This window comes from Phallusia mammillata, chromosome 7 (assembly GCF_965637545.1).
Source record: "Phallusia mammillata chromosome 7, kaPhaMamm4.hap1.1, whole genome shotgun sequence".
Lineage (NCBI taxonomy): Eukaryota > Metazoa > Chordata > Ascidiacea > Phlebobranchia > Ascidiidae > Phallusia > Phallusia mammillata.
In genome coordinates this window covers 4,362,611-4,498,622 of record NC_137258.1, presented here as the reverse complement: position 1 = coordinate 4,498,622, position 136,012 = coordinate 4,362,611, and the positions used below count along the sequence as shown (strand labels likewise).

Sequence of the window (136,012 nt, the reverse complement as noted above, 5' to 3'; positions counted from 1 at the left end):
AAACCGTCTTGAACTGTTTTGTTTTATTTTCCACTTATCATTTTTCTTTGTGAACATTTAACACACTACACCTAAAAAACGGTTGAATAGTCTAAACATGATTTTATTAGTTATTTTATGAGCGGTATGTAGCTACTGTGCTTGCGTGCCCTTGAAAACACAATGCATTATGTTTACTTCCATGGCGTGTCAAATTTACATGTAGGCACTTTACACTTAAACATGTTTTAAAATTAGATTAGCTTACCACTTCCGTGGTTTTAAACTTCCCTGAGCAGGTTAAGAATACTTCACACTCCCTGTCGTGTAGAAAAAAAGTTTGTAGTCTTTTCGGTTTGCGAGTGTATACTGGAACATCGCGAGAAGCGGCTGGTTTTGTCCCAGTTTTCTTTCGTAATATGTCTTTTGTTTCCAAAACTATTTGGCCACAACTTCCACAAGAAACGGCATTATCTGCAAAAACATGCAGAAAAATGTTATTTTTTTATGTGAAAAAAAAAAAACTGTCCGCGACTACCCAGGGCGAAATATAAGCGCGTGCATGGAGTTATATAGATCAGTGGTCTTCAACTTGTGGGTCGCCTAAACTTTTTTTCTTGGTTTGCTACGAAATCAATTTATTATCGTTTAAATTTATTACCAAAAAAATAATACGTTTTGTTCTAGTTCTTGAAAGTTAAGCGCGCAAATTTACATGAAAATAGTTTTAGTTTCGGCATACTCCCTATCGGAAAAAATGGGATCGCATGTAAATGTTGATTTCAATTTCTTTTAAATTGAGGTCGCCTTTAAAAAAGCTTGAAGACCACTGATATAGATTGTAAACTAATTTACAGTTAGAAATATTCGTGGGGACCCAAGATTCTTACAAACGTAGAGCTAAAATATACTTCAGTAAACCTTATCAAAGAAATTAAATTTTACAACCCACCTTTTGACGGTTGTTCCGTTACTTTAGGCAAACCGCTGGGACTACCATTCATGTTTATTTCCCCTCAAAACCGTGTTGGTGATCACCTCAACTATATTGTTAAAGCGCCTATACCAAAAGATACAATGCACCTTTTTTATTCCATATAAGAAAGTGGAACAGATCGCTGCTGCAGTACGCAAACTGATGTTGTTTGGCAACATGATGGTGCAAATTTGTTGAATGATTAATCTTTTGTTTAGGCTTTTTGCAAAGGCTTACTGTTTCGCAAATCTTAATCGGTCAGAAAATTGTGCGTACAGCAGTCAACAAATACTTTAAGATAAGAACGTTTCAAACAGGCGTGCAGGTTTTCTCAAAACAATTAAGTAACCTTTTCCCCTGAAATTTAATGGCAAACTTGCCGAAACTCAGTTTGTCAAAAAATACCGTCAGGTGGGGCTAACGATTACCAAATACCAGCTAAAACTGTTTTTGCAGTTTATTGCTTCTCAAAAAACTAGTTCCCCGTGGGCTCGCCTATACTACTAGTTAGCAGAATATTTGCAGCGGAACCAAGGTTTTGGTTATTTGCTAGCAAACGTTTTGCTGCGTCACACTCTTTGTTTGTTGAACTGCAATTGCGCTTTGTTTATTCTGGTCCAATGATCTGCAAAGTGCCGTGGTCGGGTTATTTTGACACAACAAAAATGCTAAAAGGTCCTATAAACTAACAAATTTGTTTCAGATTTTCTCTAGTGTGCTTGTTAAAAATGTTGTGTGGGTCCTGTAGTAGGACTAAATATTATGGGCCGCCTTAGTAAAATTTGGCTAGCCCCTGACTTGATTTATAATTTACGTCCAAGAAACTATGTGTGCTAATTAAAAAAAAATGGCACAAGCACGTAACCGATATGCATGGACAGAACTTTTTAAACGTTTGGTTAGTGCAGTTTGCCAAGACGGGACACACCTCAAAATGGGGCTAAAAACGTTTATGGTAAACTAATCTTCCGCTATGTTGTTGTTTTTAAGAAAACATAACTAACTAACTCTAACTTAATTGTTGCATACAAGCAAATGACCTTTTGTTGGTCTGACATTGAAATTTTATTGTTCTGATGCAATAACTTGTCAATGAATAACTTGTTGTTCATTGCCTGACTTATGGACACTATCAACCTTTGCACTATCAACGTTTTTTGTGTGATAAAAAATTCTTGCCTATGCGATTACTGGGATAAAAACGTTGGTCATATATATACTGACAATTCTTGTGTCCTTGATTTTGTTGCATTCAAGTGTGAAAGAATTGCAAAAAATCTCAACGGAATAAAGACCCAAAACCGAAGGATATTAATGTTAGTTTATGTAAGGATTTAGGTTTTGTATCATAAACAAATATGTTCGTATTTCCTGAACGCAAAAGCCGCGATAAATGTTTTTATCATTTTTTTTTTCATTAGGCTTGAACCCTGGACGTAGGCTTGAACCCTGGAAGTACGATCTTGATCAGATTTTTTATGTTAGTGCTTCGGTCAGACGGCCCCGAGTCGTTGCAAAATAGCCCAACAGCTCACCAAGTGCCGGCTTTTTCTTTTACTGCAAAGGTTTGCTTGAACTCGAACCAAAAGGCACAACTGTATGTCACCGAAAAAAATATTTAACAAATAAAGCTAATGTGTGATAAGCTGGTATTTGTCCTTAAAAAAGGGCAAAAAAATGTCAGACTGGGTTTTGTGACACACTTAATACCCACCACGACCGTTCCAGCCTTTACATATTAAATCTCTTTACAACTAAGCCAACAGAAAATGTGACGGTCACGAAAGCAAAACATTGTGGTTAATAACATTGTTTAAAAACGTGACTTCGACGGCTTAGTATATATGATTAAAGAAATAGTGTACAGGAGGTGCCGACAAAATGTGACATTTGATTGTGTTTTTTTTTTATAAAACTTGCGACCCCTGATAAACGACAAAAAGCAGACGTCGGGCGAAAAATGCATCGTTTGGAATGTTATAGAAACAGTTTGTTTTTAAGCACTGACATGAAGTCAGGTCGAACCTACTAGAGGTAATCGCTGAAAGTCGCAAAAAATTTAAGACGGAACAAAACTCTCGCAGACTATATGCTTTAAAACTCCGGTCATAAATACATTATTTTTTTAGACCGGTTCAGAATATTGCGGTAATTTTTCATGTACACAAGGGTACTTTAAACATTTTACATTTTTAATTTAACGTGTTGCATACCTAACCGCTAAAACACGACGTTATTTTTCGAAACCTTTTAAGCGAGATTAAGCTAATTTGAAGCTATTTGTGTTCGGATTTGAAGGCCATAGGTTTTTTCCAACCCACCAGGACAACATCACGTAACCGCCCCAGACACAAACTCCATAAATGCCAGCAGGTAAAACAAAAACATTAGGCATGTAGCCTGGTAGTTGCTTTGTCGAATGAAGTATCGACATACATACATTTATACAGACATATTTTCCAGTTTAGAGTTGTTCAAATAATTAAATATGCGCTTTGTTATTACGTTTACGAATATAATTTTTTCAAATACTTTTTCTCCCTTTACCCTAATATCAAAAAAAAAATCTGGATCACACTAAACTTCTTATCTTGGATCTTTGAGAAAACACAAGAAAACAAAGTACTCCTTTCTTAACATAACAAGGAAATCAAAAATCTGCTGCTCCAAATAATAGACATACGAGCTTGCAATTAACATTAAAGGATAATGCGCTTTACATGTGTCCAAGCGTTTTTTACGTAACATGTCAAATATGCACATTTTCAAACATACAGTTTAGGTATTCTAACATTACAGAAATTTGTTCGTTTAATTGGCATAAATTGCATTTAACACGCAACACATGTTAAGCGAAGAACTTTCTGTTCCATCTCGGTGTTTAAAGTTTTATTCTCGCATATTTGGTTCAAAGTTTAAAACCCAAAAGTTCAAACAATAAAATGATATCTCCCTTTGGAATTTTTATTCGGACTCTAATAGGTTGGAAAGTATTGCAACCTTAAAATGAATGATAATAAAAAATGCAATTGTCCACTTTTTCCTTAGGCTGCTGCGCGATCGGCATGATATCAAAATGTAAGTCGCCCGCAATTGTAAGCGCATTGAATCTTCCACAGCATGCAGTAAAAATCACAATTACACTTTTTCACGAGGTTTGAAATTAGGACGTTTCTGTGGACAAATTCCGATCAAGATTTTTTTTGTCTGTATATGGGTAAGGCTCTCCCGACCGTTCGGCCAAGTTTGTGCACATCTGGTGAGGTCTAAAGCAGTTTGGTACACTAACGTCGGGTGGCCAATGAAAACATATCGGTTGGCAACCGACGCCTTGTAATAACTGTCTCATTAGGTTTCAAGTAAATGTCACCCTTCAGTTTATATTTTACTAGGAATAACTCATTATTTGCGATTTTGCTGGATATTGGCCCCCTTTAAATGTCTCCATATGATGAAAATAAACAGTTTTGACTATACTAGCTTTTTACTATGCCCGCTGTGTACTTTTGGTTACAAGGTGGCGGTTTTGAGCTTCAGCTGCGTAACATTGGGTTCAACAACCTTTGTTATCTGATGACTTCCCGAAACGATGACTTTGCGATTTTGGGTAGTCCCCAACAAACAACCGAGAATTTCGTATGGCGACAGTGCACAGTCAAAATCGATGTGATTGGATACTTACTGTTTACTGTTTTTTTTTAAGCGACAGCGTTTATTTTTTATTTTTGATCTTTAAATGCTAAAAGTTTATGATTACCCAATTCCGGCATTCGGCTTAATGAATTGTTCCACTATTCTTTGACCACATTGTCTATCAAACTATTGTTTGTTATTGCTATTGTTTACTACTATCTGTTGGCTGTGTGTGCTTTAAATTGAAAATTATTGTCATAAAAATTTATGCAAGTGTGCTACAAACATTAAGGTTAGCAAATACTAGACGAATTGTCGTGCACGAAAAAAACAAGAATTACAATTTACACATCCTTGATCTAATCCTAAACTTATACCTGAGCATGGATGTATTGCCTGACTCACGACCGTTGTTTTGCGTGACTGTCAGTATAGTTCCTTGTTGTTCTTAATTTAGTAAAGTAAACCTTTTTTATCAAAATCTTTATTTTGTGTAGAGTTTTCTGGGGTATTTTTAACAAGCTACACTTTGCGATTTTTAGCAAGCTAAGTTTATTGCGTCACTATGTAGCGATTGTACTTGCTTTAGAAAAGTCGAATAGGATAAGAACTCACATCAGACCAAGCTAAACACCGAGGCCCAAACGGACTTTTTTTTTCAAAAATACCCACGGTAAGGGCTATTGGGGTTAGAGTACGGTTTATGGAACATAACGATAAACCCAACTTATACACTTAGTTCCTAACCTTTTCTAGTGTCACTGCTAACGTTTTGCAATTGGTGTTTTATATTCTGATGCATGCTTCGGTGTCCTACGTTCCCGGTTAATTAGCAATCTACAGCATTAGGTGATCTAATTGTCTCAGTCCCATTGTTTTTTTAACAATCAGCAAAGAATGCTGTTAAAAAACTGATAAACTTTAGTCGAAATCTGTTGCTATCGTAAAGTTTAAAGGTTGCCTTCGTTGCGTGTACCAGTTTATACTGAAAAGCGAAGACTCTTGCCACGTGATAAAACTTTTTTCGTGCAATCTGCAATTTATCGCAATTCAGCATTAAGCAAAGTATAATAGTCATTCAAACAACCTTGAAAAAGTTAATTTAAGTCGTTTCGGTGGACATTTAGCAAGCCTGACAAAGCAGTACGGCACAATAACACAATGCTTACTCAAGGGTGCTGCCACAGTACATGTGACTGAACATGTGTACAGTTTTAGATTTATGGTTATGGTTTTTGCATCAATCTCGGTCGAGCAATATTATGTTATTCTACTAAAAAGTGTTCAGTTTGTGAGCTACAAGTGTTACGAAATTATTTTGGTAACCTCGTAATTTAGGGAAAGTTGTTTGAGCGCCAGTTCTTTAACGCGAAACCTTTCCAACTGCCCCGGTGATATTCTAATACCTAAGGCCACCTTCTTAATTCGTAAAACGGTTCAATACCCTGTACTACAGTCTAGTCGCAAAAACCAATTATTACAACGGTGACTTTACTACTGACGGAACAGTATGTATTATAGTTAATAAAACGTTTGAACGTACTGTTCGATACGCAATACTACAAGACACATTACAACACTACAACACAACAGCACCAAAACGCGTCTCCACACCCCGAAGCCAAGGAAGAACCGGCAAGGAAAATACCATGACACACGCCATGCGTTCAAATACACTGGTGTAAAAAATGCAATCAAATATTAAGTAGATAAAGGTGAAGCTATGTCTAATGAAACAAAAGAGGGAAACAAGAAGTGTTAAAGTGTAGAATGACTTAAAGGTAAACAAACGGGAAACCGTGAGAAAAATGTGTCGAAGCAAATTATACAAAAAAACCTACCGTAACAACCAAACATAATGAAAAATCAAAACTTATAACAGTGAATAAACATTTTACACCAGTTCACGTAACACTAGTCTAGCGTATTGTGTGCAATGATGTATGAACTTTACAAAAGCTGTAAGAGAAAAGTTTCAGAGGTGCTTGCAAAAAAAAAACTATTGAAAGTCAATAAAGCAACCAACGTATTTCAATAGACATTGTTTCAATAGATTTTATTGAAACGTTTTATTCGCCTATACTTTCGGTAAAATCAAACGCAATATTATCACAGACGTATACAGGTGTAGTTGTATTCTCGTTTGCGATGTCTATATAATGACATGACTTCTATGTTTTCCTAAAAGTCGATTCCTGCGGAAAAAGTAAATAGGGACGAACAAGGAGACGAAACGCGCTTTTATTTGCATCGAAAGGCTATTTGCGGAAAAGGATTCTGGTCTCAATCAATTTTTATATGTATATGTATATGGTCACAATTAACGGTTTATGAAGTTTGCGATCTGTTCTTTCTGTACATTATTTTATATAGTTGTGGATATTAGTTTATAGTGGACCTTAATGCTTGCAGCTACCTGACGTATCAACACGCTTTTCACATGACAAGCCAAACAAACACGGGTCACAACATTTAGTTCAAGTTTGCTAACGTTGTCAAATTACAACGCTTTTTTTAATATAGAGAAACATGGCACATGGTGGTAGTTTTCAGCGTTTAAAATAATATTCTTGAAATAAAATCATATTTTTATTCCTTGCCACAGTGGGGTCTTTAAAAGTGCAATTTTAAATATGTCACGCCACTAAACAACAGTGAGATACTGGACATTTTATTGCTCGCTTACCTATGTGTTTGTGGCAATAAAACTTGTGATATCCAATTTCTATTCATCACAATGACGTTGGCAAATGTTGCTTTGAGGATTCTGATGCCATGTAGGGTTGTGGAACGTGCCCTGATTGTAGACATTAAAAACACAAGCCCCACTTTGGAAGATTTTATGTTCAGCCTTAGCACTATCTTCTTCCGTACCTTTAACAAATAACGGACTGGGTTGTATCAGATGTATATCCTTTAAAAGCGAGTCAAAGAATGCAAATAAAGCTTACCATACTTGCTCAAACATAATGGTCATCGCATATTTTATGCAGCATGTGTGTAAGTTATGTAAATGCAATACATTTAGCGAGCAACTGGCGGATGTCATTTTAAGTCAGTCAACAGTGTAATACTTTTTGTTATCCGACTTCAATTTTGAAACTACTTTGCAAATTGCCTTTGTCACATTTACGATGTTAGTCAAGTTTGTATTAACACCATGTATTGCTGTATCTTTGAACACTCAATGATGAAAGTTCATGTTTCCTGGATTACATTCGGTTTTGTTCTTGCCCGTATTGTCTATCAAACGTTTTTTGTTATTGCATTTGTTAAACCACAACTATTGTCTGTTGGTTGTGTGCAGTATTTTTTAAGGTGTTTTTTGGGGGATTTCGCGGCCCTATAAAAATCAAAGAATGTTATAGAAAAAATGCAAAACCATTGTTTCTTATAGTACACTAGTGCAGTCACGATTCTTTTTAATGTAACAACTTTCTAACTTAGTGTTTTTCAAACTTTTTCATTGTTTTTTCAAATCGGTCACTTTGCCATTATATCGAGGACTCGCGGACCTTAAGCCTGAAGGTGTATTTTAGCAATACGAACGCTGATTTTAACCTATTAGGTATTCAAAATTACACATAACAACGATCCAAAGACGGTTTGTGACATCACAGACAAGACAGAAAACATTACGAATAGTGCGCAAACAATTGCATTCTTGACAGTTGTCATGCAACAAAGGTTATCTATTGTATAGAATGGAGGCAGTGAATCTCTAATTGTACTTTGATTTAAACCTACACAGTGACACAAATTGACGCCAAATAAGACTCCAGAGGAACGTCAACCTTTTCGCGGATCCTGCAAAATTGCTTCACGGACCCCAAAAGGTCCGCGGACCCCAGTTTGGGAACCGCTGATCTAAACCTAAGCTTACCCGAGGAGGCTATAGTCTGACTCACAAGTGCTGCTTTGCGTTGTGAGGAAAAAATCCTTTTATTCCAGACGGTTATTTCTAGAAAAACAAGTAAAGCTTAACTTTATTGTTTATTGCGTGGTAGTTAATGGAACGCAGACCGTATTAAAACAAAAACACTGTTTGAAGCTTGGTCTTACGTACCAGTTTGCTTCACCAATCCTTTCCAGCAAACACAAAAAGAGCAGCCGACAAAAAGAGTATCAATAGTTGTTGCTTCATCTAAGTAAAACGATTTTGCTGCAAAGACAAGTAAATTACCCGATTCGTTTTTTCAACAAACTTACCAATAGGCCCTCTGAACACGATCAGTGTGTAAAGCGTAGTGTCACCGGCGCCACCTTGTGGTACGTGTTTCCATCCGAGATGGGTTTTGCAGTGAAAACACGTTACTTCACTCTGCGCGTATCCTTTAATCAGAAGGTTATCCATTGTGCGCTGAGAAATAAAAAAGTTTGTTATCCCTATAAACAAGATTTTTAGTGAGTTCTTCGTTGGTTACTTTCAATTCTGAAACCAAATTGTTAAAGATCGCCACTATAGAGTCATTGGCATTTTTCAACTCAACTTCTTTACCTTATCATTGTCCAATACATGGGCATTCTTGACCAGCGTGACTGTCAATACTTGACTGTTGTGCTTAATTTCGTGCAGTGAAACATTTTCGTTACAATCTTCATTTTGTGTAGCGTTTTTTATTGTATTTTTAAAGAAGCTCCACTTCTCTGAGATAAAGTTTGACGCACTCGCAATGTAGTGATTGCACTTGCCACAAAATAATGGGCTTCCTGTGAACACCATTAACCTATTATAGTTAGTAAAGGTAATTCATTTTGTGCTGGATTGCACTTAAGGTGTCGTGACTTACTTAAACTGGTTTAATAATTTGATAGAAAGAATTTTCGCTGCTTATTTTATGGGTTGATATTTATCGTATTAATTTTGCTCACCAACAACTCGATCAATAATAATCGCATAAAAAGAGTCATTGGTCTGGTTGTCACTCGGGTGATAATTCCAACCGAGTTAATAAAAACAATTTGGACAGTGTGCATTATTCCAGGCGTAACCTTCAAACCAAGTTGCCCGTTCTGTAGGCTGTAGGAAAAAACAAATATTGGGGTAAAAACATCTTGAAAAAACAACAATCCAGAACGCTCCTGAAACAGGTTCAGGCTAAAACCGAAACATAAACAAAACAGTATACTAGGTCTAAATGCGAGTCAGTTTGGCGCAATCGGCCATGGCTGTGCGCGGAACAAAAACATATGTTTCGCAGTGGTGCTAGTAAGACGAGTCCAATATGTTGTTGTGTACAATTTCCTTAATATTTGGTGCCAAGTAGTACCCACAATACCTTTCTAAAGCAATAAACCTCTGTTTGTTTTAAATGCATTGAAGGAAACTAATTTTAAGCACCAAAAACTATTGGATTCAATCATTGAGATTTGTCAAATACCTTTTGCGTCAGAAGATTGGTTCCACTTAATGCCCGCTCTCTCAACCCTAAATATATATTTATTTTGAGGCAAGCTTACCTGTCCATGTACAAGTAACCTTGTAAAGATAGCAGTCAATATTTCAAACTCCTTGTTGTCAGAATTGCGAAAGGTCTGAAGTGTTTTACTTTCATGCGTGTAAACAGGGACATCACGACTTGAGATTGGATCTTTACCAGTTCTTTTAAGAATATCCTTTGTCTCCAAGACCGCTTCTCCACATTTCGCACAACGTATTGCTCGTTCTAACAAAATATATTTATATATTTGAAAGGCTTTTGGCACCGTTTGAATCGCCACATCACAAGCACTTACTGTCTTTTAGTCGTTTTTTCTTTTTGTAATGGTTTCGCTGCGTAGTTTTTCGCCGTTTCGCCGTGCTTTGCAATCGTCCCATCCCGAAATATTATAAAAAATGCAACCATGCACAACATCTAATCTTAAGCAACTAAAAGGGTGGCATTTGTCATTTTACTACTTTAAATACATTATATACTATATTCAAAATGCTTAAATATTTTTACAATTTCTACCGTATTGTTACCCTCATGGTATGATAATACTGATCACTGTATTAAATGAGCAAATTGCAGCACATTTACGTTTGTATTAGGTGTAATACGTTTTGTGGAAATAGCAAAATACGGTTTTGTTATTTTGAAAACCAGTTTTATTTGCACTATAAACTGTAACGTAGCCCACGCCATAGAATCAATGCGTTCAGAGACAAACGAATCTTGACTTTACCCGGATGGGGTTTTCCCCTGAAAAATGCCCTTATGTTTTGTATGTCTGCTGTATTATACATTAAATGTTACGATTGAATTGATCCCTTGCATTATTTTTAGTATTTTTTTTACATTTTAATACAGTAACTCGTAATTGGAACCACTTGGTAAGCAATTAGACCCAAAAAAATCACTAGAAACAAAAATAAAATAAAATACAGGTTAAACTGATTCGATGGCAGGTGCGCATTGATTTTTTAGGCAGTCAACCAAAATTGATGTCAATATTCATGACCAAATAAAACTAGTCGGATATAGTTAAATGGACCATCACACATACTTTGTCTATTCAGCATTATTGGTACAATCAATCGTGAATAAGGAACTAATGAGGCTAAGTAGGTTAATTATAAATTTCTTGAAACTACTGATTTTTTTGACTCGAAGATCTTTTATTTTTATGTTTTGTTGGTTTTTCGTTTGTTGGGTAATTAATTTAAAATAACAATTAATCGTGAGCCGTGCTTTCGATGTCATAAAACAACTATTATCCTATAACTTGTTGTGTTTACTTATTTCTGATCCTCTACAACAGCCGAATAAATACTAGTCTTATTTGAACATGCCTAAGCCTTCTGGTGCTTTTAGGTCACGGGTTAACAAACGTCGTAATGTACACTACAAAAGGTTTCCATAACTTGTCAGTCGAACTAAATCAATTATTGCTCTTATTCTGATTGCCTCTGATCAAAAATAATCTGTCTATGCTAAATATACTTGCTTTAATTATTCGATTTACATGCCGCCCTCGATCATAAGCCGCACGTTAAGGTGTCAAAAAACGCGATGGTGTTGCGTGCAATTGTTTCATAATGCTTCTTTCTGCTGCTATGCTATATAGTACAACTCTTTTTTAACAATAGTTAATCCGGCAAATATATCTACTATTTTAACGTAAAATACGTACAAGCAAACAAACTTTGAACGCGAAATACATAAAATAGCAGGTGTGTAAAAATTATATCCGTATGATATAAAAATATAAGCCGCCTAAACTGCGGGGTAAAAAAAAACTTGATAAGCCGTGGCTTACAGTCGAATAAATACGGTATGCAATACTCACTTAGAATAAAACAGTTAGATTACGGTTCTAGAGCGCCTACTGGTGTTCTTTCTTGTGTCTTTTCTGGGAGATGTATATGATCTCTTTTATTTTCAATATGTAGATAAGTACAGTAGTTGACATTAAAAACATACAGTACACTAATACATATGTAAGAATGATTGCTTAAGAAAGTTCAAATCAAGAAACACTGCCTCCCAAAGAATGTACACCTAAACAATACAAGTTTGATTGGCGTTGCTTCAGAAAATTGGAATCGCAAAATAGATTTTGTTAATCGAGGGAATCTTAGATTGTTGGGATTTGTAATTAATATGATTGAGTGTTTCTTAAGTTACAATGCTGTGTTTTTATATGTAAAACGATCAAGCCAACAAATAAAAATGAAAGCTGCAGACGGTGAACACTTTTCCACCTTATGACCAGTTGGGGCAAAGATCAGAATAGGTGAGGTATTTTTAGCCTGTTGCTTTCTATAAACTGCACTGCCGTAAGATCGCTACACTTGTCAATACGGCTTTTTTCTTCACACCTGCTGGACGTACTGACTTTCTTTACCAATCCGTACCATCACATTCCTTATTTTTATTCTATGGTTGTTGCTTCATCTAAGCAAAAATACATCATCGCGTACACATGTAAACACGCGACAATTGTTGTTTCGGTTCTTAAGCGATATTGTACTCAATCGACACAGATCTAACAGTGGTTTTTATGACCCACATTTAAACAGTTGGAGGTTAAGTATGGGTGATTGAGGTCTTGCTTTAACTGAATCATGTTTTAGCTCGTAGTTTGCAATGGTACCAAGTTTTTACGTTTGATTTGGCGTGGAAAAGTCGAAAAACTTATATAAACCATATAGTGTTTTTTTTTCAAACACGAAAATTGTCTTGCTTGGTTTCATTTACTTTTAATTGTTATTCCAACATCACAAGAAACACTTGACAAAACTGTTAATGCTTTTACCTTTTTACTGTCCAAAACATGGGCATCCGTAGCTCTTTGTTGTGCTTGAATTCGTAAAGTAAATCTTTCTTATCACGGTCTTCATTTTGTGTGGCATTCTCCATTTTTTGAGCTGAAATCTAAAGCACTTGCTATGTAACGATTGCACTTGGCCCAAAAGAATGAATTTCCTGTTTAATATTTGGTAATTACTTTGTTTTTGTGTTAAAATGTAATTAGTTTATTCATGTTTATTTTATATGCTTGATTTCAGTAAAACCTAATGCTTGCCTAAAACTAGATGCAACCCTGTTTATTGATCTTTCTTTCTTTCTTAAAAAATTGGAATGCACAGTTACTTGACTTAATGATATCAGCACGTTTGGTCAAACTAGTGGTGCACAGAACTTTTCTAACGTGTTAAATTTTACAAGGTTGTGTGTTATGAAGGTATTTTGTAATGTCATAACAAGCGTTATAACAATATTGAATGTTGGTTGAATATTAGAAAACAGGTTCAGTTAATTATTCGTCAAAAAGGTACTTCGTAAACTTACGGATTTCCTACTCACCAACAACTCGGTCAATAATGAAAATAATGATCCATAAAAAAAGTCATTGGTCTGGTTGTCACTAGGGTGATAATTCCAACTGAGCTGATAAAAACAATTTGGACAGTGTGCATAATTCATGGCGCAACCTTCAAACCAAGTTGCCCGTTCTGTAGGCGAAGGAATAACAAATATTGGCCGTAATACCTGCTTCAAATGTTGTTGCGCAAACAACTGCACACCATGTCGCACTTGCGCGCGTAAACAATAGGGCCCATGGCCTTAGAACGAAAGTCAAATATGGTATGTATACGATTTAGAAGCTCTGTTTGTTTAAAATTCGTTTTGGAAAATAATTTTCACACCAAAATTGTTTGATCGGTTCGCTTAAACGTAAAAACAAAAACTTTTTGCGTCAAAAATTTAGTTATGGTGAGGCTCAACCTTAAATAAAGTTGTTATAGCTTACATCTCCATGTACGTAAAACAATCCAAGACAAGCAGTAAATATTTAGAACTCCTCGTTGTCGGGATCGCGAAAGGTCTGACACACTGCACACTGCGACTTGAAAGTGGATCTTTGCCAGTTTGTTTAAGAATATCTTTTGTCTGAAGCACCGCTTCTCCACATTTTGCACAACGTATTGCTTTTTCTACGTTACTAACACTTGGTTTCTATGCTGTTAGATGAATTGGGCAGAAAGATTGTCGTTGTTACTAACACTTACCGTCTTTTATTCGTTTTTGCGCTGTGTGGATATTCTGCGACCTGGTCGGTGTGCTTTGGTTTCCTCCCATGCTGAAATGTTCTGGGAAACACAGTCAAGCAGCAAACATGTCTAACTATTGTGACATCTGGAAAGCCACATTTAACATTTGACTTACTTTGTGAGTGTGACCAAACCAAAAATGTCATATTTTTACTATATTGTCATATGAACTATTTCGTTATTATAGCACTGCAGCCTACTTTTAGGTGACTTGTTCAAACGTTTGGCTTTAACTATTTGATCAATTCTGATCGATATTTTTGAATTCTTTTAATGTCAATAAACCCTATACTGTTATTCGAACCTCCGGCACATTTAGAAAAGTTTAAACCCTAAATGATGTCAAAAATCGATCTTTGCTTGATAAAAATAGAACTATTTTCACTTTGTTAAGGTGTCATTTTAAATAAACCGACTTAACCTTGGGCATTTCTGCGTTTTAGATACAGTAATGTGACCAAATATATCCTAGAAAAATATATATTCTAAGCCACTAGTGGCTCCAGCTGATCCATATTCGTTTGCGTCGTGTCATTGAATGTACATAACTGCTTACTTACTATATGCGCGTGAACGAAATAAAAGAATGAATGTAAGAACAAAACGAATAATTGCAAGCCCACGGCACGAATGCATGTCAAATGACCCGAGGCAAGTACACGCGATAACCAGTTGGGTATTCCCCAACAAAAAAACCCGACTCTTGTGTATGTCGCCAGTGTTAAGTCGAAATTATTCGACTGACTTGCATTTTTTCATCTGAAAACAAAGTTCTTCTCCACCTTAAATACCTGTTTGTAAAGTTAAGCAAAAACCTTAAAGACCGATTTTTATGTAGTTGCAAAAGAAGTTCGGGCAACAACTGTGGTTATACCACGAACAGCTGAACTAAAATAAATCTTTTTGATTTTTATGTAAAGCTTTGCTCACCACTTTTAATGCACTGCGTTCCTTACCGTTGTGAACTATAATAATTTGTTAGTCAACTAAATTTTCTGTTTAACTTCTTTTGATGAGAAGCTTTATATCCCACTTCTCAATTCGCTTTCACAAAACCCACGTAAAAAGGCATTTACAACATTGATCTTCAACCTTCAATTCTTTTGTTTTCAAATACGAGGCGTCCACGTTCATTTCTGCATTGGCATTGTTACGACGGAACAATAGATTGCGCGGTCTGTGCTGAAGTAACAGCGTTCCATTCCCTTTTTTTGTGCATGCTCATTTTTTCTAAAAGTAGGGCCAAGCGCTGTCCATGAACAGAGGACGTTACTGAGTGCAAATCCTCAGTTACTACGAAGGCCAGTAGATCTTACTTAAGGACTTTTATTCGCTTCGGCTAGCGGCACATATAAATGAAGTGGTATTTTACACCTAGTTTTCGCTCCACTTGTAATATGTGTATGTTGAATACGGAGTCATAACTGCAATTTAGCGACTCGAATGCAATATGCAGTGTTGACAAATTATAAAGCGTTCTTCATAACGTTTGTTTTAGGTATATATATTAAATAGGCGAAGTATTTTGTTTTCTAACGACATGGGATACGTAAGTAAATTTTGTTTTCATACGAGCATCGTGGTCATACAGTTTCCTTTAATATGTTTTCCTTAGTAATACTTATTGTAAAAAAGATATGTTAGTTTTAAATCCTATCTTAAAAGCTAGTTTTAGCATTAAAACTATTCGATTCTTTCGCTAAGATTAAAAAACAAAACAAATGCTTGTTGTGCCAGTTTGTGTACAATCAACCTTCAATGAGTAGCAGTAAATATTAACTGGTCTTTGTCGGTACTGCGAAAGGTCTGGTGTAGTTTGTATTTCTGTGTATATATTTGGACACTGCGGCTGGAAGTTATATTTTGTCTCCAACACCGCGTCTCCACATTTCTCAGAATGTATTGCGCTGTCTGAAGAGTATGATTCATTTGTTTATGTGGGCTTTCGTTTGTTTAATAACTCAATGTAAACCGCCTTTTATTGCTTTCTGCTCAACTTTAATGTTACTCTGCGCAGTTGGTTGCCGTGTCGCAGTGTGGTTTGACTTCCATAGTGAAATTATTATATCAACTTAAACTATACCAATGTTCAAAATTCAAGTAAATAGACCCAAGCCGTAATAAGTGTTTGTTCAGTTTGTCAAAAAAAGTCTTGCTGTGGTATATATAGTTTCTACATGTGTAAATATCCCTCTCAGTTGCTTGTTGCTAAATCGGCGTGCTTTAGTTTAGCCCCAATGTTTACAAGTTTCCAGGAAAGCAATCGACCTACATAAACTCCTTACTACTTGGCATACCTTTACTCGTCGGTTAGAAGCAAACCTGAATGCTTTAAGCTTTAGTGTATTCCCTGAACGTCTCAGCAGAACGGTAAAAATTTCGACCTGCTGGAGCATAAATTTATATGCTCGTTGTGCTGTGTTTAGTAAACATAAAAAATTATGGGTCCCATTTAGTGATGAACTACACGTTTATATTCAAATCGTTCCAATGATTTTAAACACCTTCGTTTTTTTATAATTAATGTGGTGCGACACAATGTAAGTAAACAGAAAATTATTAAGAGAAAAATAAGTGTGTCCAGGTGATATAATATTGATTGCAGAAATCTTCTTTTGTTGCTTCTGTTGAGTCAAAAGCAGATTGGTAAAATTGTAGAAGCTGTTACTGGTAATATAGGTTAAAAAACGTCGGTTTTACACTTTTTTCTTTACTAACCTAAATAACTTTTCGCCATCACGTTTTAGGTCGCCTTTCAAAGACACTATTGTTACCGAAGTATTTCGACAGGCCAGATAAATCGATCTTATGCACCAAGCCTGCTTACTTAATTCGTAACCGGTCCAGAACCCTGCAATAACGGCTCACCACTAAAGCCAATTATACTCCCTCACATTGGTTTAGCTTATGGGCGCGACTTATATTTAAAACAATGTAAAAGCAAAGTTACACAGGGCACGTGGCAATCCACCACCAATGCCAACACCAACACTACCACGTTTCACGGCGCCCAGAGAAAAGCCATATATTATCGACTAGTGACGCCCTATTTAAGGCATACGGAACAGGAAGGCACATCCCAGCGCAATCAACGCTTTTAAAACTAATCACTCCTAAGGGGAAGAAGCTAGGGTGCCATAACACAAAAACGTAATAAAGGTGCCACAACGAAAAAGAACGAAAACAATAAGTGACGATGACAAAAACTAACAAGCAAATAAAATTTCGCTACACTATCAAATTTTTTATTATCGGAACACATATAAGACTCATATTATTTTACCGAGATATAGGAATTACCGAGATACAGTTTTGAAATTCGTCACTTTTATGTGCTGTGAGATCAGCTAAAAACAAGTTTTACTTCTTTTAAAAGGTGTTTGGGCAGTCTTTTGTGGATAGTCGATTTATTTATAACTATTAACATTCCCCGCGTTCAGGTTAAACACTCCTCCTTTGACCTCTCCTCCAATAAATGTATTAACTACAGTCTTCTTCCCGCCTCTGCTTCCAACTTTAGCATCCCCTGAAAGAAACGGCATTTATGGATATAGCTAAAAGTACGTTTGTGTCAAAAATAAACATTTGTTTGAAACTCACAGAAGGCATATTTGCAAGACTTTAAACCTATTAAATTCATTAGCAAACAGTGCCCTATTGTCTCAACTGTATTTTAGAAGAATTTTGTGCCATATTGTTGTGACCAATTGGATATAGTTTTAAGTCGTGTTAGAAGTTGAAAAAAACATACCAGTTTTGTATGTATTAACATCTCCTGCATTCCCATGAAATGTAACATTTTCCATGTTTGAATTTTCAAAACGATTTTCCATTTTTTTGTGCCCATCAAATGCAGCGTTTGATTGTGAACTGCTTTGGCCTAAAAAGATTTCAACAATCTTCATTATTAGAACGCTTGTTTGACTATTATTATTGTTCCCTTTTGAAAGGCCATAGGTCACTGTGAAAAAGCTTGCAAGTTGACCCAGTCAATCGCATAAAAATATACCACTACGGTATGTTAACTACAAAAGGTTACTCACATCAGTATGTGATTTTGACACTTTGGTTACGGACAAAAAGCTATGAATTGTATTTTGCGCATTGCTAGGACGATGTGGAAATTACAAAATATTTCTATTTTCGTGTTTTAGCTTATTAGCAACACAAAATTGAGAAAAAAATGGTTTGAGTGAAGGCTTTGGTCACTGTTGTTTTTAGTATTTTTTTTAAGCAACAAAGTTTGAATTGTATTTTTTTACGGGGACAATTCACACAAGATAATAAAAACTTTAAGGCAAAAATCAACAACTTACCTGTAGTGTAATCGTTTACGCTTCCTGCATTTGCGTTTAGGGTTGTATCGGTGAAGGGTCTCTCTTTAAATTCATTCTTTACTGTGAGCTCATCCATTTTATCTAAATAACGGAATAATGGTAGAACTACTAACACTGAGCTTCAGCTTTGGCCCGGTCTGAGAACTTCTGGTAGGTGGCGCAACAGAGCATAGGCGTTCATGGTGCTAACTCAGCAATTATTCTTACCATAAACCCAAACTGCTGTGAAGCTCAGTGTTAGTACCTCTACCCGGAATAATGGATGCATTAGTTAATTATCAAAACGGATCAATAGTTTTAGTTTGCCCTACTTAAGCAACGATTTTATTTTATTTGAATATTTGAAATCATATAACTTAAAGTGTATTAAAAAATGTAAAATTGGGAAAAATATGTTTGTTATTTCTCGGTTTGCCAGTGGCTAAAGTCTTGTTGTCTACTTTAACTATTTACATTAAATTGAATCTTAAGATCCCGCATTACCTTGATTTTTCTCATATGCTGTTTCTCTATCTGGCATTTTGAAACAGCTTTAAATAGTTTTTAATAAAAATTGTAATAACCTAAAAAACATAAAACAAAACATATTGAGGCATTTGATACAAAGGGTGTGTACTTTTTGCAACACAAATTTATGTTGACACAACTTTCGCAAAGTCTCAACGGCCTGAAAATGTCTTTGTGTTTTTTAATGTCGCCCTATAATTTAGCTTTTTGTAGCGATTTCGCCTTTGCGATAACTATCATAACCATTTCCAAAAAAGTAAAATATCTGAAGCAAAAAAAGAATAAGCGTAAGCTGTGTAATATGCCGAATTAAAGCTATCTTGCTAATCTTATCCTGAGGGAAAATACACGCAATTACCAGTTGGGAATTCCCCACTAAAAAAACCCAAGGTTTTTGTATGACGGCTGTGTTGAAGGTTAAATCGACGGTAAATTAAATCAAGTTATGCTTTATGCAAAATGTCTCGGAATCTTATGCGACTTGAAACCTACAAGAAATGAAGTAGATACAAACACAATATCCTTTAAAAATGAAAATAAAGAAAAACGTCACAATGACACGCATTTACTCAATCTAACCCAGGGGCGGGCAACTTCTCCAGTCGGCGGGCCTGATATGGGAAAATGAAGTACTTGGCGGGCCGGATTCTAGAATCGATACATTAATCGCGTATTTATCCAGTGATTTAAAACGGATTTGTGACCACCTAAACCAAATACATTCAAGAACGTCACAATTACAATACAGTCCAAACAATCTAACTGATATAACATAAAATTATTCACCACAGCAAATTTAATGCATACACCACAGACTTAGATACTGCTGAAACACTAATTAGGCTACACGTGTGGAAACAAAGGAAACCGTGAAAGCAGGCCACGCACAAGGTTGGCAGTTATGTCGTAACAATGGACGTAAGGTGCAATGGTAACAACGGTGGGAAAGTTTTTTGCTATTGGGGAGCGTTACTATCCGTTCTAACTATAATTTGACGTATTAAGCAAGTAGCGGGGGATTGCGGCAGACTGTGGCCGTGGGCCACATTATCATGTAAGACCGGATACTGTCTGCGGGCCGCTCAAAATCCCGTCGCGGGCCGGATCCGGCCCGCGGGCCGTATGTTGCCCGCCCCTGATCTAACCCTTTCCATAATGCAAAACAAACAGAAACCTTTTCAGTTTTCCGCATGGAAATGAACGCTTATTTTTCGGGTATTATTTCAGTTAACGTCGACTTTGCCTAAAAAATCTGTTCTATGGTGATATTAAACTGCAATCGATCCCCGCCTCCTGTAACATCAGCCCACCACAGCTGGTTTTGTTATTGAGGGTTTTGGTTCTGCAAAACGAATAAAACGCTCTCGGCACACCCCGTTTATTGCGAGACACTAGTTCGTAAAGTCGCGAGTCTCGTGTTGTTTAAAGATACGCTACAACACAAAGCAACTCGCTCTTTCCTCTTACTCGCAAGACAAAACGAACGAACAAAAACAGAAACCATAAAGTCACAGTCTGTATATTCACATGAACGCTTTAACAGAACAAACAAAACATTAAATTTGGTGATGAATATATTTAAACGCTCGTTAAGTTTGATAAGTAAACTTCGAAAATTCCAGTGACCTACACGTTTTTTATTATTTAATTTCTTCGAAAATGCATATGATGAAACGGTTGGTAAAAATTGCGTTACAATTACTTTCACTGTAAACATTTTAGTCTGTGTGGTATAATGGTACCTATATGTTGGCTCTGTGGGTATGAACTAAAAATTTATACTACACTGTTTTTGGTTGTGAGAAAATTGAAGTCTAAAGCGCTGCGATTCTGAAAACAATCTACCCTGAGCCTAGTAGACTTCTGTCGTGGGTTCGAATCCCACCGCAGGCTGGATTTATCCACCCTACGTTTTGCCATATCGGAATGCTTGGTGACCTTCAGTAAGCTTGGTGTATAGTAACATACGAGTGTGCCGTGATCGCCGGTCTGCGTGAAGTTATGAATGTATGTTTATCTTGAAGGTATCTTTGTGGATATAGTATGCATTTTGTATGTTCAAAGGTTATTATCCCCCGCGTTTAGGTTAAACTTTTCATGTTAAATACCAGTTACTGTTGTTTGTTAGTTTCTGCCGTGAGTAAACATTTTGCTGGCTTTGTCCCATCCTAAAATTTTTAGTAAACTTGTTTTACTCTCATGCAACTAGAAGGAAGGTTTTAACCATGTTACCGTTTCACATACATTGTAAACAACTTTGAAGTTGCCATACTGTATTAAAATATGGTTTTATGGTTAACACGACTTGTTTTTTTTTGTATTACAGCATACATTTGACATAACGTTAAGAAGGTTTTATTTATATTTAAAAAAACAATACGCTTGATGGAGTAACAGAGCACACGGTACGAATCACATTCCCTGAAGCAAAATACTCGCGATTACCAATTGGGTATTCCTCAACCAAAAAGCCCAGGATTTTTGTATGTAAGCAATACTGCTGGGTCAAATTCACTCAAATGGATCGAACACTTTCGTTTTTACGAGGACACGAAGTTATGCTTCATTCAAAATGTTTCTCATCTACAGCAATTTGAAGTCGATAAGAAAGGTACTACAGACAAACCTTAATTTCTGTAAAACTGTGTCGATTAAACGCATTTGCTCAATCCAACCCTGTTTTGAAAATGTCTCATTACCCTCTTGACATTTATGTGGCGTGGTTGGTGAAAGGCTGCCTTTTTTGCACATATATTTTTCACAATGCAAACTCAGCGGTACCTATACCCATGCTAAAAAAAGATGTACAAACCCTGCAACCCACCTGTTATTTCTTTGTTGTTTTTCCTTGGACTGACAAATTTTTTACTCTCCAATTGCGTTTTCCACAAGTTTGTTACAAAGTGCCTATTAGCACCGTTTATTTCTACCTCCTAAGAACACGCAATTACCCAACTGCAGTTGAAGGCTAAATGATTCGGTTTGTGGTTGAACTACTATGCTGTGGTTTAAATGTTTGTTAAATGATGAATCTTTTATCGAATGGCACCTAAACAAATAGACGTGTTTAACAAAAGTTTTACGTGGAGCTATTAAGTGCTGAAGTCAACTATAATCTTTTGCAACAGAACTTTATTACATCTGTAACGAAATCGAAGTCTAAAGCGGTATAGGTTGCTTCTTTGCTTTCGTAAGATCTATGGTGGAGACCTCGATTGCTGACTCAATGTGAAAGGTGCTATCTAAGATAAAACTGGAAAATAAATCGTTTCCATTCTATACGACAAATGCACTAAACCGTCTAGTACACAAACCCAAACCTAAACGTTTTCAAAGTTAAAAAAAAACTCTTGCTGGTGTAAAGCTACCCAGTAATGTATGGGGTAATATGCAAAACACGTGATTTAGCGGAGAAACGATAATTTATTTTCTGTCGTATATTTACTTTAGTTTATATTTATCTCCGTATATTTACTTAACAAACCGCCCCTTTAATTGTTTAAATGTAAATCATTAATCGGTGTTGCAATCGATGATGGAATTCTACAGCATTTTAAACCGGTTTGGTATGTGTGAACATTTTACTGCAGACTACAACTGGAATAAGTCAATACTCAGATTTCATTCTGGTGAGGGTATTTTTTAAAACGTTTTGTCAAAGGGTAGTGAGTGCTTTTGGCATTATACGTATACTATCCTTCGCCTGCTAAAAAAATAGCAGAATGCTACAGCAATAGTTTATTTCAAAACTTGTTGTTTGACTATCCTCTCACAAGACATTTGTCGTGTATGCCTAGTGTGATACATTGCAACAGACAGGTTATTCATTAACTTTTGGCGCTTTTCGAAAACGTGACCAGTGTATCTGAACTAACTTTTAGAATTTGACTGTTAAGACAATTACTCGTTTACTTAAATTTAATAACAAAATACCCATTTTATAAACCCTTTCTTTGTGTAAAAGATTTTCCAAGGCTAAATAGTAAAAGTTGGTCCAAGGAACAGAAATGTTATTTCAAACAACTAGCAAACTTAAATGTTAAACTTAAAATATAAGCAACCAACATACTAAAAATATTGTAGTGCATAAACAAACATAACCAAAAAGTATATTAAACAAAGGGTAAAGAAAGTCAAAAAGAACATTATGTACACAATGATGTAATATTTTAAAATTATGTGCAGGAAAGCGATTTACTTTAGAGGCATAACAAAGCCGGCCCAACTCGACCAAATCCAAAATCCCGAAGTCGGGCCAGGATTTTTCAAAAAACAAACAAATTACGTCTGAAAGTTATATTTACCCACATTCACTGGCGACACATTAATGGGGTTAAATGGGGTGGGCTCGCCCATCATACTCCAAGTAAACAGAGCAACCGCTTTTGCCCAAAAGCTAACAAATGTGACCTAACGAAGCTACATCCTTGTTAATCATTAATTCGTATGATGGCTTAATGGCGAAATGTGGGTGTACAATACCCAAAGCCCTTTTTGATCTTTTTCAATACAGAGCCGCGTCACCAACACGTTAAAGTTCCAAATTATTTTCCCTGTCGAATTATCCTGGAAATGTGCTGGATAAAAAAGTTTGTTATTTACTTTTGTGGTGCAGGCCTGTAGAGGTTGGGAACGTGTACTCTAATCCAGAGTTCGGCAACCTTTTATGCACTGCGGACCGTCTTTTAAAGTGAAAATTTATCGCGGACCGGTTCTCAAAAAACTACTAATACTTAACAATAAAAACATATAAATTAGTTTATCATCCCCGGGATACATGGGCAAAATGTTTTAAAGCATTTAACCTGAAAACTGTACGGCCCGGTAACGAACTCGTCGCGGACCGGTACCGGGCCGCGGACCGGCGGTTGCCGACCACTGCTCTAATCTACCAGAGATAAACTAACATTTTAATTTTATTTTAAATCCCTTACGTAAAAGAAACGGATTAAAAGTTCCAAGGCAAATTTTTAGAGCGCATTTTGTCTGTAAATTGGTGTTGTGCAACATGAAAAGAGAACTAACGTTAACTTTAGCTGTCTTTGCATACCAGCACTTGACATTTATTGTTAGAATGATATTGAACTTTTATTGTTCTGCTGCATTAACTGGTTAAAGGGGAGCCGGTTGCTCACTTAGTGGAAAAACTTTTCGATAAACTCTGCATTGGAAATAAACAGATCAAACAGTGATTTTAGTTTTATTTCAGAGACAGACTTGAAAAATCTTTTTGAACAACAACAAAACTTGTGCGATAGTTTTAGTTAAGTATTGCATTTGCACATATGTGGTCGTACAGTAAGTGAACAACTATCAATGCTTAGTCATGAGATGAAATATTTATCCCCGTTGTGTGATATCAACTTTGGCCATAAAAACACTGACTTTGTTTTGATGCATTCTTTTCATAGCCAAATTGCGGTAAAGCCTTTCTTATCGAAAACAAAACAAAATCTCGAAGGTGGTTGGAAGTAATTTATTTGTGATTTATGTGTTTGTATCTTATTAACAAACACCACCGTACGTTTTTCCTGAATGCAATTGCCGTGACAAATTATTTTTCAAATTTGGGGTTCTTTGACCATGTAAAAAATCGACCTTATTTATCCATTGTGTGCAACCATGCAGCTAATATACCACAGATTTAAACCAAACGTAATGGCAAGTCCATGAAGTATGGTCGTTGCAATTTTTTGTTGTATATAGTCAGTTTACCCCGTCAAACTGTTTCCAAGGGCTATCTCCGAATCATACGGGATATACCAGAAATTTAATGCGGTTATCACAGAAGTTCTTGTTTAACGAGTAGGCCTACGTATGATTTTCTAGTGTAATTCTAATATTCAACTACGAATTTCTGCGATATTTGAATGAATATTCACAATTGAAATGAATCGCTATCATTTTCCGTTTGTCCATCGCCGCAAAAAAACCCATGGTACTTTTCTGTGCTATTTATTTTCAGATACCTGTATTGTCATCGTTTTTTGCTTGTAAGTTTTGGTGTTTTTTTTTTGTTTTTACCCTTTGCTAAAGAACGATTACAAAGTAGGGTGGTTTCATATCGCATCTCGAGTATACTATTGGGAGTTCGGACAGTGTCTTTAAGAGTATTGGGTGACGTTTTAAAACTTCAATGGATGACATTGGTGTAACCGTTGATACTTGCCAGGGCTCAAATCTTTATTGTTGTCAAAAGAAAAATATTTGAGTAAATCTTTAATGCATGAGTGCGTTTGTTCTATTCGGGAATTGTAGTGTTTGGGACCTTTTATACGCCACCTTTGAAGTATAGTTTTCGTTTTTATAGACAACGCTGTAACTATCACAGAACATGTTGACAATATAAAACATGCAAAGTGCAGTAAAGTGCAACGTTTACTGAAAAACAGGAGGTTGTTAAAAAACAAAGATAAGTAGACTGTAGTCAAACGGGTAAATGGTATCTAAAACGCTGTTTCCATTCCAGCATTTATCACTGTTTTTATCATTTTGCACCCTTGGAAAATGGTAATAACCGAACTTAGACTATCGGCTGAATGGATAGTTGTATTGCAATTGTTCCTGTTCCGATTGCCTGTCATAGTATAATAAACAATTGCAATTTATCGGCGAAAAAAAAACGGATAATAACCAAGTGTTTTTTTATCATATACGTGTCAAAGTAAACAACTAAAAAGGATTAAATAGAAGTAATGCTTACATGTTGAAGAATGGGTTTCCGGGCTTACTACTGTTGCTTTGCGTTGCGACTTTAATATGTTACGGAGCCACGGGATTGTTTCTAAAATAAGACTGGAAATTGATCTAGGGTTTGGATATTGAATTCCCAGGATTTTTAGCAAAAGTAAGCCTAGCTTATAACACTTTGTGTGTTTGTATTTGGTAAATTGCAGAAGACCTTGCATAAACGAGCAACCCCAGGCATAATTTTAATGTTTTAAATAAAAAATGCTAAAATTATTATGTACTGTATTGCTGTGGCATACTGCTCACCTTTAATTAGTGCGTTAAAAGATAACAATGCTAGTACTATTAGTAAGATTGTGTTGTAACCTTGCACAAAACAAACAATAAAACAGACATTTCGCTTTCATGTCCAAAGTTATTCGTTCACCTGCACATAAAACCAGTCATCTAACAATGCCCTGGGATTATAGTTGGTACAAAAAGATTCACAGCAAAGTGACGAAGCCGCGCTTCAATAACTGGTTCGTATAGGCTCGCTTATACTCCAAGTAAACACAGTAACCGCATTTTTACAAAGAACTACAGAAAAAGGTGCCAGAAAGTCAACAAAATTTAACTAACGAAGCTACACCATTGTTAATCATTAATTCGTATGATGGCTTAATGACGAAATGTGGGCGTAAAATGCCGAAAGCCCATTTTACACTTATTTAATACAAAACAGCGTCACCAGCGCGTTAAAGTTCCAAATTATTTTCTCTGTCGAATTATCCTGGAAATGTGCTGGATAAAAAAAGTTTATTATACTTACTTTGTGTGGTGTAGGCCTGGAGAGGTTGGGAACCTATACTTTAATCTACCAGAGATAAACTAACGTTTTAATTTTATTTTAAATAACTTACGTAAAAAAAGCGGTTTAAAAGTCCTTAGGCAGATTTTAAGCGCGCACTTTGTTTAGAAGTTTGCACGTTATAGGCCCGTTTGGTAATATTAAAATTTGCTTTAAACTTATAAAATTAAAAATAAGGATTAAGAAAAGTTATACCCTTTTTTCAACAACAATTGGGACTTACGCGCAATCGGCATGCCAGATAGTTCGTGTTTTTTCTGACAACTTAAGATAATACAGCAATAGCAGGAAAAAAACGGCAAAAGTCGATACAGAAAAAAAATTACAGCAAAAAATATTACAACTTACAGCAAAAAAAACGCCTTTAAAACTACAAATGGATTACAATACGCCAAAAAATGAGTTCTTACATGATAAAAAAGCACAAAAATATCAACATCACTGTGTTACGTTTTCTCTCGAAATCTGTAAATGGGTGTTGTGCAAGATGAAAACAGAACTAACGCTAATTTTAGCTGTCGTTGCATACAAGCACCTGACATTTATTGTTGGAATGATATTGAACGTTCATTGTACTTGGTGGCAAAACTTTTTGGTAAACGCTGCATTGGAAATCAACGATACAAACTTTGATTTTACTTTCATTTCAGGGAGAGACTCGAAATGTATCAAGTTTAAAGAGCTCTTCTGGCAAATATGATTTTATTCCGGCGTTTCGACGTCCTATACAGGTCATCTTCATCAGGGTAAATAACACTGAATGCGACTAGCACAGTGCACGATAAACAAAGGTAAAAAGAATTAAACGCAAGCACGTCACAACGCAACGAAAACACCGCGCGATAACAAATGATTGGCCCTCTAATCTTGAAACACCTTACACAACAACAGACGCCGCATTGAAATCAATACGGTTACCTTGTGATACCGCGTGATTGGACAGGGCCGACTTCTTCGCGTCGCTGTTGGCAACATCCCGTTGATGTTCTTTTCGACGGGTGTTGAGTGACCATCCAGTCTCCCTGATAAATATTAACGGACACTCGGCGCAGGGAATAGAATATCCAACACCACGTTGTTCAAGGGTGTCGATTGGATCTTTCGGGTGACTCAGTAGCTTGCGGAAAGTATTGGCAGGTTGAACGCCAAAATCACGCAACATACGCCGTAGAATATCCGTCCGTTTCGGTTTGTACGGAAGTGTCACAAAATCCTCTGTTTTTGGATAGGTCACCTGTTTGGGACACGTTGCTCGTCGATCACGAGAATCCAGTTGGGGTAGCTGTTATATTTCAAGGCTTTGCGAACCTTAGCCAGTTCCGCCTCACAGTCGTCGCTATCAGTGCACAAGCGTCGTGCCTGATCTTTTAGGGAACGAACCACCCCTCTTTTCTGGTATGTGGGGTGATGAGATCGAAAATTGAGATACCTGCCGGTACTTGTTGGCTTTACCCCACACACCAGAAAAGAGGGGTGGTTCGTTCTCTAAAAGATCAGGCATGACGCTTGTGCACTCATAGCGATGACTGCGCGGCGAAACTGGCTGAGGTTCGCAAAGCCTTGAAATATAACGGCTACCCCAACTGATTCTCCGTGATCGAAGGGCAACGTGTCCCAAGCAGGTGACCTATCCAAAAACAGAGGGTTTTGTGACACTTCCGTACAAACCGAAACGGACGGATATTCTACGGCGTATGTTGCGCGACTTCGGCGTAGCGGTTGACGTTCAACCTGCTAATACTCTCCGCAAGCTACTGAGTCACCCGAAAGATCCAATCGACACCCTTGAACAACGTGGTGTTGTATATTCTATTTCCTGCGCCGAGTGTCCGTTAATATTTATCGGGGAGACTGGAAGGTCACTCAACACCCGTCGAAAAGAACATCAACGGGATGTTGCCAACAGCGACGCGAAGAATTCGGCCCTGTCCAATCACGCAGTATCACAAGGTAACCGTATTGATTTCAATGCGGCGTCTGTTGTGGCCCGGGACCCTGACTACAGGAAAAGACTATTTCTTGAGTCATGGAATATTCACCAACGGGGCAACACAAAGAACATCAAACCAGACGTGATGCTTCCAACATGCTACAGGGACCTACTTTAAGATTAGAGGGCCAATCATTTGTTTTCGTTGCGTTGTGACGTGCTTACGTTCCATTCTTTTTTCCTTTGTTTATCGTGCACTGTGCTGGTCGCATTCGGTGTTATTTACCCTGATGAAGACGATTTGTATAGGACGTCGAAACGTCGGAATAAAAGACATTAGCCAGAAGAGCTCTGTAAACTTGATACTATGCCTGGCAGCAATAATACGAAAGGTATTTTTGAACAACAACACAATTTGTGAGATAATTTTAGTGCAGTATTGCATTTGTACATATGTGGTCGTACAGTAAGTGAACTACTATTTAATGCTTAGTCATATGATAAAATATTTATCCATGTTGTGTGATATCAACTTTGGCCATAAAAACACTGACTTTGTTTTGATGCATTCTTTTCATAGCCAAATTGCGGTAAAGCCTTTCTTATCGAAAACAAAACAAAATCTCGAAGGTGGTTGGAAGTAATTTATTTGTGATTTATGTGTTTGTATCTTATTAACAAACACCACCGTACGTTTTTCCTGAATGCAATTGCCGTGACAAATTATTTTTCAAATTTGGGGTTCTTTGACCATGTAAAAAATCGACCTTATTTATCCATTGTGTGCAACCATGCAGCTAATATACCACAGATTTAAACCAAACGTAATGGCAAGTCCATGAAGTATGGTCGTTGCAATTTTTTGTTGTATATAGTCAGTTTACCCCGTCAAACTGTTTCCAAGGGCTATCTCCGAATCATACGGGATATACCAGAAATTTAATGCGGTTATCACAGAAGTTCTTGTTTAACGAGTAGGCCTACGTATGATTTTCTAGTGTAATTCTAATATTCAACTACGAATTTCTGCGATATTTGAATGAATATTCACAATTGAAATGAATCGCTATCATTTTCCGTTTGTCCATCGCCGCAAAAAAACCCATGGTACTTTTCTGTGCTATTTATTTTCAGATACCTGTATTGTCATCGTTTTTTGCTTGTAAGTTTTGGTGTTTTTTTTGTTTTTACCCTTTGCTAAAGAACGATTACAAAGTAGGGTGGTTTCATATCGCATCTCGAGTATACTATTGGGAGTTCGGACAGTGTCTTTAAGAGTATTGGGTGACGTTTTAAAACTTCAATGGATGACATTGGTGTAACCGTTGATACTTGCCAGGGCTCAAATCTTTATTGTTGTCAAAAGAAAAATATTTGAGTAAATCTTTAATGCATGAGTGCGTTTGTTCTATTCGGGAATTGTAGTGTTTGGGACCTTTTATACGCCACCTTTGAAGTATAGTTTTCGTTTTTATAGACAACGCTGTAACTATCACAGAACATGTTGACAATATAAAACATGCAAAGTGCAGTAAAGTGCAACGTTTACTGAAAAACAGGAGGTTGTTAAAAAACAAAGATAAGTAGACTGTAGTCAAACGGGTAAATGGTATCTAAAACGCTGTTTCCATTCCAGCATTTATCACTGTTTTTATCATTTTGCACCCTTGGAAAATGGTAATAACCGAACTTAGACTATCGGCTGAATGGATAGTTGTATTGCAATTGTTCCTGTTCCGATTGCCTGCCATAGTATAATAAACAATTGCAATTTATCGGCGAAAAAAAAACGGATAATAACCAAGTGTTTTTTTATCATATACGTGTCAAAGTAAACAACTAAAAAGGATTAAATAGAAGTAATGCTTACATGTTGAAGAATGGGTTTCCGGGCTTACTACTGTTGCTTTGCGTTGCGACTTTAATATGTTACGGAGCCACGGGATTGTTTCTAAAATAAGACTGGAAATTGATCTACTATAGGCAAAAAATTAAACACCATTTCGGTAATAAAGTTACACAATATTACTTACGCATTTTTTTTACCAATCCCTTCCAGTGAACACAAAATAAGCGACCATCTTGATTACTTTCATCGACTTTTCTTGCTTTGCCTGGGTTAAAACACATTATTACAAATACTTTACATGCATGGGATTTTAAGACAACATGCCTATTGGTCCTCTGTACACGATCAATGTGTAAAGCGTAGTGTCACCCACGCCACCTTGTGGCACGTGTTTCCATCCGAGATGGGTTTTGCAGTGGAAACACGTCACTTTACTCTGCGCGTATCCGTTAATCAGCAGTTTATCCATTGTGCGCTAAAGACAAAATTATGTTTTGTGAAATGAATGAGATTTAATGTCAACCAAGATTGTCATCCACGTTTTTCTATTTTCAAACAAACCGTTGTAGATTTCAAAAACGATATGGAATCATGTAAGTTTGACGTACAATCGTTTTGCATTAATTGCTGCCTTGGTTGGACTTACTAGCATCTTATATTACGAGGGTGCACTACTCAAATGGGGTCGAGAATTTTAAATTTCTCATTGTAACCCAATTGCTTGTACAATACACAAAAAATACTTATTGCGCACGTCCATCTACCAGTAATTCTGGATGAACGAACAAACTAAAACGGCATCTTATAAGCGACTCAAAGGTTTAAGGTTTATTTTTTTGGAAACAAAACACTCCACTTGACGTTTTTTATGCTTCCCTGTAATGATTAATTTCCTAGGATTTTTTTTCTCACCTCGTCACTGTCCATAACATGAGCATCCTTTACCACTGTGACTGTCAGCAGTTCTTTGTTGTGCTTGATTTCGTAAAGTGAAGCTTTTTCATCACAGTCTTCATTTTGTGTGGCGTTTTCAAGGGTATTTTTAGTGTAACTGCACCGTTTTGAGCTAAAGTCTGAAGCACTCGCTATGTAGCGATTGCACTTGCCACAAAAGAATGGATTACCTGTCAGATGTTTGTTAATTTCTTTTAGTTTCAAGATTCTTTTTATAGTAAATCGCTGTATCTCAGGGTACATGTTTTCCACTGCGGCGAAATCATTTTTTGTTACTTTTTCATCGATTTTATTTACTTACATCCAGGTGTGCGGCACAGGTATTATAAAAACACGTAATAATTATAATAATTCAAGAGGTGCGTGCTTTAAAAACTAGATTGTTTGTCGATCTTTAGAATAGTGCAAAAGCGACGTCCTATTGTTGTTGCTGAGATATGACCATTTTTATCAAAGTGCTAGGTTTGTTAATTCTGTTTAATTCTCCACATTATGACTTGCCTAACCGAAGTGGTAAGAAGAGTGGTCGCGTATAAGTTAGCACAATGCAGTTGTTTTTCCATGTCAGTTTTCTTTTGCGTGGTATGGATCAGCTGAGAGACCGAGTGATTTTATCGCCTGTTTTTTCGTCATCTTGCGTTAAAATCGCTATTTCAAAGTTTTAGAATTCGAATCAAGGTCGCATTACTTTCGTAACTGCGAGCACTTTTCTGCGGTTGATGCGTCACTATACCCAAGCTTCGTAGATTCCTGTATCGCACCTTGGCTAAATCGCTCGCAGTTGATGTTGCGAACATAGCAATGCATCGCATTGTTTCTAAAATAGCATTTGTGCTGTCACTGGCACAAATGTCCAAAATTTATCGTTGTTTTTATTTAGCGGATGACTGTTGTCGTATTAAACTAAGCGAGAACTTGGAAACACCAGCGCCAAAAGGACAAAAAAGCGGCGAAACCTTGAGCGATTGTCCTTACCACGTTTTTTGTTACGTCTTAGGGAAATTGTTTTCCCACAGTCAAAACAGTGCTATGTGCCTTAATTCTATGCTGCACGCCCTGTTCCGTATGTGTATACTATAGAAGTTGCAAATTGATAAAACCTATCTGCTAAGTTTTAACTAGAAGAATTATATTTTGCCAACTTTATGGCATATATGTAACCACCTGCTACATATGCCAGGAACAATCGGTTTGCCACTTGTTGAATCGGTCACTGGGAAACTTTGAAAATTCGACAAGACACTACGCAACAGGCAGAGCTACTAACACCTGACGTCTGGTCCCTATTTAGGAAAATTCCGATAGGTGGCGCGAAAAGTTAAATGATTAAATTAGCAACTGAAGAGAGTTAGAGTAAGGTTAGATCCACACACACGCTCGCGCGCCAGCGCATAGTTGGTTTGTTCTTTTATAGCCAGCGTAAAACGCCGGCGCGCGAGCGTACGCTTTCGACTCGGCTGCAAAGCGTGAGATTTCGCCCACAAGGTGGTGCGGAGCTTGAAACCACGCTCGCGTTTTGCCGAGCGCGCGAGCGCTGGCTAAATAAATTTGATTTAGCTCACGCCGGCAAGCCAGCGCAGTTTTGAATTGTAAACTTCTGATGTTCAGGAACTTTACTTGCTGGGCGAAATGTATATCATGTGTGTAATGTATAGTGATTTTAGGGCAGGAAATATATATGTAGTTCTATTTTTTAAGTAAGGTTTTAAGTTGGCTGTATACCCCGATCCAAATAACCTTACATTTTCCATGCATGTGATATGAAGTATAGGAGATAGAAATTGTGTTATGCGAACTTTTACTTACCAACAACTCGGTCAATAATGATTCCATAGAATGTGTCATTGGTTTGGCTGTCACTAGGGTGATATTTCCAGCCGAGTTGGTATTTGCACTTTGGACAGCTTGCATAATTCCAGGCGTAACCTTCAAACCAAGTTGCCGAATCTGTAGGCTAAAAAAACGAACATAAATGTCACTTGAAACCGTTTGTGTGTGTAGTGAGGTGTTTTGGTCGTTTAAAAGGTCTTGAAAAAAAAAACGAAAAAAACGCCCTTGTATCAGCCTTATCCTTGTTAAAGTAAACAAGGCTATAGTGCAGTGGTTCTCAAACTTTTTTGACCGCGACCCAAATCTGAGTTTTATGAACATCTTACGACCCAAGCCTCAAATATCAAAAAAGGTAACAATTTCGAGGCCACGTCGTCGCCGCATCAGAGTCTGCCCAGTTCGATTCGACAATACTACATAACTCGACCCACACATTGTGGCTTAGCAGCACCATGATCATTGATAGAAGTGAATCCCAAATCTAAAAACGTTTCCTTGTACGAATACTTACACATCCTCAAACGTTAACTGTTACATCTCCACGTTCAGTTTCGCATGATTAACTTTCATTCCTCGTGCTATGACGTAACAATCGCCATGACGTAACAAAATTGGAAGGCTATTGTCAGTATATTGCAATGATTAGTTCATTTTACTGTACAACGTGGTCAAGTGAGGTGATTTTAATATCACTACATTAAGTAAATTCGTTTGTGTTTACTTAATGCAGTAATAGTTCGTTTGGCAGAATTGAACCATCATAGCGCGACCCATTTTTTAAACCTGCGCGACCCATGTTTGGGTCGCGACCCATACTTTGAGAACCACTGCTATAGTGTATCGTAAAAAAACGTACAATCCGACAAATGTCTGCCTCAGGGCTAAAGGCGGACAAAGTTTGTCAGAACAAAAGTTATTTATGATAACATTGTATATCGTACCGCTTTTACCAAAGTTATTTATGATAACAAGGCATATCGTACCGCTCCATGTACATAAAACCTTCCATGGCAGGCAGTAAATATTTCAAACTCCCCGTTGTCGGGATTGCGAAAAGTCTGAAGTAATTTGCTTTCGTGTGTGTACACAGGGACATTGCGACTGGAGAGTGGATCTCTGCCATTTCTTTTGAGAATATCCTTTGTTTCCATAACCGATTCTCCACACTTAGCACAACTTATTACACGGTCTGTAGAATTGATAGGTTTTGTTACATTGTTTAATCATTACTTTATCTTGGTGCATCTGAAATATACAGGATCGCTTGCATCACTTATACCACTTGGTTTTTCTTTATAAAGGTAGGTGCACCTTTACATAGCGATATAAAGATGTACCAAGTGCTATAAATGTGCACCAAACGTGCACCAAATATTAACGTGCGCCAAGCAACATTAAGATTTATCAAGTGATATGAAGGTGCGCGGAGATAATAATGCACCAACGATCTAAATCAGGGGTGTCCAACCCGTGGCCCGAAGGTTCTGAGTGGCCCGCGTGGTTTTTTGAAATGACTCATATAATTTATGGCGAACTTTCATTCCGAAAAAATGGCATTTATCGTTTGCGTTATTTGTTTGTTAATAGAGTAGCAATACACAACTGTTCAAGTTACTTTTATTGCGCCACAATGCGCATTGTTACGCATTACAATTTCTACCTTGTTACGTCACAATCTGACTCGTGCTTTAGAAGTCAATCAGTAATGTTTCTTGGTTCATTGAGATACATCTGGTATCAGAGACTCGCGCAAAACGCATTTTGCAGTAAAAACATCATCCGCACTCTGCAGTGATATAGATTGTGCCGAACAGGAAACAAAAGCAAGTAACGCTAACAGAACTTTCCGAGAAAGGTTGGCATGTGACTTTAAATCCCCCGTAAGGTCAGTAATTTGTGACAGCCATATGGAAAATCGTTAAAAAAAACTATATATTGGTGTGTTTATTGTTTTTATAACTGTAAACGAGGATAATAGACATTTCTAAGATTAGAATTTCGCGGTGACGATTTTAATTAGAAATTGTAAGACAGCTATTTCTTAGATTCCAAATTAGCAGTAACACTCAAGTGGCCCGCGCAATCATTCGTAAACCGCATATGGCCCTTTGGCCAAAAAGGTTAGACACCCCTGATCTAAATGATCCAAGCGATCCTGTATATTTTAGATGCACCCGTTTTATCTAAATGTTATCATACAAACGCTTACTGTGATTTACACGTTGTTGCTGACTTGGCATGCTTTTGTTTTGTCCCATGTTTGAAAATCAGGAAATGCGGTCTAGCAAGGAAACGTGTCAAAGTTTTGTACCGCTCCCACTACAGTAAGAAAACAAATCCATAAAAATACATTTCGAAAAAAACGCATCATGGTGTAAACCAGGGTGCACAACCTTATTTTAACAATGCATCACAGTTCCTTATTTAAACTGCTATTTCTTTTGTTTATAAATACCACATGTAAAGAAATAGGATTTATCTCACAACATTCCGAAAAGTCGTACCCGAAAATTTGAAATGATTTAAAACTAAACATGTTTGAATAAACGATTCGACTATTCTTAACTGTTTACGACGTCACGATGTTTATTGCTACGCAGTACGCACTGTGTTGTCTGTACATATTTTGCATTGTTTGTACACAATCTGCGTACAGAAAATCTGATGCGTACAACTATTATACCCGTTATTCTTTTTTATTTGTTGTATTATTTTATATATTTTTATATTTTTCCAGGCTCTAAAATCAATTATTTTTTACATAAATATATAAATTGACTTTTGGCCGTCGGTAAATGTATTTTTACGACCGCACGTTGTACACCCCTGGTTTGAACCAGGGAGTCGAACCGCTTGTCACATGGGTTTAGGTTCGGGTTCACTTGGTTTTGTTTTTAAAGGTTCGGGTTCGGTTCAGGTTTTTGAAAATGTATATTTTCGGGTTCGGGTTTTGTTCCGGTTCGGAAAAATTACCCGGTCCGAACCGGTTTGCGGTTTTTAAACCAGTTTAAATTTTTATTTGTTTTAATTTAATCCTACCCATCATCTGCTTGGCCTTATCAAAATCCAAAGAAATTTGCCCGTGCACTGTTATTTTTGACACGCCCCGTAAGTGTTCTCCTGTATTCTTTAGTGCGCTGTTTTGAGAAAAATCACCAAATATAACAAAATGTAGGGTTCAACTCCGGTTCGGGTTTTTAGAAAATCGTAATTAGCGGTTTGGGTTCGGTTCGGGTTTAATGAAATTAACCGCTTAAACCGGTTCGCGGGTTCGGGTTCAGTTCCGGTTCGACTCCCTGGTTTAAACCACAAAGCGGTTTCCAAGAGTAGAGCTACTAGCACAAGAACTCACGGCACAGGTAGAGCTACTAACACAGCAATTCACAGACAGGCCTGCTAATTTCCAAAAGGTGGCGCAACGGAGCAGGCTTTTACTATGGCAATAATTGCTGACTCAGCAAATTGCTTTGCAATTGCCACAGTAAAAGTCTATGCTCCGTCGCGCCACGTTTTAAAAATTAGCAGGCCTGTTAATTTCCGGTACGTGGCGCAACAAAGTATGGGCGTTTGCTATGCCAACAATTGTCGAACCCCGTGAAAAAAAAAAAAAAAAAAAAAATTGCTGGCTCAGCATATTACTTATCTGTGCCGTGAGTTCTTGTGTTACGGGTTCTATTGTTCACAAAAGTGTTTTGTAAAGGTTTACACTTAAATAAGCTGTTGCTGCCAGGCATAGTATCAAGTTTATAGAGCTCTTCTGGCAAATGTATTTTTACTTTTTTACTTTGTTTGTCGTGCACTGTTCTAGTCGCATTCATGTACTATTTACCCTGATGAAGACGACCTGTATAGGACGTCGAAACGTCGGAATAAAATACATTTGCCAGAAGAGCTCTATAAACTTGTTTACACTTAAAGCCTGCCAGATGCGCTACATTTAGATCTACTGCATTAAATGTTTTTTCTTTACCTGAATACATGTAGGGGCCAATGTTTAACCAAACGGTTAGCGTTTGTTGATAAACTTGAGAATCAGCAAATTTATACACAGATTTTCGGCAAACTGTTACTAATAACTTGTAATCTTCAATCGGTTTATACCAGCTGGTTACCGGCTGCTGGTATGCTTGCTTAAAAAATCTACGCAACCCACCTGTTAATGGTTCTTTCGTTGTTATTGTTTACTTGGCAACGAGCTGACTGCTACTGTTTTGTTGTTTGTTACTTTCAATTCTTTTTGAGATGTTTTGATCGATTTCATGTGTTGTCGCTGTATTTCAAAAAAACACTTCAACAAACTCAATACATTTATACAACTTGAGAATACATACGGAAAGGCGCAATGATTACGTTTATTCGTTTGCTGTGTTGCAAACATTTATTAATGATTAATTTGGAGTGGTTCCTGTTGAACAACAGTCATGAGAAGAGCTACTAAATGCTAACAACCAAATAAAAACCTTTCGTCAAATCCTTTTATCTCGTTCGTAAGGAAATTGATGTCAAGCAGTGCAAGTGTTTAATAGATGTTTAGCATTGTTTCAATGGATAATACCAGCATTTCTAAAAAAAAATCAAATCGGAAAAACTATGCCTTTAAACTCATCAGCAACGAAGTCTGCGAAACCCGTTTCTCGTGATTTGGGACAAACACTGTGTATCCGTATACCTTTACACGGCTTGTTCGCCAAGTCCTCGAAAAACTAATGTTTCGTTGTTAATTTTGTATTTGAATAATCACAAACATTTCACCTTTGGAATGAATCGAACAAGCCAAAAGTTTAATTGCTCATAAAACATCTCTGTTTATTTGGTAACGATTGTTTTCTTTTTGTCAAGTAATGTGAGGTATCACAAGTATTTGATCAAAAACTACTGCATTAGATTTATGAGAAAGTCAGTTAGTAGAACTACACTCAGCTTTAGACAAACAGTTCTTGTGCTTTGGTGGAAACCTAAAAAGTCATAAAGTTAAAATATGTGGGTCATTGTTGTAACTAAAAAGCCGGTCATCATGTTTTATTTTGAACATTTTTGCGGTTTATTTAGCAGAAATTACTAACAAAATGCAAGATGAAACCATATAGCAAGGTTTATAAATGACAGAAAGCATTGGTGTTGCATGAACTAAAAGCATAATTACTAAATGTCAAACACGTAAACAACATAATTGTCGAACGTTGATTAGAGGAATGGTGACACGTTTATAGTTGTGTGAAGTCGATGTTAAATGTGAATGAAGAGGAAAAACATCCGCATTGTTCCTTAGTTCTGTTTTCTGCCTGAGAACGAAACACTTGGTTACGAGCAAAGCTTTGTAAGTCTGTTGTAACCCAGTGTTATTTAACCACACAAGGCGATGAAGTGAAAGAAGTGTGCTGTCCACTCAGCAGGGCTCAATGGGTAAATAACGCCGAAGACCCAGTTTGATGGTACTCATTACAAAAAAAGCGTTACTCATTACAAAATACTTTTTGATTTTTGACAATTTTTGATTACAAAAAACTAAATAAAAACTGTGGTAAAAAAGTTATTTCCTTTGATGATCAAAAGTCTGTACTTACTGTCATTTTGCCTGTCGGATGATTCGTTTCGTGTAGCGTGAGCGTAGCGTATCGCACCACAAACAAAACTGATGACAGCAAAAACCACAATAATCAACGGTTCCATAATGGCATTAAGCTAAAAAACAGTTACAAAAAACAAAAAGTTTCCTGTATATAGGTATATCGAAAAGAAGTGAAAGCATGGACTATGTACTCGACAGGCTTACGTAAAAACAACCTTCGACAGCAATATTTATTGATCTTAAAAAATTAGAGTAGGATTTGGGCCCCGAAAATTCCTATCCTGAATTTCTAGAATATGTTTTTTTTCTGAATTCCAACCCCGGGATTTCAGCGAAAATAATCTCAGTTTGTAATTTTTAGTGCGGGGCGGGTAATTCGTAAAAAAAACTTAATTTTATATGTTTTACATAAAACAACATGCTTAAGTTATTGTTTGTTGTATTGCGACAACGTAAATGTTCGCGTTACCAATCATGTTACCAATCTATCCATTGTGAGTGCTACGACATACCGCTTAATTTCATAAAGCGCGGTTAGAAAGATAATAAAATAACGATGATAGGTACATTACTGCAACAAAATAGCAATCTGGCTTCTAAGTCCTACTAAGCTATCTGTTCACCTACACATAATTAAATGATTCTTACGAACATTTTCAGAACAACCCGACAAGAAACAATTAAGCTGTTCATTAATTTGCACAAAAATAATTAGTGTCGTAGTGACGTTGTTGCCCTGAGTGACGAAAAAAACAAAACAAAAATGTTTACCTTCCAAAACTATTTATTATTGTGGGCTCACCATTACTCCAAGTATACAGAGGTAACAACTTTTTAACAAAGAACCCGCGATTTCGCCCTCCTACTGCGCCTACTAGGATTTCCAAACCCATACCAACAACAAATAAAATCACACAAGGCATAACCGTTAGTACCTTAAAAAAACAGCAATTTTGAATCGAAAATTTAACACCAAGTTTTTTTATACGTCCTTAGTGTTTATTGCGCTTCGACAGTAAGTGTGCAGCCTAAAAAACAAAACTAACGTTAATTCAGGCTAAAGCTAAACTGTTGTTGCATACGAGCGCCTGACATTTTATTGTTGGAATGACATTGAACTTTTATTATCCCGGTGCAATAACTGGTTAATGATTAGCTTGCACTTCTGATAAATTCTGCATTTGGAAATAAACAAAACAAACAGTGATTTTAGTTTCGCTTAAAATAGAGGCCGTCGACCCTTTTTGTACTGTGGATCGTTTTAAAACTGAAATTTTATCGCGGACCGGCCTTCAAAAAACAGCAAATGTTCAGCAATGAAAATGTTTTACAGCTCATTTAAGTTATTAAGTATAATTCATTAAGAACCTTGAGCTTGTTTTATTCGGCCCAGTAACAAACACGGACCGGTGGTTGCCGGTCACTGGCTTATAGGACTATTACGATGGTCTTTTTGGCCAACTACAAATAGGGCAATAATTTAAGTGCAATGCGTTCTTACAGAAAGTAATAGAAACATTAACGTTTAGTCCTATGATGAAAAATTTCAACCTATGCCATAACTGCGACAATAAAGTTAAACATATTAAATTGTTTTTCAGTTATACGCAATAGTTTTACGGGCCCTTGTTATCGCAGGTATTTTACGTCAGGGGTGTTAAACTCGTGGGGTTCGAGGGCCACATTGCAGTTTGAAATTATGCCGAGGGCCGCATGTGATTTTTAATCACGTTTTATACACTTAACCATTTCGCTACGACGGCCGCGCATTACAGATCCTTATTTCACCAACAGGCGCCAATAACCTGCTGGTTTTTGTTTTGAAATTAGCAATGAAGATCAGTTTTAACTGTTTATTACGTCATCATCTATATTGTGACGCTTTTGATACCTGTTTTTTCGCATTGTTTGCACACAATAGGCCTACAAAAAGTCAGACGCATATGGCTGCTAGGCTAGTGATACTCTTTTCAGTAACACAAAATCCGTTTAGAGCAGTTTGAAATTCAAAGTTTTTGCCAAAGAAATTTTAATTACATCACGGCCGCAAGTACATTATTTTAATAAACATGTTCACGGCCGCACAAACTCGTTTCTGCGGCCGTATGTGGCCGTACGGTTTAAGGAACGGTTTAATTACTATCGTTTCTATTCATAACATATAAATTAATATTTATAAATTACATTTCTAGAAATGTCTATTTAAATAATAGCGTTCACTTTGAAAAGTAAGAAAAAAGCATTGTAATTAGATAAAAATCCGAGTGTTCGTGGGCCGCATTGGAGAGCTTCGTGGGCCGCATGCGGGCCGCGAGTTTGACACCCCTGCCTTACGTGGTTTATTCGCATGGGCGCTTTATTGTACTCCTAAATTTAGGATCTTAAGATGCTTAAAATGTGGAAAAAAATAACAAAAACATCAACATCACCGTGCTAAGCTGTCTTTCGAAATCTGTAGATCGGTTTTGTGCAACCTGTATTCGGCAATTCTTGCAATGCCTGCAGAAAAACGGAACTAACGCTAACTTAACTGTCATGGGATACAAGCGTCATTTATTTATTTTCCAGACATTTATTTGTTAGTCCGACATTAAACTTTATTGTTCTGATGCAATAAATTGTCAATAGTTGCAATAGAAAAAAAAACAGAACAAACAGAGATTTTGGTTTCGCTTCAGGGACAGACTCGAAAAGTCTATTTGTAAAACAACAAAAACTGTGTTATAGTTCAAGTGCAATGTGACTGTAGTAAGTTTTATAACCAACAACATTTAGTTGCACGATGAAAAATCTTAACCTATCCGACGACTGCGATAAAAACGTTGGTCATAAATATACTGACCTAATTGTAATGTCCTTAATTTTGTTGCTTTTAACTATAAAGTTGAATTGCCCAAAAAACGAGGATGTTGATGTTTTTTTGTGAGACTTGAGAAAGTTTACGCTTCTCGTCGTATGTATGACCTTTGTTATTGGTGCATTTCATGCGTCTGGTAAACAAGTTATTTTAAGTCGAAGCTGCCATGATTTGCATCTTACAAACAAGTTTGATCGTTTTTATATGTACGTAAAGTCGCGACTAACAATTTTTTATCATTTATTTTTCGCGGGAGTTCGAACCAAGGACACTTCCAGGTACGAATCTCGATCAGTCCCGAAGTCCTTGCACACTGGTTGCAGCTCACCAAGTGCCAACCTTTCTTTAAACACAAAAGTATGCTTAAACTCTGACACGGAACAATAGAACAGTACATCACCAAAATCTTATCTTTGACAACTTAATTTATCTCCATTGGGACCGATTTTGTATGAAAAGCAGATCACAGAGTGCTGCGTTAGTGTGTTTGTAGAAGTTTAAAATTTTGTGATAATGTCGAGGGCGTGAACAATAGTTCAACAAAGACATCCTTGTCAAAAATAGTCGGAAAGATTTGGAAAACGCCATTCACTTTAGAGATGCGTGATAATCTGCCAATTGTTCCGGGAAACTCACAAAGCAATGCTGGACTCATTTTTGTGAAACTCTCAATACCCATTACGAGGCCGTTTTTCAAACTATATCAGTTTTTACCAAGCCAACAAAAAAGCGACGGCAACGAAAGCAATAAAATATGCTAGTCAGTAACATGGTTTTGAAATGTAACTTCGACGGCTTTGTATATGTTTATTTCGTAATGTCCCGAATCGCTGTTTTCAATACTGCCTGTAAATGGCGTTTACCAAGTAATTGGAAAATCATTTTCAATGCACAGTCATTTTTGCCAGTAAATTTATGTGCAAATAACGACATAAACCCAAGCATACGCCCCTGTATGTGGTTGAATGCTTTAATAAGTTTAACTACTGGTCAAACAAGGCTATGCATCCATTATGCAACCTCACTTAAATGTTTTATGGTTCATTTTACGAGTCTGGTGAAACACTGACCCCGAACAACTGGCGTCACATTGGACAACCAGTAACTTTTTGTCTTAAATCGTGTTTATGGATCTTGCCAATATAACTGCTGCTCATGTTTAACGGTAGACCCCGACAAAATTTAACCTACATGTCAAACAAAGTATGGTGTATTTATGAAGTATTTTTGTTTTATCCTTCGTTTTACTGCGCCTCAGTGAAAAGTCAAAAGTTCATAAAATCGAAATTTTGTGGTTCAACGTTGCAATAAAAAGGTCAGGCTTTGTGTTGATTTTGCAAACCACGCAGTTTGTATTAAAGTCCGCGGTAGTCGGTTGCGGCGGAGTTGTACTGTTTCAAATGGCGGAAAAGCGAAAATTGTACAGGTTTGGATATCTGTTGAGATTTCGACTTTCTGAGTTATGACTTATGCTGTCTTTTGTTGTCGTGCTCAGTTATCTGTGTCACAGTGGTAAAAGCAAACTGTTTAATCCTTTGCATTCCATAGAACGAAATCTCGCAAAGTTTGTTTAGGGCCGTTTTCCGCTTCGGTCAAACCCGACGTTCAATTTTTAGGACAGAATTTACTTTTTGAGGTCTATGGATTTTGAAGGGCTCTTGAGATTGGTATAAGAGCCTTGTTGGCTGCTACTGGAAGCCTGGTCTGAGTTATATGTTGCTAAACCAGTTGGTTGTGGCGAGTGTTGATATGATATGTTACAATTATTGCTGTGTAATTGGGTATAAAAGATTTAGCTCCGCGGTCAATATGGTAGCTTGAAAGTACATTCGTTTCTGAACAAGTATGAGATTTTTAAGCCATGTATTTGTCGGTGGTCGCAGTGTTTGTTTATGCTGACTGAATCAGTTGGTTGTAGAAAAGAAAAACTATTTTTTGCCTACTTGCTTCCCTTTTTTGCGAGGTGCAATCGCATTTTTGCATTAGTTCTTTGTTGTTTGCTGTAGTTATAATGCAATGCCTTTTTTGGTTTCCATCAACGTTGGTGGGTAATCACGTTGAGCATGGTTTCTATCACAGTTTTTGCTTGTCATTGTGGACAATTCTCCTCATTGGTAAACTTCCAACGTTCCGCTTAGGTGCGTGATTGCTAGCCAATGACGTGGCTTAGAAAAGTGACGTCTACGTTTGAGCCTTGTATTTTACATTTTTCGGAATTTTCCGAATCACAATTCCCATCGCTGCCTGAAAATGTAGTTTACCATTTGGAAAACCATCGTCGTTGCACAACTATTTTGCCATTAAATTTAATGTACAAATAACCACATAAGTCCAAACATTAGACCTTTGCCCGTGCGTCGAATGCCCCAAAAGGCTATACGTCCTTATGTAACCACAGCTATATGTTTTATGATTCGTTTTACGAGTCTGGTGTCCTCAAAAATTGAAAACTAGCATCACATTGGATAACCAGTAACTTTTTGTCATAAATCGTATTTATGGATTTTGCCAACATAACTCCTGTTCATGTTTGAAATGTAACTGGGATAAAAAGTTAGCCTTCATGTCAAACAAAGTATGGTGTATTTACGGCGTATTTTTTATCCTTTGTTTTACTGCGCTTCAGTGAAAAGTCAAAAGTCCATACATTCCAAATTTTATGGCTCAACGTTATAATAAAAAGCCACAACGTTTTATATTTATTTGCAAACTCAGCGGTTTGTGACAAAGTCTGCAAACAGTTAGATGTAGTTACATGGCTTGATATCATAACTTCTTCAATTGTGGGAAATCCAAATTATACAGATTTGATTTATTTTTTTAGTTTTTGCATTATTTATTTAGTTTTTGCATTATAGAACGAAATGTCGCCAAGTTTATTAAAAGGCTCTTTTTCTTTTTGGGGCAGAATTAAGTGGTGTTAGATTTGAAGTGCTCTTGAGATAGGTATGAGAGTGTCATTGGTGGCTGCTAAGAGCCTAGGCTAAAGTCTGCGTTGCTGTAGTGGCAGTGATAGCAGATGAATGTTTATTAGGCAGCAGACAAATGTTGGTATAATGTGTTACAATAGTTGCTGTGATATTAAAGCAGAAAGATGAGAGAACAAACGGTTTGATGTATGTAGTCAGTATGACAGCCAGAAAGGTGGTGACAGTTAATCAAATACGTCTGTATTTATCTAAGTGTGGTATGTTAAAGCCGTTTGTTTTTCGGCAGTTTTTGTTTACCATATGTACGTAATAGTTAATGAAAATCATCAACTTTTTTTGCGTAATGTCTCACATGATACCTTATTGGTTCCCATAAATTTATAACTGCGTTGAACATCGTTTCTATCAAAGATTCTGCTTGTCATTGTGGTTTTGCCCCTTCTGGGTTATTTATCCACGTTCCGCTTGGGCGCGCTGGCTTAGTTCTTCCATGCGTGACGATCTTGGTCTAGACACAAACAGACCAAGCTTACATCCAAGGCTCGTACGCGCTAACAAAATTTGGGCATTCGATGGTTGTATAACCTAAATGGTGAAAATACAACCCAAATAGACGTAAAATGCGACACTCTTGATTTTTAATTTGTTTCAATATGTTCCAAAGTTATACAACGGCGTAAAAAAAACAGATAATGTTCTTGAATTGTGGTCATACAAACGTCAAAATTGTGGTCATACAAACCTTAGCTTGTTTTCGGAACGTTGCGGTAGTTGCTGATGTATATAAAGGCACTTCAAACATTTTACTAGTCAAATTTACCTTGTTGCCTATTAAAACTCCGAGCAAGTAAGCGAAGAATGCTTCGACCTGACAAAGGGGTACGAGCAGCAAAAAGGTTGGGAACCCCTGGGTTAATGAACATAAGTTCTTACTGGTTTTTCTAACCTCACCATATTTTTATGGAGTTGTGGATCACCTTGATAAATATTTTTTCGTTGTAAATCTTTATGACTTTATTTGAGTGCGTTAATGCTTCCTTAATCTGCGTAATATTCGCTTCACGTGATATTTTGTCGCTGTGTCCCTCAGTGCGTGAAAAAAAAGGTTTCGTTAACGATGGGAAATTCTCTACACCAGTGGTTTTTAACCAGGGGTACGTGTACCCCTTTGGGGTACGAAGCATCAAAGCAGGGGGTACGACATGCAGGGTGAAATTTTATGCTATTTAGGCATATTTGTGAAGCATGCGTAACAAGTTACTTTGTTATATATCTAGAACGGGTTAGTTTTGTCCTACTTACAATACTGTTTTCATGCATGCATTCAACACCCAAGTTATAAATACACTAAGTTTAATTCCTATTATTACAATTCTATTTACATCCGTCGGCCATTGTAGACAGGGGGTACGAGAAAATTTTATGAAAGCTCAAAGGGTACGAGCGCAAAAATGTTAAGAAACACTGCTCTACACCAACTAAAAACGAATTGGCAGAAACGTTTTTGGCTAACAATGCAATATAGTTTTTGGGAATCTCGGAAACTTGCCAATAGCACAAGAATAGCACGAAATCTTTTTGCAACATCTTCTCCAAAACTTAAACAGTTCCAAGTTTTCGCTGGGTCCACCTATACTGCACGCAGCAACCACGTATTTTTTTCTATCATGCACTTTAATCCACATGCCATATAAACAAATCAGTGTTTACCTTAATAAAACGATGCAACTGTAGTATTTTGGTGTTTAACTTTAAAATCCGTTTAATTTGACTTTGTTATTCGCGTCAAGCAATTACGCGTAGTTAATTGCCTACGTGAGATTGCAACAATAAATACGCATGTAGGCTGAATAACGGAAAGAACAGTGGAATCACTATTTTCTAACCTGCTCTTATTAGCAGGATGTAATAAAATATGACTCATCGAATTTCCTACGCTATATAGTCGGTGGCAAGAGCAATGCTTCTTTAAAAGTGAATCTATACCTGGTTTACCTAAGTTTTAATACGGTTTTAGTTGCAACCGTCGCTTTACTCCAAAGATAGTACTGGGTACCAAAGCCACACTGTTAATTGGCAAATATAAAACACATGTGTATTTAAATTGCGACCATACATGTATTTTGCTCTTTGCATTTCAACTTTGCACAAAGTAGGAAATTGTGAACATAAACATGGCGGCACATAAATCGTACACTCCATTGGAATGTGGTTTCCAAGCACGTACAGTGGTGAGCACTTCACCGAAAACAATCTCTCAAAATGAAACAGATTGATGTTAGCGCATTCTTTTCAAACCACGAGACTTTTATGTCTGAAGTGTTTTGTAAAACTAACACAAAAAATCCTTGTTTTTTATCATTGGGAGGCTAAGCATGCAGGGTGTTGGTGGATGAACAACAGTTCCTTAAAAATCACGCTGCGTTTTACCAACCAACAATGCTTCCCTGTGCAAATTTGTAGGACTGAACTACATCATGCGCAGTGTCAGTGTGTATGACCCTTTGTATGTTGGTTCAGTTTGGGATGTACAAGGATTGACGTAGGGTGATGTCACGTTTTGTCCAAACATGACGTTTCTTTATGCGGCACAGCTTTTAGCACAACCGTATTTGATGACGAAAAGGCGGATATATTTTAAACTGTTAAACTTTGCGCAGCGTGAACGTGTCGCCCTTTTTCCTAATTTGTTGTCCATACGAATTATACCGACAAGGTAAAAATAACAAACAAACTTTAAAATGTCAACGATTCAGCCTTTGTGGGTTGAAGGAAATTCGACTGACAATTCTGGGCGTTGTACTTTCGTTTATACTACGTTAATCTCAATGATCAGTCATAACAACACGGTTATTGGGAAATACAGGGTAACTTATCCACACGACTTTTACAGAGCTTCACCAGTTCATTTTCCAGTATAACATCATTAAGCTTATTATATGGTGGGTGAATGACTTGTTCAAGGTAACACGGTTTTTGACGCAACAAATGGTGTTAACGACGATTGGTGGTTTTGGCCAAAGGCGTTTTTTGTCCACGCTGATTAGTCATTCGGTGTGAAGCACCGTTGCTTCGATTTTCTGGTTTGGAAATAGTGATGTAGGAGCTCAGTTTGTATTTAAGTTGGTGTGAGTTGGACAGTGAGTAAGTTGACCTTGTCTGCTTGCAATAATAAATCAATGATCGATTGAGTTAAGGCAGGCAAGTGGCAGAACGTTGTTTATAGTGATATTCATTTTGGCTGAGCTGAAGACAAATCGGTTTGTAGTGATTAGGTGTGTGGTAAAATCAGATATACCTTTGGTTTTTATAGGCTTGCTATATTTCAAAAATTAGTTCGCACGACGAATACACTTGTTTGAGAAATTAAGTTATACACCGTAGCATAGCATGGTAGACTTTGTACAAACAGTACAAAAAACGTTATGATTTGGATTATTACGCCTTGTGCAGTAATATATTCAACACTTTCAGGTACTTTCTGTGCTATTTTTGGTGGTTTTCCGCATTTAATTCATCATTCATATGAATAATTTAACACTGCTAAAAAAATACGTCTATTTGCAGCAATTGAAGTAAATGTCAAAATACTGCACCGGAAATGTAATTAAAGCTTATTTTAGTTACTTGCCAAAAACGCATTTAAAAGTTTGCGACACCAATCAGCAACAAAAAAATACGTATAACTTAATTGCATTAGCGCGCTCGCATCACTGTTGGTATGTTAATACATGTTTGAAGATTTTGGATGTATTGCAAGAAATTGGGGCATTTTATCCAATGCGTGACAGGCATAGGCGTTCCAATTAACGCGACGGAGAGGTTTAACAAAAACAATTTGGAAAGGATAAAGTCAATTAGGAAATTGAATTTTACTGTTTGCGTTATTGTTTGTGCGCTGCATTTTTTCCTGGAATCAAAACTCATTCGCCAAGCAGCAACCAATGTCGTGTAAGCATTTTTTGCCAGTACACAAACCTCATTATCGTTAGATGTAGCTCGTAGACAATTTTGCGTCTGCGTTTCCAGATTTTTTAGTGCATTCCTACATTTGCATTAGTCAGTTTGCAGCAGATCATAAGCATTGTAGTAACGGTTCTGCTTTTTGTACGTTGCAACGTTTTTGATGAAAGTGTATTTTGCCTCATTTTTGAAAAGGTATACCCGAGTTCACTTCGGGTACGGCACTCTTTTCTGAAAATAGCTTCCAGTTTTCCGAAACGGTCCTGATTTCCGGTTTTGGATCCGTTTAGTTTTTCTCGGACAGATGAGTCCTACTGACGTTTCGATTCCAACCTTTCATGTTTTGGCAAGCTTAGTGACTTTATATGAGGCCAAAGCTGGGTTCGGGATGAAAGTCTTCTGCTTTCTAAAGAAATTCTACCTAAACCTGAATATAGTTCCTAACGTGTTTTGTATGGTGTTAGTACCACGAAGGTCAAAAATGTCTTGTAACTTTCTTTTTCTAAAATGCAAGCAAACATACGAAAATATAGGTGTTTTGTAATTTTGTGAAAATAAGGTGTATGGCGGACTAAGGCAAAAATAACTTTACGGCCTGTTGTGTTTGCTTTAAACTCATGTGATTTGTAAAATTATTATTGTTTGAAATTTTAACGGAGGTGAAAAAGGCTTTTACTTTTGCTATTATTCGTTGGTTTACAATAGACACATTATAGCCAGTCATTCTGCTATAAAATCTATAGAAATCTTTTGTAAAAAACAAAATTACTGTTGGTAAACTTATTTTGTTAAGTTTCTAAGAAAAAACCGAAAATGTTTCCCTGTGCACCTCGATGACCCTCTCATACCGACGTTTTGTTGTTGCCGCGTCACGCTAGGATCATATGACGCATCTTTTAATGACTCAACGTTCCTCCTTTCACGTTGACGAGTGAGTCGTGACGTCGGTCCGCGTAGGACAAAACATTCTGTTGTCGTGACAATCGCAAACTGAGTGCCGTGTTTTTTCACTTTCGCCTTTCTTGGGATTAAAATGTTGACTATCTTGTTTGGGGCTCTCGCGGTTTGATCTATTTTTAGACATTATTTGTCATTTCTGGAACACTCTCCCATTAGGCGTAGTGTGTTGCAAGTCCAACGCAAAATATACCTGCCAAAGTCGAAATGCAGGACACAGACATTGCGACTCAAAAAGGGCACTGCAAATAAGGATGTACTTATGTATGTATTTTCCTTGTATCTTACAGTGGATAAACTTGGGTGAAACCCTAAATTACATTGTACTGATATATGTTCCCGCATAAAAAATCTTTTTAATTAAGAACAAGATAACTTTTCCTCATGCGGTACATATGGTGAAAAATCAACATTGTTTTATAAAAGTCTTTCATCGATAAGTGTCGTGTTTAGTGACAAATGTTTTATTGGTCAGTCATATTTAATTCTTTTCTGAGGATTTAATATGGGTTACCTGTTGTAGTATTTGAACTAGGTGCGCAACCTTTACCGCCAATCAGCCGATTACGGTAATATTCACGTTTGTTTTGAGTTTATCAGCTATCAGTATAATTTGCTTAGGCACAAAAAATATTGGAATCTACCTAGAAATAATTCATAATTCATTCCAAAATTCAAAAATCACCGCGGGTTGCACAAGCTGGGTTCAATGGGCCGCATTTGGTCAGAGGACCGCAGGTTGGATATCTTCGTTTAGACATCAAACAAGGGCTTCAAGCACTTTCTGCAGACTTTGCAGCAATGCCCTAAAACACGGTTTTTGAAACATGAGTAACACACTAATTTTGTGATGCACACTGGATACTTTTTTCATGCGTAAAGAGCAGTTTGCATCTTGGAATCTAGTTTGTTGTCGCCCGCTGAAATACACGTGTGAAACGGTTTTAACGTGACAAGCCGCAAGATCTTTCTTTTGAACTTTATTCGCTTTTTTATTTGGTGCTTTAAATTGTTCAAGTTGCTGCAGCCGATAATATGTATAAAAAGCAAATTGGAAAATATATTTTGAAGGCCGTCTTTTAGCAAAATGTGGCTTCTTGTCAGTGACAACTTCAAAAATCGTAAGCTTTGTGCGTTAAGGTATTTCCCAACAAGGCAGTCTTAAACAAGAATTGCCATATCGTGCAACGCTGTGTAAAAGGTTCTCGTTGACACACAAGCAATAAAACAAATCAAGTTACCGTGTAGCTGCCTTTGGCAGTTCAATACCGACGCTTTTAACACCTAATGAATGAGTGAGCTTCTATACATACTTAATGCAGCGTAAAGACTCTTGTGTTTTGCTGAAACCGAGCTATTCTGTGGTTTTTATGTTTGAACTTATGTGGTGGTACTCGTAATTAAATTTAGAGTACCAATTTCTCCGCCTTTTTTATTTTGACTACAAGCAAGATTTGGAAATGCCCCGCAGTGGTCTTGGTGTTAATGCTTTTTGTCACTGTAGCCGCAGTTCAGTACAGGTTTGATAAACCTATCTACGTTTTTTTTTTGCAAAAAATGGTTTACTCCTTTACTCAGCTTCGTTCTGTCTTCAGTAGTGATAAAAATTTGCAGTTTAAACAGAAAATGCAGTTTTTATCATCTATGTCTACACAGATTTTTTTCTTGATCATTTCGCCCCAACTTTTTTTTTTTTTTTTTTTCCTTTCATTTATTTTCCTCCACTTTTTTTCTTTATTGTTTGCGTGACAAAGCGCCGTACGACAGGTAGGCAGAGAAATTCGGTTCAATTTTCTGCTCAGTAATCTCTGCCCAATTAGCAAAACTGCGAACATGTAGCAAAAAAGTCGTTATGCGCAGACAACGTCCCGGGTGCAAAACGTCCGGTCCAAAAGTTTAAAAAGTTGACCACACCACAAAGCGCGCTGTGAAAACAACGTGTTTTACCAACGATACGCGCTTCGTGGCTCGTTATAACGCCGTAGGTAAGATATAACGTCATTTGAACGGATAAGCGAGCTGTAATCGCCCGTTTCAATTGGCGCAAGTGTTTAATTGTACCCGGTTGAATTGGCTGGGTGAGTCGTGATTTTGCAGGGTGCCGTCTGCAAAACACCGCGCTGTAGCTATTTCATTTTTTTCAATGTACACATAGGCCTCTTTGACTTTTCCGTAAGTGTCAAGCGTCTATTTAAAAAAGACGCAGACAAAAACCGCCGTGTATAATGGTTGAGCCCTTCCTTCGTTGTGGGTAGGAATCTGAAGTTTTTGGCCTTTAGTATATTTTCGTATTGCTCAAGGCGGTTTTTAACACAGTGCATAACATTAAACATGACAAGAGAACTTAATTTAACATCGTTGCGGCATTTGTGTGAAATTTAACTGCAAACCAAAACTTAATCCTTTCTTCAACAAAAAATTGTGACTTGTAAAATTGCATACGCTTGTCAGCAGTTTCTATTCACTATACACAACATAGGTTAACACTCATTTTGAAACACCAGTACCTAAGGACGTTTTTCTTGTATGTTTGTTATGGTTTTAAAAGGTTTCGTAGAGTAGGGTATTGTCGTTTTTGGGCAAACAATAGGTTAACATTTTATGTTTTGCATTGTATAAAATAACTCTAAAACGGCACTGAATTTTTTTAGATAATTAGGTTACTGCGGTAGAATTGGTTACTTTAAACAAAGCGAAAACTTAACGTTGGTTTACATTCAAAACAATTCGATTTTTCCGGCGAATTTAATCCGTTCATGACCTGATTGCTTAGTATACGATTTTTTGACTCGCGCACTTGTCTAAACGTTTTTAAATTTTATTGCTTGCGGCTAAAAGTCACTCGTGTGACAAATACGTTCATGCTTAGTTGCAGACCTATTCATTTGGGCCATGGTAGTTGACGTGCTTTAACGTCACATTGCGCACTTTTCATGACGTTTTTTGTTGTTTATGTAGTGCCAAAAATATTTCGTTGTTTCTCTTTTTTTATTTTTTTCCTTAAATAAGCAAAATTGTTGTTTCTCCCATTCACCTGTTAATCTATAATTGTCATGGGTACCATGAAAAAGGTGTAGCCTCGTATATATTACGGTGTGAATCATACAAGGCCATTTCCATTAAATGTACAAAAGTGTATTTGAAATTTCCAATGTACAAACTAGGCCTTTTGAAATGTGGTTTATAGGAGTTTACGCAGAAATTTTGCATCGCGAAACTATAGTTTTTTTAATATTAGAATAGTATTTTGTTTTTTCAAAGTAAATAACATATGAAATGCCAACAACTAACTTACCAATTAAGTAGAAAGCATGTATTTACGAATATATTACAAATTAAGCCAGAACTGCATTTGATGGCTTTAAAAAAATAATTCGAGACATAATATTTTAGCCTCTATTATTACAAGCATTAATATAAATCTCATAATAGATATGATATTTTATTTTAGTCATAATCAATCACGTTGTAAGTTATTTAAGATGATAATTGCCAAATCCAGCTTGAATGTCAAGATGGATGCACACTGGTATGATGTATACGAAATTCCTCCGTCGAATTTTTTTCTCAGTAACGACATTTGCAAATGGATGTTACATTTCGATGCACACGGAATAACTAATGGGGAGAATTCATCACAAAACCGAAATACTTGTTTGTCATAATTTAACGTAAAAAACGTGTCCCATTGCACACGAAGTCTTCACACTCAAAACCCCAACGAAATTATTACATTTCCGGCTGACATAACACATTTACTGTCCGCGGTTATCTCGAAGCAAAATGAACAAAAATTCCTGGACATTTGACCCGGGGCTAATTAGGCATGATCTAACTGCATTTGGTCATAATTGCGACAATTCAAATGTCGTATGGGATATTTCCCAACGACAGGAAGAACTGACCTCATAATGTCTTCCGTTTGAGTAGGGTAGGACAATGATCATGTGTTTTTGTAAACGGCAAAAAACTCGTTGTGTCTAACTCTACTGGCTGCTTGGCCTTTTTCTTGCGATGCCGTAACAACTCAAATAGCGCCGCTGGTTACAGAACTTATTTAAAGACTAGCCGAGCCAAGCCAGGAAATTGTTTGTGTCAGAATGTAGTATTTGACTGACTTAGTTGGGTTTGGTTTGTTTCAGTTATAAGGTATGCGAGTTGTTTTTAACGTGTGAGTAAACTAATATGCATGTGGTAATCAGGACATGTTTGCCATTTTTGACGTACCAAAGGTATTTAAAAAATCAGCGGGAATAGTCAACTTTAAAAAATCAGCGGGAATAGTCGACTGTAAAATACAACATTTAAAATCGTATGGCTTATTATTATTTATTGGTTTGTTAAAACGAACATTTTTCTGAATATACTGTTGCTGCCAGTCATATTGTATCAACAAAATTTCAGCTCTTCCGGCAGTTTTTTATTTTAATATGCCAACGTTTCGATGTATCATACGAAACACCTTCATCAAGGACATTTTTTCTACAAAGACATGTTTGTAGTAGAAAACCAATCCCTACAAATTTGGGATTACACCACAGCCAATATCCCGGTTTAAAAGTTCATTTTAAAAGCTGTTTTTACGAAAACGAAAATAGTTTGGTACGAAAATAGTTTAGCCTCAACCAATACGTAACGTTTTGTATGTGGTGTTTCCAATTTTGGTAATTTGGCATCTGCCAGCGTTCTGCGAAGATATGTTTTGAATCACGTGTGTTGAAATTGTTGCAACGTGCTGGATAATATACAACTTTTGGGCCCTACAGTCACTGCCAGCACGCATAGCATCAGTACTGCTCTACATGAAAGGGCGGGAAGACTTCAATATGACGTAGAAGCGACAGGTCGTTCGCCCGCGTGACATAGGTTGGTTTGACAGAAGTCGTGTTATGATGGTATGGCTCGCTTGTCGGCGTTTCCTCGTTTTGCTTGGCAACTATGGCAGTATGGAGTTTGTGGATATTTGTTTCTGTTCTTTAGTTGGTGTTAGTTTGTAATGAAAGTTTCGGTTTTGTGCCGTGGTGTTATTTTTAACTAGAGTATTGAGCCAGTAAAGGTCATGCAAGTACAGCAAAACAAAAGTACAGAAGAATGTCCGAAAAGCAAGCTGAAATGGAGAAAGTGAGCGTTGTTCAATCAAACCCAGCCAAGATCTTCTTTGTGCACCGTCTTTTTATATAGGTTATGTCTTGTTTATGAACAGCACAGTACAGTCGTTTTAACAGACTTGTTTTGGAAGTCTAGTAGTTGTAAACATACAAATCAAACGTATATGTACATATTATTACACCTATTACTTTACCTACAGATCTTAAGACAAAGGTGGTATACGGCTAATATAAGACCACAAAACATTCTGCAATTACGATGCTGTTCGTTTCGAAGCCCACAACATTGCTATGTATTCTATTGCTCGTTGGACGCAGCCTAGCCCAGCCAAGTAAGTAATTTCTCTTTGCATTGCCTCATTTCCTGGTGTAGGGCACGATTTCGGGGCATTCCCTTTCAATGTTTCTTGGAAGCTCATTGACTACACACACTTTGGCTGACATTTAATGACATCACATGCTGTTTCATGACGTAGTGTGTATCTTCATACGATGTTTGACTTGAGTTGACCTAACTGCTGTTTGTGGTAATGGTCTTGCCTTGTGGTGCAAATATGTTGCCCCTCAAGCTTCCTTGTTGTTGGTTGCTTTGAAACATGTGGAATCGACCATGGGAGTTTTAATAACATGTGACCGAATCACGAGGGTCAAATTCCACATTTCTTACGCAAGTTTTTAGTTTCTCGACAGGGTAAAGAGTCCAATGCTACAACGCACAATTATGTGAAATTTGGGTCTATTATAAGCCATTGAAAATTTAGGTTTTAAAGCACTTTTTGATTTATAGATATATCTTTGCATCATTTGTAAAATATATTTTTTATTGCAACTCTGATTCAAAAATATATTTACGTCAGTATTTTATTATTTTCACTTTGTACCTTTTAGCACTGGTCGACCAACATGATGACGACGACGATCATCACGAAGATGAAGATCACGACGATGATCATGATGATGATCACGATCATGATCACGACGAAGAAGATAGTTTCACGCATTTGCTTGAAATCGTCGGATCTGAATCAGAATATATCGACGATGAAGCTTTTGTGAATTTAACCAAGGGATTGTTGGTTAGGTTTGATACATGCACTGGAGTTTGTGCTGAGGTTTGTCCTGTTAAGGATTGCTAATTTTTCATTTAAAGCAGACCCCTTATTATGATTCTTTAACTCATTTTAGTGTTTCTCATTGACAAGTATGAAAACTTTGCTAAACGTGGATCCTGCGACATCTTTTAACTTCACCGAGGAAACATTTTCCGAACCAGCCCAGGTCATACTGGAAATCTTGTTGAGAGAAAATTGCTCATCTATAAGTAAGTTTAATTTTCAAGCAATGAGTCGATTTTGTTATTAAATTGGAACGCATTAAAACTAGGATTTTATAAAAATACAATATTTTTGTTTGCACAGCAAAATCTGCACACAGGGTTTTTGTTGTTAAAAATATGTCACATTTTAAGTCAAATGTACTAATATTACCTTCACTGAAAGAAAAAGTTCATTGTTGTAAACACAGCAAAACCAGAAAACTTTTCAGAAGAGCAAACAAAAAGTATAGGGCCCCTATTTTTAACCAGAAAGAAGAATTTGGTCTATTGTTTGGGAGAAACGTTTTATGGTGAACTCAACCGTGCAGACCCATTTCTTGTTGACTGATTTCGACCTCCTTCGACCCAAAAACCTTTCATAATAGTTCTTCTTCTATTGTTCGCCACGGCTCCTAATAGGACCACTATGTACGTCATTCGACCTTCGTGCTAGCAAACGGTTTAAGCTGGAAATTCCTGAACTTTAGGGACATTTGCAACTTTATTGGGAGTAAAATAGAGCGTAAATTTATTAGTGGGCACCACTTCTCGCCAATGTAAAACATGCCCAAAATCCTGGCAGTAACTGCATGTAAGACTTAGAACAATCGCAAATATTTTTACAAAACTAGCTTTGCCCCACACTGGAATTCAAGTTACGGTAACAATATCATGGCCCAAAAATGATTTTTGCTAAATTTTTGTGAACTTTTTGTTATAGTAAGGTTGAAATTTGATTGGTTTAAAGTTTGATCTTGAGTAATTTTTCTTTTAGAAAGAAGCCAGTAAACAAAATGGGAACGGGAATTTAGAGTTTATCAGTTTTTGACACTCAACGGCAATTACCAATTTTGACTTTAGTTGCATTGTTTGAGTTTATACTTGTTGTTTTTCGGCAGACTCGACCCATCTCGGTATTAGCTTCGGTGTTGACGCCGAGTCCAGCGTCACAGATTTGTTGCAAAGGCTTAAACCGATCTACGAAGCGGAACATGACGTCACTAAGGTGAGTTTTGTATTTCTTGTCGCTCTGCGTTTGAAGACCAACATGTAAATTGCCAGGCGAGAAAATATTGTTCTGACTCTTTTGTGTTCACTTTTTGTACTAAACATTTGTATAAATTGATATTAAAGCAATGTTATAATGGTGTTTAGCAATCACTAAACTAGTGTCACCATTAGTAAAATGTAACATTCGTTAAAACCATCGTGATAAATTTTACCAATGCTTAATTTAGGGGTACTGAAATGTCAGTCACAGTTTCAAGTTCTTTCTGGCACTTATGCCGAGACGTTTTGCCTTTAACGTACAATATAATTAAACTTAATTTTCCTTCAACCGGTAATTAGTAAAGATGAAAGCCCAATTAATACCAGACAGGCATGAAACGTCGTGATCGATCAAAACTGAAAGTTACAATCTAATTTGTCAGCCTTTTAGGTCTTATAAATTTGGATTTTTGCAGGACTTTTTTATGTAGCAGTTTTGTTTGCATTCTGTAACGCTCTACCCATAATAATCTATACACTTAGAAGTGAGCATCGTATATTTATCAAATCTTATTTTTACTACTATTTGAAAGTAGCATTATTTAATACAAATCTGGTAAAACAATCGTTACAACGGCAGTTTTTCTTTATTGTTGCATGTTAAATGCCTACTTTTCCAAAGCATTAAAAAAACATTTTTGGCATGTTTAATTTTATTGTCTCTTTTTGCACTTTGAAGCGCACAATACGATTACAAGTAACAAACCAAACTACCTATTCTTCAACAAAACGCGGTTGAAAAGGTTCGCGTGCGGTCAAAGCGTTTCGGTCTGCAATTCAATACCGTCTCGCGCAAGGTCGCATCGCCAAAATAGCTGACGCAGAACCAAGCCTTTAAAATAGTTCGCCTCTACACGCCGTATCAAAATCTCAAGCTACGACAGATTTAATAAACTTAATATTATGAGTTGATTAATTTAAAACTATTGTCAATCCGGCAGTTGGTACAAGTTAGCCGTTAGTTAAAAGAAAACACTAAGTATTATATTAGAAATATGACCCCACCTTTTTAGCACATACTTTAAACCTAGGGGTCGGAAAACTTTTAAACTCAGCCTTGCAATTTACTTAAAATGCTTATTAATTTGCGTGCCGACATTTTTGTTTGTTATGGTGGTTTCTGCCAGCTGATTTGTACAGTACTCAGAAAACATACTAATTCGTATTTGTACCGTAGGTTAAACTCCTGACTTAAACCAGCTACCTTATAGTTATAAAATGGAGGAACTGCAAAACTATTGCAACGTTTAGTCCCTACTTCGCGCACCATTGACTTAAGCCTTCATTTTTTGCAGTGCTTCAATGCTCATGTGTTATTCGAGGATGGTTTAAGTGGTGACAACCTGACTTATCAAGTTTTGGTCAACTTGTTTGAGGGCTATTGCTTGTACCCAACCGATCACGAACTAGAAGATTCACTCTTCGAACATTTCGGCGTAGAAGGCGATGACGTATCAGACGCAGGTTGGTTGAGACAGACATTTACGATTAGATTTGCTACTCGTTTCAAACGTTTATTTTTGTCTATGTACAGTGTGGGTATGGAATACAATTGTAAAAATGATTTTTTTTAATTCAAAAGAGTTAATTGATGGAAAACAATACTGACTTGCAAAACATCGGGCCTTTTTCCTAAAAGTTGTTTTACTCTGTGTAATCATATGATAGATCTTTTACATAAGAAAACAATTATTGAAATTGTACCAATATTGTTTAAAAAGTTTTGACGCATATTTTCTGTACGGTTTTCTAAAACTTGTTGGTTGCAATTTTATAGCGACACCGCACAACGAAGTTTTTTTATGATCTCCAAACAGGCAATTTTTTGTTTGTTTCAGTTTTTGATGATTTTCTTAACGATCTTGGAATTGGAAGTATCGCGGATGCTGCTGCTGGAGAAGACGATCACGATGATCACGGCCACGCGAGGAAAAGAAGGTCATTGGACGGTCATGTGATCGTGAAACGTCAGACAGATGACGATCACGAACACGAAGATGAGCACGAAGATGAACACGGACACGAGGAAGAAGAAAGCCAGGTACCAAGAATCGTATTATTTACATACAACTAGAGGACAGGTACCTGTGCATGAACGTAACTCACATTTCCGAAAAAATAACTGGTTTCGAACTTAAAGCACAAAAACACACAATTTCGGAACTGCTATGTCTGGAAGTTTTGCCCTACTGGTTTTGAAGTGTTTTGTTTTTCCAAACAGCACACCAGGAGTGTCAAAGTATTTTAGTGTCTTGGTGTATTTCCCAACCCAGATATTTTGCGGGACAGGCTAATTTGCAAATCCACATACAAATCAAACGAGAAATACATATTTTAACAATAAGTTGCTAATTTTATCATTTTAAACAACACCATAGTATAATCGTAATAAAGTGCAAACATTCGCTGACAAAAAGTTTGAATCATATATTCTTGGTAAAAATGACCTAATTAGTCTTTTGGACGTTTAACAGAACCAACTTAAGTTTGATTTTAGTAAAAATGCAAAACCCAAACATCTCCACTTTGCGCATTTGTTTGTTAGTAAACAATCTTATTTTTTCGCAGTGCTACAGCGGGTCTCAGTTGAAGGCGATTTACGGTTTAAGCGGCAATCTTACCCGCGACACTCTGTTGAGCATGTGTCCATCCTTCATCCAACAAATCATATCTGGATCTTGCAATGCCCGCGCACCGAATGCTACAACAGGACCTGCCACTGATTCAAACTACACAGATAGCCACCGTAAGTACTTAGGATATGACCTGGTTTGTCAAAAGGTACACGTACAATTTGTTTAACCTGCGTTATGACTAATAACAAATAGATCAATTTTAGGGTGAAATGAAGTGTGTGTGTGGGTCAGAGATTTTCGGTATTTCTTCTCACTTTTTCTCTTGAATTACAAAATGTAATCATAAGCTTGTTTGACACGCAATATACTTGAAATATTGTTTTTCTTTATATTTTAACCCTTATTTAAGAACCTCTGGTATTTCCTTGTGTCTACAATGCCACAATAAACGAGTTTTTTATTTGTTTTTGTGGCCTTTTATTACTCAGAAAAATAATGAATATTTAGGTTGCAATTTGCAAACAACAAAGTTGTAAGGCATGACTGTTTCTTGATGACATATACCCTTCTGAAACAGAAACTGTTCTTTCTGTGTATTCCAATCTAAAAATGTGAGGCGTCGATGTCATGTGACGAAATTCGTTAATGCCAAAAAACAAACAGCATTCTGGGCAGTTTCCTGGTCGTTCCAACAAAAGTTTCGACTTTCGTATTTTAACTGACGACATGTACGCAAATAGAAACACTAACGACCTAACAGCTCGTTCACGCTTTTGCATTCAATTTCCATGTATAATTACTTACAGGATACGGATATGGAACTGTGGCTGTTGCAGTAATTAGTCTCCTAGCTTTTGTGGGCATCCTGTTTTTCCCAGTACTTGCCACATCATGGTTCAAACTTGTCATGCAGTTCTTCATCGCTCTTGGAGTTGGAACCTTGTCTGGTGACGCAATTCTCCATATTATCCCAGAGGTAAGAAAAAAAGTGTTAAACCCAAACAAACCTTTTTTAACCAACAGGTTAGTTTCCAGCCACACAATCTTGTTATCGCTGTTATTTTATGCTTTGTTACTTTTGGTCGCTTAATAAAAAAGTTGTCTTTTAAAATAATGCCATTATCTTAATGAAGTCGTCTTGTATGGGACATCGTAACGTTAATTATTATAGTAAAAACTGCTGCAAGAGCAATGCTCGTTAAAACCTTTTTTGTAGGTTATATTTTTCTTTCAAATTAAATAGTTACGAAAACTCAGTCTTCCGATGTGATAAATTTTCGCAAAGTTACTTAACTGACGATGTCATGTGCTTTTGCAGAAACGTTTTAGAATGATATTAGATTTCGTTATTAGATGTATTAGCATTACTTTTTCCCATAAGTTTAATGGAATTCACATTTAAAAAAATGATTTGAAAAAAAAATCAAACGCTAATTAACAGTTTATATAAATAACACTGGTGTTTATTTGATAAAAAAGCAGAATGGAGCCATTATTTGATGAAAAATACCTAAGATAAATAATAGGTTTTATGTGCCTCTTAAATGCTTAAATTTACTGTAGTGTGAGCTCTTGACATACAACGCTTCATACTACCATGTCCATTAACCAAATAAGCACTCCACGTTTTCACGTTCTTTGTGTATGGTTCAGTGTGTATATAAAGCCATGTTGCTATTACCAAGCGAAATAAATTTAACTTAAAGATTTGTATTACATGAGATGTTTTATAAGCTATTTTCTTTTACAGATTGTAGGGTTGCACGGACACGAAGCTGGCGACGCCCACGACCATGAGAATGAGGATAGAAGTTATGTATGGAAACTTCTGGTGGTTATTGCTGGCATTTGGTTCCTCTTCATTTTTGAGAATCTTATCAAACTTATCCTCGGAAAACGACATGTAAGTTAATATTCTATCTCACACATTCTATTTAACAACAAAGTTTGCACATATAGTGACTGCTACCGATAAAAAAATCGTTTAAAACTGTTGTGTAAGTTTTTTTTACGGCAACCGCTGCAGATATTTGAAAATTGGTTGAAAAATTTCACTGAGATTTTGTATTAGTTTCAAGTTAGGGCAACCATTTTTTTCAGAGTACACATAAATTTCCTATTCCAAATATTTCAATTGAAGTATACTTTTCGATCTCTGAGCAGATTCCTGTACTATGTACCAAAGAACATAGGCAACCACGACATACTGTTGAAAGAGAAAATAAATCGAAAACTTTACACACACTAAAATTCAGCAGGCTTTTTAGAATTACGCTTTTTGTTTTAGACTCACCAACATAACCACAGCGCCGTCGACGCCCACTGTCACGTGGCAAAATTCAGCTCTTCAGAGGCACCTAACGGCGACATTCCTAGCGAGGTGGGTTATTTACTCTTCATCAGTAATTTGTTTGTAAAATTATGTTCACTTTGATGTGATAGCTCTTGTAATTTATTCACCCATGTACTAATTGTTTTTTTGATAATTTTAGATTGAAGAAACTAAATCCGGAAAAAAGAAGGACCCTCCTGTATGCTGGGGTAAGAACTTCTCCATATGTTTGTTGTAAAAACAAATGTTTGATAAATTAACGCGATATGAAACAAACAAACAACACTTAACATTGTCATTTGACTTCTCACAAACAAAAACCATCAAGTATATTATCCTGTTTTTAACTGTTTTTATCTTTGGTTCTGTTTGTGCGGAAATCAAAACATCTGCTTCTGTTTTACAGGGTTAAACACTGTTTGCATTATGGTCCTCATTGGTGACATGTTACATAACTTTGGTGATGGAATTGCGATTGGTGCTGCTTTCAGTGCTTCCTGGGTACAAGGTATTGGCGCATCACTTGCAATCTTCTGCCACGAACTGCCTCACGAATTCGGTAAATACTAAACTTTTTGTGGTTGTTTATAAAATTATTTAATGGGATTGAGAACCTACTGTCCTGTACAATAAGGATCTCATGTTACCTAGCTAGCACCTATATTTATGCCTATAAAGGTATACAGTTCCACTTTGTCTTAGCATTTACGTGCAGCAAGATCAAAGCAAAGGCGAAATAGTTATTAGTCTTTTTGTTTTTTAGATAATATGTAATGTATACATATCGCTTTTACAGCATTAGTATCTTATTCAAATATAACTTTTTTTGAGATCCTAAATTTATTGCCGCGAAGTTTTTCAGTGTTGATTATTACCAAACCATGGATCTTAAAGTTGTGAGCAGTGTTTCATACCGGAACGGAATGGAACGTAATACCGGAACGAAATAAGTTTTGGCTCAAATACCGGAACGAAATACCGAAATAAAAAATATTCAAAATACTGGAACGGAACGAAAACCGTTATTTTTTATTCCGGTATTTCGTTCTGGACATTTGACATGAAACAATTGCTGAAATTGACAAATGTTATGTGACGTAACAACTACCGACAATAATTCTTGTGTATTGCAACTTTCTTTCTTTTTTCGCTAAATAGTTGTAAAGACCACAAAGAAATGTTTTTTTGTTAAGACCGAAATACCGAAAAATACCGTTATAAATTTATTTCGGTCAGACCGGAACGAAATGAAAATATCGGTCCAGAACGAAATAACGAAATAAAAAATTTGCTCAGAACGAATAATGTTATTTGGTTTCGTTCCGTTCCGGTATGAAACACTAGTTCTGAGTATTGAATCGTTTGTTTATTTTTTTATTTTGTTTTCCAGGTGACTTTGCTATTTACATGCGCAATGATTTGACAAAGTGGAAGGCCTTGCTTCTCAATTTTATGGCCGCTTGCTGTGCATTTATTGGTCTGTATGTTGGTCTTGCTCTCTCTACAAACTCGGAAGTTCGCCAATGGCTTTTAGCTGTGGTTGCGGGAATGTTCTTGTACATAGCTTTCGTGAATGTGGTACGTACATGTTTTAGTGTAAATAGACATTGATAACTTCTGTTTTTAAATGGAAACCCTTTCCTTTTTTTAATGATGCAGTCTTTTGCAAGCTTTACAAATATGGTTTATACATTCATGTGTCCTTAAAGGGCGCAATGACTAAGACCATTTTGTTATATTTACTTATCCAGAATGTATCTTACACAACACCTTTAAAGCAACTAAAGTTTATATCTAATGCTTACTGTACTATTTAATTTGTAACGCAATCCTGTATTTGTTCAGCTTCATGAAATGGTGGAAGAAGAAACCGGTTTCCCTGTAGCTCAGTTTATTGTCCAGAACGTCGGTATGTTATTGGGGTGGGCCATTCTACTCATTCTCTCCCTCTACGAAGACCAATTGATCAACAGTATATCCGCCTGACAACAGCACAGCCTAAACTGTAGACATAGGGGCGCAGCAAATATACGTATGATGTTTTTGTGTCTGAAATAACAGTTAAGACCCGCAAGAAATAAGTAGGTCTGGTCCAACAAGAATTAAATCGTTTCTTTCTTCCTTGAATGATATCACGCCGTGATGGTGACGTGATTGGGTGGTAATTCTTTGTTGCGTTTTTTTTTAAGTAAGGAATTGGTACGACAATTTTGTATTTAAATGTTTGGAAATTTGGTTGATGCCTAAAATTGTTGCCTGGTGTACGTCCTTAGTCGGGTCGTTCATGATATTGATTTGCTATCACTCGATTTTTTTGGGTTGTTTTTTTTTGGTATCTTTTTATGCCTTTCACCAAGGATGGCAGTACGGTACGGTACGTATTGCGTTGACCGTACCTCGTTACGAATAACGTACCGTACCACTGTACCGTACCAAATGCCAAAAATCGAAACGTACCGTACCACCGTACCGTACTTTTTGATGATTTTTGCTACCTACCGTATCGTACTGCCATCCTTGCTTTTTACAAACGTGTCACCGTACAATAATGGCCACACTGGCCAAGATTGTAAAGTAGGTCAGATGCAGCACAGAACATTTGTTGTGTGTTGTATGTGACGACCGTTTTGATAGGGCTGCGTGGTATTTCATATGCGCCTATTTATCGACCTTTTTTACATCTCTTACATTTTTGTTTGTGTCAATTTTGTTTCCGTTCTTCTCTTTGAATCCCATCCTTTGCTATTAACTCCCGTTTTGCACTTACTAGTGGTTGGTGTTGACCAAAATAAACTTTTTTCACCTCCAATTTTTTCCAACAGGTTGAAATTTGATTGGATAGGATGAGAGAGAAAGTCACAGATTATCCAATTGAAAAAAACAAACATCATTTTTAAATAATCTTTCGATTTTTTTCAATCACCCATTTGTGCTTTCTTTATACGCCACATATATTTTTTAAACCGTATTGTCCCCTTGCTACAGTATACACTGGTTTTATTGTTCTGAAAACAATCTACTTTCGTTGTGCCTGTACAGCCCGTATGCATTTTCTACGCTGTAGCATGTTTTATGTCTGCCAAAAATTAAATCTTTGTCAAGAAACAATTCTTCAATGGTTACATGTGTGCAAAGTGAAAATGCTTGTTTGTAGGGATGTACGGAATATTCGATTTGCCGATGCGACTTTAATCAGCCGAAACCGAATCCTTGTAAAATGGCCGATTCGGTCGAATACATCACTACAACAATTTGTTGCGATTCGGTCGAAAAGGAATCTTTAACACCAATTTAAAGCGTGTATATTTTTCGCTTAATGAGGTGATACACAACCTTCACTAAGATCGCGAGAGCTTTGATATCTTTTAAAACAATGTAGTTTTTCAGTGCACTCTAGATACTGACAACCATGGTTTGAGGCAACTTTAAAACCCACAGAACTAAAATGAAAAGGAAAATACTGTTCTGTTGTGTAACACCACTTCGCGTGACGTCATACACTCGGTTTCGGTCCGAACCCGAATTGAGCCTTTGCCGCAAATTTATGTTTATGTGGGTTTAATTCAGAGTCATTTATCGAAAACGGTTGTAAAGTGCAGAACAAATTTTGGCCCTTTGGCCTCTCTGCAGGGGTTTTCAGCTTTGAATGACAATTTTGATGCAATGTGTCAAAATTCGGGCTTTAATTGTGGCCCATGTTTTTCATCAAAGCGACCAAAACCGACCTGAAAAGTCCAACCGTCATTCATTTGTATGTTAATTGAAAAAAAATATTATCACACATATTAATTTTAAATGTGTTGTTATCATGCATATATTTTAGCATTGATTCGTCTGCGCAAGCAGATAAAAGGCATTGAAACTTGGCTTGTTTTAGGCTTTTGTATTTACTCATTAGTTGCGAGTTGCCCTGTTCAAGAATTTTATCTAGTGACAACATTGCGTATAGTGACAGATTGCATGTGTAACTCTTTGATTGTACCAGAGGATCTCAAACTTGGGTCCGCGTTCCCTTAGGGGTCCGCCACGCGATTTCCGCGAAGAGACTAACATATTTTTACAATCATATGTAATGTCAGCTCTTGCGACTGTATAAGCAAAACTTGCACAGATAAACGAGTATTCTGTGATAAAAAGTGGTACATTTGCTTCATTTTTAAGTAACAAACAGAGGCGATGGTCTGCGCACTATATTTATATTGTTTTAGTCTTGTTTGTGACGTAATAAATTGCTGTTAAAACATTCCCACGGAAAGTGATCTTGCAACACTAAAATAAATTCATTCTGCATGTTTTGGAGGGAATACTTTCAAAAGGAATAAATTAACTTTTATTTAATGACTCAACGGTTATATTTTGCCAAGATATTTTAGTTCTACATGGCCTATGTGACAAAAAAATAAAAGTTTGAGAACTGCTTGATTATACCATGGCACTTTTAGTCTTACGTCAATACGAAATCACTTCAGCCTCTATTGGCATCGGCAACCTTTTTAAGCGCCACGTGTCATTTTTCCAGTTATCTTAAAAGCCAATCGCTTAGGCTATGGTGACAAGAGTTTGATGCTTTACAACGATTTGTCACCGTCAAATTGAAGAGCAATCAGAAAGTAGACAGTTTCGAGCAAATTTTAAGGAATATTAGAAGTTAGAAAATCTTATTTTGTTTTGTTTTCTAAAACTTTATAGGTAAACAGGCTTTTATTATTTTTTCACGGTGTTCGAACTCATGAAGCTCCCAACGATGAATCCGGATGAATGTTTTTTTGTGTCTGTATGTGGGTCAGGCGCGCCGGGCCATTCGATAGATCATCTGAAACCAGCATGTTATCGGATATGAATTCATAGGTGTGTTTTAGTTTAAAAGTTTCACAAAAACCTGCCATACACAACAAAGTTTGATTCAAAAACAACACCTGCTGAATTATGATCGCTTTGATTTTCACAAACGAAAATCTGGTTTGATGGTGGACATCCACGAAACCATTACCAGACGAAAATAACCGCTTGTAGGCGGGACGGTTTGCCTTGCAACGAAGGTCCTTTAGCCTGTGACTGGCCAAATTCATTTCGAGCAACAAAATTTCGTCTAAAGGTCTTGTGTTGAGCAAACTGCTGGTCGATTGCAGGTTTCAGCATGGGAGCTTCCCCACTCATCCTGTGTCGCATCTTTGATACTCATGTTACGCACAACTATTCAATCGTGTAAAACGATGCAAACCCACAAACGAAAGCACAAGGACGCTGTTACATATGGTAACAAGGCATTTATGCCGATGTGACGATTGAATGAGGTCATTACATTTGGTTAAAATTAAGTCACTTACGTCACTGAAATCGGAATGCTTTAAAGCCATGGGTTGGGTTAAAATGGTCTTACAGTGCTTTTATTCAAGCTCTTGTGTTGAAGGCAAACCGGCTTCTCGCGCGATATGTGCTTTCTTATGCGATTTGTAATGGAAAATTTTACATTCGGTTGCCGGAGATGGACACAGCCATCATGTTAGGTGTCCGGGCAACACTTTAGTGCAGGGGTGGCCAACCCGCGGCTCGCGAGCCGCATGCGGCTCTTCGCCTGGTTTTATGCGGCTCTTAAGTTGTTGTCGAAGTTTGGGGCCATTGTGTATATTTGGGTTAGCATGTGGCGATCTGGTATAAAAATCGTTAAATTTAAAGTAAAGCTTCAACAATTTTGCTTTTGAACACACTTATTATTGGTATGGCCACAAACCTTGCCTTAAAACTGCAACTGTATGTGGCAAATGGATTGATTATGATGGCATATATTCAATTGTGAACAATGAATGGTTGCTCATTGTTGCGTACAATGCGAATGAGACACAAAGCAACAGCAATATTTGCAACAAATGTGTTCCAAAGTAAATAATGCTTCAATCCGTTGTTTTTCGGGTTATGACGAACGTTATATTTTATCGGCAGTTTGTCTTGGGTTTGAATTGAACGATTGTTGGTGGTGAATGCATTAATGACGTCGCAATGAATTAGTTTCGCCACTTTGCACTTGGCGCACATGCGCGTTAGATGAAAATACCAAGAGTTTTTTCAGCAGGGAAAATCTTTTAAATAAACAATTTTTGTCAAGTTAGCCTTCAAATTGGCAGTGAAAAAAGATTTTAGCAATTCACCAGAAATGAATCTCACCGCACGTTATTTATAGAATGAGAAAAAAAGGGGGATTTAAATTTATATGTTTTTGTTTGATGGATTCGTTGAAATGAGGGTTTTGTGTGAGAGACGGTGTTTGCACTGACCATTTATAGTTGGAAATGACTGGCCCGTGGTCTGTACAAGTCAAATTGTGTCGTTATTATGTTATTATGTTGGCGACATTTAGAATAGATCTGGCTAAGCACATGTCTCTGTGTGTGAGGAAGGGACAAGGCATTGAACATATCTGCTTATGCGTATAATGTGGCTCTTTGTGGTAACACAATAAAAAATATGGCTCTTAGGCTTTGACCGGTTGGCCACCCCTGCTTTAGTGCATCGCTGCATTCTGCTGACTGTTCGAATTTCTAAGTTGCTTGTATCTCCCTAAAATGAGTGAATCGCCATTTCTTTTAGTAATTGCTTTGTCAAGATTGCACAGACCTGTCTGCGGTGTATATAGCGTGTGTCTTTTCTGCTGAAATTCAGTTCTTGTCGGTGTCGTGTCTTGCATATGTAACAATCGTACAATTTGTAAGATGAACCTAATTTCGAATTAATCCTTTGTAAATGCATCCAATAGTCCCCAGAGAGCAGTTGTGCTTTGTCGCAGGCATATTCCTAATTCAGACTTATTACAGCGATAACATAGGACTCACTATAGCGACCTACCCATTGATACTTGGAACTTCTCGATTGAACGGTGCTAATTAGCTCACAATCTAATCAAGTAAATAAACAGTACATAGGTCGCAACAGACGCTTAACGAAAAAGCGAGTTTCTCGATGTCCGGCCTTGATTTGAGCGCTGAACATCGGTGGCACAAACACTAAACAATGCGATTGGGCCTGGTAGCACGGTTTTAAACGCAACAAATGGTGTTACCGGCGCGTGCTGGTTTTTGCCAAAGGCGTTTTTTCTGCCCACGTTGATTGGTCATTCGGCGTGAAGCACTGTTGCTTCAATTTGCTGGTTTGGAAATAATGATGTAGGAGCTCAGTCTGTACTTGAGTTGGTGATAAATTGGGTACTGAGTAAGTTGAATTTGTCTACTTGCAATAATAAATCAATGATCGAATGAGTCAAGGCTGGCAGGTGACAGAACGGTGTTTCTATCGGGTTATTTGTTTTAGCTGCGCTGAAGATAACTCTGAATGCTAAGAGGTTTTTAGTGCTAGGGAGTGTGGTAAGATCAGATATACTTTTGTATTTCATAGGCGTGTTTAAATTTAATATCAGTTCGCACAATGATTAAGCTTGTTTAAAAAATTCAGTTAAACACCGAGGCTTGGCATGGTAGACTTTGTATAAACAGTATATAAAAACGATATGATTTGAAAGAATACGGCCTATGCAGAAATAGATACAATACTTTGTTCTTCCTGTACTGTTTTTGGTGGTTTTCCGCATATTATTTATCATTCATATAAATAATTTATCAATGCGATAGAAAATGTATGTCTATTTGCAAAGCATTCGAAGGAAATATCAAAATACTACACCGGAAATGTAATTGGGGCTAATTTCAGTTACTTGCCAAAAAATCATTTAAATTTAAGTTTGCCATGCCAATCAGCAAATCAGAAGTTAATTGCATTTGTTTGCTCTTATCACTGTCGATATTTGAATACAAGTTTGTATTGCAACAAGTTTAAAGATTTTGGATGCATTGCAAGGAATTTGGGAATTTTATTCAATGCGTAACCGCAATTAATGCTGGAATTAAACCAATTAACGCGTCGGAGAGGTTTAAAAAAAAACAAGGGTAAAATCGATGCGTTGTTTATGGGTCGCTGTTTTTCCTGAGATCTTGTTAGCATCTATTGCCAGTCTACTTGCTTCACTGCGTTTTTGCGAGGTGAAAACGCATTTTGCATTAATTTGCCAACCAATATAAACTTGCTGGATACGAATTCTTTCTTGTTTGGTGTAGCTATAATGCAATGCCTTTCTTGGTTCCCATTAACGTTGGTGGGTAACCACGCTGAGTATGGTTTCCATCACAGTTTCTGCTTGTCATTGTGGATAACACCTCATTGGTAAACTACCAACGTTTCGCCTAGGTTCGCAACTGGCTATGCTGCGTCAAGCGTCGAACTAGACACGAATAAAAAAGCTTGTAAAAAAAGAAATTTTGTTTAGTAGGTGCCGACAAAATTTGAAATTTAAATGTTTTTATGAAACTTGCGACCCCGCTGATAAACGACAAAAAGCAGACGTCAGGCAAAATGCATCGTTCGAAATGTTAGGGCAACAGTTTGTGTTCAATAACTGACATAAAATGTGGTCGAGCCTGGAGGTAATCGCCGAAGTCCGTAAAAATTTTTTTAACAAAACTCTGGTTATACATACGTTATTTTTCACACCAATTCAGAATATTGCGGAAGTTGTTCATCCACAAAAGGGTACTTTAAACTTTTTACATATGTAATTTAATGTCTTGCATATTAAACCACTAAATTTTTGAAACCTTTAAAGCGAGATTAAGCTAATTTGAAGCTATTTGTGTTCGGTTTTGAAGGCCATTGGTTTTTTTCGAACACACCGGGATAACATCACGTCACCAACACAGATACAGACCTCATGCTAGCAGCGTGATCAGCATATGGCACAAACACTGTGGGTGAAAAGTACCATAAATGCCAGTGGGTAAAACAAAAACATTAAGCATGTAGCCTCGCCGTAGCAACTGTCTTTGCTTTGTCGAATGCAGTATCAAAATACATACATATTTCCCAGTTTAGAGTTGTTCAAATAGTTAAATATACGTTTTGTTATTACGTTTACGAATATAAATTCTTCAAATACGTTTTCTACCTTTACCCAAAAATCAAAAAAGTACTGGGTCACTCGAACCATCTAACCTTAAATCTTTGTGTCAAATTTGTACATATTAATGCGCACTAAAATGCGTGAAATCGTGGATTTATGCTTATGCGGTCATGCAATAAGTAACGTAACATTCTAGTTGTATCACACGATAAACCATCAACGTTTAGTTATAATTAAAACTGTTAACCTATGTGATGATTGCGATAACAACGTTAGACATAAATATACTGACATATTATTGTTGTGTCCTTGATTTTGTCGCATTCAACTATTACAGAATTGCAAAAACATCTAAACGGAACAAAGACCCAAATCTAAACGGTGTTGGTCTTATATTATGTGAGGCTTGTGGTAGTTTACACCTTTAAGTTTGTTATTGGTGCAGCTCTTATCACGTGTCAAGTAACTTGTACAAAGCCGAAAGTTGTATGATTTGTATCTTAAAGTACGACCGTTTTTCCTACACGTAAAACCGCGACATATTCTTATTTTTATGATTTATTTGTCACGAAGTTCGAACTCAGAACGCTTCCAAGTACGAATCTCGATAAAGTTTTTATGTCTTTACGAGTTTAATGTCTCCAAGTACTTGCAAATTAGCCCAACAGCTCCCTACGTGCCGACTTTTCTTTGAAGTAAAAAGTATGTTTGAACTCAAACACGTAACAAAAGGCAGAACAATTTGTCACCAATATCTGATTTTTCACAAGTAAATATTTTTCCTTTTCAACCGATTTTGTATGAAATGCAGAGCACAGCGTCCTGTGTTAGCTTGTTTGCATAAGTTCGAGATTTGGTGATAGTTTTGAGAAATTTTAATAGTTTAACAATAAGACATCCGGGTTCTAAAATCGTTCCAAAGATTTGGAAAATGCCATTTAATCCTTCAGTCACAAAGGGTTTTAGAGACGCCTGATAACCTGCCAATTTTTCCGGGAAACTCACAAAGCAATGCTGAGTTCAGTTTTGTAAAAGTCTTAATACCCGTTCCGTTTACGGTAACGAACAATAAAATAAAATATGCTAGCCATAATGTGGTTTAGAAATGTAACTCCGACGGCTTAATGTATGTTATCACTGCCAATATTTCGGAAAGTCCCGAATCGCAGTTTTTAATACTGCCTGTAAATGTCGTTTACCAAGTATTTGGAAAATCATTGTCAATGAACAGACAATTTTGCCAGTAAGTAAAATGTGCAAACACCCACATAAATCGTAGCATAGATCCCTGCATGTGGGTTGAATACCACACATATAAGTTTAATTACAGGTCAAACTAGGCTATACGTCCATTATGCAACCTCAAATATATGTGTTATGGTTCGTTTTACGAGCCTGCATGGTGTCCGTAGAAACATTTATCCCGAAAAACTGACGTCACATTGGGTAACCAGTAACTTTTTGTCATAAATCGTATTTACTGATGTTGCCAATATAACTGCTGTTCGTGTTTAAAAGGTAACTGCGACAAAAAGCTAACCCGGATGTCAAACAAATCATAGTGTATTTACGACGTATTTTTATTTTATCCTTCGTTTTACTGCGCCTCCGTGAAAAGTTCATCAACTTCAAATTTTATGGCTCAACGTTGTAATAAAAGGCCGCTCGTTTTATATTTATTCGCAAACTCAGCAGTTTGTGACAAAGTCTGCAAACTGTTAGATGTAGTTACATAGTTTGAGATCAAAACCACTTCAATTGTTGAACATACATGATTATACAGATTTTAATCACCAATTGTGGTTGCGAGTTCATGAGCTATGACTGTTGCTGTTTTTGTTGTCGTACTTAATTATCTTTTTTTTACAGTCGTAAACACCAAAAAGATAGCCCTCTTACATTGCATTATCGAACAAAATCTCGCAAAGTTTGTTAACAGGCTGTTTATCTGTTCGGTTAAATCTTAAGTTAAACTTTTTGGGGCAGAATTTTGTTTTAAGTTGCGATAGATTTTAGGCCCTCTTGAGATAGGTGTAAGATTGTCGTTGTTGGCTGCTTCAGTATAGTATTTCGTGGCAGAAGTAACAGATCAATGCACATTGGGCAGCAGGCTAGTTAGGCTAGTGCTGGTATAATAGACTAGGCTAGTGGTGGTATACTGTGGTACGGTTGCAAACAGTTTATAAAAAAAAACAGTTATATAACTTAAATAGTTGTTTATGTACATAAAGACACTACAAACATTTTACTAATATAATTTAACTTTGTTGCCTATTAAATCCCTAAAAACCCAAAGCAAAATTAAGCTGATTTAAAGCTAGTGTTTGTATTCGAATTTAAAGACCTTTTTGAATCCATTTTTTCAAACCCACGGGATAATATTGCGTAAACCATGTATCCCGGGGAAGATAAACTAATTTGGCGTTTTTTGTTGCTAAATGTTTGTAGTTTTTTGACGGCCGGTCCGCGAAAAAAAATCAGTTTCAAAAACGGTCTGCAGTAAAAAAGGTTGCCGACCCCTGGCGTAGACGACCCAGACACAGACATTGTTCCAGCAGCGTGTTGACGTATACATGAGACAAAAATGCCAGTGGGTTAAGCAAAAATATTTGGTACATATCGTCTTCGTAGCTATCTGTCTGTGGTTTGTCGAATGAAATATCAACACACACAGCTATTCACACATTTTGCATTGTTTGAACGGTCAATATGCTGTAAGGTATTAATGAATTTAGGTTAATGAATATTTTTTACTTTTACAACAAATTTCTTGGGTTCTGGGTCACCTGGATAAAACATAAACATAGAGGTACATAAATCGTACACTCCATTGAAATTTAGTTTCTAAGAACGTTTAGTGGTTAGCACTTTACCGAAAACAATCGTTTAAAATGAAACAGATTAATGTTAGCGCATTCTTTACAAACCATGAGACTGTGATGCTTGGAGTGTTCTATGTAAAGCTTACACGAAGAATCCTTGTTTTTGATCATTGGGAGGCTAAGCATGCAGGGTGTTGGTGGACGAACAACAGTTCCTTATAAATCACGCTGCGTTTTACCAACCAACAATGCCTTCCTGTGCAAATTTTTGGGTCCGAACTACATCATGTGCAGTGTCAGTGTGTATGACCTGAGTTGAGTTTTCAGTATAACCCCATTAAGCTCAGTATAAGGTGGGTGAATGACATATGTTAGGTAGACTGGTAATGAACGCAACAAATGGTGTGACCGGCGCGTGCTAGTTTTTGCCAAAAGCGTTTTTTTTTGCCTACGCTAATTAATCAATAGGTGTGTGAAGCGACGTTGCAGCGATTTGTTGGTTTCGAAATAATGATGTTGAAGCTCACCTACATTGGCATTAGCCAGTTTGCTGCAAAACATGAAACGGATTGTAGTAACGATGCAGCTGCCGCGCTTTCAGTGTGTGATCACGATTTGTGCCTCCTTTTTGCGTAGACTGCAACGCTTTTGATGAAAGGGCATGAAATATTACTTTTCATTCCTCTATTTGTTATCAGAACGTTGATGCCTATTACAACATACAACAACCTTGGCCCATTTTGTATTTTACAGTTTACAATCGAGGAAAATCTGTTACTACTGCAATTTTACTGCTTAGAATGCGTTTGCTTTTGTCTTAACATTTGACATTGAACTGTCAATTTCATACACAATCCATTCCACCTGTTATTATTTCGACAGAAAATATAATATTTTTCAATAAAAAAATCTAGCAGTTGTAAACATACAAATCAAACGTATATAATATAGATATATACATATATTATGACACCATTTACTTTACGTACAGATCCTAAGATAAAGCTGATATACGGCTTAAATACGATCACAAAACCTTCTGCAAATACGATGCTGTTCGTTTCGAAGCCCACAACCTTGTTATGCATTCTATTGCTCGTTGGACACAGCCTAGCCCAGCCAAGTAAGTAATTTCTCTTTGCATTGCCTCATTTCTTGGTATGGCGCACGATTTCGGAGCATTCCCTTTCGATATTTCTCGAAAGCTCATTGACTATCACACAATTCTTCGCCTCGTCTTTTGGCTGGCATTTAATGACTTCACATGCTGTTTCATGACGTAGCGAGCATCCTCATTCGTTGTTTGACTTGAGTTGACCTGACTGTCGTTTGTGGTGGTGGTATTGCCCTGTGGTGCAACCACAATTCCATATCGTGGAATATTAATTTCCAGTTCCATAATATTTAATTTGGCCCCCAAACTTCCTTGTTGTTGGTTGCTTGCTTTGAAATATGAATCGACTTTGGGAGTTTTAATCCCATATGACCAAATCACGACCGTCAAATTGCACATCCGTTAAGCACGTTTTTAGTTTCTCAAATGGGTAAAGAGTCTAATGCTACAACGCACAATTGTGTGAAACTTGGGTCTAATACGCAAATAAAAGTTTAGGTTCAAAGCCATTTTTGATTTATAAGTATGTGTTTGTATCAAGTTTAAAGAGCTCTTCTGGCAAATGTGATTTTATTCCGACGTTTCGACGTCCTATACAGGTCGTCTTCATCAGGGTAAATAACACTGAATGCGACTGGTACATGCAGTGCACGATAAACAAGGAAAAAAAGAATGGAACGCAAGCACGTCACAACGCAACCAAAACACCGCGCGATAACAAATGATTGGCCCTCATATCTTTAAGCAGGTGCCTGTAGCACGCTGGAAGCATCACGTCTGTTTTAATGTTCATTGTGTTGCCCCGTTGGTGAATATTCCATGACTCAAGAAATAGTCTTTTCCTGTAGTCAGGCTCCCGGGCCACAACAGACGCCGCATTGAAATCAATACGGTGGCCTTGTGATACCGCGTGATTGGACAGGGCCGACTTCCTCGCGTCGCTGTTGGCAACATCCCGTTGATGTTCTTTTCGGCGGGTGTTGAGTGACCTTCCAGTCTCCCCGATATATATTAACGGACACTCGGCGCAGGGAATAGAATATACAACACCACGTTGTTCAAGGGTGTCGATTGGATTTTCGGGTGACTCAGTAGCTTGCGGAGAGTATTGGCAGGTTGAACGCCAACCGCTACGCCGAAGTCACGCAACATACGCCGTAGAATATCCGTCAATTTCGGTATGTACGGAAGTGTCACAAAACCCTCTGTTTTTGGATGGGTCACCTGTTTGGGACACGTTGCCCGTCCATCACGGAGAAACGTCGAAACGTCGGAAGAAAATCACATTTGCCAGAAGAGCTCTTTAAACTTGATACTATGCCTGGCAGCAATAGCTTATATATGTGTTTGTATCATTTGTAAAATAAAAAAAATGTTGCAACTTTAGCAAAAAAATATATCTACGTTAGTATTTTATCATTTTCACTTTGCACCTTTTAGCACTGGTCGACCAACATGATGACCACGACGATCATCACGAAGATGAAGATCACGACCATGATCATGATCACGATCACGATGAAGAAGATAGTTTCACGCATTTACTTGAAATTGTTGGATCTGAATCACAATATATCGACGATGAAGCTTTTGTGAATTTAACAAAGGGACTGTTGGTTAGGTTTGATACATGCACAGGAGTTTGTGCTGAGGTTTGTCCTGTTAAAGATTGCTATTTGAAATTTAAAGCAGAACCCTTATCATAATTTCTACTCATTTTAGTGCTTCTCATTGACAAGTATGAAAACTTTGCTGAACGTGGACCCTGTGTCATCCTTTAACTTCACCGAGGAGACATTTTCCGAACCAGCCCAGGTCATACTGGAAATCTTGTTGAGAGAAAATTGCTCATCTATAAGTAAGTTCAATTTTCAAGAGATGAGTCGATTTTGTTATCAAACTAGAACACATTAGAACTAGGATTTTATAAAAACACAATATTTCCGTCTGGACAACAAAATCTGCACACATGGTGTACTGGTCAAAAAAGCCAAATTTTAAGTCAAATGTACTTATATTACCTTCACTAAACGAAACAAATTCAATTTTTGTAAACACAGCAAAACCAGTAAACTTTTCAGACGGGCAACCAAAAAGTATACGCCCCCTATTCTTGTTGACTGACTTCGACCTCCTTCGACCCCAAAACATTTCATAATAGTTCTTCTTTTGTTCGCCATTGCTACTTGCACCACTATGTACGTCATTTGACCTTCGTGCTCGCAAACGCTTTAAGTTTGAAATTCCTGAACTTCACTGACATTTGCAACTTTGTTGGAGGGGGGGGGGGGGGACAGAGCGCAAATTTACCACTCCTAGCCCACGAAAAACAAGCCCAAATGCCTGACTGTAACTGCATCTAGAATATATGCAGTGAACAAAATGTGAAATTCTCAGCTTTTGACACACAACGGCAATTACTTCTCCGTAAAGTTGACTGTAGTTGCATTGTTTAAGTTTATGCTTGTTGTTTCTCGGCAGACTCGACCCACCTCGGTATCAGCTTCGGTGTTGACGCCGAGTCCAGCGTCACAGATTTGTTGCAAAGGCTTAAACCGATCTACGAAGCTGAACATGACGTCACTAAGGTGAATTTTGTATTTTTTGTTGCTCTGCGTTTGAATAGAAACGTAAACATTGCCATAAGGCGAAAGCTTGCTGATCAATTTAAGGGTACTGAAATGCCAATCACAGTCCCAAGTAAACCGAGAATGTTTTGCCTTTAACCTACAACATAATTAAACCAAATTTACCATTAACCAATAATTAGTAAAGATGAGAGATTAGTAAAGTTAATAACAGGCAGGTATTTAAAGTCAATAACAGGCAGGTATTTAAAGTCGTGATCGATCAAAGCTGAAATTTACAGCCCAACTTACGAGCACATCTTATGAATGTGGATTTTTGCAAGACAAGTGTTTTTTATGCAGCAGTTTTGTTTGTATGCTGTACCGCTTTACCCATATTTATCTGTACACTTGAAAATGAGCATCGTATGTATTTAAAAGTAGCACAAATTCATTATAAATCTGGTAAAACAATCATTACAGCGGCAGTTTAACTTTATTGTTACATGACAAATACCTACTTTTTCAAAGCATTTTTTGGCATGTTAAAATTTATTGTTTTTTTGTCATTTTGAAGCGCACAATACCATTACAAGTAACAAACCAAACTATCTGTTCCTGGACACAACACGGTTAAAAGGTTCGCGTGCGGTCAAAGCGTTTCGGCCTGCAATTCAATACCGGCTGGCGCACGGTTGCAGAGACAAAATAGCTGACACAGCACCAAGCCTTCAAAATAGTTCGTCTCTACAGGCCCGTAACAAAATTACAAACCACCCCAGAGTTATATTAACGTACTTGATATTATGAGTTGATGATTTGAAACTAATGTCAATCCGGCACTGTATACAAGTTTGCTCTTGTTTAAAAATGCACTATTTACGATTTGAAAAACATGATCTCAGATTTTTAGCACATACTTTAAACCAGTAATCCAAAAACATACTATTTCGTATGCGTAGATAGAATATGTGCCGTAGGTTGCCAACTCCTGACTTAAATCAGCTACCTTATATTCATAAAATGCAGGAACTGCAAAACGATCACCAGGTTTGGTCTCTTTGCGCACCATTGACTTAAGCCCTCATTTTTTGCAGTGCTTCAATGCTCATGTGTTATTCGAGGATGGTTTAAGTGGTGACAACCTGACTTACCAAGTTTTGGTCAACTTGTTCGAGGGCTATTGCTTGTACCCAACCGATCACGAACTAGAAGATTCAATTTTCGAACATTTTGGCGTTGAAGGCGATGACGTGTCCGAAGCAGGTTGGTTGAGACAATTTTAATGTTTAGAAAGCTTCGATATTCTTTCACGAGTAGATTTGCTACCCGTTTGAAATGTATATTTTAGTTTATGTACTGTGTAGTTAGATGGTGCCCAGTTTGGTGAAAATGATTTCAGTTATTTGGTAGAAACAATACTGATGCGCCAAACATCGTTTTTATGCCGTGACAAAAGTTGCTGTGTGAGATCATATAAGAATCATTCACATAAGAAAACAATTATTGTTCAAAAGTTATTTACAAGTTTCTGAAACATGCTGGTTGTAATTTCGAAGCGTTTTTTTGTTTTAGTTTTCGATGATTTTCTTAACGATCTTGGAATTGGAAGTGTTGCGGATGCTGCTGCTCCTGAAGAAGACGATCACGATGATCACGGTCACGCAAGGAAAAGAAGGTCATTGGACGGTCATGTGATCGTGAAACGTCAGACAGATGACGATCACGAACATGAAGATGAACACGGACACGAGGAAGATGAAAGCCAGGTAATATGAATCATATAATTTACATACAACTAGAGGACAGGTACCCGTGCATGAATTCTGGTTCCCGAAAAAATTTTGAACCCAAAAAACACATGTTTTTGGAATTGCTTTTGTGGAAGTTAAGCCTTACACACAATTGACATTTTGCCATCCTGGTTTTGATGTGTGTTGTTTTACAAACGAACAGACCAGTATACCAGTAGTGTCAAAGTTTTTTAGTGTCGTGATGTGTATTTACCAACCCCGTTTGCAAATCAACATGAAAATTACCTGATGAAATTCATATTTTACCAGTAGGTTGCTAATTTTACCATTTTAAACAAGGCTATGATTTGAAACGTACTACAGTGCAAACAATTACCTACAAAAAGTTTAAATCATGAATTTTTGGTAATGATATCCTAATTAGTCTAATTTTTTGGACGTTACCGTAGTCACATTAAATTTGATTTCAATTAAAATGCAAAACGAGACATCTTCTCTTTACACATTCATTTGTTTGTAAACTATTCTTATTTTTTCGCAGTGCTACAGTGGAACTCAATTGAAGGCAATCTACGGTTTGAGTGGCAACCTTACACGTGACTCTCTATTGAGTATGTGTACAGCATTCATCCAACAGATCATATCTGGATCCTGCAATGCCCGTGCACCGAATGCTACAACAGGACCTACCACTGATTCAAACTACACAGATAGCCACCGTAAGTACTTGAGATATGACCTGCCCTTTCAAAAAGTGCACTTGCAATTTGTTTAACCTGCATTATGACCAGTAATAAACAGACCGATTTTAAGGTGATTGAAATGATAATGTGTGGGTCAGAGAATTTCAGTATTTTTTCTCTCCTAAATTACAAAATGTAATCGTATTGTTTTTCTTTTTCCATTTTCCCTCTGGTATTTACTTGTGTCCACAACGCCGTAACACATTTTATGGCGTGTATTACTCCGAAAAACAGTGAATATGTTAGGTTACGAACAATAAAGTTGTAAGACATGACTATTTCATAATGACATACACCTTTCTGAAACGAAAGCTTTTTGCTGTGTTTTCTAAACTAAAAAAGAAGCCAAAATTGAGTCAATGTCTTGATACGAAAATCATTCATACCAAAAACACAAACAACATTTTTGGCATTTTCCTGGTCGTTCCAGCAAATGTTTCGACTTCCGTATTTTACCTGATAACATGTAATAGAAACACAAACGACAGCTCGTTCACGCTTTTGCATTCAATTTCCATGTATATTTATCTACAGGATATGGATATGGAACTTTGGCTGTTGCAGTGATTGGTCTACTTGCATTTGCGGGCATCCTGTTTTTCCCAGCACTCTCTACCCCATGGTTCAAACTGGGCATGCAGTTCTTCATTGCTCTTGGAGTTGGGACCTTGTCTGGCGACGCAATTCTTCACATTATTCCGGAGGTAAAGAAATGGTGTTTTACACACCAACCCTATTACGTTACAAATTACATCGTAAAGAACTTTCAATTTTCTTGTGTGATAAATCACCGCAAAGTTACTTAACTGACGATGGGCAATTTGCCGAAACGTTTTAGGATGAAGTGTTTTTCTTATTGCGTCTATTAAGATTTCTCCAGACCCAAAGTTTTAAATGAAACTTATATTTTGAAAATTTAACTAAAAAAACAAACGGCAATTAAAAGTTATGTAACTCTGGGGCAATTTGTAAAATCTTAATCAGGCCATTGTGTTGTCAAAAAGCCCCGCTAAAGAGTTTTAGGGGCAATCTAATTGTTCAAACTTGCAGTAGTGTCTCTTATCATATATGACTTCATACTGACATTAAGCTGCAGCATGTTTAGCCACTGTCCACCAAGCGTGTCGTTCCGGTTTTTATGCACCGTTGCAAATCTGTCTTTGACTTAGTAAATAGTTCCGTGAAATTGGGTGGCAGTTTTACTATCACCAAGCGAGTTAACTCCAGTGTTTGTCTTATAACAGATATTTTTTAAGCTTTTTTTCTTTAAAGATTGTAGGGTTGCACAACCATGGGGCTGGCGACGCCCACGACCATGAAAATGAGGATAGAAGTTATACATGGAAACTTCTGGTGGTTATTGCTGGCATTTGGGGCCTCTTCATTTTTGAGACCCTTATGAAACTTATTCTCGGCAAACGACATGTAAGTTAACATCCCGTTTTGTCAAGTCTATCTTTAAAACAAAAAAGCACATAAAGCAGATGCTATCGATAAAAAAAAACAATTGCGTAGGTTTTTTCTGCATAAACCTATTTTTGAATGTTTTATAAAAATTTACACTAGGATTTTGCATTGGTTTCAAATTTGGGCATCCATTTTGTTCACAGTACACATAAATTTACAACTATTCGAAATAAAAAATAAAACTTTACGCCTACTTTTCTACTGCTGAACAGAACCGTGTATATTGTTCCAATGTACATGTGTAACCACGATAATACTATAGTAAAAAAGGAATGTTTACCATCTTTCCACCAATTGTGCCATTACCTTTGTTGAGCTTTATATCATCCAAACGTTGCGCAGCTATTTCCGGATTAACTCAACTCAAACAGATCCTATACACACATTAAATTTCAGCAGGCATTTAGGATATATTTTTTCAGGCCAACCAACATAACCAAAGTACCGTCAACGCCCACATTCACGTGGCAAAATTCACCTCTTCAGAGGCACCTAACGGAGACATTCCTAGTGAGGTGGGTGATTTACTCCTTTAACAGTCGTATGCATTTATTTGTACTACTATATTCGCTTCGATGTGATAGCTCATGTAATTCATTCACCCATGTACTATTAGTTTTGTTGATTTTAGATTGAAGAAACCAAAGACGGAAAGAAGACAGATCCACCTGTGCTGTGGGGTAAGTTTTATTATATGTTGTCCTTAAACGAATTATGTTTGAGTTATGTTTGAGTACCAGAGTTGAAAGCCTGACCTGGTCCGATTCGGATCTGACTTTACACTTTGTGTCCGTATTTTTTAAATAACTTTAACTAGCTATAGTTAGGTAGTTGCTTGACCTGACTTAATGTCAAACATACCCTAAAACGCCTTATTGAAGACCAATTGCCTATTGTGTTTGTTGTCTTGGTCTTTCCTGAAGCTTCAATGTATATACCTGTCAATCAAACTTTCGGGACTTCTCTTGGGTTCGACCGGGTTTTGGGCTTGCACTTTCGGGCCAGGCTTCAATTTTAGGCCCATTTACAACTGTGCAACAAACAAGCAACACTAATTATTGTCATTTGACTTTTTACAAACATAAGCCAATAAATATCTTTTCCTTGTTTATGGATCTTTGGTTATGTTTTGTTGTGCGTTTTCAAGTGATATTAAACATCTGTTTGTTTTATCAGGGTTGAACACTGTTTGCATTATGATCCTGATTGGTGACACGTTATGTAACTTTGGTGATGGAATTGCGATTGGTGCTGCTTTCAGTGTTTCCTGGGTACAAGGTATTGGCGCATCAATTGCTATCTTCTGTCATGAACTGCCTCACGAATTCGGTAAGTAACAAGGCTTTTGTGGTTGTTTATGACAATATTTAATGGGATTAAAAACTTACTGCCCCGTATTCAGTAAGGATTGCATGTTACCTAGCTAGCACCCATATTTATGCATTTTACGTTCATCAAGATCAAACCAAAAGACGAAAATACTAGTTATTAGTCATTTTGTATGCAAGTATACGTATCGCTTCAACAACATTAGTATTTTATTTAAGTAGAATTTTTTTGAGATCTTAAATTAATTGCCGCGAAGTTTTTCAGTCTTTATTACTAAACCATCGATCTTTAAGTTGTAAGTATTGAATCGTTTGTTTATTTTTTTATTTTGTTTTTCAGGTGACTTTGCTATTTACATGCGCAATGGCTTGACAAAGTGGAAGGCTTTACTTCTCAATGTTTTGGCTGCTTGCTGTGGATTTATTGGTCTGTATATTGGTCTTGCTCTTTCTTCAAACTCTGAAGTTCGCCAATGGCTTTTAGCTGTGGTTGCGGGAATGTTTCTGTACATTGCTTTCGTGATTGTGGTACGTACTTGCATAGGCGCTGAGTTTTACAAAAATGCAAGGTGGCGGACATAAAAAATGACGTCACTTTATGTCACTAATGCGTGCAACCACAAGACTCAAATTCAAAGTAAAAAAAAGCTTTCCATATAATGCAATGTACGTCAAAATAAAAAAAGATATGTTTGAAAAACTGTTTAGTTCGCAATTTGCAACACGTTGCTGTAACGTTTTTGTTAGGCTCAGCAACGTTAATAAATGTTTCGTCAAGTTTAAACATAACACATTTGCACTGTACACAATAATGCACAACATTTACTGGCAGACAATATTGTGTTTGACGCCATAAACGAGGCACTATAACCAAAACAGGTTGCAGTTTTAAGCCACGTTATGGTTCGAACCATACCGCTACAAACTAACCAAAATATTCACGGTGGCCGCCACCGTGCTTTTAAAACCCAAGGTGGCGGCGCCACCCCGCCACCGCCTACTCGACGCCATGTTTTGTTGTAAATGGACATTGATAACTTTTACCCTTTTTTTAACTTTTACCCTTTTTTTTCAGTCTTTTGCAAATTTTACAAATATGGTTGCAAACTTTACAAATATGCTTTATACCTTCATGTGTCATCAAGACCGTTTGGTTATTCGTATTTGTCCAAAACGTAACATACACAACACATTTAAAGCGACTTAATTTTCCGTTTCTGTCAAGTCATGTTTCTGTTCATTTTTAATGTTCGTTGTACTTGACCAAGTTTTCATTAATTTGTAACGCAATCCTGTATTTGTTCAGCTTCATGAAATGATGGAAGAAGAAACCGATTACCCAGTGGCTCAGTTTATTCTCCAGAATGTCGGTATGCTGTTGGGTTGGACCATTCTTCTCATTCTCTCCCTCTACGAAGAGCAATTGATCAGCAGTATATCCGCCTAACAGTAGCACAACCTAAACTGTGGACAGAAGGACGCAGCAAATATGCGTATTGTGCTTTTGAGTCTTAAATAAAAGTTAAGACCCGCAAGAAATAAGTAGGTCTGGTCCAACAAGAATTAAATAGTTTCTTTCTTGCTTGAATGATCTCACGCCGTGATGACGTCATGACTGGGTCATAATTATTTGTTACGTTTTTTTTAAAGAAAGTAAATTGGTACGACAATTTTGTCTTCAAATGTTTAAAATTTGGTTAATACCTAAAATTGTTCCCTGGTATACATCCTTATTCGGGCCGTTAATGATATTGATTTGCTGTCGCTCGATCTTTTTATGCTTTTCACAAATATGCCAACGTACAATAATAACCCCACTGGCCTAAACATTTTTGAAAAAGTATTTGTCAAGTTTTTAAAAGTAGGTCAGATGCAGCACAGAAATTTTGTTATGTGTTGTATGTGACGACCGTTTGTATAGGGCTGCGAGGTATTTCATATGTGCCTATTTATCGACCTTTTTTACAATCTCATTTTTGTTTGTATAAATTTTGTTTCCGTTTTTCTCTTTGAATCCCGTTCTTTGCCGTTAACTCCCGTTTTGCACTGGTGGTTGGTGTTGACCAACAAAAACTTTTTTCACCTCCATTAGTTTCCAGCAGGTTAAAATTTGGTTGAATAGGATGAGAGAGAAGGTTGTAGATTATCCAATTTGAAAAAGCGTCTTTTTTTAAATAATCCTTCGAATTTTTTTATTATGTTTTGCTCAAACACCCATTTGTGCTTTCTTTATACGCGGCATTACGCCACCTATTTTTTAAACATCTCATTGTCCCCTTGCTACAGTATAAATTGATTTTATTGTTGTGATAACAATCATTTTTTCGTTGTGCCTGTACAGTCGGTTATGCATTTTCTACGCTTGTTTTATGTCTGCCAAAAATTTAATCTTTGAAAACAATTCTTCAATGTTTACATGTGTACATAGTGAAAATGCTTATTTGTAGGGATGTACCAAATATTCGATTTGCCGATCCGACTTTAATCAGCCGAAACGAATCCTTGTAAAATGGCCGATTCGGTCGAATACAACACTACAACAATTTGTTGCGATTCGGCCGAAACGGAATCTTTTAAGAACACAAAGTTAAAGCGTAAATATTTTCCGGATAATAAGGTGATACCCAACCTCTACCAAGATCGCGATAGCTTTTATGACTTTTAAAACAATATAGTTTTTCCAGAGCACTGTAGACACTGACAGGCGGGCAACCTTGAATTAAGGCAACTTTAAAACCCACAGAACTAAAATAAAAACGAAAAAAATATTTTCTGTTTTGTAAAACCACTGTTCGCGTGACGTCATAACTTCGGAATATTCGGTTTCGGTCCGAACCCGATTTGAGGTGATTTATGTTTATGTGGGTTTAATTCAAAGTTATTTATCAAAAACGGTTGTAATGTGCAAAACAAGTTTATTAGTAATCACGGTCGCAAAGGTGACTTACTTTTGGTTGACCAACTTTTATATTTTAAAGGTGTTCGGCCTCTCTGCGAAGGTTTTTGCGAAGGAAAATTTTGATGCAAGTGTGTCAAAATTCGGGCTCCACTGGTGGCCCATGTTTTCCACGTAACTCTTAAATCGACCAAAACCGACCTGAAAACCCCAACCGACCCTCACCTGTACGTTAATTTAACAAAAGTTATTGTCAAAGATTTTATTTTAAATTTGTTGTTATTTTGAACATATTTTAGCATTCAGTAGTCTACACAAGCAGATAAATGACAGAATTTGATCTGGTGATAACAGTGACAGATTGCATGTGTTTTCGCACAAGCAAAGCCAAAAATGGATCAAGTAAAGTAGTAAGCTGTTTGATTATACCAGCGGTTCTCAAACTGGGGTCCGCCACGCAATTTCAGAGAGACGGCGAAGACTAAAGTATTTCTGCAATTATACGTAGCATCAGCTCTTGTGGCTGTATCAGCAAAAACTATACAGATAAACGAGTAATCTGTGACAAAAAGTGGCACATTGCTTCATTTTCAAGTAACAAACCGAGGCGATTGTCCGCCCTTGAAACGTTCCCACGCAAAGTGATCTTTCCAGACTAAATTCATTCCATATGTTTTTGTGAGAATCCTTAAGGAATAAGGGAATAAACTAACTTGTAGTTGGTAACTCGCCAGTTATATTTTGTCAAGATATTTCTAGTTTTTAAAAATATTTAGCTTGTACCGCGGGTGCACGGCAAAATTGCAAAGAGACCGTAATGACAAAAAATGGAAAAGTTTGAGAACCGATGGATTACACCATGGCACGGTTAGTTTTACGTCAATACGAAATCTCAATTACTTCAGCCTATATAGATCTGCAAGCGTTCGAGCGCATGTCATTTATTCCGTTATCTTAAAATCCAATCGATTAGGGTGACATAAACATTGTGTTTTGCAGCGGTTTGTCACCTCTAAATCGAACCGCAATCAAAAAGTAGACATTTCCAAACGAATTTAAAGGAATCTTAGAACAACCTTTTGTTGTTGTTCTTGAAACTTTAAAGGTAAACAGGCTTTTATTTTATTTTTCACGAGGTTCGAACCCCGCGCCGGGCCATTCGATGGATCATCTGAAACCAGCATGTTATCGGATATGAATTCAAAGGTGGGTTTCAGTTTCAAAGTTTCCCAAAACCTGTCATACACAATCAGTGTTTGTGGTGCGCACAACAGCCAAAAACAACACCTGCTGAATTATGATCGCTTTGATTTCCACAAACGAAAAATGTGGTTTGATGATGAACATCCATGAAACCATCACCAGACGGGTATAACCGCTTGTAGGCGGGACGTATGGTCTGGCGCGCCTGACCCATATACATACATAAAAAAAACCTTGATCGGGATTCGTCCCCGGGATTGTCCTGGGTTCGAACCCCGTGAAAAAAAAAAGAAAAAAAAGCCGTTTAGGTTTCTTTTATCATGGCAGGGTTCGGAATGGGCAAGGCCTGCGGCAAACTGAAGCGAAACAAGCGATTAGGTTCAGTTTTGCGTGAACAGTGACTGGCAAAATGTGTTTCGAGAAACGAAGTTTCGTTCAAAGGTCCTGTGTTGAGTAATGGGTCCAATTGCAGATTTTAGCATAGGAGCTTCCAACATCGAAACAAGCACCCGACTCGTCCTGTGTTAAATCTTTGATACTCATGTCAGGCACAACTATTCAGCCTTGTAAAACGTTGCAAAAACCCACAAACGAAAGTATATTGACGCCCAACGAACAGGAGAGTACTTAGATGTCCGACTTTGGGTTTGGCGCTGAACATCGGTGACCGTTTGCCAGCGCGATCTTTCCCAGAAGAGGAATGGGAGGAGCAAGCCGAGCGACGTAACGAATGGAATCGAGCGAGTGTTTCGTCCAGCAGTCTTGTGATGCGCAAACTGCTTGTCGAATGCGGGTTTTATCTTGCCAGCTTCGCACATCAAGACAAGCACCAGACCCATCTTTTGCCAGACATCTATGTCGCTCAAGTGACTGCCAACTATTCGACCATGAAAAACGTGGCGACCATTTGATTGCATTGCAATGTACCCACACACACGAAGCCCACAAACGGAAGTTGGGTGCATTTATTGAAATATCCCACATTTTAGGGCTTGAGTGAAGCTCGTTCTGGCTGTTTCGGCAACTGGACGTTGGCTCGTCCCCCAGCTCCGTCACAGGTGACGTCCGACCTCGGGAATCGGCTTCATAGCCGGATTCCCGAGCAACGACGGCATTCTGTTTCGGCGGTAGCAACGGGGACGAGTCGAGTAGCTCGGCACCGCTCCTCTCTTGAGGCTCGGTGCGGGCCTTGTGCTCGGCACCGCTCCTCTCTTGTAGCAAGTCGTGGTGCTGACGTTGCCCGTGCCCAAGTGGGCGTTGGAATTACTACTCTAAGAAACCATGACGTATACTGCTTTTTGTGTCGTCAGGCTGTTGCGCTGCTGCTGTGAGGCGGCAGCGATCCCCCCAAAAAAATTCGGAAGCTTTTTTACAATCGATGAGACAGACGAAAAAAGAGCACAAGGCTCTATTTTAACCAAGCCCGCTCAAAGTAGCCAACCATCGCGGGGGTCAAAGCGTCCCGCTAGGCGGCTTCTTGCGCAAGAGAGGGGGAGCAATGCTGGAGCACGAAGCACCAGCACTACACCCACTTTCGCCCAAGAGGAGCGGAGCTGGTCCGTAGCTTTTTAGAGGGCGATGGTACTTGCGCATCGAAAGCTCTACGTCACCACAAAGCAAAGTGCAAAACCCTCGCTCAGCAGTGACGCGTCGGCTCCGAAGCAGCAAGACTTCACCTCCCAAAGCTTACAGAAAAGGAAAAATTGCCTCTTTTCGATTCTACAAACAAATTTCTGTTTGTGGTTTGCGGAAAGGTGCTGCAACTGTTCGTAGAGAAATCGTTTTGTTACGTGAGCAGATGCATGGAAACAAGAGCAATTCAGCGACGTGGCATTAGGTGGTAACGTAGCTCAGGCGAGCGCTCCCGCACGCCCAACGCAAAGCCCACACCAAAACTAGACATCGTCTCCACACGACCGTCTAGCGGGCATTGGGCTGTTCGTTTTCCGGTGGCATCGGTCAAGACGACTTATACAGCACAAGTCGCACCCAACAACGCCCAACAAACAGTAAGTTGCTCGGTGTCTCGGCTCAGGTTCAGCGGAAGAACACCGGTGGAAACATCGGCCAAAGGTCGATGACCGTCTGCTAGCACGAAACTTTTGTGGGTGCACCACATAACTCGGAAATGGAGTTTGGTGTGGCAACGACTTCGACTCCCTGGTGCCTGGCACGCGGCCTGCTGCAAAAACGGGTCGTGACAAGCAGGGCAATTAATGGAGCGGGTCGATTCGAGCGACTCAGTTCCGTCCAGTAGTCTTTTGGCGAGCGACCTGCTGACACAGTGCGCGCTTCGACTTGGGGGATTTCCGCGCCGAAGCAGTCACTCACGTGACTAAGAACTACTGAACCGTGTCAACGTTGCGACCACCTGATTGCATGAAAATGAGTCCACCCGAAAAGGAAACCACAAACAGAAAATATCGACATCTATTGAAATATCCCACATTTCAGGGCTTGAGTGAAGCTCGTTCTGGTTGTTTCGGCAACTGGACGTCGGCTCGTCCCCCAGCTCCGTCACAGGTGACGTCCGACCTCGGGAATCGGCTTCACAGCCGGATTTCCGAGCCACGACGGCATTCTGTTTCGGCGGTAGCAACGGGGACGAGTCGAGTGGGCTTCTGTTTGCAGCGCCGGCCTCTCGGCTTGTTCGGGGAGATAGGTGCTGGGCCTTGTGCTCGGCACCGCTCCTCTCTTGAGGCTCGGTGCGGGCCTTGTGCTCGGCACCGCTCCTCTCTTGTAGCAAGTCGTGGTGCTGACGTTGCCCGTGCCCACGTGGGCGTTGGGATTACTACTCTAAGAAACCATGACGTATGCGCCGCGGGACTGCTTTTTGTGTCGTCACGCTGCTGCGCTGCTGCTGTGAGGCGGCAGCGATCCCCCCCCCAAAAAAATTCGGAAGCTTTTTTACGATCGATGAGACAAACGAAAAAAGAGCACAAGGCTCTATTTTAACCAAGCCCGCTTAAAGTAGCCAACCATCGCGGGGGTCAAAGCGTCCCGCTAGGCGGCTTCTTGCGCAAGAGAGGGGGAGCAATGCTGGAGCACGAAGCCCCAGCACTACACCCTCTCTCGCCCAAGAGGAGCGGAGCTGGTCCGTAGCTTTTTAGAGGGCGATGGTACTTGCGCATCGAAAGCTCTACGTCACCACAAAACGCTCAGCAGTGACGCGTCGGCTCCGAAGCAGCAAGACTTTCACCTCCCAAAGCTTACAGAAAAGGAAAAATTGCCTCTTTTCGATTCTACAAACAAATTTCTGTTTGTGGTTTGCGGAAAGGTGCTGCAACTGTTCGTAGAGAAATCGTTTTGTTACGTGAGCAGATGCATGGAAACAAGAGCAATTCAGCGACGTGGCATTAGGTGGTAACGTAGCGACGACGAGATGTCGCAATTGCGCAGGCGAGCGCTCCCGCACGCCCAACGCAAAGCCCTCACCACAACTAGACATCGTCTCCACACGTCCGTCTAGCGGGCATTGGGCTGTTCGTTTTCCGGTGGCATCGGTCAAGACGACTTATACGGCACAAGTCGCACCCAACAAACAGTAAGTTGCTCGGTGTCTCGGCTCAGGTTCAGCGGAAGAACACCGGTGGAAACATCGGCCAAACGTCGATGACCGTCTGCTAGCACGAAACTTTGTGTTTGTGGGTGCACCACATAACTCGAAAATGGAGTTTGGTGTGGCAACGACTTCGACTCCCTGGTGCCTGGCACGCGGCCTGCTGCAAAAACGGGTCGTGACAAGCAGGGCAATTAACGGAGCGGGTCGATTCGAGCGACTCAGTTCCGTGCAGTAGTCTTTTGGCGAGCGACCTGCTGACACAGTGCGCGCTTCGACTTGGGGGATTTCCGCGCCGAAGCAGTCACTCACGTGACTAAGAACTACTGAACCGTGTCAACGTTGCGACCACCTGATTGCATGAAAATGAGTCCACCCGAAAAGGAAACCACAAACAGAAAATATCGACATCTATTGAAATATCCCACATTTTAGGGCTTGAGTGAAGCTCGTTCTGGTTGTTTCGGCAACTGGACGTCGGCTCGTCCCCCAGCTCCGTCACAGGTGACGTCCGACCTCGGGAATCGGCCTTCACAGCCGGATTCCCGAGCCACGACGGCATTCTGTTTCGGCGGTAGCAACGGGGACGAGTCGAGTGGGCTTCTGTTTGCAGCGCCGGCCTCTCGGCTTGTTCGGGGAGATAGGTGCTGGGCCTTGTGCTCGGCACCGCTCCTCTCTTGAGGCTCGGTGCGGGCCTTGTGCTCGGCACCGCTCCTCTCTTGTAGCAAGTCGTGGTGCTGACGTTGCCCGTGCCCACGTGGGCGTTGGGATTACTACTCTAAGAAACCATGACGTATGCGCCGCGGGACTGCTTTTTGTGTCGTCACGCTGCTGCGCTGCTGCGCTGCTGCTGTGAGGCGGCAGCGATCCCCCCAAAAAAAATTCGGAAGCTTTTTTACGATCGATGAGACAAACGAAAAAAGAGCACAAGGCTCTATTTTAACCAAGCCCGCTCAAAATAGCCAACCATCGCGGGGGTCAAAGCGTCCCGCTAGGCGGCTTCTTGCGCAAGAGAGGGGGAGCAATGCTGGAGCACGAAGCCCCAGCACTACACCCTCTCTCGCCCAAGAGGAGCGGAGCTGGTCCGTAGCTTTTTAGAGGGCGATGGTACTTGCGCATCGAAAGCTCTACGTCACCACAAAACGCTCAGCAGTGACGCGTCGGCTCCGAAGCAGCAAGACTTTCACCTCCCAAAGCTTACAGAAAAGGAAAAATTGCCTCTTTTCGATTCTACAAACAAATTTCTGTTTGTGGTTTGCGGAAAGGTGCTGCAACTGTTCGTAGAGAAATCGTTTTGTTACGTGAGCAGATGCATGGAAACAAGAGCAATTCAGCGACGTGGCATTAGGTGGTAACGTAGCGACGACGAGATGTCGCAATTGCGCAGGCGAGCGCTCCCGCACGCCCAACGCAAAGCCCTCACCACAACTAGACATCGTCTCCACACGTCCGTCTAGCGGGCATTGGGCTGTTCGTTTTCCGGTGGCATCGGTCAAGACGACTTATACGGCACAAGTCGCACCCAACAAACAGTAAGTTGCTCGGTGTCTCGGCTCAGGTTCAGCGGAAGAACACCGGTGGAAACATCGGCCAAACGTCGATGACCGTCTGCTAGCACGAAACTTTGTGTTTGTGGGTGCACCACATAACTCGAAAATGGAGTTTGGTGTGGCAACGACTTCGACTCCCTGGTGCCTGGCACGCGGCCTGCTGCAAAAACGGGTCGTGACAAGCAGGGCAATTAACGGAGCGGGTCGATTCGAGCGACTCAGTTCCGTGCAGTAGTCTTTTGGCGAGCGACCTGCTGACACAGTGCGCGCTTCGACTTGGGGGATTTCCGCGCCGAAGCAGTCACTCACGTGACTAAGAACTACTGAACCGTGTCAACGTTGCGACCACCTGATTCCATGAAAATGAGTCCACCCGAAAAGGAAACCACAAACAGAAAATATCGACATCTATTGAAATATCCCACATTTTAGGGCTTGAGTGAAGCTCGTTCTGGTTGTTTCGGCAACTGGACGTCGGCTCGTCCCCCAGCTCCGTCACAGGTGACGTCCGACCTCGGGAATCGGCCTTCACAGCCGGATTCCCGAGCCACGACGGCATTCTGTTTCGGCGGTAGCAACGGGGACGAGTCGAGTGGGCTTCTGTTTGCAGCGCCGGCCTCTCGGCTTGTTCGGGGAGATAGGTGCTGGGCCTTGTGCTCGGCACCGCTCCTCTCTTGAGGCTCGGTGCGGGCCTTGTGCTCGGCACCGCTCCTCTCTTGTAGCAAGTCGTGGTGCTGACGTTGCCCGTGCCCACGTGGGCGTTGGGATTACTACTCTAAGAAACCATGACGTATGCGCCGCGGGACTGCTTTTTGTGTCGTCACGCTGCTGCGCTGCTGCTGTGAGGCGGCAGCGATCCCCCCCAAAAAAATTCGGAAGCTTTTTTACGATCGATGAGACAAACGAAAAAAGAGCACAAGGCTCTATTTTAACCAAGCCCGCTCAAAATAGCCAACCATCGCGGGGGTCAAAGCGTCCCGCTAGGCGGCTTCTTGCGCAAGAGAGGGGGAGCAATGCTGGAGCACGAAGCCCCAGCACTACACCCTCTCTCGCCCAAGAGGAGCGGAGCTGGTCCGTAGCTTTTTAGAGGGCGATGGTACTTGCGCATCGAAAGCTCTACGTCACCACAAAACGCTCAGCAGTGACGCGTCGGCTCCGAAGCAGCAAGACTTTCACCTCCCAAAGCTTACAGAAAAGGAAAAATTGCCTCTTTTCGATTCTACAAACAAATTTCTGTTTGTGGTTTGCGGAAAGGTGCTGCAACTGTTCGTAGAGAAATCGTTTTGTTACGTGAGCAGATGCATGGAAACAAGAGCAATTCAGCGACGTGGCATTAGGTGGTAACGTAGCGACGACGAGATGTCGCAATTGCGCAGGCGAGCGCTCCCGCACGCCCAACGCAAAGCCCTCACCACAACTAGACATCGTCTCCACACGTCCGTCTAGCGGGCATTGGGCTGTTCGTTTTCCGGTGGCATCGGTCAAGACGACTTATACGGCACAAGTCGCACCCAACAAACAGTAAGTTGCTCGGTGTCTCGGCTCAGGTTCAGCGGAAGAACACCGGTGGAAACATCGGCCAAACGTCGATGACCGTCTGCTAGCACGAAACTTTGTGTTTGTGGGTGCACCACATAACTCGAAAATGGAGTTTGGTGTGGCAACGACTTCGACTCCCTGGTGCCTGGCACGCGGCCTGCTGCAAAAACGGGTCGTGACAAGCAGGGCAATTAACGGAGCGGGTCGATTCGAGCGACTCAGTTCCGTGCAGTAGTCTTTTGGCGAGCGACCTGCTGACACAGTGCGCGCTTCGACTTGGGGGATTTCCGCGCCGAAGCAGTCACTCACGTGACTAAGAACTACTGAACCGTGTCAACGTTGCGACCACCTGATTGCATGAAAATGAGTCTACCCGAAAAGGAAACCACAAACAGAAAATATCGACATCTATTGAAATATCCCACATTTTAGGGCTTGAGTGAAGCTCGTTCTGGTTGTTTCGGCAACTGGACGTCGGCTCGTCCCCCAGCTCCGTCACAGGTGACGTCCGACCTCGGGAATCGGCCTTCACAGCCGGATTCCCGAGCCACGACGGCATTCTGTTTCGGCGGTAGCAACGGGGACGAGTCGAGTGGGCTTCTGTTTGCAGCGCCGGCCTCTCGGCTTGTTCGGGGAGATAGGTGCTGGGCCTTGTGCTCGGCACCGCTCCTCTCTTGAGGCTCGGTGCGGGCCTTGTGCTCGGCACCGCTCCTCTCTTGTAGCAAGTCGTGGTGCTGACGTTGCCCGTGCCCACGTGGGCGTTGGGATTACTACTCTAAGAAACCATGACGTATGCGCCGCGGGACTGCTTTTTGTGTCGTCACGCTGCTGCGCTGCTGCTGTGAGGCGGCAGCGATCCCCCCAAAAAAAATTCGGAAGCTTTTTTACGATCGATGAGACAAACGAAAAAAGAGCACAAGGCTCTATTTTAACCAAGCCCGCTCAAAATAGCCAACCATCGCGGGGGTCAAAGCGTCCCGCTAGGCGGCTTCTTGCGCAAGAGAGGGGGAGCAATGCTGGAGCACGAAGCCCCAGCACTACACCCTCTCTCGCCCAAGAGGAGCGGAGCTGGTCCGTAGCTTTTTAGAGGGCGATGGTACTTGCGCATCGAAAGCTCTACGTCACCACAAAACGCTCAGCAGTGACGCGTCGGCTCCGAAGCAGCAAGACTTTCACCTCCCAAAGCTTACAGAAAAGGAAAAATTGCCTCTTTTCGATTCTACAAACAAATTTCTGTTTGTGGTTTGCGGAAAGGTGCTGCAACTGTTCGTAGAGAAATCGTTTTGTTACGTGAGCAGATGCATGGAAACAAGAGCAATTCAGCGACGTGGCATTAGGTGGTAACGTAGCGACGACGAGATGTCGCAATTGCGCAGGCGAGCGCTCCCGCACGCCCAACGCAAAGCCCTCACCACAACTAGACATCGTCTCCACACGACCGTCTAGCGGGCATTGGGCTGTTCGTTTTCCGGTGGCATCGGTCAAGACGATTTATACGGCACAAGTCGCACCCAACAAACAGTAAGTTGCTCGGTGTCTCGGCTCAGGTTCAGCGGAAGAACACCGGTGGAAACATCGGCCAAACGTCGATGACCGTCTGCTAGCACGAAACTTTGTGTTTGTGGGTGCACCACATAACTTGAAAATGGAGTTTAGTGTGGCAACGACTTCGACTCCCTGGTGCCTGGCACGCGGCCTGCTGCGAAAACGGGTCGTGACAAGCAGGGCAAGTAACGGAGCGGGTCGATTCGAGCGACTCAGTTCCGTCCAGTAGTCTTTTGGCGAGCGACCTGCTGACACAGTGCGCGCTTCGACTTGGGGGATTTCCGCGCCGAAGCAGTAACTCACGTGACTAAGAACTACTGAACCGTGTCAACGTTGCGACCACCTGATTGCATGAAAATGAGTTAACAGGAAAGGAAACCACAAACAGAAAATACGGACATCTATTGAAATATCCCACATTTAAGGGCTTGAGTGAAGCTCGTTCTGGTTGTTTCGGCAACTCGGACGTCGGCTCGTCCCCAGCTCCGTCACAGGTGACGTCAGGAGCGAAAAGCCCCAGCACTGCGCCCTCCCTAGTCCAAGAGGAACGGAGCTGGTCCTTAGCCTATCAGGAGGCGATGGTACTTGCGCATCGAAAGCTCTACGTCACCGCTAAGCAATGTGCAAAGCACCAGATCAGCAGTGACGCGTCGAGCCCGCCCTAAGCAGCAAGACTTTTGAATCCTTTTGCACAACTTCTGTTTGTGGTTTTTCAGAACCTACTGCAATTGGTCGTACATAAAACGTTTTATTCCGTCAGAAAATATATGCAAACAAGACATGCAGCGACGTGACATTAAGAGGAAATATAGCGACGAAACATTGTAGCAACTGCGCGGGCACGCGCCCTTGTACACCCAACGCAAAACCGTCGCCACTACTTGATATGGTCCCCACACGATAGTCTAACGGGCCCTGGTACGTTTGTTTTCAGTGTCATCGGCCCAGAGGACTTGGCACCGAATAACAGCCAACGAACAAGGGAGTTCTTAGATGTGTGGCCTTGGGTTAAGCGCTGAACATCGGCTGGACGTCGAAGACCGCCTGCCAGCGCGAAACTTTGTGTTTGTGGGCTCATGTTCATGAAGCTTGGTTTGGTAAAATATGTGGTTTTTATTATTTACGGGTCAAGACATTCGTTATGTGCTTCAAACAAATTCTGTCGTACAAGGATTTAACATAATTTTTTGTTTGTGGTTTCCCCAACTGTCGGTTGTTTAATAGTCGAGTGTGTTGTTGCTTTGCCACCTCCTCTGCTTCCTAACGGCGGTATTTCATGCACTTCGCCTTATTTCGTAGATAAAAAATTTTTCCTTGATTATCCCCTGATGGGCTGTAACTTTATTTTTGCACTTATCGGTAAAATGATACGAATTTTGCCTGTTGCGTTATAAGTGTTGTGTGCTTTTAACCACATGACTCAACCTTATTTCATTTACAGATAAACTAAAACTAACTGTAGATAAAATCCGCACCTCCCCTATGTGATGTACATTCCAATCAGGGAGTCGAACCGGAACTGAACCCGAACCCGCGACCCGGTTTGAGCGGTTTATTTCATTTAACCCGAACGGCTAATTACGATGTTCTAAAAACCCGAACCGGAGTTGAACCACATAGTTTGTTTGACGTTGGACCTAAACCATTAAAAATGCAGCCTGTATTATATTTTGCGATTTTTTTCAAAACAGCGCACTAAAGAAAACGCGAGATAAAAGTTATGTCGCGTATCAAAAATAACATTACACGGTCAAAATTTGGGTCGAATTAAAATTTAACTAATGGAAATTTGAACCCGTTTAAAAACCGCAAACCGGTTTGGACCGGATAATTTGCTTGAACCGGAACAAAACCCGAACCCGAAAACATACATTTTTAAAAACTTGAACCGAACCCGAACCCTTAAAAACAAAACAAAGTGAACCCGAACCGAACCTGAACCCATATGACAAGCGGTTCGACTTCCTGATTCTAATACTAATTATATAACAAGCTATAACTTATATTCAACAGTATTCACTTAAAAAATTTGTTTCTCCTTAAATGAAAGAAAAGAGTTATAGAAGCAGCTTAACAAAGTTGAAGTAATTTAAATAATATACAGAAAATCAAATCTAATAATTATTGAAAATGAATTCGGAACTTTTTTTACTAAACTAAACCTTCAGGGCTTTACTATTCAATATGCCCTCACTGATTTAAACTAAAAGTATGAGCTACGTCGATGGTTTGCACGATTTGGAGCCTCCATCGACGATCTGAAAAATAGATTTGATTCTTGACCAGCAGCGATGATGATAAATAAAACAAGTGAAAAAGTGATTAAAGTTCTTTTTTCAAACCGAGCGTTTTTCAACGACTTCGGATTCCATCAACGAAGGTCTTGATTTCGTTTCTTTATATTTTCGTTGGAGGTCAAATTATGATCCAATTTATAGGAAATAGTCGGGCGAAAAACGAATCAACGAATCCAAAGATAACTTTTGTCAGTCCTATCTATACAATAACGATGAATTCACTACCTATTTTCCGAAAATTAAAACTTTTAAAAGAGATCATAATATATTCCAATCGTATGCGTTGCAACCAATAGCTTACAGCATGAAACGTTACGACAAAATTGTCCTACCCAAGCATACAGGTAATGTTTACCTAACGCCCTGTTTACATGTCTAAAGACACATACATTGCTGAAGACGCTCGTAGTAGTAACACGTTCTACCTACATGTGTGTAAACTTGCTGCGCTGACCGTATGCTATCCCATTATATCACGCCTTATTGATTTTTTTTCCACCGAAAACATAAATCGGGCAAACGGTTCAACGTAGTGCTGTCTGTTAACCAATAGCTGTTGATGTGAGATTTTGTGGTTAGCCCAAAAAATGAATTATAGGCATGTTTGAGGCTACACAAGTTCAGCAGCTGTTCACTTTTTGTCCGAAAGAGCACTGGATTTCATACTTGAGTGACGAGATAAATTGAGATTACTTAGATAGTAGGCTTAAGCCTTTCAGTGGCTACTAAATGCCAAAAACTACAAGTCAATTAAAATTAGAAAGCAATTTGGTCTACCTAATAAAATTTTCGCAATTTACCAACATTTAGCTTGTCTGTGAGTGACCTCAGCGCAGTCAAATGTGTTTAAAACATGACTTAACTTCTTAACTAAAGACCAACTCGAAGAAGTGTTGTATTTTTCATGTGCTTTAACTTTACGTATGTCGAAAACAATTTGGTACACGGTTTTGCAGAGATCAGTTTAAAACGCTACAAAACGTTTTTTACTATTTGTTTTTAAACAGTTTACCAAAATAGCTGTTAACAAACTGCCAATAGCACACCAGCATTTGCTGACGAGTCGTAAAAGACAATTTGGATCAGAACAGCAACCAAAGATGCTGTTTTCCTATGCAGGGACGGTGTTGACATAATTGCGTTAGTCTGTAAGTCCACAAACCTCGCTTCAGGTTTGCACACGAAGATCAAATAGTGGTAGGGTATGGTGCAAAGTATATTAGCGCATTGGTTTATACCACAAAGCTGATGTGCAATGTTGGTAAGTTTTGCTGATAGTACAGGACATATTCAAGTGAAAGAACTTGTTAATGTGGACGAATATGAGAAAAATGCGGTAACCAACATTTTTGTTACATTCAAAGAGATCTAATTTTATTGCGTTAAACGACTGTTCAGTAAGGCACGTATTGGAAACGTTTCGTTGTCAGTTTAGTGACGAACTTTAATTTTATCATGAATATTAGTTAGGTGTAGAATTTCTGCCCATAAGTAAAATTAAATGATGAAGCTTGTTTTATACAGATAACCTAAATTCATAGGCGTCGGCAGACAATTCTGCAAGGGTAGGCAAATTTAGACTCATACATTTAAGGATAAATTACGATATCAAGTAATTGTGTAAATTTAGGCTGAAATTATGTACAGCAGAATTGCGTTGCCTAAAACTGATACACTCCACAACAACAGACCTCAGCAAACGTTAATTTTTTACTACGCAAACTTTGACCCCAGAGAATGCGTCACATATTGACGTCAGTAGCTGCCGGTGACCATAATCGTAAAGTTTAAAACGTGGAACATACGGCTGCGAGAAAGCGAATGCCAGACTTGGTGCTTATTTTTTTCTCACCAACGAGATTTTTATGATCGATACCGTGCGACGTTAATGGGACAAAACAAATTTGAAACCGTCGTTTAGACCAAAATTATAAATTAAGTGAAATACGCGTCTGCAAATAGACTTAAGTTAATAGAAGGTAAAACCAGTAGCGACGAGACTAAGCTCGCCTTGATTCTTTTAAACCAGTGATTGACCAAGCAAAGTCACCCGTGCGGTAATACAAACATACTTACATGTTCATAATCTATGTAAAACAGTAGTTTTAACTATATGTCTAAATTTTTGCCCCGTAATATGCATAGTTGTAGAGTTGCTATGCTCTCATTTCATGGTAATCGTGGATTAAAATTGGGTGTTTATGCCGAGCCTATCTTCCCAAAATCTGTCTCATGCAATTATTTTTTTGCTAATTTTTAATAGTGACCCGCAAATATTTGTTAATGTACCGCAATTAAAAAAATATCTTTCTTTACCATGATAACAAATTAAGGCTTGACTTCTATAATTGTCATAGTGTTTGAAATGAAAGGAACGTATAGAAACCGCAGTGAAAATTACTATAAAAATACTTTGTATTACAGTGGTTTGCAAAAGTTAAGTCTTAATTATTTCATTAAAATATTAAAAAATGGAAGAAATCACTCGTTCCTTCGGTGTTTGGGATTACGTAGTTTTCGGTGGTTTGTTTCTTGTCTCGGCTTGTATAGGAATTTTCTTCGCTCTGATTTCGAGAAAGAAAACAAACAACAGCGATGACTACTTGATGGGAGGACGACAAATGCATGCAGTTCCGGTGGGATTTTCTCTCACGGCGGGATTCCTGTCTGCAATAACAAGTAAATAGAAGATATACATAGGCAACTGGGGTGTCATACTATCCTTTTCCCAACAATTAAGAAAATGGTGAGGTGCTTATGGAAAAATTGGTGGTTGGGAGTGTTATTATATTTGCATATTTGCATGTGTTGTATGAGTTTTGATCGATGCTTAGACGTGGGACATACATTTTGCCCCTTTTCTGTCATTAACAGCGTTCCAATCTAAAACATTTTTGTTCACTTAAGTGGTAAGCTTATATTTTTACCCTTGATACACACGACATAAGTTACATATAAACTTAGATTCAAAACGCTGTACACGCTGATAAAAAGGAGTAAAGACTGCAGTTGTTAAATATTCAAGTCGATGAACTCCTTTTGCTGTTTGACAACGAAAATCTCATTTGTATGAATCATCTAACGCCGACAATTTGATTTTGTTTGCACTTAAGCAACATGCAAACATTTGTCATGACTTGTTATGCAAACGTTTTCGTGCTATTCACCACAAAGCAAACAATGCACTGATTGTTTTCCCATGGTGAACTTACCATAAGTCGGCGCAATTACAGTTTATAGGAAAGGAGTTTGAGTGAGTGATTCATTTAATCCGCGACCTCACAATTCGTTACTAATCATACAGTGCGTAACCCCTGATAAAACCGGAGTTTTTATATGTTTCGCAAATTCCTGTACATGTTGCGAAAATGAACTTCAAAAACAGTTATACATGGGACCGTAAAGTGCCACAAACCGTCACAAATTTCCACTAATTTGTATTGGGGAAGAGGGATACATTAAATATGTATAGACCAAACCAAGCTATAGTACCCGAATAATGGTTGTTTTGAAAGTGCTTCGGTCAATATTTAAAATATTATTTGTCCACATAGCAAAAATAAGTAAAAACTTAAATGGTTTTCATTACCACGCATGAGTCACCAAACACTTTTCCTTCCGCATTGAGCGGTTTTCGTCAACCCAATAAATTCTTGAACAGCCAAAAGCGAGAAAATTGGCCGCTCCCATATAGTTGTAGACTAGTCAGGGTCAGGTTTAAAAATGCAGGCCTGCAAATTTCAACTTTTGCACATTTGCGTCGTAAGTTAACTTTCTTTTACGAATTTGTATGCGAACTGGGTGTACAATAGTTTGTTGCGTACAGCCGAACATTTATTATACCTTTGCGTAGACATGTCGGCCAAGTTGATTCATTTGGTAAACAAGTCCTTGGCGCCTAATTGGGGGTTTAAAAAGGGAGCTTTGTACGTACTTTCAGGTTAGGGTCCAAGGTTAAGGCCCGCTAACAACTTGGCGCTCCCATTTTATTTTTACATCATATATGTAAGATTAAAAAACAATGGATCAAGCACCTGCGGCTCTTCCTTATTCTGTGTTCTTTCGTCGTCGAGTATCATTTAAACGGATTGTTTTTGTTTTTCCAGTTATAGGTACCCCGTCAGAGTTTTACATTTACGGGACGATGTTCACTTGGTATATGCTCAGTTACATTATCGTTGCCATTGTGTCAGCGGAAATCTACATTCCTCTGTATTACAGACAACACATCACCAGCACCTATGAGGTGATTAAAAGTGACTTCAAAACTTCTGTAATGGTTTGGATAGTAAACTTACCTAAAACTCGGACAAGCGATTTTTCCCTTTTTCGCACACAATTTTCTTGTTTTTGATTTTATATTCCTGCCTTTTGTGATTCCACTCAAATTCTTTGCATGTCGAACTTGATTCGATATACTCCTCTTTTTGTCTGGCGTGTACAATTCACAGCTGTCAAGTATTAAACAGGGTTTAGTGGACTATAACACAAAAAAACGTTGATTGCAAAGAATAATGTACCCCTACTATAATGCAAAAGAAACAAGAATTTTTTTCACGCCACTGGTTTTCAACTTGTGGGTAATTATCCCAGAAAAGGGTACTTTTTTCGGGGGGTAACTACATTACAGTTTTGCGATGTTATTCTTCTGTGACGTCGTAATTGGTAATATTGCTTTTTATTTAAATAGGAATTGAATAAAATTCATCTGCAAGGGGACAATAAAAATTGGGTTAATTATAAGGTTCTTTTGATTTAGGCGGAAATCTATACAACTGTAGGGTTCTAGTTTGCCGTTGATCTTATGAATTGGCGGTGTTTTGCCCCTGGTGTTTTGCCCCTATTTTGATTAACCACTTAAATATTTTTGTTTGATTTTTCAGTATCTTGAACTTCGATTCAGTAAATATATTCGTGTGATGGCCACGACCATTTTCATCATTAACCAAGTGATTTATATTGGAATTGTTATCTATGCACCAGCCCTGGCACTCAATGAAGGTAATAGAATTCGATTTTATGTCTTTAAACCTGTGTCCTACCATCGTATACCCTGTAAACTATACAGGATTCTTACATTACGTTAAACACGCATGTCGTCAAAACCATTGCTTTAATAATACCGACAATTGACATTACTTGGAAACAATAAAAAATTGCATAACATTTTTGCTGTTGTTTTTTAGTGACTGGTTTGGATTTATGGACGTCTATTGCCGTCACGGGTGTGGTGTGCACGTTTTACACAACACTGGGAGGGCTGAAGGCGGTAATATGGACTGACGTCTTTCAATGCATCGTCATGGCCGTGGGATTCATTGCTGTTATTATACAAGGATGCATTGTACTGGGAGGGATAGAAAATGTATGGAAAATTGCGAACTCACGAGGGCGTATTGATTTTGTTCAGTAAGTCGATTTTTCTTTTGGGTTCTGCTTGCATTGTGTTCTTTGAGTTTGTATTTGGTTTTCGGGCGAGGTATAAAAACTTTCAATGCAGACATGGTGAAGTAAAGGTGTGCAAGTTTACTTCCGGAAGCAATGTTTAAACATTTTTCGATAAATTACTAAATTGCAAGTCATGCTGAAGTTATATTTACGATACACTTGAAGTTAATTATCTTGCACAAATACCTGTAGTTTCAAATCATGCAAAGTTAAAAAAAAAACAGAAAACACCTTTAAAATATCAAAAATGTAATGGTTTTCTTTTAAAGTGGTTTCAAGATCGTAGGAGTGGGTCTGGTAACCTCATAAGGGTAAAAAGGTCGATGACAGCATCTATGGTTTTTTGTTTAATGAAATAAAACTGCTTTTGGGGTTGAAACAGAATTCGGTTCAAAATTTGCAAACAACTTTTTAACCGAAAAAAATCGAAAGTTCCAATGTGTACAATAATATTTATCATTGCAGCTTTGAAGGCGACCCTCGTATTCGACACACGTTTTGGTCAATTCTTGTGGGGGGAACCATGACATGGGTGGGGACGTATTGTACCACGCAGACCGTAGTGCAAAGATACCTGTGTTGCAAATCTGAGCGTCACGCAAAAGCGTAAGTAAACTTCGTTATTTCTATTGCATTATATAGTTAAGGCAAAATTGTACGACTAATTGACAGATATTATAGCTGCACTATTTATTACGTGCCTATTCCTTTATCTATGCTATAGTGGCTTCTTTTCCGCTAATTCCAAATATAATCACCACCAATCCCATTACCTACTACATGTACTAAAGAATCTACGAATAAAACTACGTTTACTGACCATGTCTTAACAACAAACGTGCAATGGTCCGTTCCCAAGGCCAAATTTGTAAACTCTTTACCTGCTCGTTTTCAAGTTGAGATAACACCTTCATATATCACTGGTGATACCATGAGCATTTGCAGAAACTTTTGAAAAATAAAACGTGTCGCTTTTCGCGTCTATCCTTACATAGTGTTGGGATAACACCTGTTTATGCAGCACGGATTTTGAGTATAAGATACTGGTTTAGTGCCACTTGTGATTCTGATGCAAGAAAGCTAGATCTTATAGCACAAGCACGCAATCTACAAGTACTAATTTCTGTGCTCTATTTTACTTAGATCAGTCTACATGAACGCATTTGGAATGTGTACCATTATGGTGTTGGCCGGTTTGTCAGGTCTAACAATGTTCGCTTATTACGTGAACTGCGACCCGTACGATGCTGGGTGGGTGTCAGCGACCGATCAACTGATGCCTTACTTTGTTATGGACGTTCTCTATGCTTTTCCTGGGCTTCCAGGCGTTTATTTGTGCAGCGCGTTTAGTGGCACATTAAGGTAAAACTGTGTTAGAAAAGACTTGTTTTCCTATTTTTGCGCTCTATTCCTAGTCTGTACGGAAAACTTATTTATATTAAGTCGAGACAATTTTTTTGGTAACATTGGGTCCGATATATATATATCAGTGGAAAGGGGTAACTAAACTTTTTTTTGATGGAAAAAATGTTTACGTTATAGTTTCCGTGGAGTAAACATGTTTTTTTAATTACGTTTGTTGCCAAATTACTTAATCATCAGTGTGCTTAAATGGTCGATATATCTATACAAAACATCCCTGTTGATCAGAAAATCTCAGTGATTTGATGCAAACTCATAGCTTATTTGTTGCAAAAAAATAGATAATTTTTTTGTCAGCACCGTATCGTCTGGGATCAACGCAATGGCCACAGTTACTTTGGAAGACTTTATAAAACCCCATAAGAAGTTAACACAGACACAAGCAGTATGGATTTCTAAGGTACAAAATTATTACTTTTAATAAGTTTATAAGTTTCGGCTATGAAGATTAAATTGCTCAGTTGTTGTTAGTTTGGGGTCCATTTCGATAGCATGCATATAGCACTGTCACAACTTATAGTCAGAAATTTTCAATTATAAACTTTATCTGAGACAGATTCTGGTTGTTTTCTTTGGCGGATGCTGCTTAGCTATGGCGGCCCTGGGGTCGAATCTAGGTGGAATTCTTAACGCTGCACTTAGCATCAACTCAATGATATCTGGACCTATCGTTGCGCTCTTTACGATGGCTTGGGCTTTTCCGTGGTGCAATTCATGGGTGAGTTATACGAGTGCGAAATAGTTTAAGAGCCGAAGAACAATATAGCAGAACTTTCATTTGGATGCTACTATGGAACGAATAAAAAAATAGAACAAAATCGCCTAAAGTTTTTTGTATTTCATTTTATCCAAAGAAAACTTAAATGTGCCATGCTTAAGTCCGCAATTAATTCATTTTTTATTTCCTTTTGTGACTAAGGGAGTTGATAACTTTAATATATTTTCAGTGGGCTGAAATTAATGTATGCCGCCCTCGATTGTAAGCCGTATTTAGCGATGTAAGGTATTGTTTAATCGCACTTTTTTATGTTATCGCCCTACAGCAGGGGTGGCCAACTTGTTAGTCGTTGAGATCGACAAAAATTTTCTTAATTGTACACGATCGACTGATTTGTGGTAATTTAGACTGCAACTAACACAAAACAATAACGTAAATTTCAGCATGAGATTTGATTGACAATTACCATATATTTATATTCGAGTTTTATTGTCAAGTCAAGCATCATTTGGTTCTTGTGACAATAAAAAGTCGCATGTGTAGGCTACATTTTTTATCAAAGTAGTCAGTGGGATGTTTAAGTCATCACATGGTTTACCAACTTTTCATAATCAGGCGTGTATCCTGTCAAAGACAGCCTTAACTGTAAAATGCTTTAACTTTTGCGTTTCCTTAATCAATTGCATCTGCTTCATTAACGCAAACACTCTGTTTGTTACGACAAACATTGTATTTGTTACGACATAATTTGATGCCAAAATCACAGCTGTTACATACCAAAGAAGTGATGTTTACATTATTATTGAGCCCTGCCGTAAGAAGTGCTGTGTGGTATTATTTAATTTTAAAATTGATTTCAAATGAATACGCTTTTGATTAGTTGTGGATAATTTAGTGCGATCCACCAGTCATAAGCAGACGATCGACCAGTCGATCGCGATCAACGTGTTGGCCACACCTGCCCTACAGCATAACAATTTGTCAACAATTGTAACTCACGCAAATATTTTTACCCAGCAGAGCGTATGTTGACGTGTGAAGTCAATAAGCAAAAAATTGGTTATTTTTTGAACCGCATTTACTTGATTGTAAGCCGCCCTCGACTGTAAGCCATACGTTAAGGTGCCTTAAAAAACAATCTAAGTCGCCCTCGATCGTAAACTGCACAAACTGTAGCGTAAAAAAAATATAAGCCGCGGCTTACAATCGTGTAAATACAGTACGACATAAAAATGTAAGCCGCAAAAGCGGTGAGGTAAAAATTTTATAAGCTGCGGCTTACGATCGAGTAAATACGGTATTGGATCAATTATTGACTATTTATTGCCTTGCATTTTTAGGGAGCTTTCACTGGCGTTGTAAGCGGACTATCAGTATCAGTTTGGTGTTATATAGGAAGCACAGTTTATCCGCCGACCAATAAATACCTTCGGGTGCTGGAACGCAGTACAGTGGAATGCGTATTTCCGAACACAACTGTTGGTCCTGATGTTTTCACTACAGGTAACATCGTTTTGCTGGAACTTATAAAAAGCGGGTCGACCACTGAGTTTTGTTTAGTTATTAAATAGCTTTTTTATGTCTTTTTTTCAAGGGCAACACAAGTCAATGAATAATGACGTCATCAAATATGACGATATAGAAAAAAAACACAATTTTGTTATTTAGCATGTTCTTAAATCAGGCATATTTTAAATAGGCACTTTCTCTAAAAAATACATTTTATGACTTCATTTCGATAACAATGACGTCATGAAACTGACATATTAACCAAACTCGCGCCTGATGTACAGATGCATTGCAAACCACGACGGAAGCATACAGACCACCGATTGCAGAAATGTATTCTCTTTCCTACGCGTATTACGGAGTTTTTGGATTTGTCGTCGCAATGATTGTTGGACACATCGTTTCGTTTCTAACAGGTGACCATTGCAATGCTATTTATCTTATTAACGCCGAGTTGCATCGTTTAAGTTGGACTTTATGTAAGGATTTTTGTTGTGGTTGGCCATGGGTTTTGAGGCACGTACTTAAGGAAGAACTTGGCAAAGTAGATAAAGTAACGGGATATGTACTGGTTATGCTGTAATTAAATGGAATCATAAGATTATAAAAATAAGTTTTACAATTGGTAGGAAAAAAATAGTGAAAATAAGCTACTAATAACTTACAATCCTAAACTTTTGCTTTTTAAATAACAGGCAAAAAATGACTTTCGAAGTGGTAATTTTCTTGGGGTAATATAAAATATGTATGTAGGTGTTTAGGTGCGGGGACTTGTATGCAAAATACTACCATCTCTACACTTATTACCATGTGTCAATTAACACATGACCCTTAATCAAAAACACAACTGCACTGTCGGGTTGAATAACATTAACATTTTAAACAAACCAAAAAACAAACTTACAAATTGCCCAAACAGGTTACCAACGTCCCAGTGAGTTACCGGCTGGTGTCACCATCCCATTTTTCGATCATCCAATCTTCAAGTGGCTTCCTGAGAAGGTTCGAAGATTTTTATGGTGCGGCGTGCCCTATGACAAATACAGAGACGAGAAAGAGTCGGGAAAAAACACAGGCAAGACCGAGAACGATTGGGTGGATGTCAAGGAGTTAGAAATCAAAGAAAACGGAAACACCAACGTTGCTTATGTAACAGACGATCGTGATTCGGGCATCAGCGAGCCCGAGGTTACGCCACTTTGATTTGACGATATCACAGAGCTATTTTAGGACTATAATTATTATATACACTGTAGAATAGATAAAAGTGTTACTTATTTCGTTTTTTTGGTAAGTTTTTTTGAGCAGATTTTCTCAACTATTTTTTCTTCGTTTATGAGAACATATGAGATTAATTGAATTTACACCCAAACCTTTCGCACGCATAGGCCTATACGTAGAACGAAATGTTTTCTGTTTGCAACGATAACAACTGCAATATACGTTTAACAAATTTGTCGTTCAACTGGTGTAATGCTAAACAAAATACTAGTTGTAGTTTCAAGAACTTGTAGTTTTGCTGACGTTTCGCCTACCAGAACGGTCGGGCTTCTTCAGAGCAATGAAAAATGTATTGCGAGCACACAAGCGAAAATGTACAAGGGCAGCGGGATATAACGAAAAATAATTACGCAAGAACAAAGGCTTTCCATGAGAAGTTCAATTTCGTTGATATATTTTATCAACGCCTGAAAAAAGTCCATTCGGTTCCATTAGTGCGGTTTATTCAATGGATTAGGGATCATACATACATATATATATATATATATATATATATATATATATATATATATATATATATATATATACATGTTATTGTGAACTTAACCAACTTACGAAAAGCAGCAGGTGTTTTTGGATCTCAACAAATAACACCCGTGTATACGTTATATACACGAAAAGACGAATGTTGAAGAGCGAATAGTTTTCACTTTGTAGTTTTGTCTTTTTGCAACCGAAACAAGACATTTTAAATATTCGCCAAAACAGTTTTAATGGACGTTTTGTTACGAACACAAACATAAATAAATCGAACAAACTATCTTCGTAGCATATTCACTGTATTTCTTTTTACGACGTCTTTACACTGAATTTTGACCGCAAATTTTTCAACTAATCTATTGGGCAAAATGTGTCTTACGCAAACAAAATTTGATTACTCTTTTGTAACTGTCAAATTTTCGTTCCAAACAAATCTGTTTTATTGCAACTAATCATATTGTGAAGCAGGTTAAACACTGAAGAAACTTCATGTTGGCATGAAAATAAAAAAATAAAAAAGTTTTAGTATTAATTATGCTTGGTCCATGTGTTTTAGACTGACTTTTTTGAAAGATCACAGGTTATAGAAGGAACCCTTGGCTTACCCAACCCGGCTTGTAAATTGATATTTAAACTTGTTCGTAACATTAACAACATAAATTTAGGTAGCATAAATAAAACACTGTTAGTAAGAAAAAAACACTGTCGGTTTAGCAATTGCTTAGCGGAAAATGCCCTTGGAACTAGGAGGCCTGCAATGTTTGTCATTTGGTATATCCATCACAGGACAAAATCTCGTTTTAAAACTTAGTTTTTGTTTTGACTCACTACTGGTATAAACGTGAAACTTTTCTGCCTTGGAAATTCTTTTATTGAGTCTATTGCACAAGTGAAAGAAAAAGGTACCAAAAAACAACATCGCTTAGCAAAATTTGCTAAACAATATTGCTTATCATGACAGAAAATGCAATAACAAACATCGCTTGGTACTATAAGATACATAATTTGCTTGAAACACCAGAAATACGAGGTGTTAACGTTTTAAAAGCAAATCAGTAAAAGTGTAACTCATGGAACACAAGGCTGCATCTATGATGCTTTTCAAAGACTTTGTCAACCACCTGCAACATACATGCTAAAGTGTGTGAAAACAGTTTTACGAAAAAGCAGAAACAAACCGATTAGCGTGGCCCAATGGTTCGCGGACTCACAACGGGGAAGGTTAGTACGGTTTCGTCAGTATTGCATGGATGCAGAGGCAATACAGTCAAAACAAAACAAGATTGAGAAAAACTGGCCTAGACGGAACAAAAGTTCGGGGCACTGTCATAGTTTTCAGAAAATTACATTGTGGTCGAATCTCCGCCAGAAGCGTAGTTTTTTTATGATTTGACCTGTTGCATACAAACCAAACCACACAGACAACATGCATTTTCGATGAAGCTTTCCAATAATAGGCCCCGAGTTTTACAAAAATGCAAGGTGGCGGACATAAAAACGACGTCACTTTATGTGACGTCACTGAGGCGTGCAACTATACGAACTCAAATTCAAAGCCAAACAAACTTTGCATAGAATGCAACGTTCGTCAAAATCAGAAAAAAATATGTTTGAAATGATGTTTAGTTGGCAATTTTAACACGTTGCTGTAACGTTTATCGTTGGCTTAGCAACGTTTAAAAAATGTTTCGTCCAGTTTAACTATTTATTACAACACATTTGCACACAACCATAGCCCAACATTCACTGGCAGACAATTGTGTGTTTGACGCCATAAACAAGGCAATAACCAAAACTGTTTGCAGTTTTCAGGGACGCTTTGTTGCTGTATCGCCAGCACGTTTGTTTGAAAGCAAAATATTTCTAAATTTTTATTCGATTTGACTATAGTTCGTACGTTACAGCAACAAACTACCCAAAATATCCACGGTGGCCGCCACCGTGCTTTCAAAAAACCCAAGGTGGCGGCGCCACCCCGCCACTGCCTACTCGGCGCCAATGTTTTCATTTTTATTTTCTTGAATATATCCACTGTCGCTTTCGTCGTCCAGTAGGGGCTTTCCCTCGTCACCTTGCTTGTTGTAAGTCACTTTATTCCATTTCTGTTCCACGCCACTGCCCAGAATCACGTATAGCACTGTACCGATTATATACACGCCGGCAACGATGTAGAAGACATACAGCCACTGCGTACGACTCGGCTTAATAAGACGCCGGTAAGGTTAAAGGAAAATCGGGGTTAATTTTTAAGCCGCCCGGAAACGTTTTCGGTCGCTTTTTCTTTGATAATGCTTTACGAACGAATCTTTTAAACCACGAAAACGAACTTTTGAGCGCGTGAAAAGACCCCGTAGATGTAGGGGTATAATTTACGCTTTTTAAAAAGCAAAAATTAAGAAGACTTATTTTAACAATGTAAGCAACAACTAAAATTCAACCCAAAAGGTAAAAAATATTTGAAAAAAAACATCACTGTTACCAGTATGTTGAATTATATTGTTATAGATAGAATAATATATGTTAAACTACGTTTCGCAAACGCAACACAGTATTTTTTAAATCACATAAGATATAAGCTTCTAACACTTACATTAGTTTCAGTAAGGGCACCCACAACAATTGGAGTCACAAATCCAGGAATCCAGCTGTTAGCGATTCCCATTAAAATGCCCGCGTATCTGCGTAAGTATAATAAGCCGTTAGCCGCGCAGCACTAAAGTAAAATCTTACTCTGCAAAACGTAACAATTTGTATCGGGTCTCATGAATTTCGTATGATGAGTTTGTTACGAAATTCTCCTAAATTGGTAAACTGTAATCGAAAATGTAAAAAATAATTGAAAACGTCGATGTAGTCATTTAAAAGAAAACAGAAAACCGTAAATGGGTAAAATAATATTTTAACACAACTACATCAAAGTTCATATTGCGACCAAAAGTTCAATGTTTTTTGGAAGGTTCATAAAATGCGAAAAGGGAATTTTTCGGTTTTAAAGACAGGTCTAATTACGAGAAAACAAACGCATTTAAAAACAGGGACAAAACAGTTCAAAAGCCTTTGGACACTTCTTTAATTGATGTAACGTTAATTCACACGGTTTCATGTCAGAAAAATACACAGAAATGCTACGGCCCACCTTGATGCAATGTCAATATGGTTGGTGTTAAAACCGGGAAACGAAAACCCGTTGAAAGCTGTGCCAAGACAGATACAACTGACAGCTACTATCTGATCGCATCCAACGTGGCCCGCTACCACGAAAAATATAGCTGGGCCTATAAAAGCTGTTGAAACAAGAAAAAGGTTAAATCGTTTGCCTTTTTGTATCTTGTATACCACAGAACTGTTTTAAAGCAACGCTGTTTTTTAACAAAATCAAATCTGCTGGCCCTTTTAAAAATTAAACATGAATGTTATTTTAATTTTATAAAAATTGTACTTACTTCAAAATTAGAATTTGCACCCAACAAAACAGCGGAGAAAGGGTATTTTAGCTTATATTTAACGAACATAACTATTAAACAAAGTCCTCAAGAACCATAAACGTATACGTATCGTCATGCTATATCGGTCGTTTTTCAAACGGCAAAATTGAGAATTCAGTTTTAAAAAACAAAGCACCCTTGCAGATTTATTGTTACTTTAAGTAGTACGGGATGATAGGCGTTCCACAAAATATAATTCCGCGGTTATTCCGCAAATTGTACTAAAGAATACTTCGCCCAGTATAGCCTTGGTGGGATTCGAACCACCAACAATTTACCTATAGAGTTACATATTTTTCGCGTTTGTGTGGTTGTGAAAACTCCTTTTTCACGCAAAGTGTCGGCAAGAAGTCCGCTCAGATTAATAGAACATAATCAAATAAGGAAGTGCAGATATAAAGCCATTCTGTGAAAAAAGATCAACTCAATAAGAATAATAAAATACTGGACAACACGAAAAGAGCTAAAAATAATGTTGCAATATGACAATATGATGCACAGTTACAAGTCGTTTCGCAGTCAAATGATATGTGTTTGGTAAAACACTCTTGTCATGGTTATTGTTTGTGGCACTGTGCATAGGTTATGCGCTTACAACAAATATATTAGGGCCTAAAAATCGCACTTTCTTGTAGTTAACAATAACCATATCTTCAGGACACTGGGTGCACAAAAATATTACATATGTCTGGAAAAATCTAAGTATGTGATTGATAATATCCATCAATCTGCTACATACGTGGCATTCAGGGTGGCTGTGATAAATTGATTTTTTGCAGGTCGCATTTAACACAACGAGCCAGACAAACGTGTGCCATGCGTGTATGGGGAAATCTACAGTTACAAAAGGCTTTCCAAGGGGTAAATACGGATGACACAAAGATGAGTTCATTAAAAAAAAACACCTAAAACTTTTTAAATTTGCATATTTCAGACACCAGCCAGTGCATTTGATGATGTGTATCTCAGGTCTGATGAAACAAATAAGGTATAACATTTTTTTACATTTTTTTGCTTCGGTGCAAATCTAGTCGTTTCTTAAACTGTACAGTGTACAGTAACGGCAAACCCCAATACGAAACCTAAATAAAGTTTTGACTAAAAGTTCAACAAAACCCCAAAGGTGTACTCGAATATTCACCTGTGTTATATCAAACTGTTGCACCTCCTTTAGGTACAGTGGCAGACAAGTTAGAATGGTGTAGAATCCCCAGTTATTGCAGAAATGCGCAATAGAAATGGCCCACACTTCCTTGCTGGTCGCTATCTCAAACCACGGAACCGGCAAATCGTTGCAGCGCTGCAGAGAAAACGTCAATGGTTAACCTTAGCGAGTCATATGATCCGCAACACAACACAATGCTTGCACCACAGTACGGGTAAATAAATATTTCACAACGATCAACAACTGCTGTTTTATGCCTTCGGGGTCAATCCAACCTAATTCTCAGATGTAGTGGTCGTTCTTGTTTGCAAGACAACGTTGAAAGTATAGTACAAGTTCTATGCAACGTTTTAATTGTCTGGATTTTATCTCAGACCTTCAATTGGCGTAAAAAGGCTCTTTTACAAAACTTTCGTTGAAATATAGAAAAAAAATAGTTCGATATCATACATAGTGTAACACGGTTTGATTAAGAAATAACCAAAACATGTTGACAATAAAATTTAGCTAGGCAATCAAAAAGTGTCCCATGGACTTCTAATAGTTGAGTTGAGTTGAGTTGAGTTTATTTCGCTTGGTGAAAGACGACATAGCGACACAATTGCACTAAAACAATCACCAAGCCGGAAATAGCTGCGCAACGTTAAAACGTTATGGAGCGCATAAAAGTGTCGGGCACAAGTGGTGGATGAGAGCCAAAACGCGCTGCAGCTACACGGTAGTTGATTTAAAAGTTCTCACGAAAATGAAAAATATACTGGAATGATAACCTCTGCTGGGTCAAGACCTTGAGCTTGTTTCTTATATATCTTGGAACGCTTTTAAACAAGCCTTATCATTGGGAACTAATGTGCAAATTATTTTTTTGAAATTACTCAATCGTCAATATCATGACAAGAACATCAATATCATGATCATGGTGATGATAACATTGCAAGTTTATTTTCCGTAATGCACACAGTTTTATATGTTAATGACTAATTGTGTTGTAACCACAACTGTTTCTCATATCCGTTTAATCAAAATGAAGAAGCCATAAATTTTAAGCTGATGTGTAAAGATACTAGTTTGTTGCAAGCTGACATGTGAAGATGAGTATCTATAGTACATAGTTTCTCATCCAGTAACTTTATAGAGATAAAAGGCTCAGAAGGATATTCTCCTGGCAATATTAAACAGTCAATCAGCAGACATATGCCAAAACTTGTACAAAGCAATCGGAAATAGAAAAATACATTAATGACTTCCAAACAATGCTGAGAAAAATTAACAACATCCTGCAGAGCTGCAATCAAAAACATTTCAGCCATAAAGTGCAATAATTCTTTAAAAGTAAGACATAGGCAATGAATTGTTCATCACAACAATTTATATGTTTATTTATATGATAGGGCTCTCACATCATTGTTTGACTAATCAACTCCCAAGCACCAAGTCCTCATATATCCAAACTTAATCTGTCTTTGTCTTGTTTTAACCATTCTAGTTACAGACTTTTTGGTAATGCTGCATATACCAAGGTTTTGTAAGATAATTTATTGACTCTTTCTTACATGGCATTGTTATGTTTGCATGTCTTTGGATGCATACTACTTACTATGATAAACCTACGAAAAAATCACTCTACTTTTAAAAAGCATACATAAGGTACAATGCCCTATGAACTATGCAATACCTCGTGTAAAACTGGCAAATTTAATTTGATGTTTAAGTATGTAATTACTAAACTTACCAAATATGTAAAAAACAGATGGCCAGCCACCCAAGAAAGATGAGACACACAATATACCAGATACAGGTTGGGCTATAACAGTTCCAAGGTGAATGCCAGCATATGTCAGTGATACAAGCATGCTTCTTTCAAGGGGAGGTGCCCATTGTCCCCACATGGAATGCATCGCAGGCAATGTAACACCCTGTTCATAAACAAACAAATAGTGCTTTACAAATTCTGAACACATGAACAATAATATTGTCAAAAATCAAACCATTAGATATATGACACCAGGCCTTCGGTTGAAGTAATTTCAATACTGTACATGTATAATAAGTATGCGGCGAATTTAAATGTATGTAGCGGACAGAAACTGTTGTCAGGATCAAAAGATGAAAAAGAATACAAAACACTAAAGATTTCCTACAAAAAAAAAACACATCAGCTAAGGTCAATCTAGCAGCATTCAGTCTCTAAACAAGGGGTGAGAAATCGATGTCAACATGGCAGATGGCAGATTTTGGGCCTTAAACAGAATTAAAACCACCAGCATATGTATTTATCACTAAAGTATTAATGACACCATTTCTTAGCTGCAAAGCCATACTTGTAATATATGTTTAATTAGATTTGCAATTCAGATTGGCAGTTTTTTCCACAGCTGCCACAAAGCACATTTGACAACCCTACACAGGGTTCCTGCGCAATTTTCGTTCATAAATTCAATGACTTTTCCAAAACTTTTCAAGGAAAAAAAAATTCCATAAGCTTATTAAAAAAAAATCAAGCTATTCCTATGGTGAAACTAGTAAAGAGGCTTTGGTAGATGCAGCCAATTTACCATACTTGCAAATTTGCAATGAATATTCATATGTTACATGATTTAAAGTCCTATCTCTATCTGGCATTTTCAGGGTAAAACAGTTGTCATTTCCATACTTTTTCAAGGACTTTTACAAAAGTTGGTCCTTTACAAAACTTTTCCAGGCCTTAAAAAAAACAAATTTAAATTCCATAACTTTTGCAGGTTTTCCATACCCGCGGTAACCCTGCCTATAGAGCAGGGGTTCTAAATTGGGGGGTCCGCAAAGCGTATTCAGGGGGCCCGTGCCAATTTCTCAATTTGCACAAAACGAGATTGACAAATCACGATTTGAAAAAATGCTTCGGCGTTTTAAAATAGAATGAAACTTGTTCAAAACATTTTTTTATAGGCGACAACCCAAAATGCATTGTGACATTTTAATCCCATTGTGATGCAAAACCCAAACAAAAGGATTTAAACTTTGGCCCTGGGCCCAACGTGGTTGGTATTCAATACACCATATATTGGTAGCTTGTCAATAAAAATGGACAAAATGTACCAAAAATACCTAAACCTTAGAAGGGGTCCACAACTAGCTTACAGCTTTAAAAAGAGTCAGCAAAGGCAAAAGGTTGAGAACCACTGCTATAGAGTCTTACCTCACCAATGCCATCGATAATACGGACAGCCATCAAGTTGTTCATACCCAAGCCTATCATTATTCACCAAAAAAATAGTCTCATGCAAATATGACAAAAAAAACTTGAATAATTCAATATGTGATCAGCCAGGATCAGTAAATTAATGTTATCTTTGCACATTGTGTTGACTTACTTTCTAGCTAGATAACCACCAGGAATTTGAGTGGTGATATATCCATAAAAGAATGCTCCAAGAACCAAACCTTTGTCATGCGCACCCCAGTTAAACTCATCGCCCTAAATACATTGAACCAGATATTACAAATGGATGACAACATATTGCCCAGCAGATCCAATACTGATAATAAAGGTGTACAATGTTGTTCATACTGTAGACAGTGCACACTGTTTTGACCTATAAGGTCTCATCAGTGCAGCTGGTGATGAGAGATAGGCTGTATTGGCTAGTGTAGCCATCCAACGGTACAGTGTGTTAGCCTATCTCTCGACCCCAACTGCACTGAACTGCTTGATGCCTTTGCAATGTCACTTATATTGTTTTATTTTGTTTAGACGCAAATATGGTATTAAGTAATATAACTTTGCAACAACAGTTGTGGTTCATCTCATAGTTAGTCTGCCAAACATTTTTAAGTTTTGAAAACCTGTTACTAAATTTAGTCCTCAACAAAAAAAGCTATTAACACCAAACACAATTCGAAAAGATCCACATTAGATGACTTTATTTTTGCCTAAAAAATTTCTCCTGATAACATCAAATTAAATGTATCACACACAGAATATGGTTTACAATTTACCTAATTTAAACTTGAAGGATATAATCTTAGGATTGTTTCATCACACTAAAAAATACAAAAATACAGAAATGTATGGAAAACTTAATACCGTCATTAACAGAATTTTTAGCTCTTCCGGCAGTTTTTTATTGTAATATGCCAACGTTTCGATGTCCCATTAATACCGTCATATTCATATGATGGGAACTGACTGGGCAGGCATCCTTGGCAGTATGATTTACCACTTGATAACTTGCATTCACCATAGACAATATGGCAACACTGAGGTTTACTCGAAGGGCATAGATATTCATGAAACCAAAAAATCCCAGGTATGCTAAACAGAACCTGGTTGAAAACCATTTCCCAACTGCAAAGAGAGTAAAGACGAAAAATAATGCATAATTTGTAAATACCTATTAAAACATAAAAGCCTCAGCAGTCAGCACTAATGTCAACAGGGTGTTTTGTAAAATGAATGCGTATTTGTACAATAAATCACACGGCTGAATTGGCCTTTTATCTCAAGAATCTAGAGGGTATTTTTTGCATGCTTTTGTAACATAATGACCTTATATTCGCACTGACGTCATGAGTAAGAGCGGACGTGACTTGTAAGTTTTCCCATTACGTGATTTATATACCTCAAGTGTTTGATTGCGTGAGACCGCAGAGGTACATCCCATATAATTGCTAATTGATGTTTTGACATAGGATGTAAATGTTCTGTACCTCCAGGCAAATCACAGATCCCATGTGCGTAGTTTAATGACGTTGTTTTGATATGTGTTTATATACCGTGTGTTCCAATGTCTCGTGGGGCACGAGGCACAAGGGCTTCGCCCTAGCCCTGGACTATATTCTATTCGATTCGACTTCGGTTGGGCGTATGAATCACATTACGTCAAGCCACGTTTAAATTGCATTACTGTTGGTGTTATAATAAAACAAACTAACCAACGGCTGGACTATTGCTGTTAGCACAATCGGAAGCGCAAGTCGCAGAACACGTAATAATACACATACATACCTATTTCCTACACTTTCACCTTGCAAAGTTTATTATTCATTCAACAAAAAATATAGCGTCATGATTTTGCCGACGCCGATGCCTTGCTTGATGCATGTTTTTTGCTTTGTTTGCGTTTACTAATCCGCTATCACCGGCTCGGATAGCGCCGTCTTCATGTGTGTTTGCATGTGCACTAAAATCGATTGCATGCTAATATCAACTATCCACACTCAAGTTTGCAGTGTTTTTGTTTTATTAAAACCTCAAAAGATTTTATCACATAAGTTTTAGACAAACACAGCAAATCTTTTGGTAACAAGTTAGTCTTGTGTGTGTGCTGATTAATATTGCATATGATTCAACCTGGAACTGGTAAATTGCTGCTGTGTGTTGTTATTGTTGAAGCAGGGGAATTACAAGATCAAAGCGTCCTATTGCCATAGGCCCCGAGTAAGGTGGTGTAGCGGTTACAACACTATTGTGCAATGTTTATGAAAACGATTGCATGTTATTTCGCAATAACGTTTCACACCACGAAATGGAAAAATTTCTGCATAGACTAATGTTTATATTTCCGTTTCTATGGTAGTCATAAGTTATTTTCAGCCATTTTTCGGGTTCCAGAAAGATCTAACAGTAAACATAGTGTTTGTTCCATTGTGACACATGTTTCCGTCGATATTTGCAATGTTTCAGCAGTTGTGTTTCGTATTAGAGCGCGTCGTTTCCACCCTGTGAAAAAGCATATGATGTTCACCAAAAGGCGCTATGGCATTATAAATTACATGGCTACCTTAAAATAAATAATATAAGGAATATGAGAAAAAGAATTCGTACACCGGCCAAGGTTTCACATTGTTATATAAGTGTAGACTTTGATGTTTTCGCCGTTCTATTTGTGCCTTCTATTTGTGGGTTCTATTTGTGCCTTCTATTTGTGGGTTCTATTTGTGCCTTCTATTTGTGGGTTCTATTTGTGGATGCTAAATTTGGTTTTTATCTCACTGCTGTGGTTAGCTGGCCAAGAGCTAATCAACGATATCGCTTAAAGGCAAATAATCAAGAATACAGAGTGTTAATCAACTCTGTGTGTGCCTAATATTTGAGATAGTGATGAATCGTGCGAATTTGAGAGGCTCATTCCGACATAGAAACATCAGGTTCGCAAGATTCTTTAACTATTCCAGACAGTACAGACAATCCAGAAATCGTGAGGAGGACGAAGAACAATTAAATCGTGTTCGCGATCACACATTGCGACTTTCTACTGAAGCTAAGCGTGAGATAAATCGTTTAACTGTGGTTCAGAACGCAGTTCCAACTTTTGTCTGGAATTCTAACCATAGAGAGTTTGATTTGAAGTTCAAGCCTTGTTCTTTGGAGGAAGAGATCTCTTTAGTCGAATTCACAAGTGACCGAGATCAATATCTGGCTGAAGGTCTACGACGACGTTTGCAGGAGATAAGGTGTGAAATCTTCCAAGGCTTAATTGCAAGCACAGATCTTGAACAGGCTAGTTTCGGCAACAACCCAGACGAAATAAGTAAAGCAGTGAGACTCTATCAACGGGTTAATCGTGAGCAACTTGAGTGGATCACGCTAACGCACGCCGCACCTGCAAGGCCATTGTGGTTGCGTCCTAACGGAGAAGAATCTTGTGTCATCAATCTATCCATTCCCTTGAGACACCATACCTGCCGCCCAACAGGCTCTAAGGAGGCTGGTGCTTCAGTGGGCTGACGACAACCGATTCAAATGCATGCATTCCCGCATTTTTTGTTGCTTTCTTGTTTTTATTTTCTGTTTTGTTTGTCGTTTTTTGTTTCTATGTGTTCTTGATATGTTTTCACAAATGATGCTTTTATTGCCATTTCAAATGGTTTAAATTATTTTTTAATCCGCATTTACTGTGAATGATTTAATCACCACAAAAACTCATTTTAGTGGCAGTTTGACGTGTGAATTAGGTATTCAGTCTCGTGCCTTCGTGCGGTCTACCACATTTGTGTGGTAAATTTCCAAACAGATATAATGACGTCATTGGGGAAATTCCCAAAATAAAATGTTGGACGTTAAAAAGCCGTCAAAAAATTCTGGATACGCCCCTGTGCACATATACCAAATATTGTGACGAGAAGCACTGCTTTAGAGGGCTTTTTAATTAAGGTTTTGACTTAACACCAAAAAAACAACTATTTTGAAAAACGCGCAACTAAGCGTTTTGATAAACAGATAGCCTAGCATTATCATTATTATGATGGCTTAAACAATAAAATTCATGATCTGTGAAAAATACTTACCACCAGGGGGCAACTTTTGAAAACATTCATTAGATTTCAGCTCTTTGCCATAGTTATCATTATTACTTGGTAAGATTGGGTTTTCATCTTCATCCATAGTTTTGAAAGAGCGTAGGCCTACTTACAAAACACAAATCAAAGAAGCTAATATTGTCTAATTGACAGTTGACTACAAAAGCAACATAACATTTGTTTTGTATTAAACAAATTTGTCATTCAAGTGGTGTGATGCTGAACAAAATACCAGTTTTTTAAAACTTTGCTGAGATTTCGAGTTCGCCCACCAGAAAGGCTTGGTCTTTCAGACTGAAATTTTTTGCTTGATATTTTTCTTATCACCCATCCTTAATGATTTCATCCCAAATAAATACAGTAAAACGTACAAGGGTAATTTAAAGTTGAAGCCAAACTTCGCCAAAGCAACTTTTTTAAAATAAAAATTATCGCATAAATAAAAGGAAACAGAAAATCAGGCCGGTTATTGGCTTTAAAAGCGTAAGAAATTAAAACAATGTTACAGTTATAGGATGTCAAACCACGACTATACTGTTGTCAGTTGTCACTGATCTACCGGTATCCAAAGGCTGACTGATCTACTGCATTTTACAAAAAACACGACTTTTTCAGTTTTTTCTCATAACATAGGCTATGTTACGGACAAAGTTGCTTGTGTTCACAAACAGACGATTTCTTGCCTTTGGCGTGCTTTACTCCGGGCCAAAAGCGTACGTGTAATCAGCGCGCCTTTTTATGTGGCAGTTCTGTTGCGCTTTACACCGTGTTGCATCAAACTGATTTATTGACATTTCACGGAGATCCATTAGAATATTTTGACTTTATGCAGTAATTTACGAAACCGTGGTCAGACGCTTCTCTGACCCTTGTGATCAGTTGCGTTATCTAATAGATACATGTAAGGGCGAGGCACGCACGTTATGCTTTCAGAGCATGTCTGTTTATTAAGCCGGCTTCATTAGGCCTTCTACAAGCGCAAGAGACGTTACGAAAGAACTTTGGTCGAATAGACCTGGTGGTAGATGCCCATGTTAAAGATGTAGTAAAAGGGTCTGCGATCACAGCTGGCGGCCGAGAGGGACTGAAAAAACTAGCAGATAAAATGAACCACGCACTTATAGCTTTCCGAGCATGGAATTGTGAACATGAATTAGATTGCAATCAAACTTTGGTGGATGTATTCAAGAAACTTCCATTTCACTCACAGGCGAAGTTTGTGACAGTGGATGACAGTTTGAATAAGTCTACAGGTCATGTCACGTTTTCCGACTTGGCTTCGTTTGTGACTGACAAAGTAGAAGAGAGCAATAACATGTTCACCCAGTCTCTCGCATTGGGAAAACCAAATGAATGTCTCGAAAGAGGGGAGAGCATAGGGTTTTTTCGGTACAAGACTCCACAGAATCATTAGAGAGTGAGTCTTCGCCAACCACTCCCACCAGAGCTGACAAGATAGATCCACAGCCTTGCGTCGTTTGCAAGAAATTACACCCTCTTTGGGTATGTCCTGACTTTAATAAGACAAACGAATATAATCGTTGGTTGTTGGTGAAGGTCAACCGACTTTGTTTTTTTTTTTCGCCTCATCATATGGCCCACACCTGTATTTGTGATCAAAGGTGAGAACGCTGCAAATTGCCACACACCGTACACGTTGCATCGTGAGAAGCGAGGCCGGAAAGAACCAGATGCGAAACCAACTGCAGTAGAACCTATTACATCTCACTCCCTTGTGGATACAATATCCTCCTCACCTGCAGATTTAGTGCGTTTGAAAGTCGTCCTTGTTTATGTAAGGGGAAAAGATCCGAATTGTGCAGTAAGCACGTACGCTTTCTTGGATGAAGGTTCTGATGTTACCCTGTGCGCAACTAATTTAAGGGATAGATTAAATCTTAAAGGGAGAGCAGTCTGCCAAAAATTACCGGAATTGGCGGAAGCATCAAGCATCGCCAGGGTCATGGAGTGGAGATTTTTTCCTTTCCCTCCTTTCCCTGTGGATGTTAAACGACATACTCATCTGAAAGGCTTGTACGTGTTTTCCGGATTTGTCCGATAAAAAAGTGGAGATACTCATTGGGGCCGGTAGCCACAAGCTCACTTAGTGCGGGAGATGCGACGCGGTGGAGAAGGACAGACGAACGCCATCTACATAGGTCTAGGGTGGACTTTGGTGGGGCCTGAAACTCAAAAAAAGGAAACGGACCATAAGGTGAACTTTGTGGATAACGCACAGCTCTATAAAATCTTTCAGCATAGTGACAAAGTTTCTTAGTAAACTGTGATGTAATTTAAGCATCACAATATTACACGATGCGTTTTTATGAAGTTTCAAATACCTGTCCTGTAGTATGAAACTGCTAATCGGACGCATGACGCAGTGTGCACGTGTTTTTCCCAAAGTTGTTGACGCGACTTGCTTTCGCATTGAACCGATTTCATCGCGCAGCGTTCTTTTGGTTTTATTGTGCTGGTGAACACTGTCCCTAAATATTGTTAAAATTCGTCGCGGATGCTTTGTTTTTGTTGTTGTTTTATTTTGCAACGTGTTAACTTCAACTATTTCTCTCTTTGAAAAAAATGTGGTTTATATGCTGCGTTATATATTTAAAAACATTGTGGATTACTGGTATTGTTCTTTCAAAATGAAGTTATTTTGTTGTTCTTTAAAATGATATTTGGGGATGTTTTTAGTAATACTGAGTTAAGGTTTTCCAAAAACTTGTGCTGTTGCCTGTTTATGTGTATTGTAGCCAAAGATTTTTTTAGATGTGGTTTTGCGTAACATCTCAAAATGTGATTTTGCGTAGCAAATTGTGGTATATTGCTTACAGTGTTACATCAACATTGCATATTATAATCTGTGAAGACACTGCAAAAAAACTGGTCAAAAATTCTGAGTCTACTGAGTCTATTGCACAATGAAAGAAAAAGGCACCAAGCGTAACAATAACACGAAAAAGGTTGCATGATACACAAGGGAAGAACCATTTTACAAAAAGACGTGATTTTCAAGATATTCTCGACACAAAAATATTCATAACATCAACAAATCAAAATCATTTCAACTCAACAAGTATTTTTGTCACTAATATTATGCGCATAATTTTGGAATATATTTCTTTAGGCACTTAAGGTTAATCAAGGGTGTATGAAGAGCGTCTAATGATGCAGCGTATTTGAATCGCGATTAGTAATGAAGGTCACAAAATTTTACCCAAAAAACAACATTTCTGTTTAGTACACCAATTCTTGGGCACCCTGTATAAGCGTACACTCATTTGCTTATGTATACACTAAGAGACGTAACAATCTTTAGATCAACATTACTGCAAAACATATAGAAACCTATTGCATTTTTACTACTTCGAGTATAATATAAGGAACGCAAGCATGCAAGGGATACATCAATATAATGTCACAAGACCAGCAGTTTTGTTCAATTCGGTTTGGAATACACTCACAACGGTTTTGACAATCGCTTATCATCGTGGTAGTGAGTTTAGTAAAGGTCATGATTTTTAAGTGGCTCATTTTGGTTAAATAACTTCATGGCTCGAATCACAATGAACAATTTTGTTATAAGGAACATACTTTTAACAATATGAAATTTGTTAGTTAGTTTCGCGAGAAAGCATAAAACAAATAAATTGAAAAGGTTAATCCTACTCGTCACAATGACTTTGGGTTATAGTTCACAAATGCGTGGCTCAAGTAAATGATTTGATCATAAAATGCACCAACGCGGTGAGCAACCACACTTATATGCAAGTTCGTGGCGGCAAGAGACATGTTTAAAATGTTAGGATTAACAGTGTTGCACATGATATAAATCAGTCAAGCAACACTTAATGATTCACACGAAATACACTTATATCGAAACAGGCGATTCGCGTTAATATTAATTTATTCTAGTTTAATATTGCGTAAAAATTGTCATAACTAAGTTGTTCTGCTATAGCCATCGATGTAACCATCTAATATTTTAAAGAATTCCGCGTTTGATATAGCCGAAAACATAAGAATGTCAATCAATTCAAACATCAATATTTTACATTATTCTAGCTCATGCTTTGGCATACAGTTGTGTAACTTTTAACCCCCAAGCGCAAGGTTATTGTATTTTTTTGGATATGCTGTTGGTGCATGTGTCCAGTCCCTTGCTGATGGAATAAAAGTCACACATTTTTTCGCGGCACATACACTTCAATGTACAATAATAAATGATAACGCACGAGAGAAAAAGAAAAAAGGCACCGTTCTGGATCACTTGACACAAGTAAGTGTTGATTATCCATCAAATCGAAAACTAATCGAATCGTTAAACCTATGTTTGAAAAAAAATCTCAAAATTAAAATCGAATGTAAAATATATTTCTTGAGTAACACAAAGAGTTTTTGTTTGGGAGACACAGTAGTTGGCCTGTTAACATCAAAATGCTAAAAGTTGTATTGGGTAAATAAAAAAGACCAAGAGCCGAGTTTCAACGCCTCGTAATGTATAGAATGGTAGCAATGGCACGAGTACAAAGTTGGCAACATAGGATGGGTATTTGCTGATAACATAGAAAGAACAATTTGCTAAACAACATCGCTTAACAAGACACCGCATTCAAAAACGAAAAGCTTTTTGTGCTACGAGGTACATAACTTGCTTGAAACACCAGAAATTACGAAATGTTAATGTTTTGACACATGTAATGTTAGCATACGTCCTGGAACAAAAGGCTGCTCATTCAATGTTCGTTTTTACGCATTCTTTTACTTGGGATACAAGTAGGATGCTTTTTAAAGACTTTAACAAGCAACTGCAACATACATGCTTAAGTGTACGGCAAACAACGCTCAAGGTAAGGCAAAACAATTGCACTTGACAAGGAAAAACTTAATTGTATAATAAATCATACAACACTAACACAAGCAAGGTTCGGTTTTAAAGCAAACAGCCAATTAAGGTGGCCCAATGGTTCCCGGACCCACAAGGCATTAAGGAATATCAATTCCATCAACAATACACTTTGATTCCATCAATCGAGTCGCCAAAATTTTGGATGAAACGATTTAGAAACTTTAAACTAATTTAAAACTGATGGAATTGAAATTCCTTAAAGCCACGAGCAATTTCGACTTTCTGGCGTTATTGGCTTTTAAAACCAAAACACTGAATTTCCCAATAAGGTTCCCATGCAACGCATATAATATTTGTATGTCTAGACCAGCGTTTCTCAATCCCAATGCCTCAATTCATATTAGTCTGTTAAATGTTTCGTGAAACTGCGACCAACTCAAGACACATAAACGCGTTGTTAAACTCCATACTGTTTTGATAATATAACGTTTTCCTTAACATTGTGTGGATGCTGTGGCAAAAGCAGTCAAAACATAACAAGATTGAGAAAAACTGTCCTAGACGAAACAAAAGTTCGGGGCACTGTCATACTTTTCAGAAAATTACATTCTGGTCGAATCTCCGCCAGAAGCGTACTTGTTCATGATTTGACCTGTTGCATACAAAACCAAACCACACAGACAGCATGCATTAATGCAACTTTCCATTTCCATTTTCTTGGATATATCCACTGTCGCTTTCGTCGCCCAGTAGGGGTTTTCTCTCGTCATCTTGCTTGTTGTAAGTCACTTTATTCCATTCCTGTTCCACGCCACTGCCCAGAATCACGTATAGCACTGTGCCGACTACATACACACCGGCAGCGATGTAGAAGACATACAGCCACTGCGTACGGCTCGGCTAGCAACGGTAACAAGACGCCGGTGAGGTTAAAGGAAAACCGAGGTGAATTTTTAAGGCGCCGGATACATTTTCGGTCGGTTTTTCTTTAAGAATGCTTTATGAACGCATCTTTTAAGCCCGCGAAAACGAACTTTTAATGCGTAAAATGGTAAATATATCAAAACAACTTACACGTTTTCACATTGAAGAAGTAAAAACTTATCAAACAATTTAGTGCTGAGGGGGCATTTTTTGTACATAGATTACCAACATAAGCAAAAACTAAGCTTCAACCAAAGGAATTTTTTTAATAAAAAACTATTGCCAGTATGTTGAATTATGTTGTTATAAATGATTTATGTCCAACTATGATTTGCAAATATAGTACAGTATTTCCAATCACATTGAATGAGAGCTTCTAACACTTACGTTAGTTTCAGTAAGGGCGCCGACAACAATTGGAGTCACAAATCCAGGAATTGTTGCCCAGCTGTTAGTGATTCCCATTAGTATGCCCGAGTATCTGCATAAGTATAAAAATAGCCGTTAGCCGCGCAGCACTTAAAGTAACCTTACTGTGCAAAACGTAACAATTTGTATCGGGTCATATAAAAAAAAAAAGAACGTCAATAGGTTAAACAATAAACTAATACACCTACATTAAATTCGAAACTAAAGTGACCAAGTTCGTATTGCGATCAAAATCCAATGTTTTTGTAAGCTAACCTTCACAAAATGCAAATTAGCCATTTTTTGGTATTGAAGACAGATCCGAAAACGATAAAATATATACACTTAAAATCATATCAGAGAGACAATACTAAGTTACCACTAATGACGTCATTTGTTTTTAAATGTTCCAAACTTTAAGCCAAACTGTTTAAAAGGTTTTTATCTATACCTCAATTCATAAAAAGTTAAATTCCCATGGTTTTAAACAAGCAAAATACACACAGAAATAATAGGGCCCACCTTGAAGCGATGTCAATATGGTTGGTGTTAAAACCGGGAAACGAAAACCCGTTGAAAGCTGTGGCAAGACAGATACAACTGACAGCTGCTATCTGATCGCATCCAACATAACCCGCTACCACAAGAAATATAGCTGGGCCTATGAAAGCTGTTGAAAAAAGAAAAAAGTTAAATCGTTTGCTGTATATTACAGAACTGTTTTAAAGCGACGCTAGTTTTTCAAATATAATCAAAATTTTCTGATTGCCTATGCAAAAAATTCACCATGAATGCTACTTTGATTTCATAACAATTTGCATGCACTTACTTCAAAATTAGAAGTTGCACCCAAAAAAACAGCGGAAAAGGGTATATTAGCGTATATTTAACAGACGTAACTATTCAAACATAGTCCTAAGAACCATAAAACGGTCGTTTTTTAACGTCAAAATTGAGAATTTAGTTTCAATGAACAAAACACGGTTGCAGATCTATTGTTACTTTAAAATAACCTAAATGGTGCCTGGCCGAGCAAGTACCGCAGGATGATAGGCGTTCTACAAAATATAACCCTTGGGGTTTTGCTTTTTCTCCAAATCGTGCTATTGTTTAGATTCTAAACTAAACTTTAGAACACTTAGCCCATCAGTATAACCTTGGTGGGATTCGAATCGTAAACCAACAACTTACCAATGGAGTTACATATTTTTCGAGTCTGCGTGGTTGTGAAAACTCCTTTTTCACGTAAAGTGTCCGCAAGAAGTCCGCTCAGATTAATAGAAACCCACATGACCAAATAAGGAAGTGCAGATATAAAGCCATCCTGTTAAAAACAAAAACACAATGAGAATTAAAAAAATTTAAACAATACGAGGACGGTTTCAAAATAATGTTAAAACTAGAAAGGTGGCTTTCTAATATACTTTCATTTTGTATGTTCTATATCCTATTTACCAATTTACTATACACATCATTTGATCTACATATATGATTGTTTTTGTAAACAAAAACGAATGGGTCCCCAGACGCGTGTTTGTGCGGATTTAGAGTAAACAAATGTTGCGGTTATTTTCAGATTCCAAGGTCAGGTTTTAAACACAATTTTTTCTAGAAAGCCTAAACAGACACTACAAACTAAAAATCAATTTGCTACAAAGGTACACATAACAAATTATTTTTCACCGCAAAACGAGTACCATTGACCTGTAGAAACCTCTCACTGTGCAGACGCCGAAAGACCTTTTGGTAGCGTCTTTAATAGCACACAGTCCTAAGTGTTCAACAATACCGTTTTGTCTAATCTATTGAACCTTGGAATTGATTTGTCAAAAGTAAAGAAGCTGCGTTATGACGAAGAATCGTTCTTAACTGTGTTTGTAATACCTACAACGTTTTGCTTGACATATACGAAACCGGAACCTGTTTATCGAGTTTAAATCACGTCTAAGGTGAAAATTTCGCTGAAAGTGCGCGTGATAAATTCATAAAACGACTTAGCATTGTTGCGCAAAAACAGCTGATTTCTAATCACCGAAAAACTGTCTTGTAAAACGTCTGTCCGGGCGTCAAGGTTAGCCCTCCTGCTCTGAACTAAAACGCCTTAATCTTAAACCAGTGAATTACTCCCTTGGAACTTTTGTCTGCCTGAAATCCTTAGGATACTTTACATTGCACCAACCAACAAAGCATATAACTCCTAGATTGTGTTCTTTAGTCAGTACAGCCGTTTAAAAAATACGTTTTGGGGGTCTGTGAGTGAACCGCTGGGTCATTCAGGGTCAAACTTCAGGATCAAATTTGGATCAATAACTAACGTCTGTGTAAATTTAAAAAAAGTTAAAGCACTCTTTTTTGACCAAACGAGCGTTACAAACCAGCGTTAGACAGTAACAAAGCATATAATTTCTAGATTATACACTTTAGTCAGTACAGTCGTTTTTTTTATAAAAAAAAATACATTTTGGGGGGCTGTGGGTGAACCGCTGGGTCTTCCAGGGTTAAACTTCAGGAGGATCGAATTCGGATTAATAACTAACATTTGTGCAAATTTGAATAAATTTGAAGCACTCTTTCTTGACCAAACGAGCGTATCCAGTCCTAAAGTTGTTGAAACTGTGATATGTAGTGATATAACTGAGGTTAAGCGCCTACAATAAATATATTTGGGCCTAAAAAGCGTACTTTCTGGTAGTTAACAATAACCATATCGTCCGGACATTGGGTTTACAAAATAATTGCATATGTGTGGAAAAATCTAAGTACGTGATTATGTCAGTTACATTTGCGGCATTCAGGGTTCCTGTGATAAATGACTGCGGATTTTTTGCTGGTTACATTAAACGACCCAAACAAAACGTGTGCCAAGCGTATAATCGTTCACTAATCCTAGACACTACACATATGGGGGAAAGCTACAGTTACAAAAAGGCTTCCGAGGGGGTAAATGCAAAAGACACAAAGATGAGTCCATTAAAATAAAACATTTTCAATCAGACAACCATTTTCAATCAGACATATCTTAGACACCAGTCCGTGCACTTAATGATGTGTATCTCATATATACACAGCAAGTGAACGGTATGATAAAACAAAATGGTACAAGTGCTAACGTTTTTTTTTTCGCTTCAGTGCAAACCAATTTGTTTGTTTTTACAGCCTAAATAGCCAAACGCAACAAAAGCAAAACTTAAGATGAACAAAAGGTTTAACAAAACCCCCAAGGTGGACTCGAACAGTTACCTGTGTTATATCAAACTGCAGCACCTCCTTTAGGTACAGTGGCAGACAAGTTAGAAGGGTGTAGAATCCCCAGTTATTGCAGAAATGTGCAATGGAAATGGCCCACACTTCCTTGCTGGTCGCTATCTCTAACCACGGAACCGGCAAATCGTTGCAGCGCTGCAGAGAAAAGGTCAATGGTTAACCTTAGCGAGTCATATGATCCGCAACACAACGCAATGCTTGCACCACAGTAAGGGTAAATAAATACTTCACAATGATCAACAACTGCTGTATTATGCCATAGGGTCAATACAACCTAATGCTCAGATGTGGTGGTACTTGTTTTTCGAGTCCGTTGCAATGTTTTAGTTTCCAAACTTAAGATCTTAATTCAATGCTCCAAATGACAGAATTGCAGTAAAGGCTATTTCAATATACATTCGTTCGCATTGCATAAGAAAGTAAAACGTGAATTGGACATTTTTTAAAACCAATGATAAGTTTTTGTTTCTTTTCATCTGTGTTTAGGCTTTATCGAATCAAGCTACAGCAACTGACAAAAACGGCATACATATATTCTAATTCAAAGAAATGCCTTAGAAACCTCAAATGTAACTTTTAGCTACAAAAAATACACATGTTAACTGCACTACAGTTTAACACTTCAAGCTTTGTATTTTAAACGGCAATAATTATTTCGTGCAAATTCCGTATCATGCAATTGCATACACGCTAAAATGCAGAACGATGAATTTATGTCAAACAAAACAGTTCAACTAAACCCGCGTGATAAGACAGTGTGCAAATTATCACAACAATAAATTACATGACATGTCATTTAAAGTGTTTGTTATTCTGAACACGTCGTTACCCGAACATGCTAACTACCATCGTCTAAACTTAGATACAAATGATGGCGTTTTGTTTCAATTGCTAAGAATGTAAATACCAAACCAGTTGATGAATATCGTGGAATTTTCATATTTCTCCTAATTGGCATCTTCAGGTTTTTATTCAAATAGAAACATAGTTTTAATTGCAGTGTACATTTCGCTTGTCACGTTTAGTTCTTCAGACCACCAAACCAATAGTTCAAATGCTAAGCCAAAAACGTTCTATTCTATACTACGGGGCCATGGTATTTCCCCAGCATTTAAAAATGACGAATGGATAATAGCTTCAACCGTTTAACCACAAATTAAAAGACTAATAAATAGTAAATGAGAATTAGGGAAAGTTGCCTGTGATGCTTGGAAATACCATCGTCACTTTGGTTAACACTTTTTGGTACTGTTTCAACGAGTGACCATCACATGATCATTTTTGGATCGCATGCCAGCTGGGAATCGTGTTTTTAGTCTTAGGAATTAACCATATGACCAACTTAGTAAGTCAAATGGCAGTCATGGACACTAAAAACGCAGCCTACACATGAAAGTCGGTCTGCTTTAGGATTACTATGTTAAAATCAGCCCGTGGGTATTAACCTCGATTTCGCACAATAATGTTGGCACACGAAGTTAAGATTTCGACATAACAAGTAAATTGGTAGACTGTGGTCAAAAGGTTGCCGACCCCTGGTTTAAACTTTGCAACATGAGCTTCGCAGTACGAGCTTCGCTCATTTTCAAAACTAGTTGAAAAAACGGGATGGTTTTGTAGCTTGTGGACAAAAACAGTGAGACTGATTTTTAAATCTTATAAAACGCTAAATAACCAAATCAACTTCTAGTACCTTTTTAACTATACGAAATTAGCAATCCATTGGACTAAAGGACTGACCGGCCAGATATTTAAAGCTTAATTTGATGCAAACGTAAAAAGGGCCTTAAGTTTTCAACTTGCGTTGAGTTTAATTACTAGAAATCATACTGCAATCAAACACCTGCGACAATACAGAAAACCGTTGCAACATAATATAATCCCCAATGCAACCGGCTTCAAAACCGTTTTTGGCACTGCGCTGGATGACCCCCCTCCCTGTAGGCAAAACTTGCATTGTAGTAGAATTATACACCACACTAAAGGCACTACCTGTAACAATACACTTTTAGAGCTGGCAGCTTGGGAAGTTAGGCTTTAAAATATTACTAACCGGTTCGATGCTGTTCTGTATGTATTCCAATTCCTTTTTAGAAATCCGAGGGTGTTCGGCTGGTGTATTCGCTGCCAGCAGAAACCAAACAATGCACCACACAAGTGCCAATGTACCTGAAGAAAAAAATCATTATTTTGACATCATAAATGGTGTAACACTGTTTGACAACCAAAACATGTTGCCAATGAAATTTAGCCATGCAATTAATAAAGTGTACCCTTGGACTCAATAAGGTGTACCCATGGACTAAAAGTCCCTTTGAAAGATTTCAAGTAAAAAAAAAACAGACAGACTGGGACAATACAATCTGGTTGGTCAAGACCTTAGAACTTGTTTGCGAGGGTTGAATAGTTTTTTAGCAAGACATATTATTAAAAAGTATTTAATTTTTTTAGTTTCAATTTATCAAAATCCATTTCAGATTTTTCAAAAAATTTCAAAAATAACTTTAATTCCAATAAATGTCAACAATAACATCAACTTTGAACCGACAAAGTTTCCATGGTTTTCACCCGAATGCACACACTTCCTTTTTTTAATCACTAATTGTGTTTAAAAAGTGGGTAACCACAACGGTTTCTGATATCCAGTTAAGCAAACTGAAAAAAGCAATAAAATTTAAGCAGATGTGTAAAGAAGCTGACATGTGAAGATGAGTATCTTTAGTAGTATAGTATATTAGTTTTAATCTAGTATCTTTGCAGGGAGAAAAAGCTCAGCAGGATATTCTCCTGGTAATATTAAACAGTCAGCAGACATATGCCTTCAAACTTGTACAAAGCAATCGAAAATAGAGACACAAACACATGACTTCCAAACAATGCTGAGAAAAAAATTGACAACATCCTGTAGGGCCGCAAGTAAAAACATTTCAGACATAAAGTAAGTGCAATAATTCTTCAAAAGTAAGAACAGGGAATGAATTGTTCATCACAACAATATATATGTTTACTTAGGGTATAACTATCTTGGACCAATTAACTCCCAAGCATAAAGGCCCCATATACATAAACTTAATATGTTTTTGTCTTGTTTCAACCATTCTATTGACAAACGCTTTGATAACGCTACATATACTTAGGTTTTGCAAGATAGTTTTTGACTTTTTCTTACATACAGTTGTTATGTTTGCCTTTGGATGCATACTACTTTTTATGATAAACCTACGAAAAAATTCACCCTACTTTAAAAGCACACTAAAAGTAAATGCAAACAACAACAAAATCCCATATATAAGGTATGTACATGGCAAATTTAATTTGATGTTTAAGTATGTAATTACCAAACTTACCAAATATGTAAAACACAGATGGCCAGCCACCCAGGAAAGAGGATGCACATAATACACCAGATACAGGTTGGGCTATTACAGTGCCAAGGTGACAGCCAGCATATGTCAGTGATACAAGCATGCTTCTTTCAAGGGGAGGTGCCCATTGTCCCCACATGGAATGCATTGCAGGAAATGTAACACCCTGTTTATAAACAAACAAGTAGTTCCTTAGGAATGCTGGACAAACAATAATGTTGTCAAACACTATAATCGATGCTACATGACCTGGGTGTAAAGTGATTTTAAAATTGTACAATGAGTATGTGGCCATTTAGGACAAATATATATATGTAGAGGATGAAAACTGCTGTGAAGAAAAAAAAACAGAACACAAAAGCTTGCCTACAAAAACTTCTTTATGCCAGAACTATCTTTCAACAAATTTTTGGTCCTACCAACTACAAAATTTATCTGGAAAAAAAATCTAAACATCAATGCCCACAGGGCAGTTTAAAGATTTAAGGCCATTTTTCGATCTAATTCGGAATGGCACTTTTTTACAGCTTTTTATCACAAAGCACATTTAACAACCCTATAGAGTCTTACCTCACCAATGCCTTCAATAATCCGGACAGCAATCAATAGGTGAAAGCTATACCGAGCAGCAATTGGTGTCAGAAGAGTAAGAACAGCTGTGCACATCACACCACAACCAAATAACCACTTACCACCAAACCTGCAAACAAAATTAGATAAAAAGTTTTTATTTTTGGTATAGAGTGCTACTGAAACTTAAGCACTTTATTTATATGATATTAAAGTATGATACAGTCCTATAACGCCATTTAAACATTAATCCTGGATTTTGGAACAAAAGAATGATATTATGGGATGATATTATGTAGCGGAAAAAAATCATTTTTCTTGCATACAAGTTAGTCTCCTGTTCTTATTTATGCCATGGGGCTGTGTATATACAAGTATATCATTAATTGACCAAAAACATACTTGTGCATGAATGGCTCATTGCACAAAAAAGATTGAATAATTAAATATGTAATCACCCAGAATCACCAGTGTGAGTAAATTAATGTTATCTTTGCACATTGTAATGACTTACTTTCCAGCTAAATAACCACCAGGTAGTTGAGTGGTGATATATCCATAAAAGAATGCTCCAAGAACCAAACCTTTGTCATGAGCATCCCAGTTAAACTCACCGCCCTAAATACATTTTAACAGATATTACACATCGATAAAGATATTTTGTCCATCAGGTTCAATACCATCAAAATAGGCATATAATTTTGGTTAATATTTTTGTTGTTTAGTTTAAAAGCAAATATTTGCCTAATACTAACAACAAAAACAGTGCTTAGAAATCGACATTGGAAAACATTTTTGTCTCCAAAATTCCTCATGATATCATTAATTTAAAAGTATCACCCACAAAATACGGTTTACAATTTACTTGAATTAAGGATAAAAATCTTAGGTTTGTTTCGTATGACTGAAATACCGCAAAAATACAGAAATGTATAGAAAACTTATTACCGTCATATTTCTATGATGGGAGCTTGCAGGGCAGGCATCCTTGGCAGTATGATTTACCACTTGATAGCTAGCATTCACCATAGACAATATGGCAACACTGAGGTTTACTCGAAGGGCATAGACATTCATGAAACCAAAAAATCCCAAGTATGCTATACAGAACCTGGTTGAAAACCATTTTCCAACTGCAAAAATAGTAAACTTGTAAAGACAATTGGAAAAAATCATAAAAAAATAAAAAAATGATGACCTGTGGTGTGGTTAAGCCTAGGCAGTATTGTCAACTTGGTGTTTTGTAAGATAAACACTAGCTTATTTCTACAAAACACCAAAGGGCAGAAATAGGCTTCTTAAAAAAATATTGTCAAAGAGACAGTGGCCTGCAATTTAAAAAAAATATATTTTCCCCCCAATCTTTTTGGGGTTGCACACAGAAATTTTGAAGCAAAGTCATTTAATTGTCATGTCTTGACTTCTATCACTAGCTTTGCGTCTGCTGAAATTGGTCTTACATGTGAACTCACAGGTCATGCACATGTGGGTGCAAGACATGTTGGTCATGCATGGCTGAGATCTCATCGGGATCTGCCATGTTCTGCAGACTGGAGTGGTGGAGTAACAATTTCAATAAATTCTGTGCATACAACATTTGCAACGGAACAAACTTGCTTTAGAGGGCTTTTAAGTTTTGATTTCACATTAAAAAACAAAACTATTTTGAAAAACACACAATTAAGGGCTTTGGTAAACAGATAGCATTATTATTATTATAAAGGCTTAAACAAAAAATACTGTGAAAAATACTTACCACCAGGGGGCAACTTTTCAAAAGATTCATTAGATTTCAGCTCTTTGCCATAGTTATCATTATTACTTGGTAAGATTGGGTTTTCATCTTCGTCCATGGTTTTGAGTGTACTTACAAAAAACAAACAAAATCAACTAATATTGCCTATTTAACAGTTGCCTACAAAAGCAACATAACACTTGTTTAGTATTAAACAAATTTCTTATTTCAATGGTGTGATGCTGAAAAAAATACTACTTTTTCAAGAGCTTGTAATTTTGCTGACAGGTGCCCATCAGAACGGTTGGGTCTTTGTTTCAGATGGAAAATTTGCTTGTTATTTTTAATTTCACCCATCCTTAATGGTTTCACCCGAAATAAATGCAGTAAAACGTGAACGGTAATTTAAACTTAAAACCAAATTTAGCAACTTTTAAAAATAAAAATAATTATACAAACAAAAGGAAACAGAAAATCAGTGGTTAGGTCGTTTATTGGCCCCATTAAGAGCAGAAGAAATTAAAACAATGTTACAGTTACACGAAGTCAAACCACGAATAAACTGTTGTCGCTGATCTATTTAATTGCTGATGATGATTGCTGACCTACTGCATTTTACAAACAACTCGACTTTTTCAGTTTTTTCTCATAACATATGCGAGTTCGATCATGCGTGTCCAATCATATTCACAAACATCATATTTAACATCGAAATCTTTTAATTCATATACAGAAAAAGTTACAGTCAAAAAGAACTAGTTGAACGTAACTGCAAAAACAGAATTTTATTAAACAGTTGCACAGTAAATAGTTAGATAAAATATATGCAACAAAAAACACAAATATTTGGTCACAGAGCCATAACATATCTTCCATAGCAACATGTCAAAATTCGATCCGCATTTGGTTATTTGTAGCTGTTGTGCTTTGCAGAAAAGTTTGCCAGTGCGATTGTTTATGTTGTCGTTTTGTTTTGCAGTGCGTTAACTCAAACTATTTCTCTCTTTGAAAACACTGTGGTTTATATGCTGCGTTATATATTTGAAA

At 38.0% G+C, this 136,012-nt stretch overlaps 7 protein-coding genes, 1 long non-coding RNA gene and 1 pseudogene across 10 annotated transcripts in view; 5 read left to right on the top strand and 4 right to left on the bottom strand.

The window, feature by feature from the left end:
* Nucleotides 1-1,669, top strand: part of LOC145237755 (uncharacterized) — a 2,788-nt gene extending 1,119 nt beyond the window's left edge. The window contains exon 2 of the mRNA XM_080100734.1: nucleotides 1,659-1,669. Within this exon, the coding sequence (XP_079956860.1) occupies nucleotides 1,659-1,669 (11 nt within the window). The remainder of the gene's footprint in view (nucleotides 1-1,658) is intronic.
* A 10,004-nt stretch (nucleotides 1,670-11,673) lies between these two features.
* LOC145239723 (uncharacterized) lies at nucleotides 11,674-15,250 on the bottom strand. 2 transcript variants are annotated; one of them, XR_013862368.1, is made up of 3 exons: nucleotides 14,088-15,250; nucleotides 12,830-14,012; nucleotides 11,674-12,468 (listed from the first exon to the last, which is right to left on the bottom strand). It is a non-coding gene; the product is annotated as an uncharacterized LOC145239723 (long non-coding RNA). The 2 variants fall into 2 exon arrangements; XR_013862367.1 differs by having other exon boundaries at nucleotides 11,674-12,999; nucleotides 13,381-14,012.
* A 39,390-nt stretch (nucleotides 15,251-54,640) lies between these two features.
* LOC145238290 (metal cation symporter ZIP14-like) lies at nucleotides 54,641-64,841 on the top strand. The gene is made up of 14 exons (XM_080101417.1): nucleotides 54,641-54,792; nucleotides 55,349-55,572; nucleotides 55,646-55,781; nucleotides 56,675-56,781; nucleotides 58,121-58,289; nucleotides 58,664-58,866; nucleotides 59,394-59,571; nucleotides 60,208-60,377; nucleotides 61,152-61,304; nucleotides 61,689-61,781; nucleotides 61,894-61,942; nucleotides 62,140-62,292; nucleotides 63,124-63,311; nucleotides 63,579-64,841. The coding sequence occupies exons 1-14, from the start codon at nucleotides 54,720-54,722 to the stop codon at nucleotides 63,717-63,719; spliced, it is 2,037 nt and encodes a 678-aa protein (XP_079957543.1). The 5' UTR covers nucleotides 54,641-54,719; the 3' UTR covers nucleotides 63,720-64,841.
* A 4,054-nt stretch (nucleotides 64,842-68,895) lies between these two features.
* On the top strand, nucleotides 68,896-85,014 carry LOC145238291 (zinc transporter ZIP4-like). Its single transcript, XM_080101419.1, has 15 exons — nucleotides 68,896-69,088; nucleotides 74,488-74,619; nucleotides 76,051-76,262; nucleotides 76,333-76,468; nucleotides 77,092-77,198; nucleotides 78,275-78,443; nucleotides 78,753-78,946; nucleotides 79,473-79,650; nucleotides 80,209-80,378; nucleotides 80,947-81,099; nucleotides 81,564-81,656; nucleotides 81,773-81,821; nucleotides 82,318-82,470; nucleotides 82,810-82,997; nucleotides 83,776-85,014. Exons 2-15 carry the CDS (start codon nucleotides 74,547-74,549, stop codon nucleotides 83,914-83,916), a joined length of 2,016 nt encoding a protein of 671 aa, XP_079957545.1. The 5' UTR covers nucleotides 68,896-69,088; nucleotides 74,488-74,546; the 3' UTR covers nucleotides 83,917-85,014.
* A 14,475-nt stretch (nucleotides 85,015-99,489) lies between these two features.
* Nucleotides 99,490-107,869, top strand: LOC145237396 (sodium-coupled monocarboxylate transporter 1-like). The gene is made up of 11 exons (XM_080100242.1): nucleotides 99,490-99,737; nucleotides 101,165-101,304; nucleotides 101,942-102,059; nucleotides 102,245-102,467; nucleotides 102,972-103,112; nucleotides 103,650-103,868; nucleotides 104,226-104,328; nucleotides 104,485-104,646; nucleotides 105,987-106,149; nucleotides 106,440-106,571; nucleotides 107,075-107,869. The coding sequence occupies exons 1-11, from the start codon at nucleotides 99,530-99,532 to the stop codon at nucleotides 107,356-107,358; spliced, it is 1,893 nt and encodes a 630-aa protein (XP_079956368.1). The 5' UTR covers nucleotides 99,490-99,529; the 3' UTR covers nucleotides 107,359-107,869.
* Nucleotides 107,870-107,978: 109 nt separating this feature from the next.
* Nucleotides 107,979-114,370, bottom strand: LOC145237754 (sialin-like; annotated as a pseudogene). The gene is made up of 6 exons (XR_013862024.1): nucleotides 114,299-114,370; nucleotides 112,543-112,701; nucleotides 111,680-111,807; nucleotides 111,053-111,200; nucleotides 110,507-110,594; nucleotides 107,979-110,117 (listed from the first exon to the last, which is right to left on the bottom strand). The product of XR_013862024.1 is annotated as a sialin-like (transcript).
* LOC145237395 (sialin-like) lies at nucleotides 114,332-116,686 on the bottom strand. Its single transcript, XM_080100241.1, has 3 exons — nucleotides 116,633-116,686; nucleotides 115,920-116,023; nucleotides 114,332-114,482 (listed from the first exon to the last, which is right to left on the bottom strand). The coding sequence occupies exons 1-3, from the start codon at nucleotides 116,636-116,638 to the stop codon at nucleotides 114,404-114,406; spliced, it is 189 nt and encodes a 62-aa protein (XP_079956367.1). The 5' UTR covers nucleotides 116,639-116,686; the 3' UTR covers nucleotides 114,332-114,403.
* Nucleotides 116,687-118,468: 1,782 nt separating this feature from the next.
* On the top strand, nucleotides 118,469-119,318 carry LOC145237394 (uncharacterized). Its single transcript, XM_080100240.1, has one exon. The coding sequence runs from the start codon at nucleotides 118,649-118,651 to the stop codon at nucleotides 119,273-119,275; it is 627 nt and encodes a 208-aa protein (XP_079956366.1). The 5' UTR covers nucleotides 118,469-118,648; the 3' UTR covers nucleotides 119,276-119,318.
* A 3,426-nt stretch (nucleotides 119,319-122,744) lies between these two features.
* LOC145237392 (sialin-like) lies at nucleotides 122,745-135,169 on the bottom strand. Its single transcript, XM_080100239.1, has 11 exons — nucleotides 134,987-135,169; nucleotides 134,179-134,363; nucleotides 133,745-133,848; nucleotides 133,231-133,360; nucleotides 132,643-132,826; nucleotides 131,349-131,464; nucleotides 129,272-129,430; nucleotides 127,223-127,355; nucleotides 126,554-126,701; nucleotides 126,011-126,104; nucleotides 122,745-125,599 (listed from the first exon to the last, which is right to left on the bottom strand). The coding sequence occupies exons 1-11, from the start codon at nucleotides 135,081-135,083 to the stop codon at nucleotides 125,390-125,392; spliced, it is 1,560 nt and encodes a 519-aa protein (XP_079956365.1). The 5' UTR covers nucleotides 135,084-135,169; the 3' UTR covers nucleotides 122,745-125,389.
* Between the last annotated feature and the right edge of the window lie 843 nt (nucleotides 135,170-136,012).

Coding starts and splice junctions, on each gene's coding strand:
- LOC145238291 (XM_080101419.1), top strand. CDS start 74,547: ATGCTGTTCGTTTCGAAGCCCACAACCTTGTTATGCATTCTATTGCTC. Junction 76,469..77,091: donor AGAAAATTGCTCATCTATAA/GTAAGTTCAATT, acceptor GTTTCTCGGCAG/ACTCGACCCACCTCGGTATC. Junction 82,471..82,809: donor TGAACTGCCTCACGAATTCG/GTAAGTAACAAG, acceptor TTTGTTTTTCAG/GTGACTTTGCTATTTACATG.
- LOC145238290 (XM_080101417.1), top strand. CDS start 54,720: ATGCTGTTCGTTTCGAAGCCCACAACATTGCTATGTATTCTATTGCTC. Junction 59,572..60,207: donor AAACTACACAGATAGCCACC/GTAAGTACTTAG, acceptor AATTACTTACAG/GATACGGATATGGAACTGTG. Junction 61,943..62,139: donor GGACCCTCCTGTATGCTGGG/GTAAGAACTTCT, acceptor TCTGTTTTACAG/GGTTAAACACTGTTTGCATT.
- LOC145237395 (XM_080100241.1), bottom strand. Junction 114,483..115,919: donor GGTGGTTATCTAGCTAGAAA/GTAAGTCAACAC, acceptor GTTTATGAACAG/GGTGTTACATTGCCTGCGAT.
- LOC145237396 (XM_080100242.1), top strand. CDS start 99,530: ATGGAAGAAATCACTCGTTCCTTCGGTGTTTGGGATTACGTAGTTTTC. Junction 103,113..103,649: donor TCTGAGCGTCACGCAAAAGC/GTAAGTAAACTT, acceptor TATTTTACTTAG/ATCAGTCTACATGAACGCAT. Junction 103,869..104,225: donor GCGTTTAGTGGCACATTAAG/GTAAAACTGTGT, acceptor TTTTTTTGTCAG/CACCGTATCGTCTGGGATCA.
- LOC145237394 (XM_080100240.1), top strand. CDS start 118,649: ATGAATCGTGCGAATTTGAGAGGCTCATTCCGACATAGAAACATCAGG.
- LOC145237392 (XM_080100239.1), bottom strand. CDS start 135,083: ATGGACGAAGATGAAAACCCAATCTTACCAAGTAATAATGATAACTAT. Junction 132,827..133,230: donor TTATTGAAGGCATTGGTGAG/GTAAGACTCTAT, acceptor GTTTATAAACAG/GGTGTTACATTTCCTGCAAT. Junction 129,431..131,348: donor TACAGAACAGCATCGAACCG/GTTAGTAATATT, acceptor TTTTCTCTGCAG/CGCTGCAACGATTTGCCGGT.